At 41.1% G+C, this 144,179-nt stretch overlaps 3 protein-coding genes across 4 annotated transcripts; 2 read left to right on the forward strand and 1 right to left on the reverse strand.

Moving 5' to 3' along the window:
- Positions 1–3,468: 3,468 nt before the first annotated feature.
- LOC142197794 (elongin-A-like) lies at positions 3,469–48,933 on the reverse strand. Its single transcript, XM_075268383.1, has 11 exons — positions 48,859–48,933; positions 24,260–24,316; positions 22,142–22,254; positions 20,082–20,838; positions 19,618–19,720; positions 18,909–19,076; positions 16,560–16,657; positions 14,335–14,515; positions 13,714–13,837; positions 9,085–9,212; positions 3,469–3,530 (listed from the first exon to the last, which is right to left on the reverse strand). The coding sequence occupies exons 1-11, from the start codon at positions 48,931–48,933 to the stop codon at positions 3,469–3,471; spliced, it is 1,866 nt and encodes a 621-aa protein (XP_075124484.1).
- Positions 48,934–57,469: 8,536 nt separating this feature from the next.
- On the forward strand, positions 57,470–75,796 carry KLHL31 (kelch like family member 31). The gene is made up of 3 exons (XM_075268382.1): positions 57,470–57,640; positions 66,522–67,726; positions 68,038–75,796. Exons 2-3 carry the CDS (start codon positions 66,555–66,557, stop codon positions 68,768–68,770), a joined length of 1,905 nt encoding a protein of 634 aa, XP_075124483.1. The 5' UTR covers positions 57,470–57,640; positions 66,522–66,554; the 3' UTR covers positions 68,771–75,796.
- Positions 75,797–109,951: 34,155 nt separating this feature from the next.
- GCLC (glutamate-cysteine ligase catalytic subunit) lies at positions 109,952–136,207 on the forward strand. Of its 2 annotated transcripts, none has more exons than XM_075268366.1 (16): positions 109,952–110,193; positions 120,722–120,834; positions 122,727–122,909; positions 123,391–123,504; positions 124,376–124,434; positions 124,517–124,653; positions 124,755–124,829; positions 128,037–128,153; positions 128,280–128,418; positions 128,645–128,757; positions 128,989–129,081; positions 129,179–129,283; positions 131,267–131,348; positions 132,558–132,661; positions 132,743–132,863; positions 134,748–136,207. In XM_075268366.1, exons 1-16 carry the CDS (start codon positions 110,044–110,046, stop codon positions 134,951–134,953), a joined length of 1,911 nt encoding a protein of 636 aa, XP_075124467.1. In that variant the 5' UTR covers positions 109,952–110,043; the 3' UTR covers positions 134,954–136,207. The 2 variants fall into 2 exon arrangements, with proteins under 2 accessions (XP_075124467.1, XP_075124468.1); XM_075268367.1 differs by having other exon boundaries at positions 110,173–110,193; positions 120,722–120,815.
- The last annotated feature ends 7,972 nt before the right edge of the window (positions 136,208–144,179 follow it).

The following is a 144,179-nucleotide window of genomic DNA, read 5'->3' on the forward strand; positions in this document are numbered from 1 at the left end:
TACAGTCAGTAAAGTCACAAAGGAGATTCTCAGGCACATTGCTTCTCACTAAGAAAGAGACATTGTAAATAAGAGGCAGGGACCCCCAGATGCTTTTGAAAACTTAGGCCATCTTCAGACTGTGCTGTCGCCAACGGCCTAAGGGCTAGGCTATAGCAGGCATCCAGGAGTGAAGCAGAGTGGTGGAATTGAAACTGCTCAGTAACTGAATGTCTGTATTAAGGAAATGTCTGTATGGTAGTTATATGTATTATTAGTTATTCAAATGTAGGATAGCTCAACCCCTTTCACCTTCTAGTGTTCACCCCTGATCCACTCAAGGTCAGATGTATCACAATCCTAGGTAATCAAACAGACGATACGGACCCAAGGAGAGACTGCTGGAAGAGCTCATCTCTATTGGAGAAGTGCAAGCTTGGTTTGCATGAATTCTACAGAGATAGCATGCATACTGCACACTTAGTACTCCAAGTACCCCTACCTCAGGCCTCACTAAGAGATAGCGCAAGAAGACCAAGTCCTTGCCAGTAAAGAGGGTACAAGTGCATAAGTACCAGAGGCAGAGACAGTGACTGCAGCAGATACAGATGAGTATCAGTCCCATAATTCTGGCTGTGTAAGGAAAGTTGAAGAATCCCCTTGCACAGGTTAGGGTGGATGAAGACGGGCATCCTGCTATTGAAGGGTTTGTCTACAGTTACTCCTTTAATGTGGTAGAACAAATAAACAGAGACCTGTACTCCAAGCCCGTGTGACAGACCTGTGAATGTAGTCTGTTTTAACAGACGTCACACGAGAGCATCAATTTCAATGTTCATGAAAGAGAGCAATTCACTAGAGATGAGAGAGTACTGTTCGGATCAGCCAATCCGAACAGCACGCTCGCATAGAAATGAATGGACGTAGCCGGCACGCGGGGGGTTAAGCGGCCGGCCGCCGTCAAAGTGGAAGTACCAGGTGCATCCATTCATTTCTATGGTGCGTGCTGTTCGGATTGGCTGATCCGAACAGTACTCGCTCATCTCTACAATTCACCCAACCATTATTTTGACAGTCCTTTGTCACAGAATGTCAAATTATAAATTTTCAAAGATCCTTCCACACACTGAAATGTATGGGGAATCCGTGAAACCTGCTGCCTCTTGGTGCAAGGCTGGACATGGACATTTTTTACGGCTATTTAATCCTTTTCATGCCAAGCACGTAGCTATATGTGCTCCCAAGGTGGCACTTCAGTAGCGGAGGACGTAGCTACTACGTCCTTGCTACTGAAGCCAATAACTCTCTCAAAAATTTGGTTATCTTGATAGTTTTGGTGTCATTTTAAAGCCAAGGATCTTGACTTTAAAATGGCAAAGTGATCTGATGACCAAGAGGTCACCGATCGCTCCCAAAACTATTAATACATGCAGTTTCTGCTCCCTGTTTTTTTCTATAGAAATGTAGGGGGAGGCGCTATAAAAAGTAGTATAGTGAGCTGAAAATGGCTGCCATTTTCAGCTTACATGAAAGCCAAGAGTCTCTCCATTGTGGTCCGATTTTAGACTCAGCCTCCTCACAGACAATCCTCCAGCAGAACCAGCGTTGATTGGCCGAATGCTGTACACTGGCCAATCAATGTTTTCCTATGAGAAAAAGTCATCTCCCTCGTAACCGCAAGCTGCCAGCTCTCCCGACTATCGAGGATGAGCCTGCCGCAGAACCAGCGTTGATTTGCCGAATGGTATACAGTGTATAGCATTTGGCCAATCAATGCTGGTTCTGCAGAATAAGTGAGGGCCGGTTCACATTAGCGCTTCTCTCCCATCCAGAAGGAGTTCGCAGGAGGACCCCCGAATGGAATATCAGCGCAACTTCAAGTGCTGTGCAGTTAAAGCTCACAGACCCCATAGACTATAATGGGGTCCGTGGGCTTTAACCGCACAGCGCTCCTCCTAAACACTCTCATCCTGCTAGTCGTGGACTTGGTGACTCTCCTTTAGTCGAATAGTGGTTTCCCCTGAAACGAGCATTTTTTCCCATAGACTATAATGGGATTCGATAGAGTAGTCGAATATTGAGGCTCTACTCGAAACGAATATCGAATATTTCACTACTCACTCATCTCTAATTATGATATAAGAAGAAGACTAACAATTGATTTTTGACTGTATGAACAGGAAATAGTAGATTGTCTTTCTCTAAATATTTTGGATAAGTCACCCATTTTTTTGTGTGTTTTTCACTGAACTTTGGAGTGCTGCCTACTTTGTCAGCCCCAATTTATTTATTTATTTTTTAAACTCCTCATAGTGTGTAATTTAATATATTTTTTCCATAACTGTAGCATTTCATATTTTATCTATTTGGTGAAATCAGCCATTGGATATGAGTTGGCATGTTGTTCCCTTATAGTGTCATCATCAGGACTTCTCTAGCCTCATTTCTTTGGTGTGACTCAGAACCTGTCTTATTCAAAAGTCATGTCAGGAAAATAAATAAATATGGAAAAGGAAAGCAGCTACTTATTACTATCTTTGTAATATTGAATGCCTATCCTTAGGATAGACCATCAATATTAGATCTGGACCGTGGGGCAGAGCTTTAGTACCTAGACCCGGCACTATACTTTGCACAGCCAGTAAGAACTAAGTAAGCAGTACTAGCACCCAGGTTATCCCAGACCAAATGATCTATGGAGTTCTTGGCTGTCAGACCCCCCCACAGTTTTCTGCCGATGGTGTCTGTTCAGGATAAAGTTGAAAATCCTGCGCCCCACATGACTGCTGAGACAGACTACACAACACAATGCTGACACTTCTAAATGGTAAGGTCTTTTAGGGCCTAGTTTTCAACCTACTTGAAAAAATGCGTTGAGTGAATGTATCTGCAGAATTCTTATGTAGCAAACCAGCTCTAACTGATACATCAGCACAAGATTCGGCTCTTAATAAATTTGGCACATCTCGGGATGTCTAAATATCAACAAACAAAAAACAAATCCATATCAGCAGGAGCTGGTTCAGTTTTCATGTATTAGTTATTTATACCTTTTTAATGTTGTAAATATTTTTGTTTTGTTTTTTTTAACATAAAAAAAATAAATATCTAGCTTGGAAATCACTGGAATTGTTTTTATACACTGAAGTTGATGGGAGATAGAAACAGAATATAATTAGTATTCGCCCATCTGTTTTTACTGGGTCCTTTTTTGCCAATCCATCAAAATGGATTACCAGAACAGATGTGAATATTAACTCTAAACCCTATTTATATTCAATGCCACAAAATTTAAGGTATCAAATCTTAAATTCAAAAATATGCATTTAAATAACTTTACATTTTACTTTATTAGAATGTAATATACAAGATGTACAATACATACACAAAGTATAATGTTTAAAGAGCCAGCCATGAAAAAAAAAAAAAGCAAAAAAAAACAAACCATTTCCTCTTAAACTTAAATGAATGGAATTAAAGCATTAAAGTTCATCTTGGTCCTACTCTGTTCTTGAAAGCTCGCATGGATTTTGCCATCATTGGTGCGATTTCTACAAGAGGAATGAGATTGAAAGATTACAGACAGATTATTCTAGTTCTGTTACTTTTCCACCATAGATAGGCAAAAGCATCCAAGTTATTAGAAAGAATAAATGATAAAAACAATAACAACAACAAAAAAGTTGAATATTGATCCTGTATCTTTAATCACAGGCTTGGACAATTTGCAAACAGCCTTTCAAATTTACTAGAGCAATTCTTTCCAAGAAAGTACCTCCAGTTCTAAAGTAAATTTTCATAAATTAATAGTGTATTTAAATCTAATAAACTTTGTAATATATCTTAAGGAAATCTGTTTCCTTCTCCACTCATCAGGTTGGGTCAGGGTCCGGGTCAGACTTCTATAGAAGTGCTAAAAATGCTACCTGACTCAAAGAATGGAGTATAACAGCTGCAGTTATTTGTATGACTTTTCCTGCAGCCCCCTCCACCCCTTCCCATCTCCATAGACCAGGGGTGCCCAATACGTCGATCGCAATGGACGTATGGGTCGATCGCGGGATGTAGCCAGGGATCCCCGGTGTCTGCTTGTTCACAGTGCAGGCTGAGAGTCGACTCTCAGCCTGCGCTGTGAACAAGCACTCCGGACACTTGCAGGCCGGGCAGCAGCAGCTTCGGGGGATGACGCGCTCCCCGCTCTTAGGGTTGGAGAGGGCCGGGGTGCTGCTTGTTCACAGTGCAGGCTGAGAGTCATCTACGGACACTGGCAGGCCGGGCTGCCGCAGCCCCAGCCTGCCAGTGTCCAGAGATAACTCTCAGCCTGCGCTGTGAAGAAGCAGACACCGGAGATCCCTGGGCGGCCACAGAACGCCGCTGTCTCCTGCTCTCTCGCTCTGCCTGGCCACGCCCACAGGACCGCCCTGGCCCCACCCACAGGGCCTCCCCAGGCCGACTCACAAGAAGTGGGTAGTAGATCTTTGGACTTGGTCATGTTATAAAGTAGCTCACATGTTGAAAAGGTGTGAGCACCCCTGCCAAAGACTAATATATAAAAAGCTCAGTTTTTTGTTTATTTTTTTTTTATAACAAATGTAACTGAAAAGCTCTGTATTTTCATCTGTACTATAATTAAAACATTATTTCCTAAACAAATGTTTAAAAAAACAAAACAAAACACACACACACACACACACACACACACACACACACACACACACACACACACACACACACACACAGTTAACCCTACATAGAAAAGTAGAAATCATTGATTCAATTTTGCTCTACTAGATGCAGCCATTTTATTTCTCCATCTAGAAATATCAAAAGCATTTTTTTTCTCCCGGACATAGCCATATGGGGTTATTTTCTGCTTGAGGATTTGTATTTTTAGATGGCACAATTTGAGAATAAAGGATGTCAGATTTAAATTTTAACACAATATGGTGAGCAAGGTGCAGAATGGGGGCTGTGCCACCGTTTAGCTTAGAGGGGTCCTTACACCAAACGTGTATCACAATATTATATATATATTATATATATATATATATATATATATATATAATGGTTGTTAACATCATACTTTGGTGCAGTGAGTAAATTTAGATGTACAAGTGGTGTCATTGGACTCTAGGTGGCATGCTGTGTGATTTTATTCTATAAAGAGACCTAGATGATAATGCCTTTTCTGAACACTATGTAATTGTATCAATGTGTTGTGCACTCACTCTCCAGATCTGCCATGACATTGCATATTCTTTTAATTCCTTCTCAGGTTATATTTTTCTGCTCACATAACCTAGTCATATGATGGCTTTTTATTTTGAGGCACAAGTTACGGTTCCTTTTGACACCATTTAATATTCCATATGATGTACTGGTAAGACAGCAATAAATTCTTAAACTTTGGTGCACCAACTCTTTTGTTTTAACAGTGTCCATTGTGCAATAATAATAATAATAATAATAATAATAATAATAATAATAATAATAATAATAATAATAATAAAAAAGGTTACCTTTATTATATGGATCAGTACAGTAATACTACCAACATTATGTAGTCTGTTGTTTTTTTTAAATATCTTTAAATAAATTAAAATATTCTTTGCATCACCATACAGAAGATGTGTAAGGAAGCGGCATAGCAAGGGGTTCAGCACATGGAGGGAAAACAAATCTTAAAGGGCTCCTTTCTCAGGTATACTAACCTCACCCCTATTTAGTGACCATATAGTGGTATATATTAGCTGTACACAGGGCTCTGCTGACAATTTAAGTGAATACAATGCAGGAAACGTATAGCTACTTACAGGTGACATCTCTGACTGCAATAGTTCACAATTCCTGTCTCTTCCATTTGGACCCAGATGACAACTTCCTCCAGCCATGACTTGTTATTATGAAGTATTACACTGACCTCTTTGGCTCCTCAATTTTGCAGACACCAGAGCCACATTGTCATCACATGCAAAAAGTCTCCTTCAGGCTAAGGCCCCACGGGACGTCCCGCTGTGTGAAAAACTGCAGTGGCAACGTATCACGGTTCTTCCCAAAGTGTTTTAAACAAAGTTTGGAGAGTTTTCCTCCGCAGACTTTCTATTACAATTATACCTATGGGGAAACTGACGGCTTTCCATCGGTATAATTGACATGCTGCGATTTACATTCCAAAACTGTGCCGGTTTTGGAAGACACTGTGGTTTGTACCACAAAGTGGGCATGGAATTTGCTAGAATCCCACCCACCTTTCCCGTACTGTAAAATGCTGTGATTTTTCCCACAGAATTTTCATCCCATGTGGTCCCGGCCTCAAACAGATTTTCAGCATGGGATGACCTACTGTATCTCCTTAAATCAATAATGCTTGACTGCCACCTTAAAATTGACATTTCACAATTCCTGCTTCACCATTCTATTCAACTATGTATGTGTTCTGAGAACATAGATATAGATGAAAGACTATCTGGTATTTCAGTGAAAGTGCTGCATGTGTGTGTAGCAAGCCCAGGAGTTTGGCTGTTGATGCAGTATATTCTATACTAGCAGTTACCCGCGACTTCGTCTGCGGGTTGGCGGTGGTGCCGAACCGCTTATATTTCTTGTACTCCTATCGGTGTCCCCAGTATCTTGTCCCCCCATCTCTGCCCCTACACACACACTATTATGTCCCTCAGTGGCCCCTGCACACAGTATTATCCCCCATAGTGGCTCCTGAACACAGTATTATGTCCCTCAGTAGCCCCTGCACAGTATTATGTCCCTCAGCGGCCCCTGCACACAGTATTATGTCCCTCAGTGGCCCCTGCACACAGTATTAAGTCCCTTAGTGGCCCTCCCAGTTTCCCCCCTCCCCATCTCTGCCCCCCAGTCTCATGTCCCCCCCATCTCTGCCCCCCAGTCTCATGTCCCCCCCATCTCTGCCCCCCAGTCTCATGTCCCCCCATCTCTGCCCCCCAGTCTCATGTCCCCCCATCTCTGCCCCCCTCCCCTACAGCAACCCCCGTGGAATAGCACTCACCTTTGTGTCTCTCTCTCTCTCTTCTGCTCGTGTGTTCTGGCTGGCTGCCTGCATAAACGTGCTATTTCCTGTGTAGGTTATGTAGCACACAGTGTGTCCTATATGTGGAAGAGCAAGCTGTGGCGTCATAGCAAGCAGACGCTGAAGCTTGTTTTTCGTCATACAGCACAGACAGGCAGCCGGCCGTGAAGTCTATGCAGTCAGCGCGCACACAGGAGCGGAGGAGAGCAAGGTGAGTGTTACTACATGGGGTTCGCTGTAGGGGGGAAACTGAAGCTGGGGACCTGGGGACACCCCCTACCCCCGGCCCCCCCGCCCAGGACACCGTCTCCCCGCCGGTCACCCCCCCTCCCCCCGCTGCACTGACCTGTATCTGATGGGTCGGGTGCAGCAGCCTCCTCCTCCTCGGCGATGTGTGTGGCAGCCTGCCATAGCTGCAGCTCCGGGACCCTGTGGGCGGCCGCCATGTTGCTCTCTATGTGACTGCTGAATGGGCACGCCCACATGGAGGCCTCAACCTATGGTGCCGCAGCCCTGGCTCTATAGCCCGCCCACAGCTGCCATGCACCAATAGGAGGAGCGTGGACACAGCAGCACTGGCAGAATGCCAGCTTCTATAGCCGAGGCCGGAGGGGTGTTTGGAGTGTGACGGTGGCGATTTGGGGTGAGTGACCCACTTTTAAAGTAGCCTATCATTCCTTCCTGTGAAATATCTAGGTGTGTGTGTGAAATTTCACCCAAAGCCAAGCCTGGGAAGCTTTGATATTGGGATGAGAAAGGGGGGATAGGACAGTGAACTAGTCCAATATGGGAGCTCCCAGATATGGCAATAACTTAGATGCCATGGTTTCAATTAACAACAGCATCTAAGTAGTTAGCAGCCATGATTGGTACCATAATAATTTGTGGCTGTTGGCGATAGGAGCCAGCTCCTGATCCCTCTCAATTAAAATTAGTTGCCTTTACATTACCCATATGCCCTAATGGACTTCATATAGTTAGTCTTTATTCAGAATGACTTATAATAAAGAGAGTTGCATTAAGTGAAAATGGCAGCTCTCTTCTAGGATGGACTTTACTTAACCTGCCATGAAAATCTGCAACATTTTCAGTTCAGTCTGAACATACATACTATGGTAATCTGATTGCATATCATTATGGGAAAGCACACTGCAAAATCAATATTAAAGTGGTTTTCCAGGATAAAACCATATTTCTAAATTAAGCTAAACACCCTCCCCCCACCTAAGTTTTAACCTAATCACTTTGCCAGAAATGTATATTTACCCATATCACTGTGGCAGTCCTGTGACCGCCATAGGCACATTTTCTGATTTTCCGGTAACATTACGTTTCCCAGTTTGTGGGAACCCCCCCACCCCATCATACTTACCTGTCTTCCTGTCCAGATCTTCTGGCCACAGAACACCACTTCCTTCTGGGGGGCTGGCTCCTCCTCTTCTAGACATCAGCTGATCTCCCACACCTACGCAATAGGTGGAGCAGCCAACCCCAAAGAAGGACGTGATCTCCTGTGCCCAGAAGATCTGGACAGGAAGACAGGCAAGTATGATGGGGTAGGGAGGTGGGCTGAGATAGGGAAAACAGGGAGGGGGTGTGAGTCGTGTGACTGAGTGAGAGAGGGAGGGGGAGGTAATGTGACTCAGCTCCGAGTGAAGAGCAATGCATCCTGGTAGTTGTAAGAAAAAAAAAAAAAGAAAAAGAATAAGAAGCGACACCCCTATAAACAAATGCAGAAGATGCCAGAAGTTCTCAGAAATCACTCAAAACATGAATAAAAAGGTTTTTAGGTGCACTTATTAAACCATTAATAGCACTAACAGACCTTTTATAATAAAATCTATTTATACCACTAAGTGTATAATAAAGAAAAACTGTTCATGTAATTCCACAATATACAAACCGTAATCTGATATTTCAAATCTAAAATAAGTGTAAAGAAAAAAAAAAAAAAAATTACACTCACATGTATGTGCACAGACATACACGAGATAAATGAAAAGTAATTCAGTTTGTAATGTGTACACACAATGTTACCGAAAGCTTTAAAACTAAATACCTACTTCTTATAACTTTTTTTTGATCTTGACTTTGGCCAAACTGGCCATTATTTATAGGCACAGTCACATTCTGATGGACATTGGACTGCTGAGTGGAGACGCTACTTTCCTTTGTTTCCGTTTTTTGCAACCTACAAAATAAGAAAGAGCCACAAAAAATAGAATTACTGTATCAATATTTTAAAAAGAGAAAAAAAAAAAAAGTGTTTAGGTTTTCTACATAAGCCATTTTGTTTACTATCTGGTCTTGCAAAGCATATTATAGGCTACTATAAATCAGATAATACAATGTTAAAACTGAACAAAATCTCTAGTAGAGATGGGCAAACTGCTTGTAATAAGCCAGGCTTGTCCCGAACAAATAGCAATTCATCTTGGACAAACAAAACAGCCACAAAATACAGAAAAGACGCGTTTTTGACTCGACCAGTAGACAGCGGTAGGTGGAAGTTAACACCTTGCACTGCTGACGTACAGCTAAGATTTTGCTTTTTTTGCTATAAGGAAAATGTTTGTTTTTGTACCGTGTTAGCAAAGGCAATGACGACTACAATAGGAATGGGAAATATATAGGAAGTTCTTATATTTCTAACGTCTGCTCAATCCACTTCTGGCTTTGGCTCAAAACACCACAACAAAATCTGCAACAACTGTAGCTTGCACCTGTTCACATTGGGAGGTGCTGCCTGAAATTTCATATATATATACACACACACACAGCAATGCAAATTAATGTATTTTGGACACCGCTTTGCTAAAAGAACAACAAAAAATGATCAAAAAGTCACACACATAAAACATTAATGCAGAGTGTAGGCTGCACACCTCGCAGGGTGTAGAGATAGGGTCCCAACCCCTTCATATTAGTTGATAAAGGATCTCGTGCTCCAGTGGTAGTTTAGGGCAATCTGGGCAGCACTGACAATGGCACCAATATTGTTGCTGTGATGCAATTAGGATGAACACCAGATTGTCCTGTATGGTGCATGTCCTTAATTTGGTGGTTCGCCACTGTTTTGAACTGTATATTGGCTAAAAAATGGTGTTCCTTATGGCCAGAAAAATCTCTGTGTATTTCAGTCATTAATACGTCACAAAAAACACCCCACTAGTTTTACAGCAACAAAACGGTCTGCCTTTGCACCAACTTACAGTATGTGCAATATTCCAACTCAACCTTAAACATACTTAAGTGTGTATGTGAAAGGGGTAAACAATTATTACATGCAGCAGGCCACAGGGACAAGGTGTTATTATTCTCAAGCACTTTGAAGAAGCCACCAAATTTGTCAGCAGGGATGACTGCAGCATCAGTAATGTGATCTCTCTATTGTATATCTTACAGGAAACCCTTGGCAGACTGCTCCATTGCTTACACAGCGACAAGTGTATTATTAACATCAAGTGGAGAGAAGAGTCCTGGATGTCAGTACTCAAACTCTCTCTATAAAGACAAAATTGGGGAATTGTTCCCTGCTTCCAAAAAGAGAAGAAACATTAAATATCAGGATAGGCTGTATACTGAGCATGCCGCAGCGTTTAAGGAGAGCACTGCAACTGCCAATCGCATGTGTACCCAAGCCACTGAAAGTCCATCTCCTCTGTCAGTGCCACAAGCATAAGGAGGAGTAAAAGCAGCAGCATCAACAGCATCCAGGCCCAGTAGAGTATTGGGAAGATAATGAACCAGAAATTTTTCAGCTTGCAGTGCCATACTGAGCCACAACATGCAACTGTCACCCACTGGCTGCACAGCAGGTATAATCGTACCTACAGTGAACCTACACTCCAGCAGATAACTCTGATCCCATGGAATTCTGGGTCAGTAGGTTAGAGCAGTGGAAGGACCTGGCCCAATTTGCCATGGTAGTATTATCTTGACTGCCCTCAAGTGTTATGTCAGTGCTGTCAGTGGCATAACACCTAAAAAAAAACAAAAACTAAACTTTCCACCTTTTGAATAAAATAAATTTTATTCAAATGATCCAGCATGAAGCCGTAAGGATATTTAAACACCTCCGGATGATAACTCCATATAGTGCTGTCACTACATCCAGACATGTCCTGCGGTTGAATCTAGGACATTACTTATGGCAATATAACCACCATGTGGGTCTAGAGAAAAAAAACAAAAACACACAACAAATTGGCAAGCACTTCCACCCCCACCACCAAAAAAAAAAAAAAAGTCATTTATTTAACTATAAAATGGGTAAAACCTCAGTGTCACATTTAAAATGTTTAAGTCGAGTTTGTTTCCGCTGCCATTTGTTTATCCATAGATATGCATATCACATTCGTTGACAACTTCAATTATGTTTGCCTTAAGAGCTAGAAATTGGATAGATAAGGCTCCCAGATTCTATCACAGGCATTTTGAGAGTGGTCAGAGGGTTTTCTGAACAGTCACACATGCATATGCTAATAAATATATATATATATATATATATATATATATATATATATATATATATATATATATATATATATATGTATATATGTATACAGAGATACACATACATAAATAAGAATACTGGATGTAAATAAAAATGATTAGGAGGTGCAGTGGGCAGCTGCTTGGAGGGGAAAAACCCTTAAAATATTAACATTGTCCTACCGTAGTATTTCCCTTGTCATGCTAACTGCTCCACCCAAAGAAAGAAATAAAATTTGATATGCTCTTTTTGACATACTTTGAAAAGTTACACCATATCAAAAACAGGTGAAATAACCTTAAATCATAATATAAAAATAACTAAACCAATGCTATAGAATACAAATATCCTGCAGATTCGTTTAGCATTCTAGATTAATGGACATAATATAAAACAAAAGCTTAAAATCTACATGTGCGTCACCAGGCAGGACAGATTGAGTGACAGCAGCAGGCAGCTACTGAATTTCCTAGGGTTTCCAAGATCACGTTTCATTCTATAGTTACACAGCCAAAGTAGTTTATTACTGTCAGGTAACAAAACAGCCACAGTTCTATCTGTACTACAAACTAAGAGAAAATCAGCGTGGCATACTGAAGAGGACAAAAAAAAATTATTAAATATTGGGTTATTTAAAAAGTGAAATTCTGCATTACAGGAATGAAAAGCGGGAGTCTCTGAAGCATCAGGAGAGGTAGAAGTTACAGACAATATTTTAGTATCACTAACTAAATGACACAGCGTTTCACTTGTAAGGCCTTATTCACTTGTTATTGATTTGGTCAGCATGTTGCATAGTCATTGTAACCCGAAGGTAGGAGAGGGTTGGAAACACAGAAAAGGTGCACGTTTCCATTATAACACATTTTTGTTTAGTTTCCAGCCCTGGTTCGGCTAAAGGATGCAAAATATTGGTGAAAAGAACAATTAAGGTTTAAGACAGTAACAGCGCAGTCAAACAAATACATACTGTGTAAGTAAATGCAGCAGGGGTGGATTAACTCTACCACAGACTCTGAAAAATATGAACATTGAGGGTCCCCACCAGTCTAACATCCGACAATTACAAAAAAAAAAAAAAAACAAACACAACAGAAACCCCACAAAATGGTCTTTGTTTGTTCCTTCAACATTGAAATCAATGATAATGGAAAGACTGTTCTCATCAGGTGTTTTATGTCCATTGCTCTGATCCTTTGATGGGAATGTAAAATTACTCTAGGAGAAATGGTACTGTGTGGTGTCCATATACAAAAGATAAAGACATAGTACAGTGCCCATATATACTGGATATGAAGAGGTTGTGTGCAGTTCATATATACACGCAGGAGTGGTACTGTACTTTATCCATATATGCAGGATTAGAGAAGTGGCCAGGGCCTTATTGTACAGGAAAAAAGTAGTCAGTCAGTCAGTCATACTGTTCATTTATGCAGAATAAGACACGAGACACGCTCTAATGCCCCTATATGTAGTATAAAAGAAATGGCATTTTGCAGTGTCCAGCCAGTGATACTGTAGAAGTGATACTGAGCAGTGGATATTTAAGCAGGATAAAGAGGTGGTATGCAGGAGCGCACACTCATTGCTAATTGTATAGTTAAATCAATTATAGTGGTTGGTTTGGGCAAGCGACCATTGAAATACAGGGAGAATTACATCATTTTCATAAAAGTCATTTGATCTGTACAGGCAATACATATATTGTTATTAGCTGGCAACTGTAAATTTATAGACACAATGGTAGAATTTCCTAAGCAGTCTAAGCCCTTGTTTCCAACGAGGCGTCATATTGTTACTGCTGCACCCACTTTTTACAAAACTGCGAAGAGTATAACACGATAGCCTCAGCCAGGCAAATTTACTATAGCTCATTCCAGAAAACTGTTGTGTTTTACAGGAGATTAATATTTCTGTGTCACTCCTGTGCTCCAGAATTAGAGGCCAGACAAAGAATAAAGTATATGCACACTGCCACTCACCATAAAACCGGACCAGAAAGAGGACCATTAGAGGCCAGAGCCTTTTGATTCAGGCATCTCTCCTGCCAGCCAAGGCCGCCATGATTAAAAATGGTGTACAGAACATTAGTTGCAAATTTGCCCAATGTCCTTGAAGTAAACCATTCCAGTCCAAACTGAATACTCCCTTAAAGCCATAGAAGTGTTATTTTAATTGCTCATAGTTACAGACTTACTTGTATTTATCAAGTGGATGAGCTTGTGAAATAGGTCCTGCGGTGCCATGAATCTCTTGCTGGCGGCGAATGTTTCGCGGAGGTTTGGCCGCACCATGGATGTATGCCAGTTTTACTTGCCGACCTGCAAACGTTGTACAGTTCATGTTTTATCTATCAAACCTGCATTGTGATGGGAATTTAAGTGCCTGACTACTGTGTCAATAGGAATGTATCCTAAAGCAGTAAAATTATAGGCCAATATTACAAATATTTTACAATTTCTAACCCAACTGACATTTACAATGTGTTTCTTCCTTTATAGTTACATACAGTTCACTATTTAATAGGCAAGCATTGTAATGTATACACTTTGTTTACTGAAAGGACACCTCTTACGCTACTGAACTAGCAGACAGTTATTATACTTGTGTATGTAGGAGCTCAGCTATTCAAAATATGTTCTTATGAAACTATAACTATTATTATGTTGTTGTTAATAACATAACTAGATTCCAATAGCTTCTAACACGGTGCTGCTGTCTAATGTATTTCTGATTTGAAGCACTTGTTACTTTTGAAGGCAATTTTGGGAAACTACTTTAAGACATACAAAATGTTCCAAAACAGCCTGATGCAAACCTTTTGGTTTCCCAGAATGTGCAGAACTGATATTTTGTGTTATCTTCCGTAACTTTTCTTCTCTTTCATTAAAAAGCCTCAGGTACATTTCCCGCCAAGACTCGTATTGTAAGAGCCGATGACCTTTAAAATCTCTTCCACAATGCTTTTTCCACAAGTTCCCAGAGTCTTCCATAAAAGCCTTGGTAATACAATAAAAGATTTAAAATTCTGTTATAGTTTTTATATATAGAAAAACGTAGCACACTAGTATTGAGAGATGAAACAAAATCATAGCAAAACGGCAACTATAAAGCAAAAGTCAGGATACACAAATTGAGCAAGTATACAGACATTATATTATAAAAGATAGATAGATAGATAGAGTATTTTGTGGGAAGGTTACAGGCAGAGTGCTGGAGTCAAGGTATACCTCCCCCAGATTCCTGACATATGTGTGGTTCAATGTGTACAATACAGTGTTGTTTTTGGTTGATTTGTGAGGCTAGTAGTAAGCCACACGTACAGTTAGTATTTTCTGTTTCATTAGCGCTCAGACGAGCAGGTTTTGTTTTGCCTTTTTGCCTGAAGTTAAGGCTGCATTTTATTTTGTTTATCCTCTGCCTGATGTAAGGGTTTATAAATTTTGCAGTTTTTTTTTTTTTTTTTTTTTAAATAAACTGGTCTTGCCTCTGTGGATTTTCTGCTTCCATTATAACTATAGGGAAACCGCCAGCGTTTCCGTAGGTGTAATTGCCATGTTTTGGAAATTGTAGCATGTCCACTGTGCGTATTTTTCCACAATGTGTGGATGGAATTCTGTAGACTTCCATCCACTTTGCAGTAACTGTAGAACACTGCATTTTTTTCCCGCAGTGTTTACACAGTGGCCGCACCACGGTATTTATGCCATGTGATGCCAAGCCTTAATGAGTTTTCCATCTTATTTTTGTTGATGATGTCTCCTAAGAATATATCAATAAGATCAGTGAATCCCTGCTGATCAGCTGTATGAGGAAGCCATGGTGCCTGTTTATATCTCATGCTGTCTGTTTATAGTGACCGTGTGATGTCATTATAGTCTTGTCACATAGAGGTGTATAATACAAGGCTGTAGTTACATTACATAGCCACTGAGATGTATGAAAGTATGTAAACAGCGCGGTCACGGCTTTTACACAGGTACCATGGTTCATTCAAACAGCCAATTCTGGGGTCTTGGAACCCCATTTTTTTTTTACTTTCTAATAAAGAAATGCATAAGACATTAAAAATAAGGGGCATTAATTAAAGGGAGTACACAGGGAAGTTATTAATTTAAAGATGCACTTGGGGGTATTACTCATTATGGGGTGTTATATATTTTAGAATTGGGGGTAGCTGCAGGATGAGTGCGCAGATGAGGACAGATGCCTTGAAAAGTGAGGAGCTAAAGATGTCTGTGTTGCAAACTTTACAGAGATTGAAAGAAGTGGTCATGGCGGTCCAGACGGAAGAGAAATGAAATGGAAATGGGAATGGTTAGTCAGAGACGTCACCTTTAAGTCAGTAAATGTTACTGCACTGTATTCACCTAAATCGTCTGCAGAACCTGTGTAGATTCAATATCTACCACTATACAGTCACCATATAGTGATAACATCGGTATTCCTAAGTTGGGGGCCCATTTGGACATGTTCGCCTCCCCTGTGCTCAACCCCTAGATATGCCTCTGGGTTCAGATGAAGATTCTGTGCGAGTCGATCAAATTTTTCAATAATAAACTCAACCATCCATACCTTTATGGACCTTGCTTTGTGTAATGGGGCACAGAAATGGTGGAACAGAAAAAAAGTGCTTTTCCCAAACTATCCCTGTGGTGGCAGGTCTGGTGCTCCATTTTCAGACCCCAGACTGATATGAGTAGTGACGTCTTGTTTGTGCCAGGTGACAGCTGCAGCCAGTCACATACATCACTAATGTCTTCTTCACAAACAGCATGTCACTGCTGTGATGTGTCATTTGTGGAGCCTATACTGTTTAGGCATCCTATTACAGCATCACACTAGAATTCAGTGAGCTTCTTAGAAACAAACATTCTTTAGCGAATGTTCGTCATGACAAACTGCATGGCTAGGGCTGGATTTTATATACTTGTGGCAATGGGACTGAACAAAACACTTGGATTCAATTATTAACAGGTATGGCAATAGTTTTCACCGTATATTATATCTGGCCTTAAGTAAATTTGCTAAAAATATACACACTGGATTACATTCTTCAATTCGATTCAGTTGCTCAGGAGTACAGCGTTCCAACACTGGTTTCAAGATTTCAAATGGTACACCTCCAACTTCTTGAATGGCTGCAATGGAAGTATAAAAAATGAACAAGTAGTTAATACTCAATGCCAGGTGCTCACTGTATTATTCTTCAGGTACCAGCTCTCATTGCCATAGACAATGATTAAAAAGGAAACTCTCTTGCTTCCATCCCCCTGCAATGTGATTATGAGAACCAAGACCTGGCAATGGCCTCCAGGCTTACCATATACAGATATTATTTATGAATAAAGACCGATGAGTATTCACTTGTACAAACCACCCAAAGGAAACAGGGTTCTCTTTTTCTTGTACATGAGATCAATTGATCAAATCTATAGCTTACCTTGTTGAACTGAATTTATTTTTTTTAACTTTTTTTCTCTACCTCCCCCAATCATATTCAACTGTCACCATCATGTTACAGAGTGGATACAAGTTATATACACAACATGCCCTTGTTATTTTTGTCACTTTTATAGATCTGGACAAAAACTATTTTGAAGTTTTATGCTAATTAGGTAGCTGGTGCAGTGGGGACAGGCCTTCAACTCCCTGCAGCAGTGTTCTTACCACAAAGTACCTCTCACTGTTATGTCATCACCCATCCTACCTGAGTGGTAAGAGCAGAGTTTCCAGGGCTGAAGGAAACCCAGTGCACCAAATTTGCACAAGATTTAAAAGTTTTTTTTCTTCTCCAAAAGGGACATATGTTGGGTGTTCTGGAGTTAATCTGCCAGATATTGGATAAGCAGGCATGGCTTATGCTCTGGGTTTCCTAGAAGATGGGAAGAGTTAAGCGAGTTTCCCATTTATCTCAGTCAGTAGCTAGAGTTAGATCAGGGAGGTTTAGGGCTCGTTCACATCTGCGCCCGGTCTCCGTTCTGCAGGTTTCCGCTTCCTGCACAAAACAGAAGCAAGAGACGGAAACCTGCAGGACTCTTTCATACCGAATGGGTTTGAAAGTTGTCCGGCGGTGAGCGTTTTATGCTCTCCGCCGCGAAACCATTTTTTTAAAATCAGACACAGAGTTGGACATGCAGTACTCTGTCAGATTTTAAAAAACCGGTTTCACAGCGGAGAGCATAAAACGCTCACCGCCGCTCATGGCCAGACCCGTTCTGACAGGTTTCCGTCTTCTGCAGGCATAACGGATTGCCGAACGCTTGTGTGAACCTAGCGTTAGTTTGTTTTGGAGCACCTTTAGCTCTACGAGTTAATGGCAGACGTGTCATCTCACCCGGCTTTCCCAGGAGTCTCCCAGTTTTACTTTCACCCAGCTGCTGACTATCCTCTGTACTGTGACCTCAGCTCATCCACCTTCCCCCATTTATTTAAACATTTATTTATGTATTTTTCATTAGATGTGATCTTGGCTTTGAAATCAGGATCACATCTATAACCATGTAAGGCAAACACTCTACAAGCTGAGCCACTACTTTCAATAGTAGCGTTTTCCCTTCATTATGGTCAGCATACAATATTGACGTTTGGCAAGAGAAATCCTCAAATTAAACTAGGTTTTAGTTTGTTTTTTTTTAAGTTACACTATATACATATTTGAAAATATATTCTAATAGTGAAACTTTTGCAATGACATATTTTTGCCACTAGTGTTATAAAAAGTGTTCAAGTCAACCTAGGAAAATACAGGTGGAGAGAACTTGGAAGGTTGGGAGCCTCATTTGGATCTGCAGACCAATGGGCTGTTAATGAGGGTCAATTAGCAGCCTGGGGGAAGGGCTCTATAAGTAAAGTGTTAACCGTTCCCATAACGTATTTTTGTGTAGTACTATATATTGTTTTTGCTTTGCATATACATATTGAACATTTCCAATGCTGAAAAGTGCAGAGACTTGGGTATCCACAGCCAAGACATGCCTAGAATCTTCCCACCAGCAGTTGGAAAAGAGGACTAGGTTCTAAGGGTAGTCTTATATTGCCACAATGGAAAGGGTCTAAGGACTTGAGAAGAGAGAAGGTAGAGCAGTAGCCTCTCCTGTCCATGTGCAAAGTGTCATGTATGCAGGACCTGCTCTGGTACGGATTAAGGATACCATGGGCCCCACGCTGTTCAGAAAGCTCCCCCCCCCCCCCCCCGAATGCTTAGATTTTATAAATGAATTACCAAAATGAGTATACAAGTAAACAGAAAAAAAAAATAATACACACACACATATATATATATATATATATATATATATATATATATATATATATATATATATATATATATATATATATATATACACACACACACACACACAAAAAAAAAATGCCATTCAGGATACTTACAATCAATGTTATTTTGAAGGACTCTTATGCATTGATCATAGAGTGATAACATTTTTGGAAGATATATTACTTTGGAACCAGAATACACCAACATCTTTGAGTTAAGGCGCCGTCCAGTAAATCCACTTGATTCAGGACTCATATTGGGTAAAATTTCTGGAATGCTCTCTGTATTAAAAAAAAAAAAAAAAGCATAAACTGTTTTTGGAAATTCTTTTATACAAAGTCACCGGTGACAGTTTTTATAGTCTAAACTGCTGCACACTTTCACCTTTCAACAATAATCTATATACAAAAGGCTAGAGTCACACCTGAACTACTATCTGCTAAAACAGCCGTTCCCTGCAGACCGAATAGACTGTAATGGAGGCTGCCGGGTGTCCATTGGGCTTATGCTGTTATACTGAAACTAGCGGAGAGAGAGTCTCCTACAGAGACAGAAACACAGATGTGAAGCTATACCAAGTGACGATTTATCACAATTGGAATTTTTAAAGTCAGATTTGCTGGAGTTTATGAAAAGTTTGAGAAATTTGCCACAAGTTGCAACAATAGGGAAAATGTATTTTTATGGCATATTGTATACCAGTCTTAAGGACAGGCTCAGGGCATGGCAAATTTCTGAAGAGGCTACAGACTTTTCATGTATCAGATCTATGCCACTTAGAGACCTGAGATTGCAGTCAATAATACTTATCACTATGCTTACCTTTGCTTTCACTAGCATAAGGAGGAGAAGAGAAAATAGAGTAATCAGCCAAAATTTTAGGAAGTGGGACATTGAGAAGATCTTCAAGACAGTTTCTCTTGACCTGAAAGGCACCCAAAAAAAATGACACATCAATTGTACAGCTTTGTCTATTGGTATAAATATTGCAAATAAGGAACATCATTTATTGTATTTATGCGCTGAATAAGACAAGCCATTTTGCACCACTAGTACACGGTATATAAAGAACACACAACCACCGGCAGCCCTCAGATGCCCACATTTTTCAACATACCCATTAATATCTTAGTGCATAATTTCGTGATAATAATAAATGGTGTCCCAACATTCAAATTTATTGCATTCAACCTTTTATAGTGGAAACCAAGGAGCAATGAGCAGGCAAGTTTCTGAGTGATCGAGCCCACATGTAGAGTGGATGTCACCAAGAGGTTAAGGCCTACCTCTATGTGATCCACTTCCACTGCTTTCTTTTCTGGACTTTGACTGCAAGCTTTGGATAGTCCCAGATTACAATATTGCTTGCACATTTTTTCTATTTTTCTAGGAGGTTCATTTACTGGGTAGGATTTCTTTTTCCTTTTGTTTGAAACTTGGTCATAATTTAGATAGGACTCAAATGACATTGTGGGAGCTTCAAACTCCTCATTGGACAACATGTTCTCTGGTTGATGGTCATCTTTTTCCTTTTTATTGCATCTTTTGGGTTCAGAAGACTTGTCTTCACCCTTTGAAGAGGGCTTTGATTTCTTTTCACTGCTCAACAAGTGGCAGTTTTTCTTCTCTTGGTGCCCTGAATTTGTGGTCTTTGTAGAATGAGGTTTCTCAGACTTGTGTTCCTTGCGCTGCTTGTCGGGCATTTTTTCTTTGGACAGATTTTTTTGGTTATGAATCTTGGAGTCTTCAGTTTTCCTGGATTCATTGTGTTTTTTGTTACCCATATGAGTTTCAGAAGATTCTTCATTATTTAAGTTCTTCCCTTTTGATTTTAAATTATTTTTTTCCGAAATCCCATTTCGCCCATATTTAGGTTTAGATTCCAGCTTCTTGTCTTTCAAATCCACTATATTTCCATGCTTAGATTTTGAAATCATTTTCTTGTCTTCTAAAATATCTTTTTGTTTAGATTTGGATTTTGTAATTTGCGTCTCATTTTCCAGAATTTCTTTTCTTTCGTACCTAGAATTTGGCACATGGTCACTAGAAAATATAGAAAGCAGTGCAGTTTAAAAGTGGTTTCAGATCAATAATGAGAATGAAATATTATGGTTTGTGTAATAAAGAGTTTTATAAATTTTCCAATATTCTTCCTGTATCAATTCCTCAAAGATTTCTAGATTTCTGCAGTGTGCATCATATAGCAGCTCTGCTTGGTATTGTAGCTCAAACCCGATCTCTGCTTCTGCATAGCTGATTGTTGGGGTGCTAGGTTTGAGACAAGCAATGAGCTAATGTTGATGAACTGTCTTGAGGAATCATATTACACGTACCGCCTTCTGTTGATCTATAATATACCTATGATTGTACACAGAGGCAATTGTGGCATGTTCTATTCTGGGAAGATCTTGGAGATAATTTTTTGTACATGCAGCACTGTATGAAGACGCCATATAGCACCCAAAAATTGTCTGTAGGCTGCATGCTTTGTGTAAAGAGGCTTTGGCTCCATTCAAGCAACCATATTTAGTATACATATTACACTTGTCCTGAATATTGTTACAACACTTAAAAAATGTCAGCTACTGCTATATAAAATACCATCTATCAAGGGCATAACTATAGAGGAAGGGAAACTTAGGTACTATAGCAGCTGTGCTTAAGACAGTGTTGGTGAACTTATGGCACGCGTGCCAGAGGGAGCACTCAGAGACCTCTCTCCTGGCATGCACACCGTTGCCCGGATTGCTCACTAACGGGGATTCCACATTAGTGAGCGATCACTTTTTTCAGTTGTATGTGCAAATGTGCGTATATAATACTGTGTGAGTGCCCACTGTGGGACGCATATAGTACTGTGTGGGGGTCCACTGTGAGGCGCATATAGTACTGTGTGGGGGTCCACTGTGAGGCGCATATAGTATAGTGTGGGGGCCCCTTCATTATTTATATCACACAGTATCTGTTTTTAGCAGACGTGATATTAGTCCAGGCTGTAATAACATTGCGCGGTGACTATACAGATCCTGTGCGAATAGTGAACATTAATTGCTCAAAAGTATAACAAATGAAAACTATTACCTTTCAGTACAAAGTTGTTTGCATTATTGAAGGCTCTGTAAAGCCCCATTCATACAACTGTATTTTGCGGCTCTGTAACTGTCCGCATTTGTGGATCTGTATAGTATTAAGGTTAAATTGCCAGGTTAGCACTTTGCAATAATTTAGTGAGTTTTGGGTTGCAGTTTGAGCAAGTGGCCCCTCTGCCACTTAAAAGCATCTTTCTTTTTTAGTCTCTCCTGTAATTTTCAAAAACAGAATAAAAGTCTTCAGAAACATCACTTACAGTTCCTTCACCTCAGGAACTAATTTCTTCCATTGAAGTACAATAGATTTAGCAATATCACCCACATCATTGTGCTTGCGGAAGCTGTTCACAGTTTTACCAACTCCAGTTTCCTTAAATATAAACATTTAAAGTGAAGAGATGAATGTGAAAGGTACACAAAAATAACAAAATTACAAAATAAAAAAGGGATATAACATACAAATTACTTTTATTATATAACAAACAAAAAAAAATAAACAGACAGCGGTCCCATTTTACAGAAACGCAGCACTCACTCTTACCTGCATTCTCCCTTCCTTTGTATACAGTGACATAACCAAGCACAGCAGAGTAGCTACAGCAGTGATGTTACATCAATTGGTCTGCGACAGCTGAGAGCAGTAATTGACTGCCAGGGTCCCATTGGCATAGAGTCACTGCTGCAGCCACTACATATCTAAAACAGAGAATTAGCATTGAAGGCCTGCCCAGTGCAGGAACAGAAGGGAGGATGCGGGTCAGTATCAGTGGAGGGTAGGGTTGAGCCTATCTTGAGATTTCAAGATCCATTTTAAAATCCGATTTCCAATCATTTTCCAGCTGATCTCGATCCCAATAGTGAAATTTGCTTGATTGGCGATCGGAATCCAATCTTTTCAGATCCCGATCCTCAACCCTAATTAATGCTTCTCTATGGCAAAAGTCATTTTTAGGGTTGAGCCGATCTTGAGATAACTCTGACCTCGATACCACTGGAAAAGATCAGAATCGGAATTCCAATCGCGATCGTGACATTTACTCGATCGCTGATCGGAATCCGATCTTTTCTGATCCTGATCGCTCAACCCTAGTAGAGGACTTTTTGGGTTTTTTTGTGAGGGGGGGGGGTAATGATCCCAAAGAATCCCTTTAAGGCTAAGGCCCCATGTTGCAGAGAAACAGCTTTTTTTGTTGCAGATTTTGCTGCGATTTTTTGAGCCAAAGACAGGAATGGATTGAGCAGAAGGGAGAAGTGTAGGAGCTTCCAATATATTTCCCATTCCCTCTGTAGCCATTCTTGGCTTTGGCTCAAAAAAAAAAATGCAGCAAAATCTGCAACCAAAGAAGCTATAGTTCCGCTATGTGGGGCCTCAGCCTAAAGGGGTTTTCCGGGTAAAAAATGCTTTATTAAAAAATGTCTGTTAGGGTGCATGCACACTACGTAACGCCGGGCGTGTATGAGAGCCGTATACGCCGGCGTTACAGCAGGGCTGCCGAACACTTCCCATTCACTTCAATGGGAGCGCTCGTAAACGCCGCTGTTACGAGCGCTCCCATTGAAGTGAATGGGAAGTGTTCGGCAGTCTGCTGTAATGCCGGCGTGTACGGCTGTGATACACGCCCAGCGTTACTCAGTGTGAATGCACCCTTAGTGCTACTAATGGGTTAATAAATGCACCCATATACCTATATCAGAGTTTTGGGTGATTTCTGGGTGTCTCTGCGGACTGCTGGTATCTCTATTTTTGTTTACATGCTGCTGCTTCCTGCTCTCTAACTTCCTCACTAACCCTCTCCCCTTCTCTCCCCTCCTTCCTCACTCCCCTCCCTGTCTTTCTAACTATCCCACCCTTTCTTACCTACTCAGCCGAACCCCTGACCCATAGTATATGCTTACCTTCCATGCTTCCAATGAGACTGCCCCTCCTCCTCACGTATTGCTCCCGTAGTCCTTCTCAGCAGCGACGACAAGATGAGACACTTCTACTGTGTATGCGTGGAAGAGCAGTAGGGGTGAATTAAAGCGGCAGTGACGCTCACAGTCTAAAAGAGTGCACACCGCACAGACAGCAGGAGGAGCTGTCTTTCCAGAAGAAGCCATGGATGGGCAAGTATGAATGGAGTGGATGGGAAGTGTGTGTGTGTGTGTGTGTGGGGGGGGGGGGGGAGGTAGTAGTAGTAGTAGTGATGATCCGTTTCCAGAAATGGATCATCACTGGATAGTCAGAATATGTCCAACTATACATTTTTGATAATCAATGTTATTTAGAAACTTAGGAGCAGAGAGGGTGTTTAGATTAGTGTAGGGATTTTAGGCTATCTCGGACAACCCCTTTAAGCTATACACAACAATTGGATTTCTGTTAGATAACTTACCACAAGTATATCCAATGTAATGTCAAGTTCCTGTAAACTCTTCAAAGCTTTGGAAATCTAAATGAAAAAAAAAATATTAATAATAATAATAATAATAATAATAATAATAATAATAATAATAATAATAATAATAATAATAATAATAATAATAAAAATAATAATAAACAACCACCACCTAACTTAACTCTCAACATATCCAAGCAAGGGATACTTTTTTTTTCTTTCCCCTTCAAGCCTAAAACCCCCTTTTAAGGATAAGGCCCCATGTTGCAGAAACACAGCTTTTTTTGTTGCAATTTTTACTGCAGTTTTTTGAGCCAAAGCCAAGAAAGGCTACAAAAGGAATGGAAAATATATAGGGAATTCTTATACTTCTGCCTTTTGCTCATTCCACTCCTGGCTTTGGCTCAAAAAACGGTTTCCACAATATGGGGCTTTAGCCTAAAACTAACAATTGGTGCGATGATTGTCCAAAAGATCAAAACAGAGTTGCACCCATTGGCTGTACAGCGGGCAGTGTTCCTTTTGGAGCCACTCGTTGCACAGTTCTCTCACACTATGGTCTAACACCAAGTAATCATGCTGGCCTGGAAAACCAATATAAAAAGGGAGGCTTTACAGCTTCTTCTAACCTGGACCTCTGTTGCCAACAGGCAGGCTGTCAGTGTTGTGCACTTCTGGAGCCAAGCCTCTTTATCGGATATGTATTGTGGCAAACCTGAAGTGTGCCCAAGAACTTGTGGTTGTTAGTGTCAAGTGCCAATCCCTGTGAGAACTAGGCAGTGTGCTCACTGTGGGTCCCAAAGGTCTCATGCTAAGCGAGTAGCTTTGTTCCAGTCATGTAGGACCGCTGATGTTGATCCTTGCTGTTCCTTCCTACTGAACAAATATTTTAAACTTTTGTTGTGTCGATAATAATCTACCTCAGTAAATGCCGGTGACAACATGTCTATGTGAATTAAATGTATTTCATGGCAGCCACACTCCTACACAAGAAGTGGGTAACCAGTTTCACTGTCCTTGAGTAGGAGAGATGTACCTGGCCTGATGTAACACTCACTGGCATAGTTGGAGAAGTCCACGAGTCCCAGCCCCCACAATTACATGTATAAAAAGCAGAGCATGATGGATATCAGAGTTTGCGGGCTCACATGACCAGCACTGTTTGTACCAACATAATTTCACCAGCTCCTCATTTGTCTAGGATGACTTAAAAAGTCTGAGGGCTGTGAATAGGGTAAAATAAATAATACTAAGGGGGCATTCACACTACAGTCAGTGTCCGACAGGTAGTGTCCGCTCCTAGTGTCCGTTCAAAATCTGGCACGGACATTAGGAGCGGACGCTATCTGTGTCCGTGACACTTGTCATTCATTTAAATGGCGATCGGGTGCGTTCTTTTGCACTCCGTGCCTGTCCTTTACTGTCCGCTTGTAAAGATGTCCGACTTTTCAAGCGGACAGAAAAAACCTACATGTTGGACAAGCGGACAGTAAAGGACAGGCAAAAGAACGCACCCGATCGACATTTAAATGAATGACAAGTGTCACGGACACAGATAGCGTCCGCTCCTAATGTCCGTGCCAGATTTTGAACGGACACTACCTGTCGGACACTGACTGTAGTGTGAATGCCCCCTTACTATGGACTGCCAAGCCAGATGTTTAGAGGGTCAGGTGACCAATGTAGCCAATCACTGGCTTCAGTGGTAACATGTTGGGTACCAGTGAGGTTACTACTGATATGTCACAGGTACCCATCATGTGACCACCAGTGATTGGCTGCAGCACCATAAACAAACCAAAAACATAAGCCAAATGAAAAAGAGAAGTTTCAAACTCTGACATACAAAGCGAACTCAAAACCTCATAAAAGATCCCTTAAAATACCGAACGAGATAGGATGTTGCATATCTGGTTGTGACTAGCCTCTACACAAACCCTTGAAAACACTTGCCATATCACAAAGACCTTATTATAAGCACACACTCCCCAAATAAAGCAATAAAACAGTTAACCATCCGGCCTCTGACCAACCTTCCTCAGAAGCCTTACCAAGGGAAAAAAAAAAAAAAAAAAAAAGTGCTCGTACCAAATCCTCTTTGCTCTGCCCACAACTTAATTCACTTACCAACGATTCCCATGTATGCAATATCGATTGAGTCAGCAAAGCATTCAGAAGATGGGCTGCTGAATTTAACCCCTTAAGGACACAGCCCAAAAGTATGTTAAGGACCAGGCCTATTTTTTCAAAATTGACGTGTCACTTTAAATGGCAATAACTTTGAGACGCTTTAAGGGCTCGTTCACATCAGCGTTCTGCTCTCCGTACTTGAGGTTTCCGTTTCCTGCCTAAAACAGAAGCAGGAGACGGAAACCTGCAGGAGTCTCTCTCACCCATTCATTTGAATGGGTGAGAGAGATGTCCGGCCGTGAGCGGTGCTGAGCGTTTTGCGCTCTCCGCCGCGAAACCGGGTTTTATAATCCAGACACAGAGTCGGACATGCAGTACTCTGTGTCCGGATAAAAAAATCCGGTTTCGCGGCGGAGAGCATAAAACGCTCACCGCCGCTCACGGCCGGACCCGGTCTGTGCTTTCCGTCTTCTGGCATGCAGAAGACGGAAAGCACAGAACGGAAAGAAGAATGCTAGTGTGAACCTAGCGTAATTTACACAAGTGATTTTGAGATTGTTTTCTCGTAACACATTATACTTCATGTTAGTGGTAAACACTAATCAATATTTTTGTATTTACTTATTAAAAAAAATAGGAAATTTGATGGAAATTTGGAAAAAATTGCAATTTTCAAAATGTGAAAGTCTCTGCTTTTCAGGCAGATAACCATATCACCCAAAAACATGAATAAATATTATCTACCATATCTCTGCTTTATATCGGAATCATCTTTTGATTGTATTTTAATTTATTTTGGATGTTACAAGGCTTACAAGTGTAACAGCGATTTTCCAGATTTACAAGAAAATTCTCCAAACTCATTTTTTAGGGACCGCTTCAGTTCTGAAAGGAATTATAAAGGCCTATGTAATGGAAACACCCCCAAATCACCCCATTTTCAAAACTGCACCCCTCAAATTATTCAAAAGAGCATTTGGGATGTTTGTTAACCCTTTAAGCTTTTCATAAGAATAAAAATAATATGGAGGTGAAATTTAGACATTTCATTTTTTTCACTAATACATTCATTTAGCCCTAAAATTATCACATTCACAAAGGGTTAAACTAGAAAATGCATCTGACAGTTTATCACGCAATTTGTCCCGTGCATAGAAATACCCCACATGTGGGTGTAACCTGATTTTTGGGCACATGGCAGTGCATGGAAGGGAAGGAGCGACACAGGGAGTTTGAAAAGCAGATTTTGCTGGAATAGTTTTAGTGTGTCATGTTCATTTGCAGAGCTCCTAGAGTACCAAAACAATGGAAACCCCCAAAAGTGACCCCATTTTAGAAACTACACCCCTCACAGAATTCAATAAGGGGTGTAGTGAGCATTTTCACCTTACGGCAGTTTCACAGATTTCACTAACATTGGAATGTGTCAATGAAAAATTACTAAAATATCCCTTTATCCCCAAAGTTTTCAGTTTCACAAGGGGTTAAAGGAGAAAAAGCCCCCCACAGGTTGTTACACAATTTCTCCTGAACACGGCAATATCCCTTTATCCCCAAAGTTTTCAGTTTCACAAGGGGTTAAAGGAGAAAAAGCCCCCCACAGGTTGTTACACAATTTCTCCTGAACACGGCAATACCTCATATGTGGCCATAATCTGCTGTATGGAAACATGGCGGGGCTTGGAATGGAAAGAGCGCTATTTGGCTTTTGGAGATTTAGATGTTTGGCATCTGGACGCCATGTCATGTTTGTCATAAGCCTGTAAGGTACCAGAAATGTGGAATTCCCAAAGAGTTACCCATTTTGAAAGCTGCACCCCTTAAAGAATTTACCAATGGGTGTAGTGAGTATTAGTATTGCAGGCGGGAATGCACAGCGGATGGTGAAAAGTGAATATGTAAGCGGTGTGGAGGACATTGCAAACACCAAAATTCCCTACTATGTCCCAGTAGCTCCAATGATTGGGGGAGTCACTCTGCGGGTCACTTTGGGGGTCACCTCTGGTGTCTTGCCTTGTAAGCTGTAAATCTGCGGTGTCCCCTGATATACACTCACACAGCTTATATATTCCCTTCCTGCTACAGCCAGTTGTGTTCTAATGATTGGTGATTTGGTGATTTTTTTTTTTTTTTGTCTTCACATTGCTAGATGCTATATTTTTCTTAATTTTCTGGTGACGTGGCCATATAAGGGCTTGTTGTTTGCGGCATGAGATGTATTTTGTAATGACACCAAGAATACATTTTATTAACTCTTTCTTGGTGGATTAAAAAAACAAAACAAAAAACACAGCAATTCTGGCATTGCATTTTACCTTTTAAATTTTTCGCCATGCAGCACACAGTATAAGTAACATATCTTTATTCTGCGGGTCGGTGCGATACCTCATTTATATTATATTTTTATGTGTTAGTAATTCTGCAGAACAAAAAACACATTTGGGGACATAAATCAATTGTTTTTGCATCGCCATCTTCTGAGATGTGTAATGTTTTTATTTTTCGGTTTACAGAGTTGGTTGAGGGCTTATTTTTTGTGGGACATCCTGTGCTTTCCATTGGTACTGTTTTGGGGGATGTATGGCTTTTTGATCACTTTTTTTAGCATTTTTTGTAAGGCAAAATGTGCAAAAAACTTTATTTATGGCTTTTTTCCCCGACATTCACTGAGCAGGTTAAATATTGTTTCACTTTTATTGTACACATGGTTACGGACACGGCAATACCAAACATGTATTGTTTTAATTAATATTTTGGGTTTTTTATGTAATTAATTTTGTATAGAAAAAGGGAGTTTGTGGGGTTTTATAACTGTTTTGTTTTACACATTATTATTTTTTAAAAAAAACTTTACATTTTTTTTATTTGTGCTGTAAGCACACTAGAACCAGTGATCAGAGAGGATCGCTGGTTCTATATTAACTATAGACTTGCAATACACGTGTATTGCAGTCTATAGAGGAAGCTAGCTATGCAGATGCATAGAATATCCAAAACAAGAGAAGGATGATCCAGCAAATCATTTCCCAAATAAAACAATTTTTTTCTTCTTTGTCTTAATGGACATTTTTCAATAAAATAAAAACACAAGTGTGTACCAAGGAAAAAAAAAAAGAGTTCAGACGTGAAACAGACTGACGCGTTTCGAACTAAACGTTCTTAGTCATAGTCTGAAGTTACTGAGGCTGGATAACCCTTATAAACCTTGTAACGCATGTGTGAGTAATCAACACAATTACAAAAACGGCAACAATGACATATACATAGATCTGGAACACACACAAAAAACGCACATAGAGTAAATAAAATTGTAACAACTTACAACAAACAACAAAAAAATAAAAATAAAAGCATGAACATGGATATAGATATTTCTAGTCTTGTGGGAAAGAAAAAAGAGAGCAAGCTACATGAATTATTCCAACACTGTTGGTTAACTAAGCAATGATCACTCCGCATGTTACTAAGTATCTAAGCTCAAAAAATGATATGTATTATATGCGATACCGCATCAACATACTTGTAGCATCAACATGCTTCTAGCAAGTAAGATGTCGGTGTTAAGGGTTAACCTTCCACACCGATTATACCATATAACAGTTTACGTTAACGTCATTTAAGAGCTATTCACCCATAATGCAAAAGGAACAACAGCCTTATCATTACCTCCGAGTCATTTCATGAAGTATTCATCAGATGTTTCTATGGAATCTTAAAAGTTATCAAGGACTTCCTTAATAAGTACACAGTCGACATAGCTAGATATGTTAAATCCTATTATTGTGTCAAACATGACACCGTAGAAGTCTCTATTGAAGTCTCTGTTGAAAACTTCTATTGAAAAATTCTATTGAAAAATTCTATTGAAAAATGCGCATGCGTAGAATCTTTATTGAGAATGCGCAAGCGCAACTGATGTATCTCATAATTCCCTTAACAAATATGGCTCCAGAGAGATCGTATCTGAAAATGCGCATGCGCCAACACACAACCAGCAACAGAACCGGACTGCTCAACACCACAGTAAGTTATATTACAACCAATAAGTTTGTAACCACTTAGTGCGTGTAAGTGACAGATTCCTAAGTTAATAGCATATGTTAATAGTATATGTCGCACCTATGGCTATAGCTTTGGTAAATAAACATCTAAAGGCATGTAAGAATACATACACACTAGGTAATTGGTTAAACCATATGCTATTGTTCCTATAAAAAGATGTCCATTAGATGTATAAATAGGGTAATGTTAATAAATGTATGCAAGATCGTTCCTTCTGTTTAAACCATGGGGTGAGCGTGTGTTTAATTTCAAGATCCATGACGCTTCCCTAAGTCTCAGGGAGCGCTCACGGTTACCCCCTCTAAGTGGTTTCTTAACTTGGTCTATTGCCTTAAAACGAAAACTGCCCAAATTTCCACCATGTATGTTAATAAAATGTTGTGAAACCCCTGTGCTCTTATTACAATTACTGTTAGTGACACTATAAAGATGTTCCGCAATTCTGGTTTTTAAAGTGCGCGTGGTACAACCTACGTAATCTAAATCACAAACCACGCAGGATACCATATATATTACATAGGAGCTAGAACAATTGAAAAAACCATTAATGTGGAACTCACGATTTCTGTCAGAATTTTTAAATACAGAAGTTTTATCAGTGAACTTGCAAACATTGCAACGACTGGTTCCGCATTTAAAAAAAACCCGAAAGGTGTAGCCATGTTGGGGTTAAGGGTTCTAATTTCCCCACGTACACACTTGGAGAGAGAACATTACCCAAAGTCCTGCCTCTTTTTTAAATAAAATGGCAGTTCTCGGAGAGAATTTTTATATGGTATCCTGCATGGTTTGTGATTTAGATTACGTAGGTTGTACCACGCGCACTTTAAAAACCAGAATTGCGGAACATCTTTATAGTGTCACTAACAGTAATTGTAATAAGAGCACAGGGGTTTCACAACATTTTATTAACATACATGGTGGAAATTTGGGCAGTTTTCGTTTTAAGGCAATAGACCAAGTTAAGAAACCACTTAGAGGGGGTAACCGTGAGCGCTCCCTGAGACTTAGGGAAGCGTCATGGATCTTGAAATTAAACACACGCTCACCCCATGGTTTAAACAGAGGGAACGATCTTGCATACATTTATTAACATTACCCTATTTATACATCTAATGGACATCTTTTTATAGGAGCAGCATATGGTTTAACCAATTACCTAGTGTGTATGTATTCTTACATGCCTTTAGATGTTTATTTACCAAAGCTATAGCCATAGGTGCGACATATACTATTAACTTAGGAATCTGTCACTTACACGCACTAAGTGGTTACAAACTTATTGGTTGTAATATAACTTACTGTGGTGTTGAGCAGTCCGGTTCTGTTGCTGGTTGTGTGTTGGCGCATGCGCATTTTCAGATACGATCTCTCTGGAGCCATATTTGTTAAGGGAATTATGAGATACATCAGTTGCGCTTGCGCATTCTCAATAAAGATTCTACGCATGCGCATTTTTCAATAGAATTTTTCAATAGAATTTTTCAATAGAAGTTTTCAACAGAGACTTCTACGGTGTCATGTTTGACACAATAATAGGATTTAACATATCTAGCTATGTCGACTGTGTACTTATTAAGGAAGTCCTTGATAACTTTTAAGATTCCATAGAAACATCTGATGAATACTTCATGAAATGACTCGGAGGTAATGATAAGGCTGTTGTTCCTTTTGCATTATGGGTGAATAGCTCTTAAATGACGTTAACGTAAACTGTTATATGGTATAATCGGTGTGGAAGGTTAACCCTTAACACTGACATCTTACTTGCTAGAAGCATGTTGATGCTACAAGTATGTTGATGCGGTATCGCATATAATACATATCATTTTTTGAGCTTAGATACTTAGTAACATGCGGAGTGATCATTGCTTAGTTAACCAACAGTGTCGGAATAATTCATGTAGCTTGCTCTCTTTTTTCTTTCCCACAAGACTAGAAATATCTATATCCATGTTCATGCTTTTATTTTTATTTTTTTGTTGTTTGTTGTAAGTTGTTACAATTTTATTTACTCTATGTGCGTTTTTTGTGTGTGTTCCAGATCTATGTATATGTCATTGTTGCCGTTTTTGTAATTGTGTTGATTACTCACACATGCGTTACAAGGTTTATAAGGGTTATCCAGCCTCAGTAACTTCAGACTATGACTAAGAACGTTTAGTTCGAAACGCGTCAGTCTGTTCTGTTTCACGTCTGAACTCTTTTTTTTTCCTTGGTACACACTTGTGTTTTAATGGACATTTTTCAATAAAATAAAGACAAAGAAGAAAAAAATTGTTTTATTTGGGAAATGATTTGCTGGATCATCCTTCTCTTGTTTTGGATATTCTTCTGAAGTTATTTCCTGGGTCGGAGGAAATTTGGAGTTCCGGGCAACTTTCCCATCCAAGGAATCGTGAGTGAGTCCTATTATATACACTCCTTAGTGCTGCATTGTGGGCTGTGTTTCCCTTCCCTCTTTTTCCCCTTTGTTACGGACATTTTATGCAGATGCATAGACTAGCTTCCTCTCGTCCCAGCATCCAAGGGGTTAACACTCCCCCCATCGGAGCTCGCTCCGATGGGGGGAGGGATTAAGGAGCAGCGTGTAGCTGTAAATTACAGCTAACACAGACTCCTTATGCAACCGGCAGCATGCTTTATAGCCGGCCAAACCCCTAGGGTGCCATGATCGCTATGGATCATGGCACCTTAACGGTTAAACGGGGGGCGGGTCGGTGCAATCACCGTCCCTGCTGCTACAGGGGAAGCCTGGCTGTCACATACAGCCGGCCTCCCATGGAGATCGCACAGGCTCTGCTTCTGAGCCCGTGAGATCTCCATCACGTACATGCACGTGGGAATGAGGGAACTAACCACATTCCCTGATGTACAGGTACGTGATTTAGCGTTAAGTCTCATAATTCCACAGTGCACTTCGACCCCCAACACTCTGCCCCTAGAGCCAGTTGACGGAAACTTCCATGTATGGGAATGCATAAGTTGGGGGGTGTGAGGGGACAGATCTACTTTTTAGTTATACCATTTTGGGGAATGTCTAATATTTCATCGCTTTTTATTAAAATTTTTATGAGAATCAAAACTGTGAAAAGAACATCGGTTTAATGCTTTTGATTTATTTTTTTTCTACTACAGTCTATGTTTGTAGACTGGATGTTTTCAGATGTAGGAGTTGTATAAATTTTTTTTATTTAATTTTTATTTCAAATCTAGGGAAAGTGATGAGATTTAAAAATTTGTTTATTTTTTTATCTATCTATCTATCTATCTATCTACATATATAAAACTCAAAATCTGTAGTAGTCTGCTCTATACAAATCCACAGTTCTCGCCCCCTCTCCACCCACAGGAGCAGAATACTGTGCACGTTACATCTCGCTAGTGTCCCCCCATCATGAGATTGGGGCCCCTAAATTTAGGCCCTATGCATATAATGGGGAAAAGTGAAAGCGCTGAGAGGAAAACAGCAGTTGTGACTGACAGGAATGGATTATAAGCAACTGTGCCAAAGAGCCGCTGCTAAAGGGGCTGCACCACCACACACAACACACAAACATTTCATAAACAGCACACATACACCAAACCATAAGCACAATACCCACACAAATGCCACAACACACCACACAAACACCAGACCACTCTAGACACACACAACACAATCACCACCCCATAAATACCACACACACACACGGACCACACATGCACACAAAGACACTCAGATGGATGCACACTACACACACGAACAGAGCACATGCGTATTCACACACAACTACCGCACGCATGGACACTTGCTCTGTGCACGCAGAAACACATGGATCATTTATATATTTGTGTAAGGTTCATAAATTTAAATTTTTGATAAAAATAATAGTTAAAAAAAATAGCTGTAATTGTTTATCCTACTAATATTATAAATGTGAAAGTTTGTGTGTTTGGATGTTTGTGAGTTTGGATGTTTGTTCCTCAATCACGCTAAAACGCCTGGACAGATTTGCGTGCAATTTTCCACAAACATAGTTTTCCCTTAGGATTGAGTCACAGGCTACTTTTGGTGCCACTAAACAACATGGCTTCCTAGCAGGAGACTCACAAAAGCAGGACTCCTAGCCCCAGCTATAGACTCACACACACTGCCTGGAATTTCCTGCCTCAACCTGCCTGCACACTCCTTACTGTCACCTCAGCAGTAGCCCTCACTCTACTCACTCACATTTACATATAGATTTCCACTATATAACACAACACAATACAACACATCACATTGTAATTACATGTATCTCCTATCACTGCTATATACAGTACCTGATACATATATACTCCTGTACACAGGCTGTATAACACATCACATTGTCTGTATCACAACATACACAATATAACACATCAAATCACATCTGCTAGCCCACCAAACTTTTTAAAGCACTTTTACAGTTTCACACGTCTGTGTCCGCCCAATACTCAACTCACCGCAGACGAAGTCGCGGGTAAAAGCTAGTACTACATAATATGTATTGAATATATAAAATCAATAAAAATGTTGAAACGAAAAAAAAAAAGTTGTTCACATCAATGTTACGACTAGAGATGAGCGAACACCGTTCAATTGAATACATATTCGATCGAATATCAGGCCGTTCGAGGTATTCGATCCCAATCGAATAGCACGAGGCAAACGCAGTAAAAATCCGTAGCCCCTCCCACCTTCCCTGGCGCATTTTTTGCACCAATAACTGTGCAGGGGAGGCGGGACAGGAACTACGACAACGGAGGCATCGGAAAAATATATATATATATATATATATATATATATATATATATATATATATATATATATATATATATATATAGGAAAAAGGAATTGGCGGCCGAAATCAGGTGACCTCCAATTTAGACGAATGGTCGATTTAACATTCAATTAATTTGGGATTGTGAACTAGGTGACTGTGAGACAGGGACAGATGTACAGGCAGGGTCAGCTAGGGATTACCTTTATTTAGGGGGGGAATGTTACTCACCCAGCTCTTTGGGGCTCTATCTGGTCGGGATCCCTGTCAGCTTGCGATGTGTGCGAGCTGACATTTTCCCATAGGAATGCATTGACCAGCGTTGATTGGCCGAATGCCATACAGACTACAGCATTTGGCCAATCAACGCTGGTTCTGCCGGAGGAGGCGGAGTCTAAGATCCGTCCACAGCAGTTTCCATTGTGGTCGGATCTCAGATGTAGCAGTGCTGATACAGCACTGCTACACGGAGTAGTGGCAGAGCTCAGCACACACAGAGATGCAGCAGAGCTGAGTGTGCAGCATGGTTCAGCGCACACTCAGCACTGCTACATCAAATGCAGCATAGCTGAGTGAGCAGCAGGTTCAGCTGAACCCTGCTGCACACTCAGCTCTGCTGCATCGGACTGCTACATCGGCAAGCACTGCTACATCGGGCCGTGCGCTCAGCTCAGCTCTACTCCGGAGATGCAGCCAAGCAGAGCACACGCCCAGCACTGCTACATCGGAGATGAAGCAGAGCTGGCCGTTGGCTGATGCAGCCAAGCTGAACGCACAGCCCGATGAAGCAGAGCTGGCCGTTGGCTGATGCAGCCAAGCTGAGCGCACAGCCCGATGAAGCAGAGCTGGCCGATGCAGCAGAGCTGGCCGATGCAGCAGTGCTGGCCGATGCAGCAGTGCTGGCCGATGCAGCAGTGCTGGCCGATGCAGCAGTGCTGGCCGATGCAGCAGTGCTGAGTGTGCAGCAGGGTTCAGCGCACACTCAGCTCTGCTAAATCTCCGATGTAGCAGTGCCAGCACTGCTACATCTCAGCATAGGAATGCATGGACCAGCGTTGATTGGCTGAATTCTATAGCATTTGGCCAATCAACTTTGGTTCTGCCGGTGGAGGCGGAGTCTAAGAGCGGTCCACAGCAGTCTCCATTCTGGTCCGATCTTAGACTCCGCCTCCTCACAGACAAGCCTCCGGCAGAACCAGTGTTGATTGGCCGAAAGCTTTACACTGGCCAATCAACACTGGTCAATGCATTCCTATGTGAAAAAGTCAGCTTGCGCATATCGCAAGCTGACAGGGATCCCAACATAATACAGTGACTTGGGCGTGTTAGATGTCCCCAGACATGCTTCCCCTGCTGTCCCAGTTGCATTCCAGGGTGTTGGCATCATTTCCTGAGGTGTCATAGTGGACTTGGTGACTCTCCTGAGTCGAATGGTGGGATCCCCTGAAATGAAGCATTTTTCCCCATAAACTATAATGGAGTTCGATATTAGTTCGAATAGTCGAATATTGAGCGGCTATTCGAATATCGAATATTTTACTGTTCGCTCATCTCTAGTTACGACAAATTAGTAAAATGCCAAAATAATAAAAAGTGGGAAAAAAGATTTACTGTAGCTCTGAAAATGTCAATTTAGGGTGCATTCAGACTACGTAACGCCGGGCGTGTATGAGAGCCGTACACGCCGGCATTACGGCAGATTGCCGAACACTTCCCATTCACTTCAATGGGAGCGCTCGTAAACGCCGCTGTTACGAGCGCTCCCATTGAAGTGAATGGGAAGTGTTCGGCAGTCTGCCGTAATGCCGGCGTGTACGGCTCTCATACACGCCCGGCGTTACGTAGTCTGAATGCACCCTTAGTGTGACACTGAAAATTTTACTTTAGCTAGCATAAACAATAATTTAACATATTTTCCGCAAACGAAGCCGCGGGTATTCTCAGAGTTTTTTTTAATAAAATTCCGGCATCTTTAAAGAGCCAGGATATGCTGTACTAGTACGTCGGATGTTGGGAAGGGGATAAACGACACTGTTTAATTTTTTGTATTTAACCCCTTAGCGACCCTTGACGTAACTGTACGTCATGGGTCGCATGGGGATGTATAGAGCGAGCTCACACGCTGAGCTCGCTCCATACACGGCAGATGCCGGCTGTATAATACAGCCAGGACCTGCCAATAACAGCAGCGGTCGGTGCCCGAGCCGATCGCTGCTGTTAACCCTTTACACACTGCGGTCAAACGTGACCGCAGTGTGTAAACGGCGCTGGCGGCATGGGCGCCGCCATGTTTCGCCGATCGCCGCCCTCCTGAACGTCACATGAGGGCGGTGATCGGTTGCTATGACAGCCGGAAGCCTATTGAAGGCTTCCAGGCTTGTCTCTGCACTAGATCTATTAGACGATGCCAGAGGCATCGTCTAATAGAAGTGCTGCGATTTTCCTATTCACTGCAATACTGTAGTATTGCAGTGAATAGTATGAGCGATCAGACCCCCTAGGTTTCAAGGTACCTAAGGGGTCTGATCATAAATGTAACAGAAGAAAAAAAAAAGTTTTTAAAAGTATTAAAAAAATAAAAAAAATATAAAAGTTCAAATCACCCCCCTTTCCCTAGATTAGCTATAAAAGTAATTAAAGAACATTAAACATAAACATATTAGGTATCCCCGCGCTCCAAAATGCCCGAACTATTAGAATATTAAAACATTTATCCCGTACTGCGAACGGCGTAGCAGCAAAAAAAATAAAAACCGCCAAAAAGCGTTTTTTTCAACACTTTGCCTCCTATAAAAAATTGAATAAAAAGTGATCAAACCATCAGATCTTTCCCCAAATGGTATCAATAGAAACGTCATCTTGTCCCGCATAAAAAGACACCACAACCAGCTCCATACATGGAAATATGAAAAAGTTACAGGTGTTAGAACATGATGACACAAAATTTTTTTTCTATTTTGCAAAGGTTTATCATTTTTTTTAAAAGTATCAAAACATTTCAAATACTATATAAATTTGGTATCACCGCGTTCGTACTGACACGTAGAACACAGGTAACATGTCATTTGTACCAAACAGTGAACGCTGTAAAAATTAAACCCATAAGAAAATGGCGCAAATGCATTTTTTCTCCAATTGCACCTCATTCTGAATTTTTTTCCAGCTTCCCAGTACATTGCACAGCATATTGAATGATGCCATTACAAAGTACAATTTGTCCCGCAAACAATAAGCCATCATGTGACTCTGTGAACTGAAAAATGAAAAAGTTATGGCTCTTGAAATGTGAGGAGGGAAAAACGAAAATGCGAAACCAAAAAATGGCCGGGTCCTTAAGGGGTTAATGTAGAGATGAGCGAACACTGTTCGGATCAGCCGTTCCGAACAGCACGCTCCCATAGAAATGAATGGAAGCACCTGGCACGTACACTTTGCCGGCGGCCGGTCACTGTGCCAGGTGCTTCCATTCATTTCTATGGGAGCGTGCTGTTCGGAACGGCTGATCCGAACAGTGTTCGCACAGCTATAATTTTATGTAAAACCATAGATTTCAAATGGATGTTCTTTGTTCTTCTATTGAGTACATGTGCATAGAGAGGGGGAGAAGGCCACCTCATTATTTAGCATCCTTAGGTGGGTGACAGTTAATGGCCATATACTGTGACCCTGCACAAGACAGGTTAGCAACTCCTGTTTAGTGTTTTCTACTGTGTTTTCCCGATTCATTTCTAATTAATGTGCGATTGCTGTACAGACATCTGGCAGTGCTGGATTACTGTCAATATTAAACGGTGTGTTGCTTGCAATCTCTTAGGCTAGGTTCACACTACCATTATTTAAGGTCTGTTGCTCTTGTTTGTAACAGGTAGAGCTCTCTCCATTGGTTATGGGTCATTGCGGATTGGCCGAATCATGCAGGCCGGACTTTTTCTTCCAGTACAAAAGTAAACAAAGCTGACAGAAGACAGCATCCGTCAAATTGTTTACATTGAAGTCAATAGGAATGGAACGGATACCGACTGAGTAGTGGGAATGTAGCTTTACATCTAATGATAAGACAAGGTTATCATTTCAAGTCTATATGTGGTCTTTTGAACAAATGAGCAAAATTAAAAAAAAAAAAATACAACTGAGGATTTGCCTATAACCACACATTATAGTCTAGACTATTAGAGACAATGTACAAAGCTACTGGTCTTTAAAATATAATCAATGTCCTATATGTTCTTCATATATCAATGCCCTGACATGTAATAGCAGACTATTATAATATCATTACAGAAATGCTGCCATTATAAGATTAGTGTGCAGCATTTAACTCAATAGCTACTTATCTTTTTTTTACCAATGGTTTATTGGAACGTTCTAACTGATACCAATTCCTAAGTGGCATTACATAAAACATAGGAAAACTGGCATGTCTGATAGGTAAAACGTGGACAGCCATGTATGGGAAGGGCCTCTTGTTCTCTAGGAAGCCTGGAATGGCTGAGTGCGCAATGAGCTCAGTAGCTATGTATGGGAATGCCTGAGGATATAGACATCTCAGTTTACTGTGAGCTATAAATGGGCAATGCAAATGCCATCAGCTACATGGGTAAAAACAGGCTGACCTCACAAAGCTGATTCTGAAGCAAGTAAATTGAAGAGAACAGATGTCATCTTCCCTTTTACCATGGGTTCTCTTTACTTCTGTACCATTGAAATATTCTTACTCAAAGTCTCTGATCATGAGGATACTTTCTGTCAAGGAATCTGCAAGCTGTGATAGCTACCAGCAAGTATAGCCATCGTGCTCTAGTTCTCATCTTGTGATGGACACAGACAGCAGAGGGCTCTGTGCTGGGATGGCCTGGTCGCAGTTTACTACTTTATATAAGCCTGTCAGTAAATGTAAAGAGGATCTACACAAGTTTGATAGCCTGGTCATACATCATAGCACAACTATGTAATGAACACTGTACGAATTGGGTCCTTAATCCAAATTACATATTCATCCAGTCCATAAACTTGCTGAATACACTGACATTTTTTTTTTAATTCAAAAATACACTGACATTTATGTACGCTCATGCATAGGTTGTACTATACAGTGTCAGGTCAGTATGGACCCAAATATGAGAATAATGTCAATTTCAGAATTGACATAGTGGGTATTTATCTAGGAGCATAAAATTTAGATTGCTTTCACACTACTGTTCTGCGGACTATTAAAAATGGCCTCTGTACCCCCCAATATATTTCTGTATACCAGCTGTTTTTTTTTGTTTGTTTGTTTTTTTTTTGGGGGGGGGGGCTGCATCTAACAAAAACTAAACCCCACAATGCTGTCTTCTTCACCTTTTAGCAATGACCTTGCTATCTGTGAAAAACAAAAAACTTCTGTGTGCTGTCTTTTTTTCACATACCCAAGGACTTGATTGACAGGGATCAGTAAAGAAAAAATAGCTTTTTTTTCTTGGGGTCAATGGAGAAAAATAAATGGATTAAAATCAGATTGGTGAATGGCTCCATTGACTATAATGGGTCTGTGTACTGTCTGATATTTTTTTTTTTCATGGACAGCATACAGGCAGAAAAATAGCGTGAAGGGCCTAAAATAAGGGACAGGCTGAGAGCAGAAAAAGGGTTGCAAAACCAATGTTACAGACGAGCTAATATGATAATCCCATTAAACAGGTATTGATGTTATATCCCATAATATATGCACTGGTTTATCACACTAATTACCCTTTATAAAAGTTAAATGGAATATATGAGAACATGGCATATTAGTTAAATGATTCAATTATTTAGTGGTATTTTATTCTATTGTTTGACTATTCCAGTTTTCACACTAGCCACAGTTACAATGAGTTGATACTTTGTTTTCTGTGTTGCCAGTGTACAAATATGCCCTTCCTTACTTTACCCCATGGCACAAGCTAATCTAAGTGGCACAAGATGACCAGCTTTGCTAGTTTATATTATTCTTTTGGGTGCTGTCAGTAATGTAAAAATATTTTCAAAGCTGCTTTTTGTATATCTCAGGGTATATTGAGTCAAGAGGAAAGGTAAGGAATAGGATGTATATATCCTGTGCCTCTATACAGAATAGATAAAAATACACAAAGCAGGTGCAATACTAACAGTGACTGACTGGCACAGTGGGATAGTGGGCCCTGCCCGCAAGGGCTTACAATCTGTGAGGGAAAGGGGATAGAGACAGTAGGTGAGTGTACAGGCTGACAGTTCTGTTGTGCTGTTGGCAGACTAGTTAACACAGCACTATATACACACACATACATAAAAGACGTCCATTAGATCAGCAACACCCAGCCATGAAATGAAAAGTTTCCACATAAATGAGATAAGATAAGCCACCAGCAGTATTTAGCATTGCCTTATGCCTCTCTCCTTATTGACATGCAGCCAAGACATGTGTACATATGTATAGGGGAGTGCGGGGGCAGGGAAGAAGGAATAGTTTTGGGCAAACAAGCATTAGGTTGACAGCTATTGAAGGCGTTTAGCCGCCTTAACATTCTGTATACGTCAGTGGTTATACTCCATCAATGCCTGGAGAATGTGAATATTTATAAGAATTTTCTGCCATTTGACTCCAGTTTATCGCAGCTGCTATGAAAAACACATCCTTTACTGCAATGACTACACAGTAGTATAGAAAAAAAGTGAGTATCTTGAAAATGACTACCTCAATCATTCCCATCAGAAGAAAACCAATATGAAAAGCACATTTTTATATTGAAAAGATTGGAAGCCTTCTTACAAAAAAAACAAAAAAAAAAAACGCACACACACCACACAAACACACAAAGCACATGTCTGTATACAACTATGGGGCACATTAAGCTACTTACATCTATTTTGGCATAGATTGCACCTTTTTGAGGTCTTTTTCTGCGCTATGCCTCATTTTTGAAGGCAGGGCCCCACATTGCGAAAACACATCGTATTACATTACCTGCAAAGTGGATGGGATTATAACTAATCCAATTCATAAATTGCAGAAAAAAGGTTTTTGTAAATCGCAGCATGTCAATTATACCTAAAAATGCTGGCATTTTCCATATAGATATATTAAAGGCAGAAAGCCCACAGAGGAAAACTCTGCAGAAAAAAAAAAAAAAACGCAGTGCATTTAAAGAGGACCTTTCACCACTTTTGGGCACATGCAGTGTTATATACTGCTGGAAAGCTGACAGTGCGCTGAATTCAGCGCACTGTCGGCTTTCCCGATCTGTGCCCGGTGTAAAGAGCTTACGGTGCCGGTACCGTAGTGCTCTATGGTCAGAAGGGAGTTTCTGACCATTAACCAGAGACGTCCTTCTGCCTCGCGGCGCCAATCGCGCTGTGCTGTGGAGCCGGGAGGAACGCCCCCTCGCTCTGCTCACACAGCTCGTCCATAGACGAGTATTATCAGGAGCGGGAGGGGGGAGTTCATTCCCCGCTCCACAGCACAGCGCGATAGGCGCCGCGAGGCAGAAGGACGTTCCTGGCTAACTGTCAGAAACGCCCTTCTGACCATAGAGCACTACGGTACTGGACCGTAAGCTCTTTACATCGGGCACAGATCGGGAAAGCCGACAGTGCGCTGAATTCAGCGCACTGTCAGCTTTCCAGCAGTATATAACACTGCATGTGCCCAAAAGTGGTGAAAGGTCCTCTTTAAGACAGTCCTTTCCACAATGCTTTTTGACTATGGCTCGCTATGTGAGGCCTTAGCCTAGGGGGTGTCTAGTGACACCACTTGCATATACCAGACTTTCCCCTAGAACTACACTCTCAATTGTTGCTTTATAAGTTACTTTACAAAATAGTTTTAAGGCAGATATTGAAGTAGTTTTGCCTAAAAACACGCCAGGTCACAAAAAATGTCTCTGGAGAATATTAGTGGACTCCGATGTATTTAGTTCATTGAAAATAAACTGAATTACCGAAGCTGTACACTCTTAATAGCTTGACATTTAGTGATGCATATAAAACTGATTTATGTTGTAATTGCAGCATGTAAAGTTACACTTGGCCAGGCATGTATTATACAACACCAAGTTTCCATCCCTGCAGCAAATTGTACAAATTGATACAGCATACAGTATACCAGGAGTAACTAGCACACCACACAGCAGATGATTTAGTGGGCCTTTAGAGACTTAGGCCTGGTTCACATATGCATTCAGTATTCTGTTCAGGAGTCCACTTGGGAACCCCCCCCCCTTCCCCCCCATCTCTGGTGCTGTCCCCCTGTTTCGGGCAGCATTCAGTGATTTCAAAGCTACCTACGTCCTTAAGACAAAGATAGGGGTGAATACAGTAGTGGAGCATGAATCCATCAGCTCAGTTTTCCATTATTCAGCCTTCAGCTGGTTATGTCTGCAGCAGGGAAGTGCAATGAGCGCCGAACCACAGATATCATACAGCCAGAGCCTGCAGATCCATGACAAAGCAGTTTTGTAGTAACATTGGTGATTGAGGGGGCAAATTTGGTGTGAGACCTGAGCGTCTTCATTTGCCCATGCGTGTCAGGGCCTGTGAAACAGATCACTTAATGTGTTTTAACCCTTTCTCACTGAAGGCATTTTTCAATTTTTGTTTCTGACTCCCCGCCTTCCATACCCCATAACGTTTTTATTTTTCCCATTCACAGAGTCATATGAGGGCTTAAAGGGATCCTATCATTTCAACACTATTTTTCTAGTTGACATATCGGAATAGCCTTAAAGAGGACCTTTCATCGATTTGGGCACATGCAGTTTTATATACTGCTGGAAAGCTGACAGTGCGCTGAATTAAGCGCACTGTCGGCTTTCCTGATCTGTGCCCCGGGTAAAGCACTATCGGTCCTGGTACCGTAGCGCTTTACAGTCAGAAGGGCGTTTCTGACAGTTAGCCAGGGACGCCCTTCTGCCCAGCAGCGCCTATCGCACTGTACTGTGGAGCGGGGAGGAATGCCCCCTCCTGATAATACTCGTCTATGGACGAGCTGTGTGAGCAGAGGGAGGGGGTGTTCCTACCCGCTCCACTGTACAGCGCGATTGGCGCTGCTGGGCAGAAGGGCGTCCCTGGCTAACTGTAAGAAACGCCCTTCTGACTATAAAGCGCTACGGTACCAGGACCGATAGCGCTTTACCCGGGCACAGATCGGGAAAGCCGAATTCAGCGCACTGTCAGCTTTCCAGCAGTATATAAAACCGCCTGTGCCCAATCTGATGAAAGGTCCTCTTTAAGGCTGCTTTCACACGGAGTAGCGTGCTGCTCATTTTGACTCATAAACACGTTTCAGAGTGAGCACAGTAAAACAGAATCCCATTGACTTCAATGGGTTCGGTCTTATGCACGCTACCCATTGAACTCAATGGGAGGCTTTTTTACCTATTGCTTTCAATGTGATACGCGCCTATCACATTGAAAGCAATAGGTTAAAAAGTCTCCCATTGAGTTCAATGGGTAGCGCACGTAAGACTGAACCCATTGAAGTCAATGGGATTCTGTTTTACTGTGCTCACTCTGAAAGCACCCTTAGAAAGGCTATTCGTCTCCTACCTTTTATAAGTCATCTCCGGACCGCCGTTCAGTGAAAAATACGTTTTTTGTCGGTATGCAAATGAGTTCTCTCGCAGCACTAGGAGCGGGCCCCAGCGCTCAAACATCACTGGGGCATCCCCAATGCTGTGAGAGAACTCTCTCCATCGACGCCTCCATCTTCTTCAGCAACCGCCTCTTCATCTTCTTCCAGCTGAGGTCAGACTTGTGCACCTGTACAGTCGACCCTGCCATCGGGACCCAGACAGAGCCGAGTGCACAGGCCGGTGGCCATTTTTTGAAGGCCGCTTACGCACGCATGCGCAGTACTCTCCTGTTCTCCATAGAACTATAGGAGCGTACTGCGCATGCGTGCATAAGCGATGTCCAAAAATTGGCTGCCAGCCGGCCTGTGCACTCGGCTCTGCCTGGGTCCCGATGGCAGGGCCGAGTGCGCAGGCACACGAGTCTGACCCCAGTCGGAAGAAGAAGATGAAAAGGCATTTGCTGAAGAAGATGGAGGCGTTGCTGGAGAGAGTTCTCTCGCAGCATTGGGGACGCCCCAGTGCTGTTTGAGCGCTTGGGGCCCACCCCCAGTGCTGCGATAGAACTCATTTGAATACCGACAAACTGATTTTTCACCGAACGGTGGGCCGGAGATGACTTATAAAGGTAGGAGACGAATAGCCTTTCTTAAGGCTATTCCAACATGTCAAATAGAAAAAAAAAAAGTGTTCATGATGTAGCCAAAATTACATATTACCGGTATTCTATGTTTTGGTAAGTTTATATGGTTTTATTTACATTTTAAACCCTTATGAAAAATCCAAAACTCTGCAAGAAAAAAAAAAACTTCTATGAAAAGGATGCATAGGGTGTCTTAATTATGGGGCCAGACATACTATTTAGTTATACTATTTGGGGAAAATGTCTATTGCTGTGATCAGAGGCGAAACAACGACTAAACAGTGGTTCTGTACAATTTTTTTTTTTTCTTCCCACTACGACATTCACTGTATAGCAAAAATATTTTTATGAGTTTGTAGACCGGGTGTTTTCGAACACAGGGATACTTAAGGTGAATGTGTTTCACAGTCATTTTTTTCCTTTTATATTTTTAATTTTTTTTTTTTTTTTTTTATTTTTTTTTAACCCAGCGTGTCTGATCACAAATGCTATTGCATTGCAAAATACCAGCACGTCTATTACAGGCTGCATAGAGCAGCCTGTAGTAAAGGTAATGCTTAGACAAACCTGAGAGCCATTAATAGGCTCACAGTTGTCATGGCAATGGATCGACAGTATTGTAGATCCTCCCCAAAGTGGCGGCGCCAATGGTCAGCTTTGACCAAGGTGAGCACTGATCATGGGCATTAGCACTGGGTCTTTGTTGTATAATACAGCAAAGACCCAGCAGCTATTGCAGCCACTCAGCTCCTGAGCATCTGCAATATTTAAATACCCAACATCCTCTGTAATAGTACGGGGATAGTAGAAAGGGGTTAACACCCATTTTCAATGTTCATGTGAATAAGGCCCAGGTCCACACAGGTCAGGTCTACTGCTAAAAACAGAAACATTTTTTCAGCAGTGATTCCTGGGCAGCTGTCCTGTCTTTCAACCTTTGCATTGCAAAGTCAAATATACAGCAAAACATACATATTGCATGTTCAAGACCCGCAGCACAAGACACTTTACTCTGCAGGTTTTTTTTGTTTTGTTTTGTCTGTAATGTGTGGATAGGATTTGTTTGAGGCCCATTTCCTACACTGCTAACTTTATATCACAGTGGGTTTGCTGCTGGTGATTTCAATTACACCGAAAATATCTGGCTGTCATTGGCCAACTGTAACTAACTTTTTGCAGCATCTACATGTCAGATTTTGTAATATTAATACGCTGCATCCCTGTTCTTCCTACGGGTGGAAGTTCATGAGGTGAAATCTCCAAAGTAGTTATGTCATACTCAGCGCCGCACCTCCCATGAGGCAACCTGAAGCGACCGCTTCAGGCGGCGCTATGTAAGGACCCCAGGGAGGGCGGCATTTTTGATTACCTAAGCCAGTCCAGGACAAGCTGTCCTGGACTGGCTTAGCACCGAGCGGTGGTTTGGGGAGGCCACTGGAGCAGCGCTGCTCCAGCAGCCTCCCCTCATGCTCAGGCAGAGAGCAGGTCATCTCCGTGCCTGCTCTCTGCCTGAGAACGGCGCTAAGCCCCGCCCCCTTCATACGGCCACACCCCCTTCCCTCGGCCACGCCCCTTCACTCCGCCCCCTCCTCCGGGGGGGGGGGCGGCTTTCTGTAGTCCGCCTCGGGCGGCAAAAGGGGTAGGTTCACCCCTGGTCATACTGTTAGGGGCTTAGGCCTAGTTCACAACTGTTTTCGGTATTCTGCTTGGGGAGTCTGCTTGGAGACCCCCTGAACGGAATACCAAATGCATTGACAAATGGAGAGCAATGGAAGCACGTGGATCCCATAGACTATAATAGGGTCCGTGTGTTTTCAACGTGGTGTCCGCATGAGTCATGCAGAGAGGAAAGTGGTTCATGAAGTACTTTTCTCTCCGCATTTTCCGTGCGGAAAACACAGGGACCCCATTATAGCCTATGGGGTCTGGGTGCTTTCATAAGCTCACTGCTTTTCAATTAGTTTGGTATTCTGTTCGGGGGGGGGGTTATCAAGCGGACTTGCCGAACTGAATACCGAACACAGATATGAACCAGGCCTTAGCTAAAATGGAGGCAAAAGGTAGCAATCACTACTAGCCCTGTAGCCTCTAGGGGCCCAAAGGCTTCTTTACAATATAAGAGGACAACAGTATTATATATAGCACATGGTAAGTGACAGATTTTGCTCAAGAGCGATAAATTACACATTTAAAAGTTGTCTATGATTAGAAAATCTCTTTAATAATGATTGTCAGATGTTGCATATTCCTTACAGCATTGTAGAAATAAGAAAAATGCGCAACATATTTGCATTTTTTTTTTTACTTCGCACCATTTTTAGGTAACATTTATGATTTAGCATGTTAAAATGTGTTTGTCATATACATTCGGCATCAAAATGACACCGACTCAGAAGTCCTCATGTAGACATTGCTATACTTTACAATAAACTTTCAACCAATATAGTTTGAGCCATGAACAAGAAAACAGCTCTATACGAAAATATTTAATATCGGATTGTATATTTCGGCAGCATTTTGCCTCTGTCTCAAAATGTTAAACATTACAACAAATGTGCTTGATGTGCAAGATGATCCCTGTCCTAGCTAGAAGCAGCTCTGCACTTCCCCCAACACCTGTTCCAATATAGAATGCAGACCAGAATAGAGCTCCCAATATAAACAAGGCCGCTGAAATACTCCACACTTCCTAAAAACCGTTCAATTAGAGACTGCATGTGAACCTATGTCCAATTTCATCCTGAACATTGTAACACATTTACTCCTGGCTGAGATTTCTGCATATTTTTTTAATCTCAAGGGTCAAGAAGGGACACATTTTCAGAATTAGGCTCCATTCACACTATTAATACAATTTACTGCAACATAGTTTCATGCCAAATGGTCATCAGATATGACATCTATCTGCCCTTAGCATCACACACTAGGGGCTAAAACAAATAACAGATGAGAAAAAATGTGTTTCTAGAACTATTACTGCTACGGTGAACAAAGTATTAGGTCTGATGCACATGACTGGAGTGATTTGTGGATACCTGGAAATAAGCAGGTGCTGGTTTTCTGCAGACTCTGTCTATAAAATAGATGAGACTAACCCAGAAAAATGGACAGGAATAAGACTGGTTTCATGTTTCGCAGCTCAGTTCTACAGCCTATATGCAGCGGACACAGAAATGAATGGATACATATAGAATTCCTAATTATGGATGTGTAATTACAAATAGTATACAGGAAACAGTAATGTGTTAGGTAATCACTAACGAAGCAATGACCTGCTGCAGGAACATAACCCTACTAAACAGAATGGGGAATGTCTAAAACCAAGTACTTCATTGTAAAGGGAAACTTTTATTTTTTATTATTACTAATTTATTCTTAGCTTTTTAGAATATCATGTAATGCCATTGATACCTTTTTAGGATCCTGTGTGTGTCCAAGTCGATCTTTTAGTTGCTGGACTCTGTGCACAATGCTCTGAGAGTCCATCTTTGCAGACAGAGGTTGCTTGCAGTGTCTTACTATTCATTGGAGTCTGAGATCACAAATGACATCACTTTACCATGTGATTGCCTAAATCACATGCTACGGACAATCATGTGACCTTGTAATCTCATGGATTAGTATATGGTACTGTTTAGTATCAATAAAACAAAATAACTTGAAATGAATTTAAACTGGCCATACACTTTAGGTCATGTGATCATCTGAACAATCCCGCTATCAATAGTAACAATATTGGTCAGTTGGTCAGTTTAGCGGTCAGCAACCTTCCAGTTACTGTGAAACTACAACTTCTAGCATGTTCCATTCACTTCTATAGAAGTTCAAAGAACAACAGAAAAAAATATGTATGCTTGGAGTTGTAGTTGCTGAAGAATAAAAATAGTTGTTTAAAAATAAATTAAAAAAAATAAGTCTAGGTTCACATTTCCGTTTGGGGGGTCCACTCGAAAAAGCGGTTACCCGCGGAAACCCTGTAGACTATAATGGGGTCCACTGAGTTTCCGCCCAGGTTCCGCCCAAAAAGGGCAAAAAATGCGGAGAGAAAAGCTCTCTGCATTTTTCAAGCGGAATAGGGAACGGAATCCCACAGCGGAGAGCAGGTGCGGGTGTGAACATAGCCTTAATCCGTGCAAGTCAGCTGATTAGGCTGGGTTCACACCACCATTGAATTCCATTAGGAAGGTGTCTTTAAAAAAAAAAAAACACCACCTATCATAACAGACACTAACTGATGTTAGAGTTTCCGTTTTTCTAACTGATCCATTCAATGGATCAATGAAAAAAATGAACATCACTAGCATCAGTTAGGCCGGGTTCACACGATGTATTTTGGCACGTAATGGGGAACGTAGACGCTGTGGGAGCTTTTGTGGGTCGTATACGCTCTCATTGTTTTTAATGGGAGCCGGTACCGTATACGCGGCACTATTTTGCGGCGTGTACGCTCCGGCATGAGCAGAGCTTGCCGTATACGCCGGCACTCCCCATTCACTTCAATGGGACTGCACGGAGTGAAAGAAGCAGCCCATTCATTTCTATGGGGAGCGCTCGTATCCCCGCTCCCATAGAAATGAATGGAGCTGCTTTAGACGCCGCTTATTCTGAACGTGTTTTACGTTCAGAATAAGCTAGCGTTTACTCAGTGTGAATGCACCCTTAAGGAGTTTTTTAGGCAAGAGTTTACAATTTTTTTTCATTAAATGCATACTGCTGTTCTAACAACTAAGCACCGATACCACCTGTGCAAAAAACACATAACTCCATTTGTTTGTTGTTTACTCAATATACAGTCTAGTCTGTACTAATCAGAAAAAAAACTTGCAATTTCACAGATTGTTTTTTCTGCTCTGATGACCAAATACACTGTGTGATGGAGCATTATTAATCTGAAAAAAATATTCATTGCTTAAGCTTTTTTATGTGCAACTATGCAACAAATAATTGTTGTCATTTCAGCATCTTTTGGTCATTTGTTTGCTCTAATAAACAGTCTAGCCTATGCTAATTTGAAAAAAAAAACTCTGTTATGTGACTGGAACAAAACAGGGCAGGGAACAGACAAAAGGAGGGGGAGAAGTAAACACTTGTTTAAATTATAACAATTAGAACATGGGTGACAAAAGCAACACTGTTTCCGGTTATCATGGCATCGCCAGTATAAACAGGATTGTTGTACTTCCTCAGAATGAAAATTAAGTTTTTGAATATTTAGCTGGCTCATCTCAGTCATGGGATTATGTTACATTCAAGAGTGATGTGATCTTGAGTCAGGATTCTGTGCATACCTCCTCCTACATAACATGTAATTTACAACAGTGGCTTTCTGGACTATCAGACATGTCTCCTTTGCATTCTTCACTTACACAGAGATCACTGGTAGTGATATGACTATTTTTCCTAGTTAGAGCAGTCGTCCCCCTCTTTTTAATGATCTGGATGAGAACAGTCATTATTGTTTGCAAGCAGAGGAGGAAGATATGGCTGTTGGTGGTGGAGGTAGAAGTAGCAGGGGTGTAGTATTACTACTGGTAGACATTCTGATAGGACATCTAGGGTGATGTGTCAGAAAAAAATGTGGGAGGATGACTTTGCTGATAATAATTTTTTTGCGGATAGGACTTTACAACTGGGTCAGAGTGACATCAGATGAAGAGAGTGGTGGCAGTGGGGATAGTAACAATTCCAGCCATTGTGCAGGCCCAACATCCAAAAAGCCTGCTAGGATCAAACCTAGGGAAAGCTTGCAGGGTGAGGCTAGTGGCACTGGTAGTGGTAGTGACAGACATGTTTCAGCACATGGGAAATGTTTCCACACATGGGAATTTTTTGTACATTGCCAAACAATAATTCATAGCAATGTGCAAGATCTGCAAACAGAAACTTACCTGTGGCCATGTGGGAACAAATCTCTATGCATGAATGACATCTATACGTACTCTCATGAAAAGGCATCACTCTCTTTTTTGAAAAATAGACTTGATAGTGACAGTGGCACTGGCATGGGAAAGTGAGCAAGGCTTCCTTGTAGGCTGACCACATCTAGATCTAGCACATGGTCCTCGTTATCATCATCATCATCATCATCAACAACTGTTTCTCTTACTCTTCCTCTTCCATGCCAATGACAGTTATCCATTAGGGAATGAGTGGTCAGGAAACAGCAGTATGTGCTAAGTTATCTGATAGTTGTGCAACTTAACTTGCAACTACAAAACAAAATCCCACACAACTAATGTAAATCTTAAAATCCTTTTTATCAAGGCTATTAAAAAATACAAAAAAAGTAAGAAAGAAGAGGAGAAAACACAGAGCCCCAGTCACAAAAAGCAATCAGTAGACAGTTAAGTATGCAATACATAAATCAAGATAGTAGAAATAAATTTGGTAGTAAAGCAAATGGCTACTATATATAGGATACAGGATAATGATGTTAGGAAAAAACAATATATAAACTAAGTCTGAGAGGTACATAGATCAAGAAAAAGAGAAATCGGCATCACTCCGCGGACGTAGATAAAAAAATTCCTTTAATCCATATAGTATAAACTTACAAAAACATCAAAAACAAAGACAAAAAGGAATGAAAAACATTAAAAAACGCCAACGCGTTTCGGGACGCACAGTCCCTTAATCATGGCATCCTTTTTCTTGATCCATTACCTTCGTTTGTTGGTCCACAAACTTATCGTGCACCCCGCCCAGGACTGATTATCATTCACGGTGAGCTCCAATAACTTTTTTACTAAACTATTGAGAGGTACATAAACCAGAATTGGGATAAATAGTGTAAGTATAAATATCCAAACTATATATAAGGATGGATACCACAATAAACAGCACATAAACCACTAATAGAAAAATAATAAAGCAATACAGACCAAATCTAGCTGATGAACCCCAAAGCACGTTTCGCTTAGATGGCTTTGTTAGGTTTCATTAACTTGCACCTGGCCAAACTGCTGGCAGTGTAGTCACTGCCAAACCAGTTAGTGGATTCCACTATGTTTTGCTGTGATTAAACATGTTCTTAGCCTTGATGGAGGATAATTAGCTGCCATTACTTCTCTAGGAAAGCTTTCCCTACTTTATATGGCCATGTGTCGGAGAACGTGGGCCTTTACTTTGTGTACGTCAGTCTGGAGAAAGGTGCACACCACCTTCGACACATGGAGCAACTATTATGAACAAGGACAATACATGGCTTTCACAGGCCATTGTGTCAATGCTTTGAGCATCAGCAGCTGCAGTCTAGAAATGTAGCAAGGACAGGTGCTAGTTCCATCCCAATTGTGGAGGCCCAGTTCCAACCTCAGGCAGGGCTCATCCATCTCTTCTGGATCCTCCTCTCTGGTCCATTTCCCACCACCATCTTTACCAGGGCAAGACATGGCTTTCACTTCAAAGTGTTACTTTAAGATATATCATTGGAGGCTCAAGAGGGAAGTGTGTCGACTTCCCAAGCCCTTTGAAGAAGCCACTAAGTTTATCAGTAGAGTTAACTGCAGCACCAGAGATGTGATACTTCTATTGTATATTTTACAGGAAACCCTTACACTCTTGAGAGACAGAAGAGGAGGAACAGTTTCCACCTCTTAGTCAACGTCATCACCCTGTGTTGATGGAAGAAGATGAATATCCAGGTCATCACGGAAGAGGACCTGTGACTCCTTTACTGGAAGAAAATTAGGAGGAAGAATCTCCCTTGGATGCAGAGGGGACCCTTGATGTGTCACAGACACAGCTAGGGGAGAAGTCTGACCATTATTTATTTCAACATGATGATGACAACAACCATGCTGGCCAAGAACACCAACCATGGCAGGCCCCAGGTCCAACACATACACTGACAAGCATGGAAGGCTGAATGCTCTGCTGCTTACACAACAATAAACCTATTATTAGCATCAAGCAGAGGGATTAGTACTGGATGACAGTGCTCTTAGACCCTCACTATTAAAACAAAATGGGGGAATTCTTCCCTGCTTCCCAAAGGGAGCAAGAATTAGAATATTATCAAGATAGATTGCGGGAGCATTTAGGGAGACCACAGCAACTGTCAGTTTCACGCGTCCCAGATAGCTTCTTCCTTCTCCCAGTCCACGTCACCCAGCGAGCACTCAACCTCCTCTGCAAGTGCCACAAGTGTCAGGAGAAGTATGAAAAGGAATATTAGCTGCCAAACCCAGTACAGTACCTGAAAGATGATGAACTAGAAATTTATCAGTTTGCAGCGTCAACCGAAACACAACAGACAACTGACACCCACAGCTGCACCAACAAATACAGTCACACCTAGAGTATACCTATATACCATGCAATTCTGGGCAAGTAGGTCAGAGCAGTGGAAGTAGCTGTTTGCAGTGGGAGTTTTATCTTGTCCAGGGTCAAGTGTAAAGGCCGAGAGGGTATTCATTGCTGCGGGTCTGTTCACAGTTAGAACAGAAAAAAATCACTTTTGTCAAAATATATCAGGCATGGATTTACAAACTCCTCCAGCTGATGCATCTGAAAAGTCGTGTCACTGTCTGACTTTATCATCATCTTCCATTTACTGTACCACTGCTGATACTGGCTGCTACTCCTAAACAGCTGCCACCACTGCCACCACATCGCAAGCCTGATCCATCACATTCCATAATATCATGCTGCTGTTGCCACAGTTTTGGTACAAAAAAAATATATTTCACATCTGCTCCCATCAATGAATAATTTTTTATGTTTTTTTTTTTTTTTTTGCGGAAAAGATAATTCTGCATCACTTTTTAACATGGTTCAAAGCCACAAATTTGGGCTGTGTCGGAATTGGGCTGTGTTAATTTAGGATGGCACTTGGATATTATTAATTTAAGGGCTCGTGCACACGGAGTATTTTAGCATAATACACGTGTATAGAATACACCTGTAAAAATAGCAGTCCCATTGACTTGAATGGAAATTTTTACACGTGTTAAAAAACGCGCCAAAAAACGCGACACATTTTTTGGCGCGTTTTTTTAACACGTGTAAAAATTTCTAACAGCCACTCTGCTCACTTGCCATACAGGGTTTAGCAGTGGGTTTAGGTAGTGCATATGGCACAGTGGGTGAGCAGCATGCCTCCTGATATGTTATTACCTTTAGCCGCCCTGTCTCGGTACCACTGGTCTGCAGGGGTCCTGATGGTGGTCCCCTAGAAACAATTCCGCTGGTGGGCCCTAGACATCCCAATCCTACACTGCAGCTCATTACCAGGCAGATGTTGTATTACTGTGGTGTGACTATAATGAGCTGCGCACTTGTGTATCATCACATGACCATGGACTGTATATCACATGACCATGGTCAGACTTTCATCCACTAGAGGTAAGCAGAATGAATGACAGCAAGCAGAGTTCTAGAAAACTGTGAGGAATTGATACAGAAAGTATATTGGAAAATTGTACAAGTTTTTATTATACAAACAATAACATTTATCTCTCAATATTTGTCTGAAAGTAGCCAACCCCTTTAACATAAGTATCAGTACCCACCACCTTCAGTGGAAGGGATCTGGGACGTCACAGCCAGTGAGGCGTTTAATTCAAGAAGACAGCCCAGCAGAAGGACTGGACCATGCTGGGAGGACACAGGAGCACCAGGGACAGATAAGTATAATTTATTTTTACTTTTTTTTACAGTTTCCCCAGCCTATTTTAAAAAAAAAATTTTTTTCCTGGACAATGTGTCAGCTACAAGTGGGGTATCTCGGATCATGAGATAATGATGCAGCACATATATCTTGGGGTCAGGCAGTTTTAGCCCATGTAACTGCATATGCATGAGGAGTAGTCCCTGGTGGAATGTGATTCCTGTTCCTTAATCGTATAAGCTTGTATCCTATATATACATATATACTATGAAGCTGCCTCATGGGGCATTAATCTAATTAATCTGGCTACATAATAGACACTCTAGTCTGCTTTTCAACCCACTGGAATGAATGAATGAATGAATGAATGAATGAATGAATGAATGAATGAATGACACTATTTTTGGATTAGTTTTGTATTCTGGGAAGTGGGATTTTGTAGTCATTGTAACATATTTAATAATAATAGTTAACTTTATAAATTGTTTTGGATAAACCAGTGAGGACCCTTAAATGTCTTGTTTTTATGTGAAGACTGGGAAAGCAAGTAATTCCAGACAGAGTTAGATTTATGTATTGTGTATGCTCCGGAATCAATGGAACAGCTCCCATTGTAAAATGCAATGAATTGGAACTGGTGGAGGTGGTGAAAGGTTCTCATTAGGTTAAGGCCCCACGTGTTAGGCAGCAGCAAAAAAGCTCTGTAGACTTTCTGCTTCAATTATACCTATAGGGAAACTGCCACGTTTCCGTAGAAATAATTGTGTGGATAGGATTAGCTAGAATCCATTTTGCAGGGACTGTTAAACACCACGTTTTTTTCTGCAGCATTTCCACCACAGCTAAGCCACAGCGTTTACGCCATGTAGGGCCCCTGGACTTAGGTAGCTTTTTGTCATTTTTCAGTATCTGTATGGTGGAACAGTATTATTGAGTCTCTCTATAGTATTATTCAATATTATTCTCAGCTAGGTAATGGGATTGAGTCACTATATGGTGGTAATATTTAGTCATGGTGTGGAAGTGTTAATTGATCCTTATATAGTGGTATCATCTGGTCACGTTAGAATTTATGTTTGTGACAAGCAGTGGTGTAACTGCATACATACATAACCTGAATTAATCTAATGGGGTTTTTCAGGACTTAGATTTTGACAACTTGTTGCTGAAAGATGGGTCATCGACACCTGCCCCCTCTACAATCAGCAGGGAGCCGTGGTGCAGAAAGCTTCACAATATACTGAATGGGTGCAACAAAGTTCTGTCCACTGTGTAGAGGCAATGCCAGGTTGCTGTAGGTTACCCTCCATTCACTAGTATAGTCAACATAACTCTGCTTACATAACACCAATCTCATCAACACTGTCATCAGTGTTTTGACCACACATAGCAATAAACACTATAAACTATAATATTTGAAAATGAGTCAGGTTGTTTATATACAGTAGATGTTACAATGATTACCTTATGTCATACATTATGTTGCACTCGTGGTCAGCACCTACAAGCATCTCCCCTCACCATCTCCTAGCTTCAGCTACCAGCACTGGTGCATTGCTCCTCTCAGCAGCCCTTGTTTAGTATCTACCTCCAGTCCCTTCTGTTTCTAGGTTATATAAGGGAGAGGAGGGTGACTTTGCAATAAGTTTCCTAGTTTGTAGGGGCCTGTGAAGGTGATATCTCTACTGCATATTCCGATCACCCCTTTCCTGACCATTACTTGTTTTCCTGACACTGAACCTGTTACCTTTGCTGACCTCTGCCAGTTATCATATTGATTCTCTGCTGCCAGTATTGAACTTTGCTTGAGAACCATTACAAATTCTGCCCTTCCTGACCTTGGCGCGTCCATTGACAAAGTCTCTGCCTGTCCTTATGTTGTCCCTTGATAAGCATCCACTGAACTGAGACAACTCCTAGAAGTAGAGGCCTGTGGTACTACTAGAAGTAGAGGCCTGCTGCAGCAAAGGTCTGATCCTTGTATGGTGGTCACAGGGAGAAAATTATGGGACCACTTCAACAAAACCCTTAGAAGTAGCCGCAAGTCAAATCAGTTCAGTGGTATAGTGGATCCACACATATTTTATTACTCATTACCTTGAAATTTCTCAATATCAGGCCTACCTCTACTATATATTTAACATAATAATAGGAAGTTTCCCTTCTGACAATTTATATGAGTTTGAGTGTCATTGCATATTGTCCTATGTTTTAGTCTCGGTCCGCACTTATATAAACCTACTTTCAATTGTGTCATGTGAAACATAGTGCAACAAAAGTATAGCATGACTTAAGAAGTGCTACAATAACACAAGAGTCATAGCTTGCTAGAATCCCTCCCTGAAGGTGGTGCCATGGACAGCTGAGGAGGAGTCAGTTTTAAGGCTCAATGTGCACACAGTTTGGTCTCTTCTCAAAGTAAAAGGAAAGGCTTTAGGGACAGCTCTCTGGTGACAGGTGCAGTCAGGTGGCAGCGTGTGTGTGGTAGTGCAAGCGTCTGCTATCATCCTGCCTTGCCTGTGCCTTGACGCTCCTTCTGCTTGCAGCAAGATCACAGCTAAAGACCACATCTGATCTAAAAGGGTAAGCTGTGCTAAAACTTCTGTTCTGGTTTTTTGTGTGTCTATTCTAACTCTTTTGTGTCTGGCATTTAGAACCATTTCTCATAACCCAGCTAACAAGTAGTTGGATGTCATAGGATCCCCATTAAACACTATAATTACTGGCAAGTAGTGATATACAAGCACATATTAGCATGTACAATGGAGGCAGTATTAATTAGTAAGCAAATTATTTAGGTTAATTTTTATTATATCATGATGGATATAAAACATTAGAAAAAGAACATAAGGAAAAACAGATGTTTAACAAAGACCAAATACTAAACATTCATAGGCCCGGTAATTTAAAGAAATATTAATACTAGTCTGGAATTGCCTTGTAATCATGTTATCTATTCCTATAGATAAGAATTGTGTTACTGTATATGTTTATCTATGTTGCTATTTGTCTATATTATTGTTATGTATATATCTGTATGTGACTTTTGAGTGAAATGTGGCCTATATATTTATATATTCTGTCCTCAACTATAAAACAATTAGATCTATGCTCCGTATATGAATTGCTAGGGAACCATTGGAATGTGTCACTTTTGAGAAGACTTGAGCTGTGACCTATCTTTGGATGTGCTCTATCTGGGCACTCTCTGCTGCTATTTCGGGAACTGACGCTGATCTCTTGTAACAGATGCAGTTAGTGGAATGTAAAAAAGGGGGGCTGAGGTACAGTTTTGGGAGGTTGGGAAGGATAGCAACTAGCAGCTGATCCACAGATTTGGCATGACATTAATAGTCTGGTCACAACTGGGCCTTTCATTCTCTAACTTCATAAAAGCAATCCACATAAAAGAAGCAAATCCACTTTCTAGTAGTAGTATCTAAATTTACAGTATATAGAAGAATTCCTGCCTTTCACTCCACTTTTTCTTTGTTATAGAGAATATACATGTTAGGGTAGACTGTTTCTTATAATGGACAACATTATTTAGAGAAAGGGCTTTATTTCCTATGTTCAATAGATTTCATGACTTTATCAACAATAGTATTTAATAAATTTCCACAGAACGGAGACATGATAAGGAGCAAACGTTATTAGGGTGACCGGATAGCTTTCCCTTACAATCTGTCACATCTTGGTTGTATCACAGAATTTCAAACACATTTTGGCAGTCCGCATCCATATGAAAAAACAATGCTACAGAGGTGACTTTATTTCAAAATTCAGCCATTGAACACACCTACTAGTCTGGGTAGATCATGTATACACTATGGCCTGCCTCTTGCTGTGGAGCATATTGAGCTACAATAAACCACAATTCTATGAAGCATTAGTCTTTTGTAATATTGATTGCAGACATTGTATATCTAGAATTGCAGATAAACACTCAGATTTCAGATATGATGTCAGATGCTGTAAGGAGCCCCTTATGTCCTTGAAATAAATCTTATGACAGTATTTTCCTTTGGCTCAGTTCAAACTAGCGTCATGGCTTCTTTTTATGGTGGCATCTATGCTGATGTAATGGATCTGTTTCCTGGTGAATTTGAACAGATTTTATTTAATCCCCAATAAACATAAAGGGGCATATCACATTTCCAGCAAATGATTGTTGTATTCTTACTCTCAAAAACACCAAAAGGCCAACGGAAACCCCAAAGGATTCCTCCAACTGAAGTGTGAACAGAGCCTAAATATTAACTTGCTATGTTCTGATCTGTGATACATTAGAGCTTCTCCACATGTTCACTTTCAGACATCACACAATCCCACTTTATTTCCGGGTCATGTCTTGTCTGTGGTTGATTCATGTGAAAAACTAGTTAATTAGTTAATTTATTTATTTACACAATGTCTCTGGATCCATAAAAGATGGCGAGCAACTTGATAGCAACTGTGTGCTGTCTGTGATATTCAGGGACCCATAGATTAGGCTGGTCTATGGTCCTCAAAATAGAGCAGGTCTCCATCCTTGTTCCACTTACCATTGGTATGTGGAAAAAGAACAGATATCTACATGCACCCATTAAAATCAATGGTTCCCCATACAACTTGTTATTTAACCAGACATCAAAAGACCACTTAATGCAGACATGTGAATAAAGCCTTATGTTTTGAATTTCCTTTAGGGCTCGTGCACACAGAGTTAACATGAGCATATTTTAGCATAATACACGTGTATCGAATACACCCGTAAAAATAAGACAGCGTCTACATCCCGTGGGGCCCCGGCCTTATATGGTTTTATTTACATTTTAACCCCTTAACAAAAATGCACGAATCCCATCCACTTTGCAAGTACTGTAAAATACCACTGCCAAATAGCGGCATTTCCGGCCTTTGGGGCCCCCGGCCTAAAAGCGTTTCTGCTGCGTTTTTTCATTTTTGCTGCTTTTCACTACATGGGGTTTTAGGATATAAAGATAATTGTTAGTGGGCTATTTTGCTAAAACAATCAGTTCAGTCCTATGAAAGTCTAAAAACAGCTTAGGTTGTCAATACTTACAGCATTTGTAAGTAGCTGAGGTGATACAATACTATCCGGTCAGTTACATATTATGGTTCCCATGAAATGAAAAAAATAGGAACCCATGCAAAAAAAATATCATAGCAATTGTCAGATCAGATCCAATTATCCTGTGTACTTCCAGCTTTACACTTTAGTACAGTACTGGCGTATCACCCTGAAACTCCTTTACTGATGTAAAAAGTGAATAGAGTCATATTGTGACTGTTGCAGCATTACTAGTGTCACAATGACACCTTTATTCACTTACATTGGTGAAGGACAATGGGAGGCACAACTAGTCACCATGTTGCTGCTAGAGATGGGTAAACCACCTCAGCACATGCCGAGTTCGACCCGAAAAAAACAAACAAAGAGATTTATCTCAGACTAACTAAAATGGCCGCTGCGCCATGCATTGTGGGCCCCAGGGTATAATAGGTGGAGACCCTGGAGAGGTGAAATAAAAAAAAAATAAAAAAACGATCCATATTATTATTATTATTATTCCCACCTTCCCTCAACTCTTTTGGTCCTACTTGTGGCATCTGACGCCCACCGGGTGGTATCTTGCATCAAAGATCAGCGGGGAGGCTTCAGTTTAGGCCACATTGGTCACATGAACACAACAAGCATCATAGCGTTATGACGCTAAGCATGCCCATGTCACCGCTGGGGCCCAAGCATAGGCCTCAGCAGTGACCCCAGGCACATGACATCACAGAGGAGAACAAGAGTGAGTGCTGGATGCCATGAGGGGGCCAAAAAGAAGTGAGGGAAGGAGAGTATAAATGGTTTTTATTTTTACACCTCCCCTGAGCCTCCACCTATTATACTCTCAGGTCTGGACCTATTACACTCCTGGTTTGTACCGAACTTGTGCGACCCAAAATGAATCAATGTCCCAAGCCATCCAAACCTGAAATTAAACTAGTCTTATGCCCTGTTCACATCTGTTTTTGTATTCCGTCCGGAGAGAGTCTACATGGAGACCCCCGAACGGAATATAATCGCAACTGCAAGCACTGTTCCGTAATAGACTATAATGGGGTCCGTGTGCTTGCCGCACTCTGCCCGCATGAATCATGCGGACATGATTCTGCTAGCAGAAAAAGGAACCCCTTGAAGTCAATGGGAGACTTTTTTTCCAGTGCTGAAATTCAGCACCAAATTCAGCGCCATTTTCCTCTGTGTGGATGAACCCTAATGTTGGAAAGAAATATGGCATTGCATGTATAGGTAAGTCCCAAAGATCTTTAAGGCTGGGTTCACAAGGGTTTTTTTGGACCGGATTTTAACGCAGAATCCAGCTCAAAAAACCGCCTCCCATTGACTTCAATGAATCAGCTGCAGAATGCGCAGCGGACACTCCCTCCTGACTAGGCCCATTCATTTGGGCTTAATTTGGAGTGGAATGCCACGACTGACGGAATGCCGCGACAGTCGCAGCTAGCCATGGGAGGCGGTGTTTGGTCTGGATTCTGAGGTGGCTTCCCATGTCAAAATCCACTCCAAAAAACCCCGTATGAACTTAATTAATTGTCAGTTAATTGTAGAAAGCCACATAATTTTGACGCTAAACAGAAGTTTTATCGATAAAACTATTTATCTATCAACAATCAATCTGAAAACCATGATAAAAAAAGCACGAGAAAAACAGTTTTCATTGTGGAACACAGAAGCTCCATCTGGGGCCTTAACCTCAGGACTTATTCACAAATGAAAAATTTACCTGTGACGGTTTTTAACAATCGGCACACAACCATTTTTAAGACAGTGATGGAATGTGTACATGTTCTATATGTGAGTATACATGTACACATGTTCTGTCTTGTGTCTGTGTGTATCTATGTGTGTGTATATATGTACACATTTTCTGTCGTGTCTGTGTATTTATATGTAGTAATACAGATTCCCTATGGAATCCAAAACATGAACCAAAATTTCATATATATTTGCTTTGCTATCCTGTCGGTATTTACTACAGTTTTGCATTATATTTATCAGGATGATGACTATTATATTTCCTAAGATTCTTGTTTTAGAGGTTACAGCCAGACACCGGTGGACCCCATTCACTAGAATGGCGTCTGCCATTTCAAAACTGAAAGAGGAACTTTCACGTTCTCTGGCACCTGTGGTATTATATGCTGCCAGAATGTCAGCTTGCCCGATGTGTGCCCGAGTGCTGGACATATTGGTGCCATTAGTTTCGGCACGGGTATCCCTCCACTGTCTGAAGGGCGGGCCTTACTGCTCAGCATCATTGCAGGGCGGTAAGGAACAAACCATCCCACCGAATGTTCCTTTAATGCTTTCCTGACACCCAATGATGAGTGCTTAAAGATAGCGGTCACTCGGGAGCAGAGCGGCCGCCATAGCCACTGGATGTCTGCTGTATTATACAGCAGACACCCGACGCTAATGCCTGCGATCAGTGCCCGCATTAATCGCGAGCATTAACCCCCTCTGCTCCTCAGTCAAAGCTGACCGAGGCGCCAGTTTATCAGCAGCACGTGGATGCCGCCATTTTTTCAGAGATCGCCAGCACCCAACGCAAGCTTTGTGGCTGGTGTACCATTCCCATGACAGCTAGGAGCCTTCCAAGCCTATCTGTAATTAATTTATATTGCGGGGTGCTCTCTGCACTCCACAATAGAAACGCCGGTAATTTGCAATGCATTGCAATGTATTAGCATTGTAATGCATTGCATAAGTGATCAAACCCCCTAGGGTGCAAGATCCCCAGGGAGTCTAATAAATGCAAAAAAAAAATTTAAAAAAGTAAAAGTATTAAAAAAAATTAAAAATATAAAAAATTCAAATCACCCCCCCCCCCCTTTCCCTAGAACACATATAAAAGTGTATAAATATATTTTTCCCGTACGGTAAATGCCAGAAAAAAATCAAAAGTGCCAAACCGCCGTTTTTTCACTGTTTCATTTGTGATAAATATTTGAATAAAAAGTGATCAAAGTAATAGACATTCCCCAAAATGGTATAACTAAAAAGTACACCTGGCCCTGTAAAAAAGACGCCCTATGCATCTCTGTAGATGGAAGTATAAAAAAGTTATGAGTGTCAGAATATGGCAACTTTTAGAAAAAAAAAATTCCCAGTTTTATATTTTTGTTAAGGGGTTAAAATGTAAATAAAACCATATAGGGCTGGGGCCCCACGGGACGTAGACGCCGCGATTTGCCCGCAGCGGAGACGCTGCAGGAAAAATCGCAGCGTTGTACAGTGCAAGCAAAGTGGATGGGATTCATGCGAATCCCATCCCAACTTTGTGGAGAAGATCGCAGCGCGGACATGCTGCTATTTGCAAAGCCATTGCGGCTTTTCAAATCGCAGCATGTCAATTATATCTAAGGAAACGTCAGCGGCTTTCCTGTAGATATAATGTTAAGAGAAAGTCCGCAGAGGAAAACTCTGTGAACTTTCTCTTAAAAGCGCTGCGGAAAGAACCACAATGCGATCACGCAGCGGTTCTTCCCACAGCGCATTAGTGCTGCGGATACGGCCCGTGGGGCCTTAGCCTAAATTTGTTATCCCCAGAATTGTACCAAAACATATAAGTGACATGTCATTTTGGCTGCAGAGTGAACACCGTAAAAACAAAGCCCATAAGAAAGTCGCACAAATGCACTTTTTCGTCAACTTTACCCCATTCTGAATTTTTTCCCAGCTTCCCAGTACATTGTATAGAATAATAAATGATAGCACCATGAAGAGCTATTTGTCCCTCGACCATTAGGCCCTCATATAGCTGCGAGAACGAAAAAATAAAAGACTTATGGGGTTTAGAAGGGGGGGGGTCATCAAAAATGAAAAAGGAAAATCTAAAAATTCCTGTTGCGGGAAGGTCAAAGTGTGACTGCTGACAGACTCCTTTTAAATACTAAAGTCTAGAACATTCTACTGACATCACAGAACTCTTGCTTCATATGTTAATAACAGGCTAAGGCTGGATTCACATTTGCATTGCAGTCTTCATAGTATACTCCGCCACAGATTCCGCTTAAAATATGCAGAGAGAAAAGTCCTCAATACCACTTTCAGTATAAAACCAATGGAAACCAGGTGGAAACCCAGCGAAACCTATTATAATTGTTGGTTCCATGGGTTTCCGTGGGTAACCGCTTTTTAAGCAGACAGGGTCTCTGTTTCTTGGGTCCCCATGCAGACCCGAATGATGGAGACTAGAGATGAGCGAGCAGTGTTCGGATCAGCCGATCTGAACAGCACGCTCCATAGAAATGAATGGATGCACCTGGTACTTCCGCTTTGACGTCGGCCGGCCGCTTAACCCCCCACGTGCCGGCTACGTCCATTCATTTCTATGTGAGCGTGCTGTTCGGATTGGCTGATCTGAACAGTACTCGCTCATCTCTAATGGAGACCAGAACGCTAATGTGAACCTAGTGTAAGACTCCATTTATATCATGTTTCTGTTGTCCCTTCAGCAGATTTAGTTAATGGATCTGTTTTTGGAATAGTAAAAGCAGATAAAAATCTGCCATTTGTGTTTTTTATTTGCAGTAAATTGAACAGGGCTATTCCTTACGGGGCCCTGATAAATAATGGTTTGTAGAAATGGCTGAACCTCATGAGATTCATCTCAATGAGAGAAGTTTGTCTCCACCCCAAAAATGCTACTATTATACTCTGGGGGGGTGGTGGGGGGGGTGGAATAAACACAGATGCAAAGAGATGCACAGTCTGTTTGCAACCATTATGTATTGACTCTAACGTTTAAAAAAAAAAAAGTTGTGCATCCATTTTTATGGAGGACAGGCTAAGAGGATACACTTCTCTGTCTGTCAGTAAAAGCGGACAGGGACAGACAGTTGACCAAAATGCTTCAAAAGTAGTAGCTTTTTAACATTAGAGTTTATTTGTCTACTGAAGCTAAGTTCACTGAGTTTTTTGGCGAATATTTTGGTCAGGAAAAATCCGCTCAGGAAAAATTGTGAGGCGTTTTTTGATGCGTTTTTTACCGGGAAAAAAGAAGTGACATGACCTTTCTTCAGGCGGATTCTGCCAGAAAAAAACAATGGGAGACGGAAAAACCACTAGCTGTTTTTGAAGCAGTTTTTGACAATTCCGCATCAAAATCCGCATCCAAAAACCACATCCAAAAACTGCATCCAAAAATGGTCCATGGTCATGTGATGAGCACACAGGTGCTACTAGTTATAGTCACAGCACAATAATAGCTGCCTGGTAATCAGCTGTACACCTGTGTACTTGTCACATGACCATGGACAGTAAATCACATGACCATGGTCAGACTTTTATCCCCTAGAAGTAACAGAATGAATGACAGCAAGCAGAGATCTAGAAAACCGTGAGGAATTAATACAGAAAGTATATTGGAAAATTGTATAACTTTTTATTGTACATTTGTTTGTCAATATTGGTCTGAAGGTGGCCAACCCCTTTAAATCTAGGTATCTTGAGGAATATCACATTGTGATATCACATTGAACAGCGAAAACTAGAGCACTAAAACCAATGTATTCTTTAACTTCTTCCTGCCGTCCTGACTTTAGTTTTTTACTACCTGCCTTCCGAAAGCCAGCCATTTTTTTTTATTTCTCCGTTCACAGAGCCTGAAAAGGGCTTAATTTATGTAGGACAAATTAAACCATTTAATATTCCGTTACAATGTACTAGCAATCTGGAAAAAAAATGATTGGTGTAGAGTTATAGAAAAAGCTGCATTTACACGCAACTTTCTTACAGGTTTTCGTTTTTTATGACATTCACTCTGCAGCCAAAATGACAGGTTATGTGTATTCTGCAGGTCAGCACAACTATCACACAATTATTTGTTACATTTTAACACCTTAACAAATGATTAACTTTCAAAAAAATTTTCTATGAGTCACCATAGTCTGACACCCATAAGTGTATACAGGGCTGTATAAGGTGTCTTTTTTGCTGGACTAGATGTGCTTTATATTTGCACCATTTGGAGGAATGATTGATGTTTTGATCGCTTGTTATTAAAAGTTTTATAAGTGGCGAAATGGCAAAAAAAATGTGCCTCTGGCTCTTTTGATTCACTGTATGGGAAACATAATTTTACAGGCATAGTTTACAGGCATGGGGATATCTAGTGTGTATGTGCTTGATTTTATTTTTTTTACACATCTAGGTTAGAGGGAGTGATTTACAAGTGATAGTACACATGCAACTTTTGTATAACAAATCATCGCTATAAGTTTGTCAAGTCTTTGAATTTCTACTTTTTACAGCATCATTCTTTTTATTTTAACATCCCCAGCTTGAATATTCTAACCCATTTTATATTAGGTAATTAGGGTAATTTATTTTTTCATTGATGTAGCACATTACATTTTTAATTGTTGTTATTAATTGTTTATCTTACAGAGAGGTCTTGGCTGTGATTCCTGTATTGCAGTCATGGCACCAAAAAAGAAGAATGTCAAGAAAAGCAAGTCAGACATCAATGAAATGACTATCATTGTAGAAGACAGCCCCCTAAGTAAACTCAATGGGATTAGTGGCTTAATTGATGGGGGAAATGGCTTTAGTTACATCTCAACAGAAGTTTCTGACTCATCATATGGATCGAATCTCATGGAAGGTTTAAGCAGAATGAGACAAGACAGTTTTCTGTGTGACCTCAGCATTGGTACAAAAACCAAATCCTTCATGGTACACAAGGTTGTGATGGCATCCTGTAGTGAATACTTCTACAACATTCTGAAGAAAGATCCTTCCATTCAGCGAGTTGACCTCAATGATATATCTCCTCTAGGTCTAGCTACAGTAATAACCTATGCCTACACTGGCAAAATTACTTTGTCTTTGTACACAATTGGTAGCACCATATCTTCAGCCATCTACCTTCAAATAAATACTCTTGTAAACATGTGCTGTGACTTTTTAATGCAAGAAATCAATGTTGAAAACTGCATGTATGTCGCTAATATTGCAGAAACCTATGGACTTAAAAGTACAAAAGAAGCTGCACAAAAATTCATCAGGGACAACTTTATTGAGTTCTCTGAAACAGATCAGTTCCTAAAGCTAACATTTGATCAAATAAATGAACTTCTTATAGATGATGAGTTGCAGTTACCATCTGAAATTGTTGCCTTTCAGATTGCAATGAAATGGTTAGATCATGATGAAAAGAGAATCAAGTATGCCTCTGGGCTTTTAAGCAATATTAGATTTGGCACTATTACAGCTCAAGACTTGGTTAACTACGTACAGTCAGTGCCAAGAATGATGCAAGATACAGATTGCCATAGGCTTTTAGTTGAAGCCATGAATTATCATCTGCTTCCGTACCATCAAAACACTTTGCAATCAAGAAGAACGAAAATACGTGGAGGAAAAAGGGTCCTTGTAACCGTAGGAGGTCGGCCAGCATTGACCGAAAAATCATTGAGCAGGGAGATCTTGTACAGGGATCCTGAGAATGGATGGAAAAGGCTCACTGAGCTGCCAGCCAAAAGTTTTAATCAGTGTGTCACAGTGATGGATGGATTTCTCTACATTGCTGGTGGTGAAGACCAGAATGATGCCAGGAACCAAGCAAAGCATGCAGTCAGCAATTTCTGCAGGTAATTGTATATTCTAGCTAGAAAACTAGCAAGTTGCACAGGAGATGTTCAGTTACAAACCCTGGGGGTTGTGTTTCAGTTCTGCTGAGAATCCTTACATTCTTCGTAGGTCATTTTAAAATAGCTTGGATATGAAGAACTAGAGTTGGACACATTATGTCAATTAAATACAAATACATATTTTAGGACTTTTGATTATTTTTAAGTTGTTTTGTTCTCTTTTTCTGAAATGTGGGAAGGGAAGGCTTATATTGTTATATTATATTGTACTCAGTCAGTTGATTTACTGTTTTTATCTCCTGTATTTTTAGGTATGACCCACGCTTCAACACTTGGATTCACCTTGCAAACATGGGCCAGAAGCGTACCCACTTTAGTTTAAATGTTTTCAATGGCCTCCTTTATGCAATTGGTGGTCGCAATTCTGAAGGTTGCCTAGCTTCAGTTGAGTGTTATGTGCCTTCAACTAACCAGTGGCAGATGAAAGCACCACTGGAGGTTGCAAGGTGCTGCCATTCCAGCTCAGTGATTGATGGTAAAATCTTGGTCGTAGGTGGCTATATAAATAATGCATACTCTCGCTCTGTTTGCATGTATGATCCATCTAATGATAGCTGGCAAGATAAGGCAAGTCTGAGCACACCAAGAGGATGGCACTGCTCTGTTACACTTGGTGACAGAGTGTACGTGATGGGTGGTAGTCAACTTGGTGGTCGTGGTGAGAGAGTTGATGTTCTCCCAGTTGAATGCTTCAATCCTCACACTGGTCAGTGGAGCTATGTTGCTCCTTTGCAGATCGGAGTGAGCACTGCAGGTGCTTCTACACTAAATGGCAAAATTTATTTGGCGGGCGGCTGGAATGAAGTGGAAAAGAAATACAAAAAATGCATTCAGAGCTACAACCCTGATCTTAATGAATGGACTGAGGAAGATGAATTACCAGAGGCAACCGTAGGAGTATCTTGCTGTTCAATAACCATGCCAAATTTGAAAACACGGGAATCCAGAGCCAGCTCAGTTTCTTCAGTGCCAGTCAGTATATAAAGGTTTACTAATAATCCAACCCTTCTACTATAGCACATTGCTTCTCAGGCACCAGGCCAATGTAACGAAATTTAAAAGAAAATGTTGTAATTATATGATTTTATAAGTTGTCTCAGCAGGCCCATTTGTATTACAAGGTGCATGAAATATCAAAGAAAACCTGACGTAGATGAAGCATTGTTTCGATATAACATTGACAGAAAATATTACACAAGCTATCAGAAAATGTATCCATAACAACCTTAATATTGCTTTGGAAATTGTAGGCTGCTGTAGTCTATTATAATAATTTGCCCATAAGGCATTGTGGCATGCCTATTCATTTACAATGAAGATAACAAAAACTGGAACAAACAAGTCAGAACATTATTTCACGAGAATGAAAACTGCCAGTTAAAGCAACAGTTAATAAGATGGTGTAGGATATTTTGATGCATGAAAAGTGATGGTTTGTCCTGTACATTAGTATTTTTTGTGTATGCTGTGAAAGTTTTCTGGTTGATTTTATTTGTTAACATTAATCTTAATCTAAAAGGCATTTTAAATGTTAGTGGATTAATAGTTGTACAGTTCTCCTAAGAAGCATTACAGTCCTTTATTGGAGTGGAACTACTTCAAAGTAAAACAACCCTTAACTTTTGTATATAATATTAAACTATTATCTCTACATAACAAAGCTGACAAGTGATTCTTATTAAATTGTCCATAGCCGCCACTTATAGTCAGCATCTAAACTTTAATCGCTGCAGGCCTGTGGACAAAAAGCCTAGTTTTCCACCTTTCTTTTTTAATATTAAACCTACACTAAAGGGGTTTACTAATCTTATTTCACTAGAAAATATATATATATATATATATATATATATATAGAGAGAGAGAGAGAGAGCACTAGGATATGCCATCACTTTATGATCAGTGGGGGTCCAACCTCTGGAACCCCCACCGATCATAAGAATGAACAGGACGCAGCACTGATATAGTTTGCTCCCCTTTTGAGCCTGGTCTGCCAGCCACTAACCTGTGCAGGGAAATGCAGTCAGTAGGGTTGAGCCGATCTTGAGATTTCAGGATCGTTTTTAAAATCCGATTTCCGATCATTTTCCATCTAAACCTGATCCTGATCACATTTCCAATCCTAATGCAAGTCAATGAGATTTTTTAATGATCGAAGATCGGATTTTAAAAATGATCCTATTCACTATTCATTTTTGGACTCCACACTGTGTAGTGATTAAAAAATCCCCCAGCTACTTAGTCTTCCCCACTTACCTGCACAGAAGCGCTGCCATTGCCGCTCCACGTTCTTCTCACTCCTCTTCTTTCTAATTCACATGCCTTCAGTGCACCATGCGCGCCCCTGCCTCTCAGGCTAGTGTTACTGTTGCTGGGAGTAGGCAGGGTTTGTTATGGCTTAGGAGAGTGTGGGCAGGTACAGGGCGGGGAGACGTGAGTGCATCAATCACGTCCCCCCTCCCAGTACCCGCCTTCATTTTCCTAACCCACAAGCGCCGCCTTCTTCCTGCATCTGTAACACTAGCCTGGGTGGCGGGGGGCGCGCACAGCGCTCTGAAGGCTTGTGAATTAGAGAGAAGAGGAGCGAGAACAATGTGGCGCGGCAGCTGCAGCGCTTCTGTGCAGGTAAGTTGAGCGATTGGGATTGGAATTCCATTCCTGATATTTTTTAGGCAGGATTGGAAGCCGATCGCGATCGTAAAATTTACTCGATCGCCGATCAGGATCCGATCTTTTCTGATCCCGATCACTCAACTCTAGCAGTCAGCCACATTCACATGAATAAGGCCGTGCTACAGTTCCCTGCACAGCAAGTGTCTTAACCAGCACCCAGTCATTTCTGGAATCAGTGGAGGGTCCCACAGGTCAAATTGTATACTGTATCCTAGTGATTTTTCCATCACTTCATCATAGGAATAAAGCTTTAGATTCTCCAGTTCTTAACCCTGACAAGTCCTTAGTGAAACTATGTTACAATAATTTAACATAATTTTTCATTAGGTAATTAGTAATAAAAAAAATTGTTGTGGGTTTGTTATACACAGTCAGTTGTTTTATAGGATTTGGTTTACAATAAAATAGGTGAAATCCGTTTATTGGTGCACTGTAAACTTCATGGTAAATAAAATTGTCATTGCTGGAATTGCCTTCCCCACTTTAAAGATACAACCGATGATTTGCAAAGCAATATAATGTTAGTTTGGTGCTGTAATGCCAAAAGCAATATAGAAAATGCATTTATAATGCGGAGATTACATTCACACTACTGTATTTGCATATCTTGACTTTGGGTGTTTATTGGAATCTCGAATGGCTGAAAATGCAATAAAATGTTGTACTCGGCTTTGCAGTTTTCATAAAGTATGCAGATGAAATGTATTCACAGTAATATATCACATAAAAATACAAATTGAAATCCAAAAAAAGCAATTTACAAGATTAAGAAAGTACAGAATGTTATTATAAACGGGATTCAAAAAATGTACTAAAATCCTCAACATTTGGCATACTGATTATTATGTTTTTGTGAGACTTGTCTTTTTTTTCTCCATATGTTATAAAAAAATCTGTGATTGAAAGATGAGGATAGCTGAAAAAAGTTATCAGAAAATAAAGTTTTACAGAAAAACAAGGAAGAAAAAGAGATTTTCCATTTGAGTATCTCTGACTTTTACTCAGGGATAAAACAAATCAACAGAGTGAAATCTTTGCTTGTTGATTAACATTCAGATTTTTTTTTTCTATGTAGGGTGTATTCAGATACTTTCAGTCCAGGCTACAGCCAAATAAATTATATATATATATATATATATATATATATATATATATATATATATATTTGAATTTAAAATAAATAACTCAATTAAATATATATATATATATATATATATATATATATATATATATATATATATTTAATTGAGTTATTTATTTTAAATTCAAATATATATATATATATATATATATATATATATGAATTAAAAATGAAAAGCAGACCTAATCTATTCAAAGGAAAGCAAGAAAATATATCCCTTAGAAGCTTTCCTATTTTGGTCAAATTTGCTCCCATTTTGGAAAGAAATATGCAAATATAGCATGGACTGGAGACGTGGCGATATAAATGTACTTTTAATGTACTTTTACATGTTTGGCCTTGCCTGATGCGGTTTTTGTGTTAAGTAGCTATTTATTAACCATGGAAATTAAAGTATCCCATGTCAATGTGAATTATATCCTTTTATTTTGCTGGTACCAACTATTAAGGGGTTATCCCACTAATAACCTTTAACCACAGGATAAGTGGTACACGTTAGATTGCTGAGGGCCTTACTACTGAGAACCCAACCACTCAGGGTATATTCATATCAAATCTTTATTATCCATTTAGCAGATTACAGATTCATTTATTGGATACATAAATAATGGATGCAATTAGACTCCAATGAGAAAGTATCTCTTCTTACGAGAAGTTCAATGTTAAAAATAGATAAGCAGTATCTTTTGCTATTTCTTGGTGGATAGACCAGTGGTCTATCATGCTTTTGTGTCTGCCGAATCAACAGTAACAGATTTGCTTTTCTAACATTGAACTCTACACAATGCTACATTCACACGACTGAGTTTCATCTATTTGGTCCGTATATGTGGCGTATTTACCCCCTTGAACACATAGTACGAGAGGGACTCCTAGCATTATAGTGTTGTATACTACTAGGAGTCACATCCTCCCAGCAAAATATTGTTCTATACTGTAATAAATACAGAACAGTAGGATTTCAGGATTTCTCTGAGAGGAAGGGACTCCTGGCAACTTAGACAACTATAATACTACAAGTTCATCTCCCGACGTGTTCAGAGCGTTATTACCGCCTCACGCATGGACTGAGTTTCGTGGATAAAACTCAGCAGTGTGAATGTAGCCTAAAACAGATGCCCTTCTAGTATACTTTTAGGTTTTTTTTAATATCCATTAAAAGAATCTGCTAAATGGTTGATAGAAACATGATATGAACTCACCATCAGTAGTGTGGGAAATTCTAATTGTTTGTTCTTTGTCACCAGGACATCTTCAGCGAGTTATAAAACAAAACATTACCAAAATAGTCATTTAGTGCCATAAACGCAATTTCTTTAATTTCTTATTTGTACACAGAATGCTGAATTAGATGGTAAAGGATGTATTGACTTTCCTAAATGAATCTTTCTTTATTAAAATTAATGTTCCTGTAATGAACATCTGTGTCTAAATGGGTTATATTGGAATTGGAATACTGAAGAAGTTGGCATTAGACAAGTGGTATGAAATGCATATTGGGCTTGGATTGGGCTGTGTAGGTAGTAGATAAGGAACACTTCTCATGATCAGAAGTGTCACTATTACACACATAGATTTATCCAAGTGTTGGAGAAATCTGTGTGCCTACATGATCCATACCCCTTATGCGGCATGTAGAATGCAGCAGATTTCTGTTATTGCTGCCTTAGCTTAATCTGCTATGTAAAAAAAGAACCTGAACTCTGTCCACACTGTAATAGTAAATGCAATGGAACATGGGAATCCTTCCTTCAAAAAGATATACTGTGGGCAGCTCAGAAATCTGTAATTGTAAGAGGTTGAGGTGACTGACAAGTGAATTATACTGTGTTCACATGGTGCTTTTTTCATCATTAACTGCATTTGTTTTATTTTTTTATTGCAGTTGTGAGTAGCACTTTTTACTATGCATTTCAGCTGAACGGCACCTTTATACTATTAGGGTAAGTTCACATGGAGATTTTTGGACCGAAACCTGAGGCGGAGGCCTCAGGTCCAAAAACCGAGTAGGCACAGCTGAAAGCTGGTGCACTGCACCGGCATCCAGCCGTGGATTCCACTCTGGATTAGGCCCAATAAATGGGCCTAGTCCAGAGGAGGGTCTGTCTTCAGGCCGAATCGTGAGGCGACTCAGCGTGAAGAATGAGCACCTCGCTTCTCGCCCCGTTTCTTCTGGCTCCCAGAAAAAACTCCTTATTGGCTCCCATTGATTTCAATGGGAGCCGTCTTTTTGATCAGGATTTTGAGGCCGATATGGCTTCAAAATCCTGACCAAAAAACTACATGTGAACTTACCCTCACTATGCCAGTAATCTAGAGAGTTCATTCTGATGGCCACTGGCATACAGGTAAAATGCACAGTAATAATAGCTTATTTCTTTGTATGTACTTGAACTTGTATCTTTTTTGTATGTACTTGAACCCTACAAATTGTACAGTGCTGCAAAATATGTTGGCGCTATATACATAAAATATATTATCATTATTATGCTAGGCATTACAGCAATTAAAAGGCATGCAGTTCTTATTTTAAAAAAGCAAAAAAGCACTGTGTGAACCCAGATTTATGTGTTCTAGGTTAATAATTGGGAGTTAAAGAAATAAATCTTACAGTTTAGAAAGGTGGACATCATAAGGCTTCTTTCACTCTATTGGTGCTTTTGATCAAATAACACCATACGTCAGATATATTCAACACAATACATTAAGTTCACATCATCTTTACCTGCTCACTTAGCACTGCCAAATCCCACTATTTGTATTAACTGTGAGTAATCTCCTACTCCATTAACTTTTATCTGGCATATACTACAGTATAGTAAACCTGTAATAATTCTGTCTAACAATATTATTCGCAGTTTAGGTGCATAGACAATGTAACTCCAGCAGACATTTGTGCACTATAGTAGTCATCACGGAATATCTAGGGAGACTTGTGAGGGTAGGAAAAAAGAAGGAAAAGTGATATTTTAGGCTTAGTGATGAGCGAGTAGTAATCGCTCGAATACCTCGCTGGCATAGGAATGCGTGTAATCGGCCGAACACCAAGGGGTTAAAAGCATCGAATATTCAAAGCATTTAACCTCTTGGTGTTCGACCGATAACACGCATTCCTATGCCGGCGAGGTATTCGATCGAATGCTACTCGCTCAACACTATTTAGGCTGTATTCACACCAGCATCATGGCTTTTACTTATTGCAGAGGTCATGACGCTGAGATACAGACCTTACACTTCTGGAGGTTCACATCTGCACTTAGGTTTCCGTTCTTCAGGTCCACTCGGGCATTTTTAAAGCAGAATAGGGTATGAGGTCACATGTGAACTAAGCCTTAGTTCTGACTTTTTGGTGGGAGGTTTTTCATCTATTAGCTAAACTAGATAAGCGACAAAGAGTGTGACTCTAGAGGACCCATCACATTTATGATATACTTGGACATCCCACTGGTTTCGATGGGAACTGTGAAATACATTATTTTCCCTTTAGTGGCACTGCAGTGAATTATTATTATGCAACATGACTGAAGTGTTAGGGTACCTTATATTAATATCAAGTAAATATTCCCTCAAAATGTTGCAAAGTGTGAGATTAGCCTTATGATATATCCTAAAAAGACACTAATGGTAGTAATTTGTAAATACATTTGAGGAAATCTCTTATCATTTATGATAGTTGGTTAATATTAAAAAACAAAAGGTTTGGGGGCTAGTACCTACAGAATATACTATAGTAAATAATTTCTGCTTTAAGGCATTGTTATGTATAATTCTCATACTATCAGTTGTATTAAAATATATTAGAAATCATTTTACCACATGGGAACAGAAACTTTATATTGTTTAGTAAACTGTAAAGAAAAAAACATTTTTTAATTGAAAATATTATTTTTGGCTTCAAGAAAGAAATGAGTATACTTACCCAGTGTAGAGATAAGACAATAGAAAGTTATCTATCTGGATTTGATCCATACGAACTTTATTCATTAGCTATGATGCTGCATTGTTGGAGCTCAGTGGGATTTGTCTTCTATGTGTTATTACTGAAACATACAGTAACACTGTGATATAGTTACAGTGACTACTATATACAAATCTGCTGAAAACAAAGTATAGTAAGAACATAAACTGTGGAATAATCACTTACAGGATGAATAAACAGTATTGTCTTTAATGCAAATAAAGTAAAAATGATATACATATTTTATGTGTCTCTTTGTTTATACAAGTAAATAGCTTTTGTTTAGTGACACCAGTGTAAAAAGTCTGCAGGAATATGTAGAATAGTAAGTGCATGACCTAGTCTAGCAAAGGTTAAAAAAAAACAAACTGGTAAATCCTGAAGACTCTACCAGACAAAGGCCAATTTTCAGTGGACAGTTCCAGATTCTGGGCCCTGTACTGCTCTCCCTATATCAACTCATCTGGGTCCTCTCCGGATGCAGATAAGTTAAACAATGATGAAGCAGGAGCCATCTGCAGACAATAAATGGAGTGGGAAGGGGGCCACACGGTGGCTCAGTGGTTAGCACTGCAGCCTTGCAGCACTGGAGTCCTGGTGTTCAAATCCCGCCAAGGGCATAAAACCATCTGCAAGGAGTTTGTATGTTCTCCCCGTGTTTGCATGGATTTCCATCCCATATTCCAAAAAAAGACATACTGATAGGAAAAAAAAAAAAAAAAAAGTACATTGTGAGCTCTATGTGGGGCTCACAATCTACATTAAAAATAAATAAATAAATAAATGGAGCGGGAACATTAACCTAAATTGGGGGCAGATGAATGGGGAATATTACACGGGTGGGCAGATGAAGGGAAACATTAAACTGAGGGCAGATGAAGGGGGAAATTAAACTGTGGGGCAGATGAAGGGGAACATAAAACTGGTGGCAGATAAAGGGGGACATTAAACTGGGGGAAGATGGAAGGGGCATTAAACTGTGGACAGATGTGCAGGAACATTAAACTGGGGGCAGAGGTGATGAACTCTGCTCAATTTGAGCCAATTATACATAACACCCCTTCAGCTAGGATCCAGATTAAAAATGTTTTATCTCCTAGCTTCCTGGTACGTAATGGCATACCTCCCAACTTTCAAAGGATATAGAGAGGGACAAAATGTATGGCTCACTTAGTGCGCCACAGCAAATTAGGCTCCACCCATTTCTAAATTGACTTCGCCCATTTCCATCCATTTCTCTTTGTGTTTACCACAGAGTATAATGCTCCTATAGTCATCCCACATTATAATGTTCTCCTCAAATTGACCCCATATTGTAAAGTTTGTCTCCTGGTGCAGCTAGCATTTAATGTCCCCCTCCAGCTGCCTCATTTAATGCCATCATCCAGGTGCTCCATAGTTTAATGTCCCTCTCCAGCTTCCCCAGTTTAATCTGGGGGCCGCTGAAAGGGGGGGGGCATTAAACTGGGGCAACTGAAGAGGGACATTAAACTGTTGGAGTTAGCTTGTAGGGGACATTAAACTGGGGCAACTGGAGGAGGACATTAATCCATGGGAGCTGCTGGAGGGGGACATTAAACTGGGAGCAACTAGAGAGGGACATTAATGCCATCTGCCGCCAGTTTAATGTCCTTCTTCATCTTCCCCCATAGTTTAATGTCCCCTCCATCTCCCACCAGTTTAATGACCCACTCTATCTGCCACCAAAGTTTAATGTTCTCCTCTATCTTCCCCCAAAGTTAAATTTCCCCCTCATATGCCTCCACAGTTTAATGTCCCCCTTATATCCCCCCCTCAGTTTATTGTCCCCCCTCCATCTGCCCCTCATTTTAATGTCCCACTTCATTTGCCAAAGTTTAACATAAAAAACACTGATACTCACCTCTCCTTGCTCCCCTGCTGCGCAGTCTGCAGTCTCTTGACTCAAAGTGTTCAGGGAGCCGCATGCACGATGAGTGACATCATCACAAATTGCAAAATGTTAATGATACCTGCTATATGTATAATTGAAGCACTTAGCCCACAGAGTATATTAACTACTTGGGGGTGAAGATCCCTAGGAATCTAAATCATATATTACCTGGAATTTTGCCCCACTAATAGAACAAGTTAAATACCATCTTGCTAAAATAAAGATTTATTTTGTTTACTGGATTGGCAGGAAAAATGACTTGACAGCTTTTATTTTACCAAGATTTTTCTACTTGAAATGAGCAGCACCTATTTATCTAATATTTATTTCATTGTTGAAACAAATTTTTAGATAAATTCTATGGAAATACTCATATTCTAGAATTTCTCATCAGACTTTAATAGCTCCCGAATCAAATAGAAGCATAGATCTTTCTGACATTTATAGCTACTATCAAGCAATTCAATTAAGTCGTTGGTTAGACCTTAATAACTAAATAGCAAAGTCTTTAGCAACTTCTTTGGAAAGAGATAGTATACCTCAAGATAAGTTAGATTTACTCTGGTGTAGGGCTAATCTTGATGAGTATATTTCGCTATGTAATATTCTATTGGTGTGTAATTGGAATCAGGTTAGTCATTTAGGTGGCTTAGCCCCTTTTCCTATAACCCCATAGAGATAAGTGGGAGCTACGGAAACAGTGTAACACAGCCAAGATACAGTTTCTGTAGCTCCACAGTTACAAAATAAAAGTTTAGCTAAGATGTTATGCTGTTTTCTAGTGTATGGGATTTGCTGGCACTTTCCATCTTGGCAGTGAGCTGCTGGGAAGGAAATATCCTTTTAATCCTTAGATGAAAAAAAAATGTGTACAGTCTAGTTTAGTTTAATTAGTTCCATTGTGTAGAAGTATTTCCTCTATAAAAAAAAAAAAAAGTCAAAATGTTAAATGCTTTCAAGATTAGTTTATGATGTGATGCAGCTATACTAAATGACCACTAGATGTCACCATTTCTCTAGCATAGATTATCCCCTTCTAGCAATGTTTTTCAGTTGAAGTTTTCTTGTACAAACAATATTAATTAGCTTAAAACAATAAACGTGTCAATAGATATTAATGATCTTGATATGCAAAGACTAAGGAGCAATATCTGCATGAAGTTCTTAATTCTCATGCAGAATTTCCCTGATATCCTCCCAATTTCATGAAACGCAATAAAGTTTAATGCCTAGCTATTAAATTAACGCTAGTGGGAGCTCATGCCTAGCATACTAAAACTATGCTATTGAAATAATAGAATAAAGAATAGCAGAGACAGTACTCACAGACCCTTCCGGGGTGCACGGAGAAGACGAATTAGCATATGAATAAAAACGGACTTATTCAAAAACTACTGAGGCAATTTACATACAAAAGGTATGTGTGGAATAACTTTTTTAAAGGCTATGCAAGGGTGTGCTTAGCTAAAAATGACTTTTCCCAATGATAGAGCCCCTGATGTGAATGCCCCCTTAACACGCATGTGCTGCTGAAAAAAAAAAAAAAAAAAACAACTTTATTAACCCCTTCCTGCTCTGTATTTATCCAACACAAAAAAAAAACCCAAGGGTAGATGCAAGGTAGGTGTATCAATATTGAAAACTCTATATACTCTCAGCATTTCTGCAGCATTTAGGCAGATCACTCGGGTTTATAAAGAACACCTTCGCTCTTTTTGGGAGGTCCAGACGTTGGAGGCCTATATTAAGAACCGTATAGTACCTAGAGGACTTAGGATTAATTTAACTCCATCAGTACAAGTGAGGACACCTAACCTACTAGCGAAGTGGGAGAAAGAATCTGTGGAGGCATCTCACAGATTCATGACTCTCTTGTTGGAAGAAGAAAAAAACATCCTGTCCAACACAGCACAAACCCTGAAAGAAAATATTGAATCCATTAAAAAATAAAACACCAATCCCGATTTTGAACGAAAAGAAGTTATATTACAACAAACAATTGAAAAGTTTGTGACACAAAAGAACACAAACATTTTCAGTTGAAACGGGATTTAGCTGACTTCAGGGAAGGTAAAATCTTTGATTTTGCTGGTAGGGATTCTGGTAATAAAAGAACCGTTGATACGGAGGCATCCTCCTCTGAGTACAAGGGATCTGACACTGATATCCAAAGAAATCCCAACAGGAAAGATAGAACACAGAGTTCACGTCCAGCTAGACCTGATCAGTCTCCCTCTAGTCCATCCAGAAGTAGATTTAGGAATAACAAACAATTTAATCAAAGGGGGAGAAAAGGTTTTTGTCCCAGGACTCCCCGATCTCAGATTATCTTCTGAGAAATCGCAAGTAGCTATGTGTAAAACGGGGGGACAACGAACTATACAGAGAATGGATGAAATACAGATTGTGAATCTTTCCAAACGTAAATTAACTGACACAGAAATTTCGGTATTGAAAAAGGGCCTGTCCTTTGTTCCTACTCCACACTTTGACCCATTTACGTGGATTAAGGACCTCAACCTCTTCTGTAGGAGATTAAAATGGAAAAAAAATTTCAAAATGAATGACAGAAAAAGGTGTGAGGAGTTGGGAATTTTGGAGGAGGATATTCCTTCATTGGATTTTTTGCGTCAACTGTGGGAAGAGGGACAAAGAAACTTAGGGGAAGGACCCTTTACCAAACGTAGATTGCCCTCCAAAGAGTATACTCCTGTGAGTGATGAGGGGGCAATTGATACATTTCTGCGTGTGGTTACTCAAAACATTAGGGATTTCAGCAATGCATACCACAGAGATGCTGGGAAAAATAACCTGAGTAGGGTTGAGAATTTGGCACTCACGGATTTGGAGATGGATGAGCAAATTTTTTTGAACCCTCTGATGATGGGGGTAACCTCGTTATCATGGACAGGGAAAAATACATCCGCATGTGCATGAACATCCTGTTGGACTCCGCATGTTATGAAACTATTAGGGAGGATATCATCAAGACATATAAATCAAAATTAATGGACATTACCACACGGGCACTTGAAAGGGGGTCATTAATAAAACCGAATTTGAATTTTTGAACCCAAAATTTCCGGTACATGCTACTTTCTATGCCTTGCCTAAATTGCATAAAGACCTAGTGCCACTTAACCCCTTCCCGCCGATGGCATTTTTTGATTTTCGTTTTTCGTTATTGACTCCCCTCCTTCTAAACCCCATAACTTTTTTATTTCTCCGCTCCCAGAGCCATATGAGGTTTTAATTTTTGCGGGACAAATTTTTCTTCATGATGCCACCATTAATTATTCTATATAATGTACTGGGAAGCAGGAAAAAAATTCAGAATGGGGTGGATTTGAAGAAAAAATGCATTTCTGCGACTTTCTTACGGGCTTTGGTTTTACGGCGTTCACTGTGCAGCCAAAATGACATGTCCCCTATATTCTGTGTTTCGGTACGGTTCCAGGGATACCAAATTTCTATGGTTTTATTTACATTTTGACCCCTTAAAAAAATTCCAAAACTGTGTTAAAAATTTTTATTTCTAAAAGTCACCATATTCCGACGGCCGTAACTTTTTTATACGTAAGTGTACGGGGATGCTTAGGGCGTCTTTTTTTGCGGGGCCGGGTGTACTTTTTTAGTTCTACCATTTTTGGGAAATGTTATTGCTTTGATCACTTTTTATTCAAATTTTTATCAGAATCAAAACAGTGAAAAAACGGCGGTTTGGAACTTTTGACTATTTTTCTCGCTACGGCGTTTACCGAACAGGAAAAATATTTTTATAGATTTGTAGAGCGGGCGATTTCGAACGCGGGGATACCTAACATGTATTTGTTTCACAGTTTTTAACAACTTTTATATGTGTTCTAGGGAAATGGGGGTTGTTTTAAATTTTTTATACTTTTTATATTTTTTTATATTTTTTTTACTTTTTTTTAATTTTTTTTTTTGCATTCATTAGACCCCCTAGGGGTGTTGAACCCCAGGGGGTCTGATCACTAATGCAATGCATTACAATGCTAATGCATTGCAATGCATTGCAAAAAATCATCCTCTCTTTTGCAGGCTGCATAGACCAGCCTGCAAAAGAGACAATTTGCAGACAAGCCTGGGAGCCTTGTACAGGCTCCCGGCTGTCATGGCAACATGACGTCGGCCCTGGAGCATGCTCCAGGAGCCGGCGATCCTGGACAAAATGGCGGCGCCCATGCGCCGCCGGGAAAATGGCACCTCCGGCGCCTTTGACCGCGGCGCCGGAGGGGTTAATGCCTCCGATCAGTCCGGGGACCGATCAGAGGCATTAGAGCCGGTTGTCTACTGCTTAAAGCTCCCGGGCAGTCGCCATAGTTACAGACCCGACATGCGCCGTACTATTACGGCGCATGTCGGGAAGGGGTTAAGCGACCTATTGTGGCAGGCATAGGGTCACTAACCCAGAATGCAAGCCTGTACTTGGATGATATTTTACTCCCTTTCGTCCTTTGCCTACCATCTTACGTTAGGGACACGATGGATGTCCTCCGTCGTTTGGAGGGCATCCACGTGTCCCCTGGCGTTTTCTTGGCCAGTCTTGATGTGGAGGCCCTGTACAGCTCCATTCCCCATAACTATGGGAGTGGAGCTGTCGGGGCCTTCCTCTCCACTAGGGGGAGTTTCATGGAGGACCATAATGCTTTTATTCTGGAACTTCTGACATTTGTCTTGGAGAGTAATACCTTGCTCTTTGATGGGAGGATCTTAAACCAGCTCAGGGGAGTTGCGATGGGGAGCCTCTGTGCCCCATCGTATGCAAATCTCTTCCTGGGCTGGTGGGAGAAGGAGAGGGTGTTTATTGAGGATCACGAACGGTGGACGCAGTGCTTACTTCTCTGGGTCCGTTTCATTGATGATGTTTTCATCTTGTGGGACAGGCCCAGGGAGGAGTTTGTATTATTTGTCCAGGCCTTAAACAAGAATGAGATGGGTCTTTTCCTGACCTATAATATACAGGAGGAAAAAATTACCTTTCTTGATCTTACCATCTCGAAAGAAGGGTCTGGGCATTTACATACTTTTGTCCACCGTGAAGAAACAGCTACAAATTTTCTCCTACTTTGGGGGAGCTGGCACCCTCCATCCCTTAAATCCAGAATTCCGAAGGGTCAATACCTTTGGATGAGAAGGAACTGTACCTACCTGTCGGATTTCCAAGCTATGGCACAGGACCTGAAGGGGAGGTTTGGGAGGAGGTTATCCGGAGCCGGTTTTATGTAGAGCTTATCATCATACCCTGACAGTGGACCGTACTCAACTTCTTAACCCCAGACAAGATCAGCAACAAAAAACTGACACTATTAGGATAGTTGCCACTTATGATGCCGCAGCAGTTGAAATTAAACAAATTGTGAATGCGGTGTGGTCTGTCATGAAAACTGATCCGGAGATCGGCTCTTTTGTTGACTCTAGACCCCTTATCTCCTACCGAAAGGTACAAAATCTTAGGGACAAACTTGTTCATAGCCATCTTAATCCTATAAGAGCAGAAGACAATTGGTTAACAGCTAGGGTTGAGCCGATCTTGAGATTTCAAGATCCATTTTAAAATCCGATTTCCAATCATTTTCCAGCCGATCTCGATCCCAATCTCGATCGTGAAATTTGCTCGATCGCCGATCGGAATCCGATCTTTTCCGATCCCGATCTTCAACCCTATTCAATGCTTTTCTATGGGAAAAGTCACTTTTAGGGTTGAGCCGATCTTGAGATAACCTCCGATCTCGATCCCACTGGAAAAGATCGGGTCGGAATTCCGATCTCGATCGTGAAATTTACTCGATCGCCGATCGGAATCCGATCTTTTCCGATCCCGATCGTTCAACCCTATTAACAGCACATTCGAAAAGTGTTACAGGCACTTTCCCTTGTGGCATGCTTGTTGGGCATGCTCATCCATCTCCAAAGGAAGAACTTTCACTAGCACTTCCACTGGCAAGAGGTATGACATCCACAGTTTTATTAACTGCAAGACCAGCGGCGTTGTTTATCTTGCCACTTGTGTCTGCGGTATGCAATATGTTGGAAAGACGATTAGGGAATTTCGGAGACGCATTAGAGAACATGTGAATGACATTTTGAGAGAGGAACCAACACCTATTTCAAGACATGTTAGAAAGAAATATGGAGGGGATATTATGGTAGTTAAATTCCAAGGAATTGAGAAGGTATTCTCGTCACCAAGAGGAGGGGATTATAACTCGAAGATCCTACAAAGAGAGACTCGATGGACCTATCTCTTAGATACGGTCCACCCTAAAGGATTAAATGAGTTTATGTCATTTATGGTGTTTCTTTAATCCCTATCCTTTTATCTTGGATATGCCTATTACTATGGGAATTCAATTCTTCTCCTTCCTCCCCGTTCCACAGTCTCTTGTGGCCTTTATTTGATTTAATATATTTCATTATTATCCAGTTAAACATCCAATCTGGGATATGTTGGTCCTGGTACCTTGTTGGGTCCTTATGGGTCAGTATTCTCGTAGTATGCATCATCCTGGGTATCCCTTATTGCCTATATAATAGCCAGTGTTAGTAGGGAATCCTACAATTCTTTATCCCGGGGCTCGTATATGATATTAGCAGTGCGAGCGTTGATACAATTTCTTCCTCTCTCTTTACTTACCTGTGGTAGCACTTTGATTATCCTCTTTTTTGTTTATTTTAGTTACTTTGTTGCAGTGATCGCCGTGTCTGGTTAGGTAACACCGTGATAAAAGTCTGGCAGTGCTATTACACGCTGAAGAAGCGTGTTGTTTACAAGCGAGGTGTACACGCTCCCTATCGGAGTGGTTTCACCGGCTTGTGCCAACGAGGGGCGGTGCGGGGATTCACTTGATTGGTGACGCGCCCCCCTTACGTGACATGATGAAGGCGTGGCTATTGGTATATCTAGCCGGCCGTGCGCGGCGGCGCCTTACAGCTGCAAACTATAGCTGACGGGGCCGGGAACGATAGGGCTCACTAATATGCCGCAACTATCTAGTTTTGGGGAAAAACTATGCTAGTTTAAGCCTCTGAAGAAGCTGTTTTTACAGCAGAAAAGCGTCAGGCAGGCAATGGCAAAACTAGTAGGCTAGACAATATGTTAGGAGTAGTGTGTTGGACCTCTAATTGGTGAACATTGGCTGTCAATCAGTTAATCTCCAGTGTGAATGCTGTCATTAGTTTGGCTGTTAACTTTCAGACTGTGAGTCAGTCAATCTCCAGGGTGAATGCTATCAATAGTAAAGGAGGAGAGACCGGGATCTTTCAGTGTGGGTGGTGGTGACTAAGGTGAGGGGGACTTTACTTTTTATCCAGCTGAAATAGACCATAATGGTTCAAGTAATAGCCAATTGAGCAAATGGTTTAGGGAAATTCCACTATCCCTTTATATCCCACCATACTATATCACATACCCCACTAGCCTTTAAGACTGATACGAGATTACACCCAGCCCGTTTTAACACTACACTACACTATTGTTCTATCCTTACCAGCTGTGGCTGGTTATTCTAGAGAAGATTTTTCTTCATCAAATATCAGTATTTTGTTAATCTACTTTTAATCAGTATTATTAAAAGTTATATTTTAGTGTATCTTTTTGTTTTTGGTTAGGGTTCTGCTCTGTGTTTACCATTACACACAGTGCATGATAGGACATCGATGTAGCAGGCAGAAGAGCTTTGCTTGTCACATAGCTTTTGGATTCTATCAGTATAATACAGCCAATATGTGTGCTAGCTGTGGAAGTCAGAAAATACACTGACTCTGGAAGACTAACCCATCAGATGCTGCAAACAATACAGATAGATAGATAGATAGATAGATAGATAGATAGATAGACTGACAACACTGGCAGCTTTGAGTTCTATAAAACTGCTGATCTGCGGGGTCCTAGCAGTCGATGCGTATCTTCACACAGAGTAATTTTGGTTTTTTCAAACTAAAAAAAACTGTTTCAGGAGTTAGTAAACATTTATCGATGCATTTTTTTACATGATGTAGTTTTTGCTGCATTTTTTTGCAGAAAGGGAGAAAATTTGTCACTAAAAATGACCTTAGTGGCCCCAGGACAAACGCCCCATGAGTGGAAGTAGCAGCACTGGTACAGAATTGTTTTGTCATGGATAATCTCTGGAATAACAATTGTGTTTGTTTAGCATTTACCTTGCATTAAAGTAAAAAAAGGCAAAGCTTGATTTTGGCAAAGAAATATAAAGAGAAACAATGCAAGTACGTGATTTATTCCACGTCATCAGCTAGGAGGGCAGAAGTGCATGCTCAGACAAATAAAAGTTCATTTACATTCACCTGTGTTACAATATGGAATATAATTATACATGTAATAAAACCCCTTTTGTATCCATACCTTTTTTCAGGTCACTACTAATGTCCAACATATGGTCGTAATTCATTCTGAATGAAAAACTGTGTCAGGCAATGAACTTCTGGAAATTATTATGGTCGCTTGTTGGGATAAAGAACTTAATAATATAATAATAATAATAATGATAATAATAATAATAATAATATATAATTGAGGACTTCGGTTACGGAGTTTCATGCTTCAGAGCATTAGGTTCATTGCATGAAGGAACAATACTGTCTGTTCTGTATCAAGGTGTATTATATATCATTAACTCTTTCATCAAATAGCTGCTGTATGCTGTGACTTAACAAATTTTCAAATTCTGTTTATACTGCACTACTATTGCCATTGATTGGCTGGAGTGGTCACATGGGTAGATGGAGGCATCAGAGCTGCAGCCATAAACAAAGACCAAGCAGCGGGTGATATAACAAGAGTGCATAGGGTCCTTATTTTATGCCATGCTTTCCTTCTGCCCCAATTTTATAGGAAGTCTTAAAAACCCGGAAGTCAAATATAAAGCTTTTATTGCTTTTTGGTGCAGATTTAACAAGAAATAGAAAATATAAAGAAGGACTTAAGCTATATCTGCATGACGGTTTTTGTTTCTTGGCCATAAACTAGTGTCATTATTTCAGTCCGTTTTCTTCATTAGTCCAATAAACTAAAAAATAAATCCACAGCAAGAAAACAGTAATGTGAACCTTCCTTACTTGTTTGTTTGGTATTGAAAAAAATCTTCAAAAAATCTGGAATGCCATACTCAGTAACTTCAAAACTTTGGCTCAAATGTCATGCACATGTGATATCACAAATATGCATGGATAAATGAATGTTCAGTTTTATGCCACTGCATTTTAGAACAAATAGTGCATTGTACCATTCTATGAAGGAGTTGGTCTTTATGGCAATTCATTTTAATTTAGTACACTTGTACTCTGGTGTATTTACTAGCTTGCTTCTTTTCTGGAAAGTATACAATGTATTATATTGGATATGAAAGGATAGCTACAGTATAGCAGGTCTTTTGTGTCAGAAATTATTTGTGTTAGAAATTGTCTACATTTGTACTTACACCTACAGGAGACATTGTCAGATTTGGCCGGGGATCAGCGGTCATGGCCAAACAAATATTGAAGAGTTCAAAGACCAATATCAATGTGAAATACAATAAAAGAATAATAAAGGACTGAAGTTGTGAACTGGATCCAAGGTACAAGCTCTAAAGCACCGCAACAACTACTACAAGAAAAAGTTGTTTCAAAGTAATGAGATTGACTAGAAGATGTTGTAGATTGCTGGTATCATTATCAACGATGTTAAAATAACATTTCTAATGTTTCTATTACACATATGCCTGGGCTGACATAGACTTTGATGTTGATCATAAATAACTAAATTCTAATGATCCAATTTATTAGATTGAGGACTTCTCTATAGGAATAAAATAGATTAAAGGGGTTTGCCACTTTCAGACCACTATTGAGAGGGAAATGTTGTTGTATAATTGTTTGTATAATGCAAAGTTGTACAATTATCCAATATACTTTCTGTATCAATTCCTCACACATATCTGCTTGATGTCATTCATTCTGTTACTTCAAGTGAGTAAAACTCTGACCATGGTCATGTGATATACAGTCCATGGTCATGTGATGAGGACACAGGTACACAGCTGATTACCAGGCAGATGTCTGATTGTGCTCTGGCTAGAACAAGCGGTGCACCCGTGTGTCCATCACATGACCGTGGTCAGAGTTTTACCCAACTTTTTATTATACACTGTCTACCAATAAGTATTTGGATACCCATGAAAATGAAGATATCTGCGGTCGTGATGTACGTCACATGTTCCGCCGTTAAATATCGTGTAGGAAACAGCATTGGCATTAGTCGCATGCAAGATGCCACGAAGTTCAGAGTTGTCTGATTTCAAGAAAGGGGTAATTGTGGGGTAACACAGAAATGGTCGATCCTTAAGAGACATAGCTAGCGAACTGAGTTACCCAAAATTGACAGTGGCCTATGTCATTACGAAGTGGAAGGTGAACGATGATTGTTGGAATGTGCCCCAAGTTGGCAGACCGCCGAAACTGCAGCCATCCAAAATTGGTGAATGAACAGGTAAGTCTTCTCCAAGCCGAATGGAATAAAATACCACTAGCTGTCATACAAGGATTTGGGGAAAGCATGCCCTGGAGGGTTGAGGCTGTAATTGCCGCTCGTGGAGGTTCTACCAACTATTGAATATGAATAAATGTTGTTTTCTATTCTACCACAGGTGTCCAAATATTTATTGGCAGACAGTGTACAAACAATAACATTTGTTTCTCAATATCGGTCTGAAGTGGACATCCCTTTTAAGGCTAAGGCCCTATGTAACAAGCTGTAGTCGAAAAATGCTGCGGAAAAGATTTTGTCAGAAACTCCTGACGTTTTTTTCCACAGCATTTTTAACACTAGTGTTTTTGAAATCTCAACATTTCCACTTCCTATTTTTTTTTCTGCAATGTGTGGATGGTATTAGGCACAATCCCATGCACTTTGCCAGTACTGTAAAAAGCAGCATTTTTTTGACATGGCATTTCCGCCTTGGCCAAAACACTGCCTTTTTCACAACATGTAGCCCAGGTCTTAAAGGGGTTTTTCCCACAAATCAAGTTAATCTATATACATAGTATAGGGGATAACTTACAGATCAGTGGGAGTCTCACTACACGCGTATCACATTTAAACCAATAGGGAAAAAAGCAGCCCATTAATTTCAATGGGGAGCGCTCGTATGCCGGCTCCCATTGAAATAAATGGGATCTGCTTTGTACACGCTGATTCTGAACGTGCTTTATGTTCAGAATCAGCTCAGCGTATACTTAGTGTGAATGCACCCTAAGGGAGCATTCACACAGAGTTTTTGCCACAAAACTCGTGTAAAGAAGCAGTGCTGTAAAACAGAATCCCATTGACATCAACGGGTTTCATCGATGTCAATGGGAAACATTGAAATCAATGGGAGGCTTTTTTACCCATTGATTTCAATGTGTTACACGTGACACATTGAAATCAATGGGTAAAAAAGCCTCCCATTGAGTTCAATGTGTAGCGCACGTAAGACAGAACCCATTGAACTCAATGTGATTCTGTTTTGCAGCGCTGCTTCTTTACACGACTTTTGTGGCAAAAACAGCGCCCCAAAACTCTGTGTGAATGCTCCCTAATACTGCAGTTCAAACCCTTTAACAAAGCTAAGCTCCAATTCAGGACATAGTCCAATACCAAGTACAGTGATCTATCTGCATAGCAAAACTGTTTACATACAAAGTTAATGGACAGTGTGCTATGCAGATAGTGGAAGCTACAAGTATGATGTAGTGCACTACCGAGTCTTTAAGAATTTGCTGTGATATAATGCTACCTATTCTGCCACTGGCTGATGTGGGATTACCATAACCCATGGTTCAAACATACTGCCCTTCTCTAATTTCAGAGATTAACAGCGCATTTAATAACCTATTATTTTTTGGCTTTACAGATTAAGTTATCACATGGATTAATAAACAAGATTATATTTTATGTGCATGCATAAGAAAATGTCACATAATAAAACTACTTGTAGGGAAATTTCAAGTTAAAGGAAAATTACCACAAATTATTGTCCCCCAAGCATATTCAACTGCCGCCACCACATTAGAGAGCACATTGCTCTGATAGACAACATACCTTTGTTATGTAGGTCACCATATACATTTTCTACATTTAGTGAAAAACAGCTTTGAAGTCTTATACAAATGAGTCAGTTGGTGCCTTCAGCCCTGGGAGCGCTGCTCTTACTGCTCAAGTAAGATGGTTGATGTAGGTATGGGAGGAGCAACTCTTTTGGATTCAATGTGCTAAGACAGAAGAAGAGAGAAATTATTTGGTGTGAACTGGGTTTGACCAAAAATTTTTACTCAAACCCTTTGGGGTTTGTCACCAATAAAACATTATTATACTGTGGGGTTTCCTTAGTCCCCAGAGTATAATAAGCAGAGGCTCAGTGGAGATGAGTCAAAATAATTGTTATACCCTGCCTCACCTCTCTTGAGCATCTTAACATTGAAACAGCATCATGATGTTAGCGTGCCCCACATGACTGGTGGAGCCCAATTACAATAATGGAACATCCGATTCACACTAACAACTTTGGCCTGAAACAAACCGGAGGGCCAAACATGTAGAAACCTCTTGTGAGGTTCACCCATCTCTAGACAGAACTGCCTCATGCTAGTAAAAGTTACCACTTCAAGAAATATTGCTTTGTTGCTAGTTGAAAGTCAAACATGAATCTGGTCAAACATGAGTATTAGTTACCCTCCAAGTAAATAAAGCAAGACATGAAACCACTTTATAGTAGTCTTAAATGAACTGCTAGCAATAGTTAATGAATCCCGGGAATTTTTAAGTGCTTTTAGACCTATTGCTTGTGGCCAACCCGAATATATAGCAGAATTTTTCAGGATTGATATGCAAACCTTTGGAAAAGATTATACATTCTAGTATTGGCAATTCTTGAATGTCAAACATATATTTTAATGGTTTTGAATACAGTAAGTTTTCTCAAAGGTGAAGAACTATACCAACATCATGGATGGGTTTTCAGATCTAGTGATACACAAAATCAAAGAAATATAAAGATTTAATCAAGTAAACAATGGTCAGAAGGTCATGGGGTCTCAGGTATCAGACCTGCAATGATCTTCAGTTGATGACCTATGAAAATGTGGCTGGAGCGGTCATATTTAAAGGGATCCTATCATCTGCTTGCGTAAGCGGCCATAAAAAAATGGCCACCCACATGTGAAGTCGGCTCTGCCCGGGGCCTGCTGGCAGAGCAGACTTGCGCATGCATTGAATTTTGACCCACTGTGCACCAGAAGAAGTCGCATGAAGAGGCCGTTGCTGCAGAAGATGGAGGTGGCGCTGGAGAGAGTTCTCTCGCAGCATTGGGGACACCCCCCAGTGCTGTTTGAGTGCTGGGGCCCGCCCCCAGTGCTGCGAGAGAACTCATTTGCATGCCAAAATATTTCCTGTGTCTTTAGGACATGTACTGGTGTTATGTATAAGATAAGAGCAAATACACCTTAGGGAGCTATAATAGTGTTATTATTCCTGCTGTAGGCACTCATGAGTATATGAATTGAGACCTACACCAAAGATATCAGGATGGGGTTGCATCTAAACGTCGTTTTTCTAATAGGGAGACGTCTTCACATTTTTATTTATTATTAAAAGTTAAGTTTTATTTTTCAATTTTTTGACACCATCCAATTCTGTTAGTTGTTGTGAGGTGGGATGGTTGAGGAACCTCTGTGATGTTTATATGTCTACCCTAGTGGCAAAGGAGACAAGATCATCTAAGATGGTGGGTTGTTCTATACCAGCTAGTTCATCTTTAATGTGACCTGAAAGTTCAGAATAACGTCTTTAGTTAAGGTGACACAGACACCTATGACATTTTTATATTCTGGAACAACATGCATGTGTAGTAGTAGGGTATTTTTGTTTTCTTTATAGTGTAATATGGAAAAGATGATAAATGTTCTGGAGTACATATAAGCAACAGTAACAGGAGCATAGTCATTTACCTCAATTAAAGGGGTTATCTGGATTCTAAGATTAATGGCCTATCCTTAGGAGCAAGCCGTGCTTCTCACTCGCTGTACAAACGGTATCGGTGAGTATAGGTATAGTGTAGATTTCAATAGGATAGCACTGCAGTACTTACACCTGCCGCTACAGTTTGTACGAGTGACCAGAATACTTTTGGGTATGTAAACAATACTGAGAGCTGTGCTGTGTCAGTGCCAGTGATCTGCAGGGGTCCAGGGTGTTGGACTCCTGCACATCTAATTTTGATGACCTATCCTAAGGATAGGCCATCAGTGTTAGAAACCAGATAACTCCTTTAAGGAACAAAAATCTTTACCAACACAAACTAGCCATGCAGGAAATAGCTGATAGCCTGACTTACTTTCTAACTAATAATTCACACATTTTGGGCTGTCTGTTGATTTGTACACCACCCTTAGGCTCCCTTCTCACGGAGTAACGCGCCGCTCATTTAGACACGTATACACATGTCAGAGCGTGGCGCTTCAAAACATCAAGGTTACAAAGCCTCCCATTGATTTCAAAGTGTTACGCGTGTAAGCCGGCACACGTTGAAGTCTATGGGATCTGTTTTGAAGCGCCGCGCTCTAACACGTGTATACGTGTCTAAATGAGCGGCGCGTTACTCCGTGAGAAGGGAGCCTAAGGGTGGTGTACTTTACTCCATGAAAACGGAGCCTTAGATGTTAGGTTTAGTTAGACCTGCCCATACTAGTTAATAAAGGCTGCTTTACTTTGTGAAGAAAAAGGGAATGGGATATACTGCAGCTTTCATGTCCTGATTACTGAACACAGATTTCTGTGTTTCCTTGCTCTTTCATTCTTTTTTCATATTACAATAGTTTACTGTAATCACATTTCTTCGATGTCTCTAAGTTGTTTCCATGGCATTTCACGTTATCCATGGAAAAATGAAAAAAATCATACTTTACATTTACACACTAAAAATTATTTTCTCCTAGAACTAGAATGAAAAAAGTCTTACATTTTAAACTTATTAAATTATTTTTGCAAAAACAGACAATTCCTATTCCACAAATTAATGTGATCGCAAATAGAGATGAGCGAGTAGTATTCGACCGAGTAGGTATTCGATCGAATACTAAGGTATTCGAAATACTCATACTCGATCGAGTACCACTCGCTATTCGAATGGAAAGATTCGATGCAGAACCAGCGTTGATTGGCCGAATGCTATACAGTCGGCCAATCAACACTGGTTCTTCTCCTACCTTTAGAAGTCTTCTCTATGCAGCATCCCTGCCGCGTCTTCCGGCTCTGAATTCACTCTGCCAGGCATCAGGCCTGGGCAGAGCCGACTGCGCATGCCCGCGCTACAAGAAAATGGCCGCTTTGACTATAAGCAGCCATTTTCTTGTAGTACAGGCATTCGCAGTCAGCTCTGCCCAGGCCCGATGCCTGGAGAGTGAATTCAAAGCCGGAAGACGCCGCGGGGACGCTGTGCGGAGAAGACTTCTCGGAGAATCCAGCCCGTCCCTCACTCATGGACTTGGTAAGTTCAATTTGATCGAACGTTGCCTACCCCTGAAACGAGCATTTTCCCCCCATAGACTATAATAGGATTCGATATTCGATTCGAGTAGTCGAATATTGAGGGGCTACTCGAAACGAATATCGAATATCGAGTATTTAACTATTCGCTCATCTCTAATCGCACACAGTTTGTACTTGGAGTAACTTTTATTACCAACTAAAAGTTGGATCTGTGATTGTCCATACTGACAAAGTCATTTCTGTTACTGATCTTTAGTCAGGCTTCTGTATGTTCCTCCTCCTCTAATGTTGTAACATGTAATTTACCACAGACTCGAAGACCTAACAGACAGGTAGGATGAGAGCTGAAAGAGGCTAGGGACTGGGAAACTAGAGGCAGTTACCCCTAACGAAAGAATACGTGCAGCTGCAATCAGTAACAACTAGAGATGGGATGTGCTGGAGAACTAACAGGTGCAGCACAAAAACTAAACACACAACAGGGATTGAGGAGAGGGAAAGTGGAGTAGTGATGAAAGGTATCACAGGACGGGGGCAAAATAAACCTGAAACCCAAAACAGAAACACACAAATACCAAACAGTGACAGGCAGACAGAAAAACAGGACTCACACCACTTCCAATTCAGCTCCTGAAACCATACATCTCCCACTGAACTATCCTATTAAATTGGGCCAAGAATCCTAGCTGGTAACCACATAAACCATCAAGGACTGAAGCCAGCAGTCAGCCTTTTACAGATCCAGAAAAAGACCTGATGTTGTTCCCGCAACGCTTTAGCGTGGCGGTTCCGGCCCGTGGAGCCTTAGCCTAAAGCAGTTTTCTAGGAGTTAAATTTTAATTATCTATCCATAATACTGATTTCTGACCAAACAGACCAGACTTACAAATATTGAAACTGGTCATTTACGCATACAGATATTTTGTTAGGATACATACGACCAATTCTTATCTTTCTCTTCTGATATGATCTTCCTAAAACAGAACCTTCCTATTAACTATAATGATATAATGAGTGGCAATGGTGGCAAGGTGGTAAGGTGTTGGTAATGGTGCGGCAGAGAGCTGTACTATTATCACAGTGCAAAATTCACCCCACCAGCAGCACTGGATGCAGCTACGTTTTCTAGTTTCACTAGTGAAATCATCCATAGGAGGTACAGAAACAACCCAAGATGAGCCTTGTAAGCAGACAGATAGCAGTTGTACAAAGTTGTACAAAATAAAAAAAAGGACTGTAATTGAAGAGAACAGTGTTATTGCTAGCATATGACTTTATACATAAATCTTAAAATATTTAGCAAAAAGGAAATTATAAAATAATACGGCTAGCATTTTTATTACAACAAGGGTGCCAGACGTTTTATTCTTGCTTAAAATATCAGAGCTATGAAATGAAAACTCTCCCATTGATGAAAACCTGCAAATGTTTATTTTTGTTTCCATAGCTATGATAACATCTTTTGGACAAGTTATGAGAGTCCTCATTTAACCTTTATATATACAGGCTTGACTGTGAAAGCTTGTTTGAATAAGAAAAGTAATCAAGCACTGGCACACATAAATCACTTTTTTCTTTGTGCAAAGTGAATAATATAGTCAGAAGACAGTCAGTTGTGACAGGCAATGTGTGAATGTCCAAGGCCTGGGTCTGCAAGTGTTCACTACTTCAGTCTCACGCTGTTGTGTGCAATGACTTCACAATGGGGGAATTTATTATTTCTTCTATGCCAGAAAACTGGCAACTGACACAGATGGGAATAGTTGTGGTACATATTTGGCGCACGTCTTTTTTACATCGGAGAAGCACTACTTCCCTCTTACTGAGCCCGACTCCATACTTTTTCCGAAGGTGGAGATCTGCTCCAGGTTAGACACAGTGGGAATACCTTGGTCCACCAACTTTACTATAACTTAAGTCAGAAAATTGTTGCGACTTTGGCTAAGGCCCCATGAGAACAACCGTGGCAGGAACGCATTGCTTTGAACAGAAAGTTCACAGAATTTTCTTCCGCAGACTTTCTTTTACCATTATATCTACGGGAAAGCTGCCGGCGTTTCAGTAGATATAATTGATATGCTGCGATTTCCAAAACCATGCCGGTTTTGGAAATCACAGCATGTCCACGCTGTGGTTTTAAACGCACAGTGGGCATGGGATTCGCAAAACGTGGCGTTTCTGGCCCGTGGGGCTCTGGTCTTGTCTCGGAAAATCTACACTAGTTCTTGAGCCTCTTAATAATTCAGGTGGCCTCTCACGCCAGCCAGGGAATTTATTAAAGGCGTATTCCACGAACATTGCCATTTTTAAATTTGTATGTATTAAAAGTTAAACATTTTTGCAAATATAAGCAATTAAACTTTTTGCAGAGTCTTAAAGATTCTTTCTAAATATCTTGTGGTCACAAGTTGTTGTCTTGATCAGTTACCAGTGGATAGGACCATGAATGTAGGACTTTTCTAAGGTCAGAAAATCAGTCATGATGTCCTTATTGTGGCCGGGATATCTTTTGATACACGTAGTGTCCCCGTCTGATAACCCAGCTACAGTAAGAAATCATGGCTGGGTTTTTGACAAGACCCAGACCACAAAAAAGTTTCTGCATTTGTGATCGTATCCATTGGCAACTGATCAAGACAACAGACTGTCACCACTAAGATGGTTAGAGAAAATCTTTAAAACTCTGCAGAATTTTTAACTACCGTATTTTTCGGACTATAAGACGCACTTTTTTTCCCCAAAATTTGGGGGGAAAAGAAGGGTGCGTCTTATAGTCTGAATGTGGCGCCTGGAACCCGCTGTAATAGAGAGGCGGAAGCCGGCAAGTGATAGACGCCGGGGCCTGAGACATCGCTGCGATCCTCTGCCCTGCATGAATCCAGCAGCAGGAGGAGTGATGCTATTCCGCTCCTCCGTCCCCCTGCCGCTGGCTTCATGCAGGGCAGAGGAGCGCAGCGATGTCTCAGGCCCCGGCACCTGTGCTGGCGTCTATCCCTTGCCGGCATCCGCCTCTCTAGTACAGCGGATGCCGGGTCAGTATCGGTGGCCCCTTCTCCCCCGGGGCCGGTCCCCACCGGCCCCGTACCTGTGAAGTTGCAGGCCGGCTCCTGCGCGGCGATATCGCAGGAGCCGACCTGTCCGGGTGACAGCCGGGAGCCTACTGAGGCTCCCAGTCCTGTCACTGCTGTATTAGTATTGCGGCTGGGTCTATGACCAGCCGTAATACTAATAGACAGAATGTCCCATAGACGGCAATACAGTTGTATTGCCGTCTATGGGACTTGCAATCAAGTGACCGCAGGTTCAAGCCCCCAGGGGGGAATAAAATAGTAAAAAAAAAAAAAAAAAAGCTTTAAAAATATATAATAAAAATATGACATAAATAAAAGTTCTAAATCACCTCCTGTCCCTAGAATATATATATAAAAGTAGAAAATCATATGTCATAAACCACCGGGTTTTTTTTCAATACAAGGTGATCTAAGCAATAGATATTCCCCAAAATGGTATAACTAAAAAGTACTTCTGGCCTCGCCAAAAAAAAACCACTCTATGCGTCCCCGTACAGCTGCAGGGTCACCTGTCAATGTGGCCTTGCAGCTGTTGCAAAACTACAACTCCCATATATTAAATATTTTACCATTTTTTGCTTCAAAATTTTTTTTCCCTATTTTCCTCCTCTAAAACCTTGAGGAGGTGCGTCTTATAGTCCAGTGCGTCTTATAGTCCGAAAAATACGGTTGTATTATATTTGCAAAAATGTTTAACTTGTAATTATCTACAAATTTAGATATGATTATGTTCATAGGATACCCCTTTAGGGCTGGCATATGATATGACACTCTTAAAACTTTTCCACTAATGTATATGATATATGTCCAAGACTAAATGATTACATTTATTGAAAGTATAAGTATTAAATACTTACTTTATATCACTAATGTGAAAAAGTATTTGACTCCTACTTAATAACTTCTTGCCTCTGGCATCAGCAACAGCTATGGCTTGTGGTTCCTAGAGGCTATTTTTGCTACACTTCTTTCACTCCTTCCCATCTTGCAAAATATAACAATAGTACAGATTTCTTTAGATGTTTTTTTATTCAACTGTATGTATTTTGGTTTAAAAATTACTTAAATTTTACCTTCTTATGAATACAAGAATAAAAAAAGTGCAAATCCATAAAAACTCATTTTCTTAACATAATTTAAATTTTCCATGATAAGTCACAACTAATACAATAATGAATCTCAACAATATAAATGAAGGAATTGAAGTATTACATCAAAAATAGTGCAATGCTTTTTTATCATATGCCTTTTACATATCAGGTCAGTACAATAAATAAATGAAAGAAATTATGCTATGAAAAGTAGTAATCCTCTATCCATAGGAGAGAGGGAAAAATACCTGATCGGTGGGGGTCTGACTGATGCCTCCTTTTCTTCCACTTCACATTACATCTCTGGCCCTACCATTGAATTGAATGGAAGCACCGGCCACACTACCCATGCCATTCTTACATTATCAGTTTAGTTCTTGTGGCTAGAATCCAAAAGGTCTGTAACCCTGAAGAAGTTCAGTCAGAGTCTGCAGGATGAATTCTCCAACATAGAAGCATCATAGACTGCCACTGGTGGTAGGAGGCTTTTCTCTTACCTTCACTTTCTATTGTGGGGGTGCTCCTGAGTGTGTGGATTGGAGAATCATGTGAATCAAGTGTGGAAGGTTTTCTAAGAACTGCTGACAATGGGTTGCAGGTGAAAAGGTGGACAGTGGACCTACCATCAATGCTGCTACCAAAAATATACTGTATATGGTGCTTAGTTATTCTGGGAAGTATTTTCTGCTAGACACATGTATTTGGCACTGCAATTGAGATATTTTGTGCTGTATTGAGTTACTTGGTGTTGTATTGTGGTATTTGGTAGCCACTAGTGAGGATATTATGTATACAGCATGGTGTTTAGTTTGCACTAATATTTTTTGGCTGGTGAGGCCCTGGCATTGCAACATGTAAGAGGTGCAGGTGACTGGCAACAAACTCACTCAGACAACGGAATAAAACAGGAATGGCTTTACTTGTTATGATTCTTGAACACAGCAACAGGCTCTTGAACTATTGCAACAGGTAAATCATATACTGGAGGGACATAGTCTCTATAAGAACTTGGGTATGTAAAGGAGGGGTATAGCTACAGCTTTAGTGGCACTGTGTCACTTGTTACAGTCTCTCAATGGGCTTTGCTTACTGATCCTGCTGGAGGGCACTGGATTCCTCTGGGGCTCATGCTCTGTCTCTTTCCAAGGTAGTACCTTTCTCCTTATTGCAGTGGGGAAGCTGGCTGCACACTTCTGTGTCTTTTCTGCACTTCTATCACATGTGCTCTGCACTACAGTTACTTGCACTGCTCTGTATTGCTCTCCTTCTTCAGTGTTTGCTTCAGCACTTCTGTGCTTCACTGGGCTGTTCTGCTTGGCTCTGGTCACTATATGACAGCACTCTTGCTTTTTGTTGGCAGACACTGCTTCTGCTCTCCAGCACTGTAGTCTTCTTCCCCTGGAAACACTGTGTCTCCTCCACTTCCTGTGCCCCCAGCTTCTACTTTCCCAGGTCACTCTATTGTCTCTAGCTGAGAACTGGCTCCCCCTGCTGGATTGGGATGATTGCAGCAAGCCTCCATGTTCTAACAATGCAGCCATACCTCCTGACATTACAAACAGATTGACTATTGTGACTGGAGTCGAAAAAAGTTTTAGAAGCTCTGCTCTAAACCAGAGTTCTAGAAAGCCGCAGCCTCTTTCACTCCTGTCAAACTGGAAACTTATTGGCCATGAATTAGGTAGGATGACATATGAAAAACTATGGTAGTATGCATGGCGATATTTTTTTTAGGTAACAATTAGGTATGAATAGAATTAAGAACTCAATTAAATATGTTGTAACAATCTTAATGGAAACCTGTGTGGAACCACTAAGGGCTAGTTCACACAGGGTTCTGCGTGAACACATTCCGTTGCGGCTGCTGCAATGGGATGCCGGTGCAGTGCACCAGCATCCCGTGGCGGCTTTCCGCTCCGGCTTAGGCCTAGTCCGGAGGGTAGTGTCACGAGGTGGACCCCGCGGCTGAATCAGCTGCAGAATCCACCTGAAGAAATGGCAGCTTGCTTCTTTTTTCCGTGAGCGGGAACAAACTGCTTGCGGAAAAAGGAAATGACCGGCTCCCACTGATTTAATTGGGAGTTGACAGGATTTTGGCGAGGATTCCGCATCAAAATCCTGACCATTTTGCCCTGTGTGAACTAGCCCTAAATCACCCGCATGGCTTTAAGCTGGTAACAAACCTCTTACATACACTGCCTTTTGCTGGGCAGATGAAGTATCAGTCAACTGTCGAACCTGCAAAACGGATACATATAACTAAGTAAAATGTGTTATTCTACATCACATCTGTTCAGATACCAAGTGATTCAGCACTGATTTTTTTCACATATGTCAAAGAATTAAGCAACAACAGCATTTCAATCATATCATATAATTATTTTTTCTGACATGTAAAACTGAAGCTGAATAATTTGGTAACTGAACAGATGTGATACAGAATAAGGCTGTATTCACACTGAGTAACGCTGGCGTTTTTTTGTGCTTATTTTTGCACATAGCGGCGCGTTAACGCCGCGTAGCGCCGTGTTAACGCCGCGTTAACGCCGGGCAACACCACCGCAAAATAGCGCGGCGTTAACGCGGCGTACACGCGGCGTTAACGCGGCTCTATGTGCAAAAATAAGCACAAAAAATGCCAGCGTTACTCAGTGTGACTACAGCGTCACACATTCCGCCTGCCTATGCGTATCCATTGTGTATCTTAGACATGAATAATTTCATCTTTTTAACTTATAATGCACTTACTACTTGCCTACATGTAAAATCTGTGGAAGAATTAGCTTTCTTTATCATAGAACCAAAATAAGAAACACATACAATATACCTGTGCAGATTAGGCAAGCTAGAACAAGCACTCGAGGGCATGGCTTAGATTTTGCTGTGTCATATTGTATCTGCATCTTTTACACTGCACCTATAATTTCAAAGTACTATATTTTGTAAGGGTCCTTTTACATGGAACGATAGACCATTAAAATGAACACCAATGTCAAATCTTAATAAATTGTTAATCTTTCCAAGACAACTATTTCTAGCCATAATCATGTATTTTTCGCAATTGTGATCCCTTGTATTTCTTCCTCTTAAGCTGGTTCAAGTCCGCTTGGGGCCCCCTGAATGGAAACCTATACTCATTAAAAAGCAGTTAGCTAAGAAACCACATGGATCCCATAGACTATAATGCAGTCTGTGTGTTTTCTGCAAGAATCATGTGGAGAGAAAAGTACTGCAAGCACCAGTCTCTCGGCATGATTCGTAAGGAAACCGAGCAGAAACCACACGGACCCTATTATAGTCTATGGGGTCCATTTGGTTTCTTAGCTAACCTTTTTTTTAAGGCATATAGGTTTCCATTCGGGGGTCCCCAAGCAGACTACCTGAATGGAATACCAAACGCAGAGGTTTCCAAAACAAACAACAAACCTGTACAAGGCCACATGTGCTGTAGTTGCATTGGGTTCACCACCAGCAGAATCACTGGCAGCTAACCTGTTGCAAGATACATTACCAATGTAGTGGATGAGATTTAAAGTAAACTTCCAAACAGATTCTTGGACTATATGGTCTGTAAGGCCTTATACACATGACAGGGTGTGCAGGCCAAGGGGAACCCAATTTTTTTAGACCAAATGCAATCGGATAACATCTTTGTTGATTTCAATGGGGAGTGTTTGGTTCCGATCTGTTTTACACAACAGGACTGGTTCCTGCTCTATAAATATCAGGACATAGCATCCCCCCGTTAGAAGAGCTTTGGCCTATGTATGAGGCTGTAGACTCTCTAGTTTGTTAGAAAGACATATGATGTAAAGAGTAGATAATCTTCTTACCGTTGGCTGTATTTAGTCACTTTTTTCTGTTCAACAGCTCTTAGACATTGCCTCCTGAATATATAGTATGATATCCACTAATTGTTGTGATACACCTGTACTCTCCCATATGAAGCAATAGCAACAGTACAGGTCTAGCCCACATTAATTGCATGCAGCCTAACAGCTAGTGCATGATAGATTAGGCTTCGACATACCATATAAAGTCAGCATTACACTGGACAATGGTAGGGAATGTTAGTTCAATCTGTCAATCATTCAGATGATTATTGCCCTATATTAAAGGTCCTTGGCTCATCATGTTACCACCTAACGACCCAATTTCAAAACCTCTGTTCATACATTAGATTTTCCAGTAAATCGAAATTGATGCCAGTTTTATGGTATAAATAATGCCAGAAATCTATACCAACAAGGAGATGACCTAGGGTTCTATTTAGGCACAAAAACCTCAGAGGATGTGTTAAATTTATGACAAGACATGCACTTTGTCACAAATTAGTTGCCAATACCAGTGTTGCAGGGACTATCAAGACTGTCATGGAAAAATGTAGTATTGTTAAATTATCCTCTTAATTCTATACAGGGGTGAACCTGCCCCTTTCGCTGCCCGAAGCGAACGACAGAAAGCCGCCCCCCCCCCCCTGGGGAGGAAGTGGCGTGGCGGAGCAGAGGGGGGGGGAGCTTAGCGAAGGGGCGGGGCTTAGCGCCGTTCGCAGGCAGAGAGCAGGCACGGAGAAGACCTGCTCTCTGCCTGAGCGTGAGGGGAGGCTGCCGGAGCAGCGCTGCTCCAGTGGCCTCCCCAATCCACCACTCCGTGCTAAGCCAGTCCAGGACAGCTTGTCCTGGACTGGCTTAGGTAAGAAAAAATGCCGCCCTCCCTGGGGCCCTGCCATAGCGCCGCCTGAAGCGCTCGCTTCAGGTCGCCTCATGGAAGGTGCGGCACTGATTCTATATCACAATGCTGTAAAAAATTGTGATCTGAAATCATCACATGAGCAAGTATGTCTCCAAATATCTTAATCCATGATGAGACAAGTAATTCAAGCTAGTGCTATATATTTCTTGGCCAAACCAGGATATTCTCCTGTTAAAAAGATGTATATGGCTCTGATATTAGTTGTAAATAAACAAAAATAAATACCTGCCCGGCTAGGCTCTAACTAAACATAGAATAGGTTACCTCACCTAGAATAACAGAAATCCAAAAAAAGCTAGTAGATTCATTCAGGACACAGCTCCAAAAAATCACCTCTCTGTCAGCTCTCCAGCCAAACTCTGCCAAAGTGTTGCTGCTGGAGCAACTTCTTAAGCCTCCTTGACGAGGAGACTCTCTTCAGCTGAGTCGCTGCCGGAACATCCCCCAAAATGTGGACTGGACTAGAGGGGGGTGGAATGACAGGACCCACTACCAACCTACCTGTCATTCCTAAAAATCCAGCCCAATACTGAGCATTTACCAAAACGCTCAGCAGACGAAAGTTGTTTGCTGACAAATATTCCTGGAGTTTTCTCATCTCACCCACCTGAGAACTCTGGGTGAGATGTACACCCCCTCCATTATCTGATGAGCCATCGGCTTACTATATATATATATATATATATATATATATATATATATATACAAAATTCTAGGTGTAGCCCTTGCCTAAAGGCTCATATGGTTTTGATTACTCTACAGAAAAAAGTCTTAATGCAAAAAGTCTCAATGTAGCTTTAGACTAAAAGAAAAGAAAAACTTACAATGGTCCCACTTTAACTGGAGCTGCAACTTTGCTGCTCATGTTATCGCCACAATCCAATTACTTCAATTTTACTCCATAGGCACCTTTTACATCACGTACAGCAGATCCATTTTCAATATGTCTTTGGATTACAGTACAAAAGGGGGAATTGGATATCAGTTTAAGAGAGAGGAGAAACATTCTCTATCATTCTCTATGCATTTTTTTGGCACATGGTTTTCCAGTTTATGCCATGTCTGCTTCACATGAAGTCACACCCCGTTCCTGCATAGCTATGCCCATTTTTAGACATGGTGCCTAAATAGACCTTTCAGACATGGTGTCTAAATAGTATCTAAAGTACTTCCTAAATTCTGGACAGTTTTTCAGCACAAACTAAGCAAAGATTGGCACATTTTGCATAATAAATCTTGCCAGTTATGTAGTGTGGACACCCAGCGCCGCATCTTCCATGAAGCACTGCTTCAGGCGGCACTATGCCAGGGCCCCGGGGAGGGCGGCATTTTTGCTGACCTAAGCCAGTCCAGGACAAGCTGTCCTGGACTGGCTTAGGTTCACCGTCACTGAGCGGTGGATTAGGGAGGCCGCTGGAGCAGCGCTGCTCCAGCGGCCACCCCTCACGCTCAGGCAGAGAGCAGGTCCTCTCCCTGCCTGCTCTCTGCCTGCTAAAGACACTCGCTCCGCTCTGCACCGCCCCCTCTTCCGGGGGGGGGGGGGGTTCTGACGTCCGCCTCAGGCGGCAGAAACCCATGGTTCACCCCTGTGGACACCATACGGAAGGTAATGTTTTCTTCTCTACCTTGAATCAATCCAAATCTCCAATGGTCCTCTGATCTAATAAGGATGTACAGGAGTACTTGATATAAAATGGATTATACTCATACATTGCACTGAAAAATAATGGACAGATTTACTAATACTAACTAAGGCCCCATGTTTCAGAAACCCAGCATTTGAGGTTAATGTGGAAACGCAGTAGAGGAAAATACTGTTTTATAGCACCAGCAAAGTGAATGATATTTTGCTTAGGAAAAAAAACCTGAAAAAGCTGCATGTATTTTGAAAAACTAAGCATGTTAGTTTTAGCTATGGAATTGCAAATGTTTTCATTATAGATTTAAGCTAAGGTCCCCACATAGTGAGCTGCAGTCAAAAACTTGTAAAACACAGCTGGGGAAACAGTTCACTTTTTTTCCGCAGTGTTTTTTTTAACAGAAAGTCTGCAGAGTTCCTGCTCCTATTATGAGTTTTTTGTTTTTGAAATCAAAGCTTTTCTGCTGCAGATTTTTTCTTCTCTGACATGTGGATGAGTTTTGCCAGCATTTTCAACACATGGGTTGGTTCATTTTTTTGGCACATGGTTTCCCAATTTATGCCATGCCTGCTTTACATCAAGTCACACCCCGTTCCTGCATAGCTATGCCCCTTTTTAGACATGGTGCCTAAATAGACCTTTCAGACATGGTGTCTAAATAGTATCTAACATACTTCCTAAATTCTGGACAGTTTTTCAGCACAAACTAAGCAAAAATTGCCACATTTTGCATAATAAATCTCGCCTGTTATATAGTGTGGACACCATACGGAAGCATCCCTTAATTTTTAAAAGGAAGAGTGACCTAAAGGATTGATTCAATAAGAGATATGGAGCATATGGAAATCATGGAAGATGATCCTCCGCTTTGGACTTCCCACAATTGGCTACAGAAGAGCACATCTATGCTAAGTTTTCCATTTTCCTCATCTGTAAAATCTCTATATTTTGACAACATTATTTTGTGGCTATTTTTTTCCATTAAAGGTATCCTATCACTCAGACCCAATTTTTTATAGGTACCACGTCGGAATAGCCTTAATAAAGGCTATTCGTCTCCTACCTTTCGTCGTCTTCTCCGCACCACCGTTCCCCTACAATCCTGGTTCTTGTCGGTATGTAAATTAGAATTCATACATATCTCTACTTGGCATACCACTACATCCATTATAATAGGGGCACATATTACTGAGCTGAGTGGTTTGGTTCAGTCGCTATTCTGCCTGCAGTAGTATCTTTTAGAGGTCAGGAACTAGTCTATTAAAGGCCTCTTTCTGTTTTTAATGGGGACACATCCTACTTTATTTTATTAATTATTCAATAAAAGCTACTTTTTAGCCATTTATTTTCTGTTGGGGGGTACCAAATTTGTTCAGTACTATGTGAATTTAACCTAACAGAAAGTGGTCTTGCTACTCCATGGGAAACATATGGCCAAAGCCAAATTCTTCAAGATTGGTTACCTAATGGCTAAGGCCCCACATGGTGTCCCGCCTCTTAGGGCCACAAAATCCACTTAGGGCTCGTTCACATGGGGGGCGGTGGGGCGGATTTTCACACCGAGAGAGATGTGGGGAGCCACGTCACTCTTAAGTCAAAACCCGCCTGCCACGACCGTAGCAGTCGCGGCTTCCCCTTCCAGAACCGGCTCAAATGAATCCGCCTGAAGAAAGGGCAGCTTGCTTCTTTTTTTCCACTAGCAGCAACATGCCGCTAGTGGAAATAAAGAACGCTAGTGGTCTCCATAGACCACCATTGTATGGAGGTGGAGGCTATAAAAAAATGGGGGGGGGGGGGTTCACCCGGCAAAGTATATTCCCGTACAGAACTCAGTTGACAGAAAGTGAAGAAAGATCTGTTCTGTTCACTCCTTCAACAGAGTCTTAATTTGTAGCCTCTGAAATGGAGTCCATGTAAATTCACAGACAAAAAGTTCTCCAAGCCCAATTTTTTTTGTCCTGTAACGTCAAAGAGTAAACAACGAATATATGCATTATAGTTTAAGGGTTCTGCTTTTTTTTCCACACTTTTTTAGTGGCCAAGATCTCCGACTTTCAGGTCCCCATGCAGACACAAACGATGGACAGTCAAACACTAGTGTGAACCTAGTGTCAGGGATCCATCCCCTGTTAAATCCATTTTTCATTTCTGAACTGTCTAATAAATAAGGATATCTAGCCTACCCCATTATAGTCCTGACAGGGTTAACAGGATTGTACTTGGTGCATTGGTGACCACTGCACACATGACACCACAACTATTACTTTAAAAAAGTAGCTAGAGCCCATAAAGAAATCTGCACAGTCACGCCACAAAACATTTTTTGGTCATGCTTAACTATATGACACAGTGACGTCATGCACGCGGCAGCAGTAAGGTCAACTTTCCTTTAATTGGTCCGTAATAATACTGTCAAGTCATAGTTGGGAGTGACGCAAGCAGAGTTTTTTTTTTTTTGGTCCTGCAATGTCAAGGAAATAACAACAGATACCTAACTCAGCCCATTATAATCTGTTGTTGTCTATGTCACCATGATGGACCAGAGGAGCAGATGAAATAATGCAAATGTGAAAGCATGCTTATCTGACAGATGCCAACATATCCCGGTCTGGGGTCTGTCAGCTTTCCATTTTCGTGCTTGTCAACAAAGAAGAACTTGCAGGAATTTGTCTTCTGAGGTATCCTCCAACACAATTGTGAATGGAATCCTGAAGGACCCCATTATAGTGAATAGAATCTATCAGACTACAGTATGTTGGTGTTTGTCAGGTTCACATCTGTATTGGAGTCCCCATAGGAAGCTCCACTGCAGATCCCAACTATAAAACCGGCAAAGAGAAAAGTCCTGCATGGAAACCTAACGGACCCCATTATAATCTATTGGGTCCGCTTTTTTATTGGATGGGCTCTCCGTCTTTCGGGTTTCCATGCAGACCCAAACAACAGAGAGTGGAACACTAGTGTGAACCTAGCATCAGGGACAGGGGCACAACTACTGAAGTAGCAGAGTTAGCCTCTGCCACAGGGCCCGGGACATTAGGAAGCGTAGCAGTCCCCTGATGTTTTTTTTTTTTGAATAGGCTGTTACCTGCTGGAGCAACTCTAGCAGGTAAGGGGCCATATTTACTTACTGATCCTTGCTCCTGCTCTTTTCAGAAAGCAGAATGATCAAGGGCTAAGAGAGGTGAGGAAACATAAAAAGCAGTGTTACTTACCTTTCCTGGGCTCTGGAAGGCTTCAGCCCTATTTGGTGATGTCCCACACGTCACGTGGGCCAGGCTTGCATCCTTATGCTGACGACACCCAATTATACACATCTTCCCGTGACATCACCCCTGTACTCATACAGAACACCAGTGACTGTCTTTCTGCTGTCTCTAATATCATGTCCTCGCTCTATCTGAAACTAAATCTCTCTAAGACTGAACTACTACTGTTTCCACCATCTAATAGATCTGTCCCTGATATATCCATTGCAGTCTCAGGCCTTACTATAACTCCTAGGCAGCAGGCCCGCTGCCTTGGGGTCATGTTTGACGCAGACCTTTCCTTCACCCCTCATATTGAATCACTCGCACGTTCATGTCACCTCCACCTCAAAAATATCTCCAGAATACGTCCTTTCCTTACCAGAGATACACTAAAGACACTTATTGTCTCTCTGATTCATTCTCGCCTTGACTACTGTAACTCCTTACTAATCGGTCTTCCCCTCACTAAACTCTCCCCTCTACAATCTATTCTGAATGCAGCGGCCAGGCTCATCTACCAGGCTAGACGCTACAGCGATGCCTCTGGTCTGTGCCAGTCGCTACATTGGCTGCCTATTCAATATAGAATAAAATATAAAGTTATCACCCTCATCCACAAGGCTCTCCATAATGCCGCACCTCCCTACATTTCCTCCCTCATCTCTGTCTACCGCCCAACCCGTGTTCTCCGCTCACTTAATGACCTAACACTTACATCCTCTATTATCAGAACCTCCCACGCTCGTATACAAGACTTCTCCCGAGTTGCACCACTTCTCTGGAATGCTCTACCCCGGACAATCAGATTAACTCCCAATTTCTACAGTTTCAAACGCAAACTAAAGACGCATTTTTTCAGACAGGCCTATCACAATTCCTAATGCAAACCCTTCTTGATGCCTTTTCAGCCTAACATATTTGTCCATGCTCTATCCACATGTTAAAGGACACTACTAGTGACGGCCCATAAAGCTTTGTTTGTGTAATGGCTGCAACCTCTATTACAAAATTGTCTGAACACTGTATAAGCAATGCCGCCCCTCCTACCTCTTGTGTCATCCTCTCTACCTCATAGATTGTAAGCTCTTGTGAGCAGGGCCCTCAGTCCCATTGTGTGAAATGACGTTCTTTGTTTTGTATCTGTCTGTATCTGAACCCTACAAATTGTACAGCGCTGCGGAATATGTTGGCGCTATATAAATAAAATGTATTATTATTATTATTATTATGCGTCGGGATGCCGGCCCAGATAACGTGATATCTGGTCTATCACTGAAGATGGCTGACATCAGCAGAGAGTGCGCCAGAGCCCAGGAGAGGTAAGTAACAGTGTTTTTTATGTTTGTATCCTTCCCTGGGTCTCTGATCATTATGCTCTAGGGTCTGAAAAGACATCAGAGCAGTGGCGTAACTACCGCCATAGCAGCAGAGGCAGCTGCCACAGGGCCCGGGACATTAGGGGCCTGGTGACAGCCGCTACCGCTGCTATCATTATACTCGGGGGGTCTTTTCGGACCCCCGAGTATAATGATTGGCGGACCGGGAGAGGTAAGAAACTGACGTCACATGAACCTGGCCTGTGTCCCTGGTCATGTGATGTCCGACGTCATTGAACAAGAACAGCAGCGGGGAGAGAAGACCGCGTAGGAGCCGGGGGACAGGGAAGTAACAGTAGTTTTTTATGTTTTTATTCTCCCGGGTCTCCGATTGTTATACTCTGGGGTCTGAAAAGACCCCAGAGTATAATAATTGTTTATGGGTGTCAACAGTGGGACATAATACTGTGTGCAGGAGCAACTAAGGGACATAATACTGTGTGCAGGGGCAACTATGGGGGATAATACTGTGTGCAGGGGCAACTATGGGGATAATACTGTGTGCAGGGGCCACTATTGGGGATAATACTGTGTGCAGGGGCTACTATGGGGGATAATACTGTGTGCAGGGTCCACTATGGGGGATAATACTGTGTGCAGGGGCCACTGTGGGGGATAATACTGTGTGCAGGAGCCACTATGGGGGATAATACTGTGTGCAGGGGCCACTGTGGGGGATAATACTGTGTGCAGGATCCACTATGGGGGATAATACTGTGTGCAGGAGCCACTATGGGGGATAATACTGTGTGCAGGATCCACTATGGGGGATAATACTGTGTGCAGGAGCCACTATGGGGGATAATAGTGTGTGCAGGATCCACTATGGGGGATAATACTGTGTGCAGGGGCCACTATGGGGGATAATACTGTGTGCAGGGGCCACTATGGGGGATAATACTGTGTGCAGGGGCCACTATGGGGGATAATACTGTGTGCAGGGGCCACTATGGGCGATAATACTGTGTGCAGGGGCCACTATGGGGTATAATACTGTGTGCAGGGGACACTATGGGGGATAATAGTGTGTGCAGGATCCACTATGGGGGATAATACTGTGTGCAGGGGCCACTATGGGACATAATACTGTGTGCAGGGGCCACTATGGGACATAATACTGTGTGCAGGGGCCACTATGGGGGATAATACTGTGTGCAGGGGCCACTATGGGGGATAATACTGTGTGCAGGGGCCACTATGGGGGATAATAGTTTGTGCAGGAATGCAGTTTGTGCTCGCGGGGGGCGGACCCATGTCAAATGTTCGCCTTGGGGCCACGCCATTCCTAGTTACGCAATTAGTCAGGGATCCGTCCCATTTATATCCGTTTATCATTTCTGAACTGAGGAATATGGAAACCTAGCCTACCCCATTATAGTCCTGACAGGATTAAAAGGATTGTACTTGGTGCAGTGGTGACCACCGCCCACATGACACCACAACTATTACTGTCACAAAGTAGCTAGAGCCTATATAGAAATCTGCCCAGTCACGCCACATAACACTTTTCGGTCCTACTTTTATTATATGATACAGCGACGTCATGCACGCGGCAGCGGTAGGGTTAACTTTCCCTTAACCAGCCCGCAACAAAACTGCCAAGTCATGGTGGGGAGTGACGCAAGGCCCCGCCCACATGACGAGCAGCTGCCTGAGAGCGCGAGTCCGCAGCCCGTGAAGCGCAGTAAGACAGCAGCAGTCACGTGGTTTCTCGGCCGCCTCCTACTAACAAGACTGCGGTGGGAGGAGCTCATTGACAGACCGGCGTGAGAGCGAGAGCTTGCTGGGAAGACTTTACTGATACGGCGCTCGCTGAGTGTACAGTCGCCATATACCGGAGCCGCACTTATGGGTCTACTGTCTCACGGCTCCCCTCTGAGCTGGGAAGAAACTAAGAAGTACGCGGACCATGTGCGGCAGCACGGCATCACCCAGTTCCTGAACATTTACAATAAAGTGAAGGAGCGCCAGAAGGACGTGCTGAAGTGGGGCGATGAGGTGAGAGCCTGCCTGTGCCCGGAGATAGCCCCCGGCTAGCGCCTGATAGGGGCGCAGGTGGTCATGTGACCCCCGGAAGGGAATCTCCTCAGTGTAGTAGTCATGGCTGCAGGAGAGCGGCGTGCTGCGCTGTCCTTACTGCACGGGGCGACTTGTGTAACCAGCAGCCCATTGATAACACAACCTGGGAGGGAACTTGGCACCAAATGCTGCTACTTATCTACTGAGTGTGTGTGTGACTTAAAGGGGCTATCTGGGATTTTCAGGAATCTCTAGGCAGTGGTGTACAATGAACCAATAGCCTGCACTTGCCTCTGGCTCCCTGCGGGTCCTGGGGCTAGTGGTTTATGCTATATACATGTGATTGCCGGGGCCAGGGATTGGCTGCAGTGATCATGTGATGGGTGGCCTGTCATCACTGGGATATGGACTGTAGGGGATTGCATGGGTGAGTATAGATTGTTTCCTTATTCTATGCCATGACCTATCAGAAGGCTTTGTATAAGGCTGCATCAAGATGATGGACACCAGGAAGAATGCCGGATGGAGAAGTTAGTGGGGTCTGTTAAGAGCCGATGGTGTCTACTTTGTTATGGGCCCATTTATTTTCTCTTTTTTTCCCCATAATGGGGGTCATCAGGTTTCCACCAAGTTTGCTTCCTGCCAATTTTAGATGGAATCTGCGACCGTCTCCTACAGTGACCTAAATCTAGCCTCTGTTTTCTGAGTGATGGTCTGGGGGACAAGTTGAGTGGACAGGTGGTCTTGTTTCATCAATGCATGGTCTTGTAAGTAAGGCTTAAAGGGGGTCTGTCTGGACATTACCTTATAGGGCTGCTTCTACACTTCACACAGATGGCTTTCTAAGGCTGTGTTCACACAGAGGAATTTGCTGCAGATTTCACCCCTGAATCCGGAGTAGATGCCTTCCATTGTTTTCAGTGGGAGACAGAGATCACAGCAGGATGTGGGGAAAGTGTCCTGCTCGATCTTACCACGTATTGCCGCATATTCAGCTACGGTGTCCACAGCTTGAGACTACCTGCTGTTTAGGCCTAATCAGTAGCGGGTTGCTATGATAGAATGCTGATGCCTACATCAGTATCCCACTATGGTGAAAATGCCAGCAGCGGAAAATGAAGAGGAATGCTTCTTCATTTTCCACCGTGTGAACAGACCCTTATTCTGCATTGAAGCTCCATTTTCCTGAAAATCTGGGTTTTAGTCTTGTGAAAATTATCCTGAAAGGGCTTTAGGGTGTTTCTTCTCCTGCCAGGGCTTCACTCTCTGCTCTTGATAACTGCAGAACAAAGTGACAAATTGGAAGATGTCGCTCAAGCAATGGCTGAGGAGCTTGGTGGCAGTTAGTACTATCTAGAGCAGAGAATGAAACCCTAGCAGGAGAAAATAATACCCCTAGGGTCATTTTCATCTAATTTACATAAGAATAAAATGCAGATTTTTATGAAAATGGGGCTGCAATATTGAATAAGAAAGGCATCTGTGTAAAGTGTAGAAGCAGCCCTATACGGTCAGTTTGATACTGACTTCCCTGCTTTCATTTCACTTCATAGCTCTAATCCCTTTAAGGTTCAGAACAATGGACTGAAAAACAGTACTGAAGTATTCTTATGTCTTGTTTATTGTTGAGACGGAAGCATAAGTCCTACACGCACAATTTTATCTTCCATCTAAAACCATCACTAGCAAAGCATTATGCAGGATAAGTAGATGTCCTTATTGATGATTCATGAGACAGATTGGTGTAGACATAACAGTCAGCATACACAGTCTTCAGGTAAGTGATCTGATCCTGCAGCTTATCATTATTGATAAGTAATCAGAATCCTCACTGGAGGTTCTGTTATTAGAGAGTTGCAAAAATCCTACAGCCAGTGTGTAAACCTGTTGTATGCTGAAATAGAGACTTTATGCCTTTATTGTGCTAATTGTGGCCAGCATTCTTCTTATCTCATACCCCTGGCACTTTCTGAAGTCCAGGAACCAGCCCTTTACCCTCCTGGCACACTAATGATTTGACTGTCCGCAAAATCAGTTTTTGAAACCAACTCAAAATGATTTTGCATAGTTAGTTTTAAAACCCATTGAATTCAATGGGCTGTAAATACCATTCGCAGGTCTGCGTTTGGAGGATTTCTGTCTGGTGTCCGCTCTTTTGTGCGGAGAAAAAAGTCAAACTTGCAGGACTTTTTCTCCATCCAAAAAGGGATACTAGATGGACAGGAGCAATTCTGTGTTTTGTTTTGTTTTTGTTTTTTTAACATTGAGGTCTATGAAGGTATGGACAAAAATGGATTACTAATGAATAGTTATGTTTGTCCCCATTTTGCAATTCACTTTTACATTTGTGCATGCTCAAAATGAAGAACGGGGGGGAAATGGATTTGTCAAAAACACAGTTTTTTTTTTTTTTTTGGGGGGGGGGGGGGGTACGTGCACCCATTCACTAATCTTTCTAAAGAGACAGATTTGGGTATCAACCGTGTAACTATTTGGAATCCTCTTTAGACCAGTGTGTGTTTTGTTTTTAAACCGCTTGGCAGTGGATGGAAAGCAGGTGCAAGTGCGAGCCTAGTGTAAGGCTTTGAAAAACAGGCTTTCCCTCCAGAAACCTGGTGCAAGTTCTATCTGGAATTTACTCCACTTTCTATCACTAGGTTCACACTAGCGTTCAGGTTTTTTTTCCTTCAGGTCTGCATGGGGATCCAAAAGACGGAAACCCTGTCCTCTTAAAGACTCCATAGACTATAATGGAGTTCACCCAGTACATCCTGACCTGCTGCTTTCTACTACCTCATCTGTAGCAGTGTCTTGTAGCTCACATTACATTCCCCTGAATGTATGTGTAGTCAGCAAATACATCCGCAGTTTGGAGTGCTGTTGCTTATCGTGCGTGCTCAGTGAGACCATACTTGAGTCAGTACATGTATGTGAAGTTCACACTGAAGACATGCTCACCAAGGGAGGGAGTTGGCAGGCTCTGATTATGTGCTAGATGTATGTCATGGAATCTAGCAGCAGAGTTGGGGAGAAGGGTTGCTTGATCAATACTTGAAAAGGCAGATCCCTGAGTTTTAATAGTAAATGACATATGTGACCTATTGATTCCAATGACTATTAAAAAAATAAAATAAAAATAAAATCCTATAAAACCTCTTTACGCTATGGTCCCATGTTGTAAAAAAAAAAAAAGCAGCTTTTTTTGTTGTAGTTCTTGCTGCAGTGTTTTTATTTTGTTTTTTACCAAAGCCAGGAGTGGGTTCAACAGAATGGAGAAGTATAAGAACTTCTTATATATTTCCCATTCCTTTTGTAGCCATTCTTGGCTTTGGCTCAAAAAACCGCAGCAAAGTCTGTAACAAAAAGCCATGTTTCTGCAACATAGGGGCGCCATGGGATAGAAAAGCTGCGATTTGCCCACAGTTGAAACACCGCAGGAAAAATTGTGGCATTTTACAGTCAGGTCAGAGGATGGGATTTTACTGAACCACAAGCCCACTTTCCAGTAAAAACAGCGGCGCGGACCTGCCACAATTTCCAAAATCGGCGTGGTTTTGGAAATCGCAGTATGTCAGTTATACCTATGGGGAAATTGCCGGTGTTTTCATAGGTATAATTGTAACAGAAGGTCCGCCGTGGAAAACTCCACCTCTGCCCGTGACTTCGCCTGCATGTTGTTGGCGTCGATGATCTGCCTATATTCAGCAAAATGCTGCTGTCGATGGTTTGCCTGCTCTGGGGTTTATGCAGCTCTTAAGCTGTCCTGTTGCTGAATGCCTGCACAATATAGCCGTAGTGCCGACATGCACTGTAGTTAGCACTCCTGCTCTATTGCACAGGTGTGGGACACTGGCGGACAGGAGGAGGAGCCGGCCCCTGAAGGAAAATGTTCTGTACTCTGACAGGGAGACAGGTAAGTATGATGGAGTGGTTATGGGTTTGTATTGGTGACGTTCAGTTTCTGCAAAATGAGGAAGTAGAATGTCACTGGAACACCAGAAAATGTGCCTGGGGCAGTCACGCGACCACTTTGGCGATCTAGGTACATGTACATTTTTTATTTTTTTTTAACAAAGTAAGTTAGAAGGTACATGGGGAGAGGGTGTATAGTCTAGTGTGGAAATATAATTTTTTTTATTTATTTTTTTCCTCGACGACCCCTTCGAGTGATGTTATAATTTTATCAGCTTTCAAGCATTGCTTTAAGGCCAAGGCCACATGAATTGCAGTTTAAAAAAAAAAGTTATAAAAAAAAAAAAAATTCTCTAACTATACTGGGACTGTAAAATGTATTTTCTCATATGTACTCCCTGCATTAACAACATAGTGCAATATTTAAATGTTTGTCTTAACCAATATGCATTGCTCCTGCCAGCCAAGGAAGGGGGAAGTGGAATGAGATCATCACAAATACTAGTTATTAAATTTTAGTTGCGTCCAAAGGTAACTCATAGTTAACCAAAAGTGAGCGGGATGGTAATCATTTACAACTTAGAATACCTTAGCATGTTGGTGTTAAAACTTCCAATAAAATGTATACGGCAAAGGCTTGTTTATGACACTATTCTGTGTCAGTTAATTTTTTTTTAAATTTATTTTGTGTGCATCCTTTTCTGCAGTCCCAGGTAAACTCATACTGCACATAATGTGTTATTCATACAAGAATGCACTGACTATGGGCGTGTACAGTCCTTGTGCTGCCCATTATTTTAACCCCTTGACTTGAATCCTCTGGGGTCTGACCACCAGTATAACCTGTTGTAATATTTGCAGCATGTGGAAAAATCCATTCACTTCTCTTACAGGTTGCCTATAGTAATGACATGCTATCAAGCCTTCAATAGACTCCCGGTTGTCATAGGGAAAGACTGCTGCCCCTGGATCTTGCTCTGAATGTTTGCAATCCGAGGTACCATAATGATGCCAACACATGGCTGGTCTTTGGATGCCTTGGTCACATTTGAGTGAGAAATCTCAAGGGTTAATAAATGAGGCAGATTTTAACTCTGCAAATCCTGTCCTAACCCATGGGTATAATGACGTGAGCTTATAGCAGCTACGATGCTCTCTAGTTAGGATCTCACATAGCACTGGTAGCACACTGACTGGGGAAACTCTCCTGTGCCAAACATGAGGTGAGCCTTCACTTCAAAATGGAAAAGAACAAAACTTGTCCTGAGTTTTGCTTTGGGCTCACGATTACGCTCATCCCCCCCCCCTTTCCTTCCATTTGGACCGTAGACAATGCACGTTAGTTTGTGTAGGACGGTAAGAAAAGAATGTCAGTGTGCTCTCTGTTAAAAACCTGCATAGCAAATGACCATAGTAGCTTTCAGTATATTTTCTGCACATGCAGACATTATACAGACCTATTCATTCCTATAGCCCCATACACACATCCATACTTTTTACTGATCAGTGTCTGTGCATGGCCTCAAATTATGGAGCAGATCCTATTCTTGTATCTGCAGGTCTGTGCCACAAATACGGACAGGAATAGGGGATCATAAAACGTTACTGGTAAAATCATGGAGAAAGCGATGGATTCTCGACAAAACTCCATCTTTGTCAACAGGCTTTGTGTCCGGTTAAAAAAAAAACAAAAAAAAAAAACAGTTTAGTCGTGGAGAGCACAAAACACTCACAGGCGCTCACAGCCGGACACTTTCCAAACGCATTCAAATGAATGGGTTTGAAAAATGACTGCAGGTTTCTGTCTCCTGTCCAGTTTCGGGCAGGAAACGGAAACCTGCATAATGGTGACCCGGGGCGCGGATGTGAACGAGCCCTTAAATCTTAGACCAGTAGCCTTTCCCTCTCCAGTTGTCACTACTATAAAGGACATGGTTTCTTAAATTGGCATATTTGGGGTGAGATGTTCTCATGCTTTCTGAAACTTCATATAGCTGTAGGGTTAATACAGAAACCTCAGCATGAAAGCTTTATAGATGGATCCTAATTTCTGGAATATTGTAAAGTGCTGTAAAGTGTCATGGTGGATTTTTGCGTTGTTCTTTGACATTTCCTACAACTTGGTGGGAGGTGATAAAGCTCCATATACACCTGTTAGGGGGAATTCACACATAGTAAAGTGGAGCGCAATCTGGCACGTATACGCGTGTCAGCAGTTTGCACGCTCAAAAAGTTCCCATTGATTTCAATGGGAGTTACGAGCAAATACGCTGCGTAATTTTGCGCCCGCAAAATTACGCGGCGTATACGCTCGTAACGCCCATTGATATACGCTCCACTTTACTACGTGTGAATTCCCCCTTATAGTTTATATTCCCTAAATGGGATTTGCAGACACAATTTAGATGTATGGAATGGATGTGTGGGGGTGTGTACGGTATTTATTATTATATTTTTATTTATTTTCTTTAGTTTTCACTTAAGAGCAAAAACAAATGAGTTGGAATGTGCATGAGGTCTGCGGAGATATTCTCAGATATCACTGGTATTGGCCACGTATAAAGCTGTGTACGTTCCAACATGGTCCTGTGCTTTAGTCCCTATTATTCGCTTGCTGGTAGATGCACCTTGACATTGATATGAGAACCATAGAAATGTATTATTGTGTGTTCAGATTGTTGTTTGAACATCACGGGTTAAAACTCACTGGAATTTTCTTTTAATTAAAAAAGGATCTTGCAATAACACTATTGGTGGCTAAGATTGCGGTATACTAGATGACATTTACCTCAAGTGCCAGGTTTCCAGTATTTCGGCTGTTTGTTTCTTTGAAGACAGAAGTTGTAATAATGAGATTATAGTCAGAGATTTCTATAGATCTGAACAAACCTCTACAAGTCGACGGATTCTGTTAACAAATCCCATGTTGTACCTGTTCCTTTTATGTACTATTGTCCTTGGATGCCGCTTATCTTTATTTTTACTGGAATGTGAATGGGAGGAGAAACAAGTTTTTCTTGTAATCAGTAAAGTTACCAAAGACCTATTTCTGCCAACATTATACAGGGTATTGTGTATCAACCTATTGATCCTACTAGGGATAAGCTACTATTATCACATGGAGGTGGGGCTTGACTGTCTGTCACCAATGAGCACAACAGCCTGCTCAGTCTCCATTGTTTACCCTCCAAGTGCACATACTAGTGGCCGTTCAGGGTATTGCAGCTTTATCCGAATGGGACAGGTATATTCCTTTCATTAAAGTATAATGTTCAGTGTTATGATCTAGAATTTTTGGCCCTTTTATATGGGAATACCCATTTATAAAGGATTACTCAGGTAATGTCAAACTGTGTCATTTTTTGGGGGCTGCATGGTGGCTCAGTGGTTAGCACTGCAGCCTTGCAGCGCTGGAGTTCTGGTGTTCAAATCCTGCCAACGGCATAAAACCATCTGCAAGAAGTTTGTATGTTCTCCCCGTGTTTGCATGGATTTCCATCCCATATTCCAAATGACATACTGATAGGGAAAAATGTACATTGTGAGCTCTATGTGGGCTCACAATCTACATTAAAAAAAACACAAAACCTGTCTCATTTTTGCCAGGATGGGGATAATTTACTAGGCAGCCCATACCCATACTGGTCACTAGAGAAGATCTATTTGCCATTTATAAATGGAGCAGCGGATCAGGCATAAGTGGCTTCACTGAATTCATGTCTGTAGGACTGCTGAAGATGGTCAAATGTGCGGTCTCATTATAGATGTAATGGGTGAGGGTCTGGCAGCCTAGTAAGGGTTTGGTTTGTGTTGGCTTACCTAGGAGTTATCCCAGTGAGAGATGAAGACTTGTCAGGGCTTCACTAATGTTTTGCAGGGCTATTCATTGTAGCTGCAGCTCAAATGAATGCATTGAGTTGTGTGCAGTCTTGTCACTCAGTAGTTAAAAACAGTCAGCACTATAAAAAGTCATGGTGCAGCCCTGGTGGCCATTGCACAATTACATGTTATACCCATCAACAGAAGGTAGAAAGCAAAATTTGATTAAGGCTAAGGCCCCACTGGGGAGAAACGCAGCACTGAAGCGCTACGGGAAGAACCGCGGCGTGATCGCATTGTGATTCTTCCCGCAGCGCTTTCAACAGAAAGTTCAGAGTTTTCCTCCAGACTTTGTTACAATTATATCTATAGGAAAGCCGCCGGCGTTTCCATAGATATAATTGACATGCTGTGTTTTCCTGCAAAGTGGGCATGGGATTCACATGAAAAGCACTGTAAAACGCCGCGATTTTTACTGCAGCGTTTCCACCGCAGCCAAATCGTGGCATTTCCGGCCAGTGGGACCCCAGCCTAAGGCTGAGGCCCCACGTTGCAGAAACGCAGTTTTTTGTTTTGTTTTGTTTTTTTTCAGATTTTTGAGCCAAAGACAGGAGTGACTTGAGAAGATGGAAGTATAGGACCTTTCTATATAATGCTCATTCCTTCAATGCAGCAAAATGTGCAACAAAAGAAGCTGCGTTTCTGCAACGTGGGCATTCAGCCTAAAGAATAATTGAAACCTATAGAAGAAGCAGAACATTCAATCAGATTTTGTACCAAAAATATATTATATAAATTTTATATTATATTAAATTTTCATATTCTCGTACTCACCTGGTCCTGGTGCTCCACTGTCTTCCACCATAGTCCAGTCCTGCTGGTTCTGGGTAGTCTTCTGGTGGAAGTCCCTGCACAAGATGTCTTCCTTAGTCTGCTGAGGCCAGTCATGTTTGGCAGGAACATCTGTTGGAAGAAGATCCCTGGAGGGGCTGGACTGGACCATGCTGGGAGACACTGGAGCACCAGGGACAGGTGAGTATGGGTTGTTCTTTATTTTTATTTTTCACCTTTCCTGGCTCCCTTGCAAAATAAACTTATCCTGGACAGCCCCTTTGATTGTAATTGAGGTAAAATGCCTGATTAATTTGATTTAGGGCTGTGCGATTGACCTTTCGGGCACTGTGACTGAAACTCAATGACCTCAGTTGTGTCAGTGGGGTCTCTTGGCCGCCATTTGTCAAATGACTTATTGGCAATTCCTTTTACTTTTCAGTTTTCTGTTCCTATAATGCAACAAAAAATGGAAATGGCTTTGAAGCTATCAGTTTCCTTTAGTATGTTGGTAGACAGGGAGCTTTCACTTTCTGGCTCCATAAATTTGTCTCTAACGTCCTTATTGAGCAAACTTATCTTGACAACGCTACACCATTACGGTTTCTGTGTACACAGTGTGTGACTTTAGGCTTGCTTACTGTTACTATAGTGAGTTTCATTATTCAGATGCGGAGTAGGGGCCTGCAAATCTCACCTGTGCATGAGTTTTCATCTATTGTACCCCTTATACAGCTAGTATGACAGACTGTCACCCACACCTATTACAACTTGTAACCAGACTATTGTGTACAATGTTATAGAATCTGATGTAACTGAAGATGCTGGATTTAGCTGAGATATATAAAATTCTACCGGTCTGCTCTCCAATGGCGTATCTAAATGCTGCCATGGTTTTGACTTGCTCCAACTAGCTGTGCCCTAGCATGGATGAATGCAAATCCGTGGTTGTGTAATGTGAGTACTTGGTATAAAATTGCTGATGGCCATTCAGTTTGTGGAATTAATCACATTTTCATTAAAGAACCAACAAATACATTTTAGACAGAATTTCTCACAAGGCCTGACTGTTTGTATAGCATGTTAAGCCTTGTGAAATGTTGTTTTAGAATGAATCTGGAATTTTGACAGGGGCCAGTGTTCTTTGTAAAAGCTAACATGACATGGTATGCTTCTTACTATGCCTTTTTTTTGTTGAGGTGCAAGAAATATTTGAGGGGTTCCTTCATATTTTGTAGTTTCCTTCTGACAGTTCAGAGATAATGAAAGGTATACATTTATTAAAGGGATTACATGGGGATTATATTTTATTTTAAAAGATGGCTTAGAATGACATTTAAAAAAAAAAAAAAAAAAAAAGTAAGAGTGGATTTAGCAGAAGGGAAACTTCACATTTCCCATTCCTTTTCAAGCCACTATTTACTTTGACTGAAAAAACTCAGCAAAATCTGCAAAAAATTAGCCTTTCCACATTGTGGGACCTTATATGGTCATGTAGCCCAATTCTTATTTGTCCCAGAGTTGGGGAGTGGAGATTACCTTTTCTGATGTTACCCAGATACTTCCCTTAGAAAGCTGAAGAAAACATTCTCAGTCTTGGAAACCACAGCTGGATCATAAACGACATTACCACAAAAAAAACTTTACAGGACTGTTCCCATGTCCCGCCCGTGCACAGGCTGTGCTTTTGTGGCTCCTTTCATTAAATGAGCCACAGAAGCAAGGGCCACAAAATAGGACAGGGATAGAACCTGTCCTATCTGATGCAGCCCGGACTGTCAACCTGCATCACAGTCACGGTTGTGCTTACTGGCTCATAGAAAAGAATGGGTCAGTGTGCTATCATGAAATACATGGGTACCACACTGTCCCACACCACGGTCGTCTGCAAGGGGCCTTTGTGTTATATTGTAACTGAGTATATATCTTTCTCTCCTCTTCCCAGGTGGAGTACATGTTGATTGCTTTTGATCATGACAATCACAAGGCGCGATTAGTGCTCAATGGAGAAGAAATGCTTGATGAACTTCAAGGCCGAGGTGAAAAAATAAATCCAAAGTATGTGTTACGTTTTATTTATTTATTTTTACTTGGTGTTTGCACGTTCAGGTATCATTTACATATGTTTTTATAGTTTTATCTTAAAACAAGCAGGGGGTTTAACATAAGATTACCGGTGCCTGAATGGCCTTTTTAGAGCTCCACGTATGCGTGAATAGCCTTTATCTGCATAATTTTGCTGATAGAGCCCCTTTTAAGTATGATCTCGCTGTAATGTGTTCTTCTCGGTCATAAAGTCCAGTGGTTCCCACATATTAACCAATAATCGGGTCAGTCAGGTTTTTGTAATAGCGCCATTATTTAACTGAGAAAAAGTGCAATATTTTTTGCCATTTATAATGTATTCGTAATGAAGACTCCAGTGCATATGTGACCAAAACTTAATCTTTGTATGTGATGTACAATGTGAATATTTTTGTGGAATGTAACCATGTGCATATTTTATGCCTGAATGGGGAATAGGGAGGAGCTCCAGATTCACATCCTGCACAGGCTCCCTTAGTCACTGTGTTCCCCTCTCAGTCCTGTTTGTATAGTTGTATATTGGCTGTGTTTGGTATAATTTTGAATAGGACTGAACTACAGTGTATCAATAAGCAGAACACACACGCACGTGCAATTCAAAGCATTTAAAAATATTCATGTATGATTAAAAAAAAAAAAAAATTATATAAAGCTTTTAAAAATAAAATTGTGCCAAAGGATAATCTTGATATTAGAAGTCCAGATACAACACTCTTTACATACTTACCTTGTAGAAATTGTGCAGATAACATTCTGCCGATCGGTTCCATCATTGACTGAGGAGGTCTTTACAAAGGGAGCAAGTCTTAACAATTTCTTGCTCTACGTCACACCCAACAAATCCTATCCTACTAATCCTATCCTACTAATATCCTATCCTTCCTACTATTATAATAAATGTGAAAGTTTGTGGGTTTGGATGTTCCGCAATCACGCAAAATCGGCTGTACGGATTTGCATAAATTTGCCACATACATAGATAGGAACCTCAATTAAAACATAGGCTACTTTTTATCCCAGTAAATGCCAAGACGCGGGAGCAGGCTGATCGAATTCTGGCACATTTCAGCAACATCCATTCAGCCCTTTGTAACACAGAAGCTGCTCACTCACTGACATAACACCCCTATAATCCAAATGGCCAGATGTAGCAGAGCTTAAGCAGCACTGTAGCACAACTGAGTACGCTCTCCATATGCAGAGATGTACATACAACTGAGTATGCTGCGATGTAGCAGAGTCGAGACACGGGAGCAGGCAATTGGCTAAATATAAGCGGCTCAGCGCCAACACCAACCCGCAGACTAAGATCAAGGTGTACACAATTTATATATACCACAAATTTCAACTACAACAAACGCTCGTACTCTCAAAAACAATGATATAGAAGTCAAGCGATATTTTGTGGTCATTCACTTATGTTAAAATCCTATATTGCACATAGCTGACTGATACAAAAATCTAACTTTTTTGAGATTGCACAACATTTTGTATATAAAAACAACTTCATATTTAATATACAACCACCTTAATGCAACTTTACAGTAAACTGATCAGTCTAAAATTTAAATTTTGGTGCAATTTTTGCTTGTGAAGTGCATGCTCAAATAATCCCTTTCTGAAAACAAAATGTACTTTCCAAAAAACTGAAAGATGTGAGAAATTCGTACATACTATACACATATTACAGGTGTAGGTGTTAAACGCTAAAATCGCAGAAATGAGCCATCCAATGTAAATCAAATGGGTGCTTAAGTAGCAATATAACTTTCTATTATTCTCTCCCCCCCCCCCCCCCCCGTTATATACTTACTATAAGAAAATGTTGGCAATGGTTAATGGTTCTTATGTAATCCTGTATTTAGTCATCCTACACTTTGGAGACCAGAGTATGGTAGCTATATGATTGAAGGAACTCCTGGACAGCCCTATGGTGGAACAATGTCAGAGTTCAATACGGTGGAAGATAATATGAGGAAAAGGCGCCAGGAAGCCTCTTCATTGCTGTCAAACAATGTTTCCATTTGTACTATAACATCCTTTCCAAGGTAAAAAAAAATTATTTGTTTTTCTTCACAGTAATTCTGTGTAATAAAACTCTGACATTTCTACAATACTATTAAGAAGTATATGCAAAGTATATTTGGGTTTTGGCTGCAATGTTCTTCCTTTGTTTACGTAAAGAGGTTATCTGGTTTCTGCTATTCTGGAATCCTCACAGATCTGTACGGAGACCAGCGGTTCTCGGTAATGCTTACACACCACGAGCTGCAATGCTCACTAACCATACAAACTGTATCGGCAAGTGTAAGGTACTGCACAGCTCTCCCATAGACTTCAGGGGGATGTCACATCACTACGGTTTGTAGGGCAAGTGAGCAGTGCAGCTGGTGGTGTGTTAGTACATGGATTTTGTGGGGTCAAACTAATATTGATAGCATATCTGAAGTCTAGGCCATTTAACACCAGGTAACCCCTGTAAGAGCTGCTGGTAGGTTATTAATCCTCATAGCATTTGTATTTATTTAGATTGGGGTGTCTTGGATTCACATTGCCAGAATTTCAACCAACTCCAGTGGAACAAGGAGCCTCCAAATCTCTCTTCTTTCCAGATGACGCGATCAACAAACATCCTCGATTTAGGTACATTTTTTTTCTCAATTGGTTGAAGTTTTGTACTGCTAAGATATATTAGACTCAAAGATTTAGTGCTCTTAAATGTAACAATAGATATGTTGAAACCTGGGCACTGATTATTAGGGCTGGGCAATTAATTGATAAATAACCAAAACTGAACACTGACTAGGATAACCAACGTGTTCATGTTTATTTTGGTTCAGCTATTACAATATTTGCAATGTTTTATCTGCAGTTTTGATCAGACTGAACACGTCAGGATCAGAACTGCTATTATTCAGACCCCAGAATATAATTAAAGGAGGCCCAGGAGTGGTGAGCAAACAGTGTTGCCTTTCCTGGGCTCCAGCAGAATTCCATGCCGACTTCGGCGCTTCTCATCGACGTCTAGGTCTGTGATTGATGTCTGTGATTTGTGCCTCCTCATTCACATGGGTAACGCAGCATTGTGACGCTTGCCTTTATTCGTCACAATGCTGCGATACCCATTTCAGGTCCCTGATATCATTCCAAAGCACTGAGGACAACAGGAAGTTGCATCGGAGCCCTGAAGAGGTGAGTAGAAACGCACTGTTTATTAAGTTTGATAACCTCCCCTGGGCCTCTGCTAATTATACTCTGGGGTCTCTTCAATCTAAATAATCAACATTAGTCGTAATTGACGTAAAATGCACTGTCAATTGCGATTTCAGAATTAGGTCATAAACGTCCAGCCCAATTAAATTTGGTAAGAAATTTTTTTAGCTCAGAGAAGAAGAAATAGGCATGGCACCATATCTAGTGCTCTGAAGCTTGGAACACATAACTTACCTGTTTTTAAATTTATGGCTTTGTTGTCGTGTCCTAGTCTCATACTTAGCTGTTATGTTTTACACAGTACTTTGACCAGAAATATTCGACACAGGCGTGGTGAAAAAGTGGCCATTAATGTTCCAAGTGAGTATACTTTTTGTTTGGGTTGTCATCTAGTTTAGTTATTGGTGACATGTTACAGTGCTTCTTGTTTTTGCTTATGCAGTTTATAAAGACCGAAATACTCCCTCTCCATTTATTGAAAGATTTGCAAACGATCCTGGTGATGGAGCAAAAGCTGCATTACCTGATCACATTTACATGGACGCCATGGGCTTTGGGATGGGTAATTGCTGTCTTCAGGTATGCAATGCATGGCATAGACATGGAAGCAATTTTTATACGTCTTGTTTGTTTTTTAATGCATCAACTTTTTTTTTTTTTTTTTTTTATACTTACATCAGGTAACTTTCCAAGCGTGCAGTATTTCAGAAGCTAGATGTCTTTATGACCAGCTAGCAACAATATGCCCCATTGTGGTAAGTGCATAGTTTTATTTATCTTTGACATCTCCTTTTGTCTTTTAAAGATCCCTAAATTGGTACAAAGAAATTGTAGGATATTCTCATCCCCTCTGTCTGCCTATTTGCAGGATTTTCTTCCTGTTTCTAAAACAAGCAGTTTCCTAGAAATCCTGATCTCTTCTGTTCTTAACATTCTGACCAACTGAGGGAAGACGGCAGGGCTTAACAGACATTTCATGTCCTTATGAATTCCGTGCACTGTCTGCTTTCCTAGTATTTACCCCAGTAGTGGAGATATTCGGCACCGAGATATATCTCCCCACTGTTTGAAGGGTGTTCTCATAGCCTAGCGTCATCACTGGGCTGTGAGAAACACCTTCCTTTGTCCTTTACTTAGGCCACTGAAACAAACACATTTATTTTCATCACCAGATTGTGTTTTGCAGGACAAAATTATTTTTTATATATTCAAATTTTTATTAATACTCTGTTGAGGAATATCTGTCTCTGTTCACTTATTTTATCTAACATTTCTTTTTTTTTTTTTTTTTTTTTTTTTTTTTTATGATGATTATATTTTGTATGTATAAGAGGCTGGGTTCACATCTGCTTTGGAATCTCCATAGGAGACTGTGCTGCAGATTCTGCCTAAGGCTGTATTCACACAGAGTAACGCCAGCCGTTTTTTGTGTGCTTTTTGCACATAGCGCCGCGTTAATGCCACGTAGCGCCGCGTTAACGCCGCGCTATTTAGCGGGGGCGTTGCCCGGAGTTAACGCGGCGTTAACGCGGCGCTATGTGCAAAAAGCACACAAAAAACGGCTGGCGTTACTCTGTGTGAATACAGCCTAAAATTGCCATAGAGAAAAGTCCTCCTTGCAAGTTTCAGTATGAAACTGGGCAGACCCCATTATAACAAAAAGAAAATCGCTCAACCCTAAGCATTAGTTCAGAATGGTATCATATAAAGAGGGCTGCACGGAAACCTCCGACTGGTGGGATGGATTGCAAATATGAAAAAGGATAAAAACATCCAGCACGCCCAAATTTGTTGAATAAGATAAAATATAACCTTTACTTCATATTAGTTAAAAGAACAAAAAATGTTTTCTTACAACATGGATCCAAAGAAGATAAAATCAGATGCCCTACGCGTTTCGAGACCTGTATGGTGGTCTCTTAATCATAGCATATAAGATACTGATCCAGGAACCCAGACCCCATTATAAGTCTATGCAGACAGCTGGAACGACCGAGAGACGACCGCTAGTGTGAACTTGGTAAACCATAGATTGCAATACAGTCTATGATGAAATTCATATGTTACATGGGTTACTTCTGAGCCTTGCCACAGACAGGTCTCAACAGCAGTATAACATTGGCAATGGTAGTCTTGCAGCTACCAAGTCAATGGAACAGTTACCATAATCTCCCTCTGGGAGAGCTGTTCTGATGAAAGGGAAACTAAAAGTAAAAATAACCCCTCAATAGAGGCAGTATCCATTACTAATTGCAGCGATTGGTGCCGACACGGATTACTGCTGTTAATATCTATAGTGTGCAGGAACCACAGCTGCTGCCACCTTTTATCAGTCACTGCCCTCTGGAACGTCATCTGAGAGCGGCGATCGGTTGCCATGACAGCTGGGAGCTTATTGAAGGCTCCCAGGCTTGTCATTGCCATAGCCAGCAAGTAATAGAAGTGAATGGATTTTACTATTCACCGCATTACATTAATATTGCAGCAAATAGTATGAGTGTTCAGACCCCCTTGGGATCAAGGTCCCACAAATAAGAATAAACCACCATAATACCCTAAATAAGAATGTGATCTACTTACGGATCGTGCACGCTGGGCGGGCATTCAGGGTGTGTCTTCATCTTCGTCTGCGAGCGCCGGAGGAGGACGGGACCCGAAGACATCGGAGGAAGAAGAGGCGGGGATGAAGATGAAGACACACCCTGAATGCCCGCCCAGCGTGCACGATCCGTAAGTAGAGCACATTCTTTTTTAGGCCGGTGATACGTGCCGAAACGTACGTCGGGTGGGTCAGACCCATACTGCGGGCTCCTGTGCATCACCTACTATGGGTAAGAGATGTCATTTCCTTCCCTAGATACACTGTTTTTTTGGACAGACTTTTAGTTGGAGAATGTTTCTCATATAGTATTTACTTGCATTGAGCAGCATTGTATTGTGTTTATCTCCCTGTTATCATTGCATACATTCTCTAGGACAGGGTATTTTCTCTGGCTTTCAGTGGAGATTGTTTCCCCCTTCCTTCTCCTGTTTCCCATTTTATTTTTGATATGCTTCAATATGTGATTGGAAGGATTTGGAAAGGATTTGGGACATTCACATATATACATATAAAAACCACTATATTTCCAGTGCTGCTCTTTCTCTGTATATGTCTGTTCTGGTGGTTGATAAGCACAGTTTATTGCCTCAGTGGGTTGCCCCATTTTTGTACTGTTTTGAATAATACTTTTCTGTGTGTTATATTTATATGTATTTTTAGACATGTAATGCTTCATTAATAAAAGATATATTGAATTTTTATAAAGTACGTGTATGTTGAGTATCTCAACTTGTTTGTTTTTTTTAAATCCTATTTGTTTCTATTTGCTATTCTTTGAATTGAGATATGCCTTTTATGATTGGGCTGGTTTATGAGAGTCGGTTACTCTGGATTTGATGATATTTAGACTCCCGTGTGCTATGCTTCTTTTGTATTATTTTAAAACGGGGGGGGGGGGGGGTAGTTTAATATAACATTTACGGTGCCTGAATAGCCTTTTTAAAGGCTATTCACGCATATGTGGGGCTCTATCAGCATGATTTTGCTGATAGAGCCCCTTTTAAGGGTTTTGTTTTTTGTAATTTTTTTTTCCCCCCCAATTCCACCTCCATCCCAATTTGTCTTGCAAACCATAAGCCACTATGTGACTCTGAACCAGAAAAAAAAAGAAGGCTCTTGGAAGGTGGGGAGGAAAAAACAGGTACACCAAAATGAAAATTGGCTCAGTCTTTTAAAGGCTTACAAGGTTAAGCAGGCCATAAAAACAAGACCCAATTTGGATTTTCATGCTAGTGACTTAAACAATTTGGTAATTCCTTTCAATGGATGACTATTTTATTTTGCAAAGTACCTTTATCTGAAGTGCACAGTTGTTTTTTTTTTTGTTTTTTTTAAACTTGGTCGTTTTTTCACTTTGTAGATGGCATTAAGCGCTGCTGCACCATTTTACAGAGGCTATGTGTCGGACATAGACTGTCGGTGGGGAGTTATATCTGCCTCTGTAGATGATCGCACTAAAGAGGAAAGAGGCCTTGAGGTACATTAACAATTACAGTTCTGCGATTTCTTTTCTGTTTTTTGAGTCTTTGGATTCTGATTCTTATTAATGTAACTGAAGTAGAATTGATTTTTTTTTTTTTTTTTTTTTTTCTGTTTTCTGTAGCCTCTAAGGAATGACAAATATCGAATCAGTAAATCTCGATATGACTCTATAGACAGTTATCTGTCTACATGTGGGGAGAAATACAATGACATTGATTTGACTATAGATAAAGAAATCTATAGCCAGCTAACAAGAGAGGGTAAGATATTCCACTTCATTAAATATTAACACTTGCAATCTTGCCATTTTTCATTTAAAGATAAAGTGCATGTTTTAGTCATTTTGGTAGTCTGTGACGTTTTACCAAATACCTTTTAAAGCTCCAATTCTCTAACCCTTAGATCTTGTATTAGAATCAAAGCCAGTGTGACTATTTTATGATCTCTGACTCTTTCAATCCTGCTGTTCTTTATTTTATGAAACAGGAATTGACCATCTCTTGGCTCAACACATCGCACATCTTTTTATCCGAGATCCTTTGACACTGTTTGAAGAGAAAATACATCTGGACGATGCCAATGAATCTGATCATTTTGAGGTAGGTTAGGCGGTATAGGAAGGTAAAACATATGACAAGGTTAGTGGGCCTAGTAGAAGTACATTCCAGTTTACTTTTTAATAACTTGTATTAGTCAGTCACTACGGGACAGTATGTAGAGGAGAGGCAAATCTAAGTCGCAGAGCTAAATCTGTGCACACACTGACAATCTCTCGCATCCAGTATTTGTGCATTGTAAACCAGTTTTCTAACACTTTCTTCGGTCCACAGAATATTCAGTCGACAAATTGGCAAACTATGAGGTTTAAGCCACCTCCCCCTAACTCCGATATAGGCTGGAGAGTAGAGTTTCGTCCTATGGAGGTTGGTTAACTGTTTATAGTATCTGCTCATATTTAATTTTGGATCCTGAAATCTTTGTACCGTGATATCATGCTTTAATTTTTATTTATTTTTTTAGGTTCAGTTAACAGATTTTGAGAACTCTGCCTATGTAGTTTTTGTGGTTTTACTCACTAGAGTAATTCTTTCATACAAGTTGGATTTTCTAATTCCCTTGTCAAAGGTAAGTAATATGTCAGGCCTCTTGGTGGAGATTATATTCTGTGAAAGGTTATTGCTGTAACTAAAATCTAAGTTTTGTGTATATTGGGCTGAGATTTCTAAAATGCTAGAAACCTCTTTATTGTTAATGAACAATAGTGCTGATACAAGATACCAAACTATAAGCTGTGAGCAGGAGATCTCACCACATACCAAAGGAACTGCCACATGTTATCATGATAGCTGCATATGTCCCCCACCTCTGCAAAAAAAAAAAAAAAAACGCTTTTCTTCCTGCTATATCTGCATGCTGTGACCCCCCCCCCCCTCCTCATGTCCTCCAACCACGGTCTGCTGTATTATTAACATCACTTCACACAGAGAACTAAATGATCCTGCCGTGTGTCTGTTTCTTCCTTTTTAGTTGCTATGATTCCTAGGATTTCTCTATCTGCCATGAGCTTGTATGTGTTTTTCTCTCTTGTTATATTCTACTGTACCATCTATGAAACTTTATCACTTAAAATTCCCCATTGTGGGACTATTAAAGGATTATTAAAAGGATTATCTTATCTCTTTAGGCTGAGCCCCCATGTTACAGAAAGTGCTTTTTTTTTTTTTTTTTTTATGGTTTTTGAGCCAAAGGCAGGAGTGGGTTTAACTGAAGAAAAACTTCTAAGTGCTTTGTTTATATTTTCCATCCCTGACTTTGGCTCAAAAAAACTACAGCAAAATCTGCAACAAAAAATGCTGCATTTCTGCAACATGGGGCACTTGGCCTCAAAGCTTTGGACCTGCAGAAGGTAATCGCAGCTAGTTAGCCAGTGCAAGCTCGCAGGCTGGTAACCTGCTGCAATCTACAGTAGCAGCATGGTGGATGAGATTTGTACAGTTCTCCTCATGCTGCGACTACACCCAGCAGTGCAAAGTAAGCCAGGATCTGCAGCATATCTGTTATTGCTACAGTTTTACCTATTGCATTTAACTTGTGTAATGCAATAGGCAGGTACCCCAGAGAGAAACCTGTAAGTGTGCCACAACCAAAAAAAAATCCATTTGTTAGTGGTCTTGATTAATGCATCATTCAGGGAAGTGAGTTGTGTACTTTCTTCACTGTCTGTCCCGTATGGCCCCAGACTTAAATTCAACAAGTTTTTCTATGAACTGGCATTCTGTAGTTTCCATTTCATCTGAGCAGCCTATTCATTTTTTTTTATCCTGCACCTACAGTTTAACTGTTTTATTAAAGGGCTTGTCCAAGGATAACTGGAAATCCCTACACTAAACTCTCCCCTCCCCCTTCCTACTTTCTAAATAACATAATTAATCAAAAATGTATAGATACCAATATTCCATCACATGACCGCCCCAGGGACATTTTCTGATTATCTGGTGACGATCCATTTCCCCATTTCAGAAACGGATCATCACTACTCCCCCCCCCCCCCCCAACCTCCTCATCAAACCCCATTATACTTGCACTTCATCCAGCAAAACTTCTCCTCCTCCTGTACTGATTCTGCCTGTGCACACTCTTCTCCAGTGCCATGCACACTACTGCTGATAATTCATCTGTACTGCACATCCACGCATTCATAGTAGAGGTGGATCATTGCTGCAGAGAACAGAGCAGCGATGGAGAAGAGTGCACACAGACAGAATCTGTACAGGAGGAGGAGCTGTCTCGCAGGAAGAAGTGTGGAGGGTAAGTATATAATATGGGTCGGGGATTGGGCTGAGTAGGTAGGGAAGAGGCAGGATAGCTAGAAAGACAAGGAGAGGGGGTGTAGGTGAGAGGGGTTAGTGAGGAAGTTATATGGCAGGAAGCTGAAGGATTTAAAACAAATGCAGAAGATACCAGCAGCTCCTAGAGACTCCTATAAATCACTCAAAACATGGCTAAAGGTATATGGGTGTATTTATTAACCCATTAATATCACTAACAAACATTCTTAAAGCTTTTTTTTGCCCAGAAAACCCCTTTAAATATATATATTTTCCACAGGTGGATGAGAATATGAAAGCGGCTCAAAAAAGAGATGCTGTTCGTGAAGGAATGTTTTACTTCAAAAAGGATATTAGTAAAGGTACATCTTACAATTTGCAGCTACAGTCAAATTGGTTATTTGGTCAAATGAGTTACTGGTGGCGTATCTCCAACAAAGAGTCCCCAAACCCCCCCCCCCTTAGGAAAGTACATCATGGCCATCCCATTCAACTGGAAAGTGGAGGCAAATAGCAACTTAATTTTCCAAATCTGGGAGAAGTCACTCACGGATTTTCCTGCCCCACAACTATCCCTTTGCTTTAAATCTCTTGTGGGAGAGAGGCTTTTTTACAAAAGTTTATTGTTGGTATCATTACATGGGCATTTTAACTTTTTCTAAATTTGAAGGTTTCAATTTATTTTCAGTATTTTATATTGAGCCAAACCTTTGAATCGACAAACGGAGAACTTGCACTGTGCTAATAGTCAGAAAACTGTCATAGAGGCAGGCACAGGCAACCATAAAGATTTGTGCAAATGTAAAGATTAAAGGGGCTCTATCAGCAAAATTATGCTAATAGAGCCCCACATATGCATGAATAGCCTTTAAAAAGGCTATTCAGGCACCGTAAATGTTATTAACCCCCGGTCCCGTTTTTAAATAAAAGTATTAAAACATATATGCAAAACTTACCTGAACGTGCAGCATGGGCGGGGATAAAGGATGCGACGTCAGCTTCGGGCACGCCTGCCTCTTCTGTCTTCTTGGAGCGACGTCCTCTGGTTGTGTCTTCTGGCTTCTTCTCTTTAAATACCGTGCCTGCGTAGTAGCGCTTCCCCCCCGAAGTGCTACTGCACAGGCTCACTTGCCATTTTACTTAATGGCAGTTCGCGAGTGAGCCTGTGCAGCAGCGCTTCGGAGGGATGCGCTACTACGCAGGCGCGGGATTTAAAGAGAAGAAGCCGGAAGGCTCGGAACCAGAGGGCGTCGCTCCCAGAAGAGGCAGGCGTGCCCGAAGCTGACGTCGCATCCTTTATCCCCGCCCATGGTGCACGTTCAGGTAAGTTTTGCATATATGTTTTAATACTTGTATTTAAAAACTGGACCGGGATTAAATGTAACATTTACCATGCCTGAATAGCCTTTTTAAAGGCTATTCACGCATATGTGGGGCTCTATTAGCATAATTTTGCTGATAGAGCCCCTTTAAGAGCAAGGGCTAAATGCCAGAAGCCTGAGCAACTTGACTTGGTACTCCATCACTTTTTATAGTAACGTTTTTTTTGTTTGTTTTGTTTTTGCAAATAGCTGGCAATCCTGCTGTTGATGGCTGTGGCCCTGCAGTTAATGGTACAGAAGCTGAAACTGAAGAGTACACTCTGATGAGCATTGATACAATCATCAATGGAAAGGTAATGTCTCCAAAAACGCTAACAAAATTATCTATATGCCTGTTTACAAAGTAATTAAGTCTCTACTTTTACACATTACAGGATGGTGTATTTCCAGGTTTACTCCCAATTCTTAATTCCTACCTTGAAAATATGGAGGTTGATGTAGACACTCGTTGCACGATCTTAAACTACCTTAAACTTATCAAGAAAAGAGCATCGGGTAAGATTTTAGTTTTTACATGTGTGGGTTTTATCTTTTCTTCTTTCTTACTCTAGTTTGTGTGTATATTATTGGTTGCACAGTAGCATAAACCCTATAATTGCTCGGGAAACATGCAAGCTGTGTATTTGGTACCAACATAAATTTAGGTGTGATTCTATCGACTTACTGGAATGGTCACTTATAAACAAGGATGGAAGAAGATGTTGAGTGATCGGTAGGCCCTATGTAAGGAATGTAACAGCAGTTTTGACCTGCTCAGAGCTGTACTGGTAAAGTAAAAGCAATATAACATACCAGTGGGCATGGTCCTGCTTTTTACAACATTCAGAAATCTAAGTTTAGTGCTCTGGAGGTTTTTTTTTTTTTTGTTTTTTTGCACGGAATACTTTCTATCCTCTTCCATCTGCTCTGAGTGACTGTGACTGCTCTATGGCCTCGTGCGTACTGTCTTGGTTTTGTAACACTTTTGATATTTCAAATGCACATCAACCAACAGCACAGGTCCCATCAAGGAATCTTAATTCATGGTAAAACACTCAACACATTACAGGAAAAAACTAAAATGTGGATTGCTACCCTTGTAATGAGATATAATGCGAAAACACACAAGCAGGAGATATCCCTGCTAACAAGGTAACAGCAGGTGCAAGGTCACAGTTTATAGGCATTAAGATACTTAGACATGGACAAGGTAGCAGATGTAAAGGTCCATAATATATATTAATATATATAATCATGTGTCTAAAGATAAACTCTCCGGAACGGTACGTCCAAGCGTGTTGAAGTCTCCTCTTAAACCTTTCTGGACACCTGAGGTATCTGTGTGCCAAATTTGATGATCGGTCTAGTCGTTTGGTCGCACATAAGACACACTCATTTTTATATAAAATATGTGGATTGCTACCTTTGGAATGAGAGATATGCACTTAAAAAAGGGATTGTTTTTCCCGAAACGCGATGTGTATTCTACCATGTAATAAAGATTCCTTGATGGGACCAGTACTGCCTGCCACCTTCTTGGAATTTCTTCTCCTGTTTTGATGATTTGGTGACTTATGGCATGTGAATTCTCCACAATACCTCTGGCGTCCAGCTGCTATCTCCAGTATCTCCCCACCAAATAGGATTTCTAAAGGTGATTCAAACTGTTATTGGTACCCACAAGCCTATAAGGGTTGCACCAATGGCGTAACTAGGGATGGCGAGGCCCTGTGGCGAACTTTTGACATGGCCGCGTGCCCCCCCCCCACCGACACTGATGCCAAAGTCCTTGACAGACCCCCTCCTATGTATTCCTTCGTGCTCTATTATGCCCCATAATGGTCCCTGCACACGGTATTATGTCCCTTAGTGACCCCTGCATGCGGTATTATCCCCCATAGTGGCCCCTGCACACAGTATTATGACCCACTGTGGACACCCATAAACAATTATTATACTCTGGGGTCTTTTCAGAGTATAATAATCGGAGACCCAGGGGGAGAAAAATAGAAAAAAAAAAACCTGTTACTCACCTATCTCTCGGCTCCTACGCTGTCTGCCTCAGAAGTAGTCCATCTTCAATTACGTCAGACGTCACATGACCCAGGACGCGCGCGGGGGGGGGGGGGGGGGGGGGGTGTGTGTTTACGAAAAGACCTCTGAGTATAATGATAGCAGCGGTAGTGGCTGTCGCCGGGCCCCTAATGTAGTAGGGTTTTTTGTTTAATGGTCTCTTTATGAAGTCAAAAATCTTGAAACTTCAGTAAAGGCTACAAATTCCATGTTCAGCTAAATTTGATTTTAAGCTGATTTTTAGTGTATTACTCATATATTGAGACTTGTTCACACGCTTGATACGTTCTCTGGTACATTTATTTTTTTTTCCCATATGTTTTGTAGGAGAACTAATGACAGTTGCCAGATGGATGAGAGAATTTGTGTCAAATCATCCAGACTACAAGCAAGACAGTGTGATCACTGACCAGATCAATTACGACTTACTGGTGAAATGCAATCGCATAGCTAATGAACAGGCTAGCTGCCCGGAGCTGCTAGGGTTTTCAACCAGGACAAAGCAAAGTGGGAACAAAAATGTTGTTCTATGATGTGATGTATAGCCCATAATGTGTGCTCTGTCAGCTGAGCACTATTTTGTTGGTATGGTGACCAAGAGATGCTGCACAAAAAAATAGGGCAATATGATTTTATGCAGTGCCATCATCAAAAATGAATACTATTAACATTTATACAGTGTACATGTAAATAGTAAAATATTTTTATGACTAACAATGTATTTGGTTAACATTGTATCAAGTTACTGTGAAATCAACTTTAAAAATTTTTATGTATACAGTTTTATTTGTTCTATACAGTAAGGTACCAGTAGCTGTATGTAATAATAATGAGATTTATTTAGTTTTTTGGGGGGGTGTATTGTTCAATCCTGGAGCCTTATACACAAAAAACCGAGACCACTCCGTAATGCTGGTAAATAATTGTATCGGGTTCAGTCAGTTGAAAGACCCTGTGCTGAAGCAAGCACATTTTGCCTAGTGGGCTGGACTTGCCTGGGGGAGATTTGCATTCCATGACTTGTCAAAGCATTTTATTTCCACAGTGAAGATCAACCACTTTCACACTCTGCCCATACTAGGACAAATACTTCCTTGCATCCCTCCTAATTCATTGAAAATGACCTTAAGATTTTAGGGTGCATTCACACTGAGTAAACGCTAGCTTATTTTGTAGAGTAAAATTACACTTGTAAATTTTGCTATCCCATTGACTTCAATGATATTTTTTTACAAGTGTAAAAAATACGCCTGTATAAATATGCTTGTAAAAATATGCCTGTAAAATGTCATTGAAGTCAATGGGATAGCAAAATTTACAAGCGTAATTTTACTCTACAAAATAAGCTAGCATTTACTCAGTGTGAATGCACCCAGAGGTCTTAGATTGGATTAATCTACAGCAGTACTGACCAGAGCATGTCCAACTGACAAGTGTGTTACATAAAAATAAAATGCTGGCCTGGTTTTGTGCTCTTTTGTAATATATAACTATTGCTTGTAATACTGCTTTTGTCTGAATTATAACCAATTGTATATATGTGAATGGGTCATATTTGAATGTTAATGCAAATTTGAGCTTATATTAATAACTGAGTATGAAGTGGGTTGCAGCAGATTATAATATAATATAAAATATATATATATTGCAGATATGTTTAAACTTTTATTCCAGTAGCTGACCCTATGCCCTTTTCCTGCAATAGGTGTGCTTTATAAGTCTGGAGAAGACCTCGTAAATTGTTCTACCATATGATTTTAATCCTCATGTATATTTAAAAAAAAAAATACATAGCTGGTACCTACTGCACTCTTGTATTCTCTTTTGTTCTATGGAGGGTGGGGATAACATATGAAATGCAAATGAACATATTTATCACGTTTTCTCTGCGGTTGTGCTGCATTACCAAAGGTGGCCATAGACATCACATGGAAATATTTTCAGAAAATAAATAAAATTCCAGCACCAAATGGAGAATTCTGTCCTAGCTATGACCAAAAGGCATGGAGCCCTGTAACTTAAAGGGATTCTACCACTAAAACACATTTTTTTTTTCTAGTTAACACGTCGGAATAGCCTTTAAAAAGGCTATTCGTCTCTTACCTTTGGAAGTGCTCTCCGCCGTGCCGTTCGTTCAAAATACCGGTTTGTACCGGTATGCTAATGAGTTCTCTCGCAGCGATGGGGGCGTCCCCATCGCAGGAGCAGCGATGGGGGCGTCCCCATTGCAGCTCGAAAACTGACCGCAGCGCCGCCTCTATGGTCTTCTGTATCCTCCCCTTGCTTCTTCGTCTGTCGGACGCCTGTGCAGTACGCTCTGTTAGGCGAAGATTGCCGAACGTACTGCGCATGCGTGAAATTGCGGTGCTTGCACTATGGCTGGGACCGCAATTTCGCGCATGCGCAGTACGTTCGGCAATCTTCGCCGAACAGAGCGTACTGCGCGGGCCTCCGACAGACGCTGAAGAAGCAAGGGGAGGATACAGAAGACCAGAGAGGCGGCGCTGCGGTCGGTTTTCGAGCTGCAATGGGGACACCCCCATCGCTGCTCCTGCGATGGGGACGCCCCCATCGCTGCGAGAGAACTAATAAGCATACCGGTACAAACCGGTATTTTGAACGAACGGCGCGGCGGAGAGCACTTCCAAAGGTAAGAGACGAATAGCCTTTTTAAAGGCTATTCCGACGTGTTAACTAGAAAAAAGTGTTTTAGTGGTAGAATCCCTTTAAGCACTGCTGACCACGCTCTTGGTGGTTGGCTTTAGATGAAGATTAAAGGTTATATTGTATAAAATTCCAGAACCAAATGGAGGATTCAGTTATACCTTTGAAAAACAATGACTCAGACCCAAGAGCTAAACTTGGGTAACTTCAATCATTGATGCATCATGGCTGAAATTTGAATATTTACCTATAAGGGTGAACTTGCTTCCTTTTTTTTTTTTTTTTTTTTTTGGCTTAGATTGAAATGGTGAATGATATTGTTTCCTGTACAGCCATACACATTTTAGTCCATATCAGCCATGCCTATTAAATGATATCAGGAGAAGTCCGGAAGTTATTCTGGCAACATTCTTTCAAGTAAAGGTCACTTGGTGGACAATGCTTCGTGAGGGTAAAGATCATCCGCCTGACTGAGTTCAGTACTTGTCTTTCCAGACCATGACTAGTTTTAACGGAGAATAATTTTATTTATTACAAAACTGTAGCGTATCATTAACACATTGTTACCTTGCACATTATAGTTTAAGGGGTTGACCCATATCAAGGATCCTATCTATAATGCTAGTTTATGTGGATTTAAAACTTTTCCTATATACATTGCTTTATCAAAACTGTGTGGCCGCTATCTTAATTTATTTACTTCATTGTTTACACTGCGTTTCCATGACCACAGGCCCTGTGCTGAGCTTTTCTGCTTGGTCCACAAGTGACTAGCTCCCTGCTCTCAGATAGGGGAGAGGTGAGAGCTCCTGCTTGTATTTCTGAGCTGTTTATCTTCGGCTCTATCCAGTTATCAGTCGGTTTGATTGAATTTTGTTGATAAGGGCTGAGATAGGGAATCCTTTACCTCTGTATGTAATCACAGACCTAAAACGAGTTTATTGCCATCAAATCCAGCTCTGCTACATCAGCTTACCAAGATCTAAGCAGAGCAAGTGAAACCCTGCCCACCAATGTGCCGAGTAAACCAGGAAGTGAACAGAGCACAACAGCTTGCAGGCTGCTGAACAGGCGAGTTGGTAATACCCCTTTAACGCTCTTTTCCAAAATAGAAGTAATGTTGTAGGTACATCACTGTACTGAGCCTCAGCTGATACTCAAGACTAGCTGCCCCTCTGATCTCCAAGATGCTCACTGGGGAGCAAAATGCATTTATTTTTATTTTTTTAAATCTAGTGTGAACATAACTGTACCATGTAAAGTACTGGAGAAAAACCGGGACGTGCGTTTCACCTGTTCTGGCTTCCTCCGGGGCTATCCTAGATTCCCTCCTTGGACTTCCTCTTTCTTCCTTTTTATGTGCTTTCTGTTCTTCCCATCTCTGTGATCCCCATTCCTGTCTTGCTTCCCCTCCCTCCTCATCTCTATATCGTCCTTTAATGTTAAGGGGCTGACTGTCCCTGAGAAGTGTTCTTAGGTTCCGTATGATGCTCATAAACATAAAATACAGATACTTTGTCTACAAAGCCACTTTTTTTTTTTTTTCTATAAAATCTCCCAGTTAAGACATTGGACTCCTTGCTAGATTAGGATGCTAGACACTGGCATCTATGAAATATATAGAGCATTATATACCATAGCGAACCAGTATACACCCAATGGCAATCAGGTCTTTTTCTCATCTCTTGCCTAGCCACCCTCCAGTCCTTTGGCAAGGGACACCTCAACTTGCATATCAACTTTAACCTCCCTATGAATCCTTTACTTAACACCACAATGGGTAGGTCCCAGATCCCATACAATGCCCTGAACAAAGTACGCAAACTTACTCTATGCTTATATGTGACGGATACTCCATCCAGCTGAAAGGTACTTTTCTTTCTTCTCCCATGCCCACAACTCCTGTAGTAGGATCAAATACATATTCCTCTCCAATGCTCTGCTCTTTCAAGTGACTGGGACCATGATTGACACTGCCTTCCTGGTTGACCATTCCCCAGGTCTCCTGCTCAATACGTCTCCTGGATCATGCTTAACAACTGGAGATTGAACGAGGTATTTTTGCTGGATCCTCAATGCTTTGTTGATCTCAAACTCTTGAAATTCAATCTCTTGAATTTTGTACAGGTCCACTTCTGTGACATCACTGCCCTCCTGATGCAGTGGGATGCCTTGAAATGTGTGCATCGTGGGGTGTTGATGAAACATGGAGTGTGGCTTAAGAGGGAATCTGGCTTGAAATTCCATTCACTCCTTTGGGATTTAGCTACTCTGGAGGCACAACATAAGCAATCCCTTCAACAGACTATTCTAACCTCTCTGACGTTGACACATCAGAAAAGAAGATCCTTGCTTGAGCCCCCCCCCCCCCCTCCTCTCCCTGTAAACTGGGTAAACGCTCTTTGTACGAATGGAGTAATAAGGCAGGGTGTCGTCTTGGCCATCAAGAGCCCCTCAGCAACCACCGCTCGCCTCACTGTGGATATTGCTACAGCATTCTGTGATTATGACTTCCCCCTATAACCTACCTCCCATACACACTGTTAATCTGGCATCTGACCCACCAGGTGCTGGATTGGGGTTGTTTCACAGCCAAAGCTGTTGGATTCTTGACCAGAATTTATGGTGGTCTCAATGCTGAGCTATATGTGAGTATCCTACAAGATGACTTACTTTTGTACACTCAAGTACTATTGGTATGAACATGATACTGACCCAAAGTATATGTCGAGATTAGTGAAGAAATGGCTCACTGACAATGAGGCAAAGGTACTGGATTAGTCCCCAGACCTCAACTAAATAGAACACTTGTGGATAGAGTTGAAGAAAAAGCTTTATTTGTACCCATGTGAGACAGTATGCACCAACATCAGATTTTGTTTGAGACATGCTTGAATTGTAGAAGTTATCACCTGCAAATATATAAGGCAATATGCATGATCATACAGGTTATATGATGTAAATAACCAGAAATAATTTATCATTGATGACTTCACTACATTATAAAGTTCTATGCTTCATAATAGCTGATACCAGAGAGAATCTAATGATAGCAGGTGTCACCTGTGAACTCCATTTGTGATACTCAGAGAAACCGCAGAGACATCACCTGTAAATATGACAGATAAATGAACACACAGGTTATATCCTCTTAATACCAGAGGTAAGCAAAGTGCACAGCAGCTAAACAAGCAGAGTATAAGAAATACTGCACAATAGCATAGGTTACATGTTCTCTAATACCTGAGACCACAATGAAGTCACCTGCATGACCTAGGATATAATACACTGCTCAAAAAAAATAAAGGGGACACTCAAATAACATCCTAGATATGAATGAATGAATGAAATAAATGTTCTCATTGAATACTTTGTTCTGTACAAAGTTTAATGTGATGACAACAAAATCACACAAAAATCATCAATTGAAATCAAATGTATTACCCAATGGAGGCTTGGATTTGGAGTCACCCCCAAATTTAAAGTGGAAAAAACACACTACAGGCTGATCCAACTTTGATGTAATGTCCTTAAAACATGTCAAAATGAGGCTCAGTAGTGTGTGTGGCCTCCACGTGACTGTATGACCTCCCTACAACGCCTGAGCATGCTCCTGATGAGGTTGCAGATGGTCTCCTGAGGGATCTCCTCCCAGACCTGGACTAAAGCATCTGCCAACTTGCTTCAATGCCTTCATCTTTCAGGAACTGTTGACATACACTCCAGCCACATGAGGTCTAGCATTGTCCTGCATTAGGAGGAACCCAGGGCCAACCCCACCAGCATATGGTCTTACAAGGGGTCTGAGGATCTCAGGTTGGTACCTAATGGCAGTCAGGCTACCTCTGGCGAGCACATGGAGGGCTGTGCGGTACTCTAAAGAAATGCTATCCCAGACCATTACTGAACCACTGAAAACCGGTCATGCTGAAGGATGTTGCAGGCAGCAGATCGCTCTCCACGGCGTCTCCAGACTCTGTCACGTCTGTCACGTGCTCAGTGTAAACCTACTTTCATCTGTGAAGAGCACAGGGCACCAGTGGCGAAGTTGCCAATCCTGATGTTCTGTGGCAGATGCCAAGCGTCCTGCACAGTGGTGAGCACAACTCCCATCTGTAGACGTCGGGCCCTCATACCATCCTGATGGAGTTGTTTTCTAGCCTTTTGTGCAGACACATGCATATTTGTGGCCTGCTGGAGGTCATTTTGCAGGGTTCTGGCAGTGCTCCTCCTTGCACAAAGGCGGAGATAGTGGTCCTGCTGCTAGGTTGTTGCCCTCCTACGGCCCCCTCCACATCTCCTGGTGTACTGGCCTGTCTCCTGGTAGCGCCTCCAGTCTCTGGACGGTACGCTGACAGGCACAGCAAACATTCTTGCCACAGCTCGCATTGCTGTGCCATCCTGGATGAGCTGCACTACCTGAGCCATTTGTGTGGGTTGTAGGGTCTGTCTCATGCTACCACCAGTGTGAAAGCACAAGAAACATCAACCAGAAAGCATTGATACTGAGATGTGGTCTGTGGTCCCCACCTGCAGAACCACTCCTTTATTGAGTGTGTATCGATAATTGCCAATAATTTCCATCTGCTGTCTATTCCATTTGCACAACAGCATGTGAAATTGTGTGTCAATCAGTGTTGCTCAGAGTTGCATTGTGTTTCTTAAGTGTTCCCTTTATAATTTTGAGCAGTGTATATAGATATTCACTTGACCTTTTATTTCAGAACTAGTTAACAAGGTTAGTAAATCTTTCACATGCTCCACATTTTGTCTTTACCCTCCACTATTTGAAGGTATTCTACCTTGAACTTCAGTGAAATGAATAGGCTCAGAGTTCAGAGCTTGTTCCAATACGTTTTGTGTGCCCTGTGTGATGTAACTGCAGCAAGACAACAAGGCTTGGACTCCACAAGGTGTTGGAAGAGTTCTGGAGGGATATTGATTCACACAGTCTACGCTGCAGCCTACAATTGGTCCTGTGTAGTTGGCGCTGGGTCCATGGAGCAGACACTGATATCCACAGCATCCCATAAATGCTCTATGGGGTTGAGGTCAGGCGAGCGGGCAGGCCAAATGAGGGTCGTGGAGTCACTGGTGTGTTCATTAAGCCAGTCCCGTGCCACCAACGAACGATGACATTTTGTATTGTTCTGTTGGTACCTAGCATCTCCATGAGGGAACTCCAACACCAGAAAGGGGTGCAGATGGTCTGCCATAAGTTGCATGTATCGGTCATTGATCCCTTCACCCGGACAATGGGGCCCAACTGCGACCATGTGAACACGTCCCAGACTATGATGGAGCTACCTCCCACCTGGACACATCCCTGTTGGCATGGTAGATCCATGGCTTCATGGGGCATACGCCACACTCTCACATGCCCATCGTCTCTGTACAACTGGAACCGCGATTCATCAGACCATGCCACATGCTGCCGCTGTTCCATGGTCCAATGACGATGGGCACGGGCCCATGCCAGTCTTCGAGCTCTGTGTTACGGCGTCAACAAAGGGAAATGGGTCAGGCGTCGACTGTTGAAGCCTATGGGGTGCAGTTCTCCGCGTAGAGTCCTTGTGGAAATGGGGACCTGGCACCCCACATTCAAATCGGTGGCGATTTGACCTACAGTAGACCATCGAGAGCCCCGTAAGACTCTGCATCAGTGACGTGATGTCTGTTCATCGAACACTCATGGTCGACCATTGTGCCGGTTTACGCGGCTGCCAACGTTGTCTTTGCGATATTGCAGGTCCACCCGAGACACTGTTGACCTCGGAAACCCAAATTCCCAGGTAATCTCCAAAATGCTATACCCCATGCGTCTTGCACCGATTATCATCCTACGTGCAAAGTCACTTAACTCGCAACGTGCTGCCATGTTCACTAGACACCTGTCTGCATCAGACTGCTCAGATATCCCGGCGACACTAGTTTGTCTAAACCTGGGACCACAGGTTTAGACAAGAAAAATTAGAAAAAATATTTCATATTAATTTAACCTTCCCTAGTGATCAAACAGAGTTAGGGGTCAATGTCACTAACTAGAGAAAAGGCACTATATTGCGGGGGCACTAACATGGCATTATACTATGAGGGGAGGCATATTATACTGTGTCAGGGCACTAATATGACATTATTTGCCTTCAGCAAATCCGTTCAAAATCAGTATTTGAAATCTTCAAAAACTGATTTCACACTATCTGGATTAAAACCCATTGATTTCAATAGGTTTTAAAAGTAATGCATCAGTTTGTGCCATTTCCGTCTGGTTTCCACTTTTTTGTGGGGAGAGAAAAGTAGAACTTGCAGGACTTTGTCTCTGTACTAAAAATAAGGATGCCAGACGGACAACAATCTGTTTTTTGTTTGTTTTTTTAACACTGAGGTCTATGGAAACGGATTGCAAACGGATAGTTTGTGTCCATTTTGTAATCCGTTTTTCCCTCTGAGCATGCTCAGAATGAAAAAGGGGGAAGAAAAAAAAAATGGATTGGTCAAAAATGGACACAAACGGTCAGTTCACGCTGGGTTCAGACCAGCGCTCAATTTCCGTTTTCAGGTCTCCGGCTTCTGCTGACAGAAGATGAAAACCTGACAGACTGTGTCCGGCCGTGAGCGCCGGTGAGCATTTTGTTCTTTCCGCTGCTAAACCAGTTTTTAACTGGACACAAAGTCCTACATGTCCGGCTTTGTGTCTGGTTAAAAAAAAAAAAAAAAACAGGTTTTGCTGCGGAGAGCCCAAAACACTCACGGCCGGACACTTTCCAAATCCATTCATTTGAATGGGTTTGAAAAATGCCTGCAGGTTTCCTGCCCCGCAGCTGGGCAGGAAACGGAAACCTGCATAACGGGGACCGGGGCGCAGATGTGAACGAGCCCTGATTTGAACGGACACCATTGACTAATCAGTCTAAAAAATGGATTTGGGTATCCGCTGTGTAACCATTTGGAATCCTTTTTGTACCAAGCTGTTTTTCTTTTAAAACGGTTTGCAAGTGGATGGATACCAGACGCAGATGTGAACCCAACCTGAGTGTTACTGTATTTAATGTGAGTCTATGTCCTGGATGCCACACAGATTATGTCTATACCCCT

This window comes from Leptodactylus fuscus, chromosome 3, assembly GCF_031893055.1.
Source record: "Leptodactylus fuscus isolate aLepFus1 chromosome 3, aLepFus1.hap2, whole genome shotgun sequence".
Lineage (NCBI taxonomy): Eukaryota > Metazoa > Chordata > Amphibia > Anura > Leptodactylidae > Leptodactylus > Leptodactylus fuscus.

Excerpts from the sequence above, each read along its gene's own strand:
- LOC142197794 (XM_075268383.1), bottom strand. The coding sequence starts at position 48,933 with ATGGACTCTCAGAGCATTGTGCACAGAGTCCAGCAACTAAAAGATCGA. Across the intron at positions 20,839-22,141 it reads GTTCCTGAGGTGAAGGAACT|TGACCATGTGCCAAATTCTA; the intron begins GTAAGTGATGTT and ends TATATTTTCTAG. Across the intron at positions 19,721-20,081 it reads TGGAAGTGGATCACATAGAG|GTCAAGAGAAACTGTCTTGA; the intron begins GTAGGCCTTAAC and ends GGTGCCTTTCAG.
- KLHL31 (XM_075268382.1), top strand. The coding sequence starts at position 66,555 with ATGGCACCAAAAAAGAAGAATGTCAAGAAAAGCAAGTCAGACATCAAT. Across the intron at positions 67,727-68,037 it reads GCAGTCAGCAATTTCTGCAG|GTATGACCCACGCTTCAACA; the intron begins GTAATTGTATAT and ends CTGTATTTTTAG.
- GCLC (XM_075268366.1), top strand. The coding sequence starts at position 110,044 with ATGGGTCTACTGTCTCACGGCTCCCCTCTGAGCTGGGAAGAAACTAAG. Across the intron at positions 128,758-128,988 it reads ATGAATCTGATCATTTTGAG|AATATTCAGTCGACAAATTG; the intron begins GTAGGTTAGGCG and ends TTCGGTCCACAG. Across the intron at positions 132,662-132,742 it reads ATACAATCATCAATGGAAAG|GATGGTGTATTTCCAGGTTT; the intron begins GTAATGTCTCCA and ends TACACATTACAG.